The 142,109-nt window shown below is 49.0% G+C and overlaps 2 protein-coding genes and 1 non-coding gene across 10 annotated transcripts in view; all 3 read left to right on the top strand.

The window, feature by feature from the left end:
• The first annotated feature begins 24,819 nt into the window (after positions 1 to 24,819).
• Positions 24,820 to 114,475, top strand: SMARCA4 (SWI/SNF related, matrix associated, actin dependent regulator of chromatin, subfamily a, member 4). 8 transcript variants are annotated; one of them, XM_021705221.1, is made up of 37 exons: positions 24,820 to 24,975; positions 43,060 to 43,128; positions 43,228 to 43,312; positions 45,348 to 45,480; positions 46,337 to 46,741; positions 47,083 to 47,181; positions 48,131 to 48,389; positions 50,551 to 50,677; positions 51,213 to 51,386; positions 52,747 to 52,920; positions 54,120 to 54,287; positions 54,403 to 54,453; positions 59,523 to 59,653; positions 59,791 to 59,848; positions 67,891 to 68,012; positions 69,718 to 69,868; positions 70,650 to 70,813; positions 75,539 to 75,605; positions 76,645 to 76,755; positions 78,842 to 79,084; positions 80,660 to 80,773; positions 81,475 to 81,582; positions 82,660 to 82,746; positions 83,570 to 83,616; positions 84,828 to 84,994; positions 87,637 to 87,800; positions 89,841 to 90,068; positions 90,320 to 90,418; positions 90,678 to 90,755; positions 91,392 to 91,610; positions 95,056 to 95,097; positions 95,616 to 95,869; positions 110,672 to 110,780; positions 111,244 to 111,345; positions 112,286 to 112,418; positions 112,557 to 112,699; positions 113,983 to 114,475. In XM_021705221.1, the coding sequence occupies exons 2-37, from the start codon at positions 43,091 to 43,093 to the stop codon at positions 114,013 to 114,015; spliced, it is 4,887 nt and encodes a 1,628-aa protein (XP_021560896.1). In that variant the 5' UTR covers positions 24,820 to 24,975; positions 43,060 to 43,090; the 3' UTR covers positions 114,016 to 114,475. The 8 variants fall into 8 exon arrangements, with proteins under 8 accessions (XP_021560896.1, XP_021560891.1, XP_021560889.1 ...); XM_021705216.1 differs by having other exon boundaries at positions 43,063 to 43,312; positions 110,675 to 110,780; XM_021705214.1 differs by having other exon boundaries at positions 43,063 to 43,312.
• Positions 114,476 to 121,060: 6,585 nt separating this feature from the next.
• TRNAG-CCC lies at positions 121,061 to 121,133 on the top strand. The gene has a single exon. It is a non-coding gene; the product is annotated as a tRNA-Gly (tRNA).
• A 13,820-nt stretch (positions 121,134 to 134,953) lies between these two features.
• LDLR (low density lipoprotein receptor) overlaps positions 134,954 to 142,109 on the top strand; it is a 34,388-nt gene continuing 27,232 nt past the window's right edge. The window contains exon 1 of the mRNA XM_021705116.2: positions 134,954 to 135,145. Coding sequence (XP_021560791.1) covers positions 135,049 to 135,145 — 97 coding nt within the window. The 5' untranslated portion in view covers positions 134,954 to 135,048. The remainder of the gene's footprint in view (positions 135,146 to 142,109) is intronic.

The following is a 142,109-nucleotide window of genomic DNA, read 5'->3' as shown; positions in this document are numbered from 1 at the left end:
AAAAAAGATTTTATTTATTTATTTTGACAGAGAGAGAGACAGCGAGAGAGGGAACACAAGCAGGGGGAGTGGGAGAGGGAGAAGCAGGCTTCCCGCTGAGCAGGGAGCCCGATGCGGGGGCTCGATCCCAGGACCCTGGGATCATGACCTGCGCCGAAGGCAGACGCTTAACGACTGAGCCACCCAGGCGCCCCACTCTTTTTCTTTTTTAAGATTTTATTTTCGGAGTCCCCGCATTGGGCTCCCTGCTCAGCGGGAAGCCTGCTTCTCCCTCTCCCACTCCCCCTGCTTGTGTTCCCTCTCTCGCTGTCTCTCTCTCTGTCAAAATAAATAAATAAAATCTTTAAAAAAAAAAAGATTTTATTTTCAAGTCATCTCTACACCCAACGTGGGGCTCAAACTCACAACCCCGAGATCAAGAGTCGTATGCTCCTCTGACGGGGCCAGCCAAGCGCCCCAACACCTTTAACTCTTATCACTTAAGACATTCCAAGGGTTTTAGGAGCTCTGTGTCAGGAATGGGACAAAACCAAATAGATGTTTCTTATTATAAATCACAATGTCACAGAACAGAACCATTAGAAATTTCCAGAGGGACTGGATGTGGGGGTGAGGGAAAGTACAGAGGTAAGGGTGCTCTTGAGATGTTTGGCCTGAGCCCCTGGAGGGATGGAGCTGCTGCTGACTGACACACAAATTCTTTACTATTTTTTTTAATATAGTATACTAACTTAGAAATAATCAAAAATCATTCACAGTTTGGTAATCTTGTCACCTTTCAAATTCTAAACCGAAGTGTCATATTGGTGGCCCAGGTGAATTCATTTATCCGACTAGTGTTTACTGAGCATGCACTATACACTATTACTGACACACGGGATATGCTGATGAGCAAAAAGAAGACCCCCAATTCCCACGGAGCTCTAATGTTAGTGGGAGAGGCGCAGGAGGGGCACAGGGAAAACAGAAAAGCGTAAAGGGAGGTGGGAGAGCTGGGTACTGAGGGAGAGGTTGTAATACTAAATACAGTCATCAGAGAAGCTGAGATTGGGGCAAACGTGTGAGGGCGCTAAGGGATGGGGGAAAGAATGCTCCAGGCAGAAAGACAGCAGGAGCAAAGGCCCTGTGGCAGGCTGGTGCAACAGCGAGGAGGCTAGTGTGGCTGGAGTGAGCCAGTGAGTAGGGACTTGCCGAGGTGAGGGCGGGAGCCTGGTGGGGCACGGTGAGGATTTCAGCTAGGTCAGTGCACCCGCTGGTCCAGTCCTTCTAGCTTAAGATTCTAGAGGCTGAGGGCGCCTGGGTGGCTCAGTTGGTTAAGTGACTGCCTTTGGCTCAGGTTGTGATCCTGGAGTCCCGGGATCGAGTCCCGCATCAGACTCCCTGCTCAGCAGGGAGTCTGCTTCTCCCTCTGACCCTCCCCCCCATGTGCTCTCTCTCTCTCTCATTCTCTCTCTCAAATAAATAAATAAAATCTTTAAAAAAAAAGAATGTAAAAAAGATTCTAGAGGCTGATTTCAGGAGTAAGAAATGCTGTCTTCACCTTGCATTAGAAACATAACCCATGGCCTCTCCTACTTTATTTTTTGGGGAATTTTAACTATGAAGGAAAAAAAATCGAAAACCAGGCATCTAGAGGTGTCTGGCATAGCACGGCAGGCAACCTTGGCACGTTTGATAATACCACAGCAAAGGGGTCGGCAGATGATTGTTGAAAGGAAAACCTGCCGTGGAGCCGCTGAAAGAGCAGCTTTTCTTCCTCTTGATCCTGCCAAGCGAGGCCTCTCAGCAGTAATTACTGCGTGTGTGTGCTGACTCAGGGCCCAGCTGGTGCTTCCATAATTCATCTGCCATGTGGGTGCGCAACTGATCTCAGAAGGGCCGATGACGAGACTGTCGTGTCGGGGACCTCCACACCCCCTCCATCCATACGGCTGTAGTGATCTTGATCAGATGAAACAGTCTTCAGGTTTTCCCAGGGGCAACCAGGGCTGAGGCTTCTCATCAGGAGATTCTTCCTGTCGCCCAGCCAGGAGCTGAGGTTGGTTGTGAGGACCCGGGCTGGCTTGGCAGAGGTTAGCTGGACGGCCTGGGTTTATTACTGCTTATGAGGACTTTTTTTTTAATTGAGGTAAAATACGCATACCATAAAATTGACCATCTTAACTATTTTTAAGTGTCCAGTTCAATGGCATTAATGCCCATTCACACTGTTGTGCAACTATCACTGCTACCCATCGCTAGAACTCTGTCTTTTTAAAAAAATTTATTTATTTGAGAGAGAGAGGAGAGAGGGAGGGAGGGAAGGAGGGAGAGAGAGAGCACAAGCAGGGGGAGTGGCAGGCAGAGGGAGAGGGAGAAGCAGGCTTTCCGCTGAGCAGGGAGCCCGATGCGGGGCTCGATCCCAGGACCCTGGGATCATGACCTGAGCTGAAGGCAGCCGCTCAACAGACCAGGCCAGCCACCCAGGCACCCCCACTACTCTTTGTCTTGCGAAACTGAAAGTGTCCCCATTAAACACTAAATCCTCATTCCCCTCCCACAGCTCCCGGCTCCCACCATCCTACTGCCTGTCTCTACCAGTTTGATTCTTCTCGGGATCTCATATAAGAGGAAGCATTCAGTATTTGTCCTTTTGTGACTGGCTTCGTGCACTTAACATAATGTCCTCAAGGTTCATCTACATTGTGGTAGGTGTGAGAATGTCCTTCCTTTTTAAGTTGGAATGATATTACCCACGTTTTGTTATCATCTGTCGATGGGCATGGGGGTTGTTTCCATGATTTGGCTATTTCGAATGGCTTTGAACATGGACGTACAAACATCTCTGAGGCCCTGCTTTCTGTGTTTTGTTTGTTTGTTTGTTTTTGGTTCTGTACCCAAAAGTGGAATTGCTGGGTCATATGGTAATTCGATTTCTAACTGTCAGAGGAACTGCTCTACTGTTTCCCACCAGCAATGCGCACGGGCTCCTATTTCTCCACGTTCTCACCAGCACTTGCTATCCCCGGTTTTCTGGACAGAAGCCATCCTAATGGGTGTGAGGTGGCTGTCACTTTCAAGTGTTAAGAGGCAGCTTCTGCCTTCAGAGAACTGTGTCTTGGGTTAATGAAGTCATTAGATGAACCAGTGAGCAGCCCCAGGGAGAAGTAACAGCCAGAGAAACCCAAGAGAGCGAAAATCTCCTGGGAGAATCACAGCCACTGATTCCTTTCCCCAGGTCAGCCTGCGAGCGCACGTGTGGGGGGCATTCTGGGAACACTGGCTTGGGCAGAGCCAGGTTCTCCTTTCTCCAGTTCAGGCTTGGACAACCTGTTCTGCCACAATCTCACAGATGCCACTCCCAGGCCTAATTGGCACCGCAGGATGAGGTCAGTGAAAGACAGGGAAGAGAATGTACAGGAGAGGCAGAGACGAGGTGGCTGGAGAGGGGCCAGGTGGGACAGGCAATTGTCACACCCTCGCCCTGCTGCAGGATGCTCCGGCCACACACGTGGGTACCCATCCAAGCCCCACGGCCGGGGTGACCAGTCATTCCTGCTATGGCCCTCCATGAACAGGTGAAGGAAAAAGGATGGTTAGAAGCCACCTGAAATCAGTGCTTCCCAATGGGGGACCATTTTGTCCCCCAAGGGGCACCTGGTGATGTTTGGAGACATTTTTGGTTGTCAGAACCCTGGGGCTGGAGAGCAGTGGGAGTTTCTTTTTTTATGGGAATTATTATATTTTTTTAAGTTTTGTTTATTTAAGTCATCTCTACACCCAATGTGGGGCTTGAACGCATGATCCTGAGATCAAGAGTCACATGCTCTTCCAACGGAACCGGCCAGGTGCCCTTATGGGAATTACTTGTATTTCCTAAACTATTGAATAGCATTCTAAAACCTTAAACAGGATTCTGTACATGTAGGCCTACAGAACAGACAAATAAATACAAAAATCTACCCCACCCATTTGGAGTTGGAACTGGGAGTTAGATACTGGAGGGAGGGTGTTCTTTTTTACATAAAAGTCTCTGAAGTCACATAAATACAGAATACTTTATAGTAGTAGGTCAGGATTAAATACTAATCACTGAAGCATCATAACTTTTTTTTTTTTTAAAGATTTTATTTATTTATTTGACAGAGAGAGACACAACGAGAGAGGGAACACAAGCAGGGGGAGTGGGAGAGGGAGAAGCAGGCTTCCCACGGAGCAGGGAGCCCGATGCAAGGCTTCAGTCCCAGGACCCTGGGATCATGACCTGAGCCAAAGGCAGATGCTTAACGACTGAGCCACCCAGGCGCCCCTGAAGCATCATAACTTAATCAGTCTTGTAGACTGCAGATTCTGTACATCTAACATGTAGAGACAGTCCCACCCTCAGCTGGCCCTGGGGGGGGGTCTCTGTCTCCACATCAGTGCACGGACATCCACAAGTGGTGGGGGTTTCAGAGCCTGGCACCTGTGCCCAAGGGAAGCGGGAAAGACTGGGCAGAGAAAAGGAAGAGATGCTCTGAATGGTCAGCCCTGACCCTGGACCCCCTGTTAGAGGCTGGAGGGACTTGCGCTTAGTGAGTCTGTGACCACCCCTTCTCATCCTGATTTTTGTTTTGTTTTGTTCTTCTGTAGGAGTATTTTCCTTTTTCAATTTCTTTTTCTAAAATTGCGGTATAACTGGGGCGCCTGGCTGGCTCAGTGGGAAGAGCATGCAACTTGATCTCAGGGTCATGAGTTTGAGTCCCACGTTGCGTGTAGAGATTACCAAAAAAATAATAAAAATAAAAACTTAAAAAAAAAAAAGAAATCCTAACACAATTAAAATAAATAAAAAAATAAAATAGAAGTATAACTGACATACAACTACTATATTAGTTTTACTTGTACAATGTAATACTCAATATTTGTATATATTGTGAAATGATCATCACAATGTCTAGCTAACATCCATCACTGTAAATGGTTACAAAATTTCTTTCCTTGTGCTAAAAACTTTTAAGATTTGCTCTTTCAAATATGCAACACAGTATTAACTATAGTCACTGTGCTGTACATTATATCCCCATGACATTTACTTTATAACTGAAAGTTTGTTACCTTTTGAGCCCCTTCACTCATTCCACACCCACTCCCACCTACACCTTTAGCAACTACCAGTTGGTTCCCTGTATCCATGAGCTTGGTTTTGTTTTAGTTTAGTTTCTTTGATTCCACATATAATTGAGAACATTTGGTATTTATCTTTCTCTGTCCGACTTATTTCACTTGCTACAATGCACTCAACGTCCATCCCTGTTGTTGCAAATGGCAGCACTTCTTTCTTTCTATTTCATGGTTGAATAATATTCCCATCCTTGGCCTTTCAAATAAAAAACAGGCAGGGGGGCACCTGAGTGGCTCAGTTGGTTAAGTGTCCAACTCTTGATTTTTGTTCAGGTCATGATCTCACAGTTGTGAGATCGAGGCCCGCGTCAGGCCCTGTGCTGGGCATGGAGCCTACTTAAGATGCTCTCTCTCCCTCTCCCTCTGCCTCTCCCCCTCCACGTGTGCACTCTCTCTCTCAAAAAATAAAATAAAATGAAATAAAATAAAATAAAATAAAAAACAAAGCAGGGTCCTGGTGGTGCAGACCCGGGTAGTTCTAGAGAGTGGACATGTTGGAGAGAGGACACAGAGGAGAGAGATGCCAATCCAACCCCATCTCTCCTTCACCAGTATACACCAAGCCAACCATCATCTGAGCAGCCACCAGTCAGTGGGATGGTCAGTCAGGCGGTGCTCAGTCACAGTAAAATACTAAAAGAAGAGAAAGAGCAGAAACCAAGAACACTGGACTCGCTGCCACAAGGAGGCTTCTACAGGAAAGGCCAGACAAAGGCCCGAGCCCCAGGATGTCATTCAGGGACGAGTCCAGGCCCCAGTCCTCAGCAATGGATGAGGCCAATGATGGATAGAGGCCCCCGTTCCTGCTCAACACCCTACAGTCACAAGCTGGCCCCCCAAAGAGAGGATTATCTGATCCCAAACATTAGTAATGCTGAGGTTGGGAACCCCTGCCTGAGATCATCTTTTAACAAACCCTTGATAAAATGCACCCAACGTGGGCCAAACCCCAACATATATGGCCTGCTTATTTCACCCAGACAGAAGGGGGAGAAATGCTACATTTTAGATGTTTGCAGTTTATAGTCCCTGTGGCCAGCTTCATCCCGGCAAAGAAAAGAAAACAGACCTCCTTTGCTAAGCCCTGGGACAAAGACTGAATTTGTCAGTATGTCCATGCCCAAGGTGTCCAAAGAAATGGGATCTGGTGCCCATGCATTTCTAGTCTATTTTGGGGATGTGATGGTTCATTTTAGGTGTCAACTCGGCTTGGCCACAGTGTCCAGACATGCCAGCTCAAACGTTATTCTGGATGTTTCTGTGAGGGTGTTTTTGAATGATACTCACATAAATCAGTAGCCTTTGTGTAAAGCAGATTGCCCTTCATAATGTAGGTGGGCCTCATCCAATCAGGTGAAGGCTGGATAGAGCCAGAGGCTGACCTTCCCTGCGCAGGAGGGGATTCTGCCAGCACACGACCGTGGCACCAGTACCGTAGGATTGATGCTTCCTGTGTCTCCAGCCGCCAGTTTTGGACTTGCCAGGCCATACAATCACTTGAACCCAATTCTCTAAAGTCAATTGGGCTGCCATCACAAAATTCCAGAAGCTGCGGGGCTAAACCACAGAAATTTATGTTCTCACAGTTCTGGTGACTAGGAAGTCCAAAATCACGGTGCCAGAAAATTCGCTTTCTGGTGAGGGTTCTCTTCCTGGCTTATGGGCAGACCCCTTCCTGCTGTGTGCTCCCAAGGCAGAGAGAGGCAGAGAGAGGGGTGAGACTTACTGAGAGAGAGAGAGAGAGATGGAGGTCTCCGGTGTCTGGTCTTTTTTTTTTTTTTTAAAGATTTATTTATTTATTTGAGAGAGCGAGAATGTACATGAGAGGGGGGAGGGTTAGAGGGAGAAGCAGGCTCCTCGCCGAGCAGGGAGCCCGATGTGGGACTCGATCCAGGGACTCCAGGATCATGACCTGAGCCGAAGGCAGTCGCTCAACCTACTGAGCCACCCAGGCGCCCTCAGGTGTCTGGTCTTACAAGGACACTAACCTCATTAGATCCAGGCCCTCCCCCTTCTGACCTCATTTAACCTTACTTACCCCCTTACAGGCCTATCTCCAAATGCAGTCATGTTGGGGGTCAGGGCTTCCGTGTGAATTTGCGGGGACCTGATCCAGGTCACAGCAAATCTCCTTCTACCCATGTGCACATCCGACTGGTTCTGTTTCTCTGGAGAACCCTGATTAATAGAAGTGAGACAAGACTTTCTAAAAAAACTAACTCCAGCACTGTTTGTTACAGACAACTGAGCGCACACAAAAATGGTCACCTGGGTTCCTGTCCCCTCCACAGCTTCAGATATCACCTACGGGCGGCCGACTCCCAGCCCATCTCCAGTGCTTTTTACAGCAGACGGAAAGAGTGCAGTGGTTAAGGGCACAGACACCAGGGCCGCTAGCCAGGATCTGCAGGACTGTGTGACCTTGGGTAGATTATTAACCCTCTCTGTGCTTCATTCCAACTATAACTCAGGGCGATGACAGGAGATACAGCATAGCGAGTGCTTAGGGTCACGTCTATGGACATATGGTTTTTAAGTGAATGGACTTTATTTAGAGCAGTTGTAGATTTACAGAAATTTGAGCAGATAGTACAAAGAGTTCCCATATATCTCCTCTCCCCTTAAGATCGTCATCATTTCCAGGGGCACCTGGCTGGCTCAGTGGAAAGAGCATGCAACTCTAGATCTTGGGGTTGTAAGTTCAAGCCCCACATTGGGTATAGAGATTCCTTAAAAAAAAAAAAAAAATCTCCATAGTTCCCAGTTTTCCCTATTATTAACATCTTGCTTTAGTGTGGAACATTTCTTTCTCTCTCTCTTTCCCTCTTTCTCTCTCTAAAATAAATAAATAAATCTTAAAAAAAAAAAAGACATAAAAAAAGGGGTGCCTGGGTGGCACAGTCGGTTAAGCATCTGACTCTTGGTTTTGGCTCAGGTCATGATCTCAGGGTCGTGAGATCAAGCCCTGTGTCAGGCTCCACACTCAGCGTGGAGTCTGCTTGGGATTCTCTCTCTCCCTCTCCCACTGCCCCTCCTCCTGCTCATGCACATGCTCTCTCTCTCTCAAATAAGGAAATAAATCTTAAAAAAAAGACATAATATGGAACATTGGTTATCACTGAAATTTACTACAATTGAACTAATTTTGATATGTTACTATTAAATAAAGTTCACAGTTTACATTAGTTTTCACTCTTGATGCTGTACAGTTTTTTTTTTTAAGATTATTTATTTATTTATTTATTCGTAAGAGACAGAGAGAGAGAGAGAGAGAGAGGCAGAGGGAGAAGCAGGCTCCCCGCTGAGCAGGGAGCCCGATGCGGGACTCGATGCCAGGATCCTGGGATCATGACCTGAGCCGAAGGCAGACGCTTAACCATCTGAGCCACCCAGGTGCCCCTTGATGTTGTACAGTTTTTAAAAATAAGCTTTAGGGGTGCCTGGGTGGCTCAGTCAGTTAAGTGTCTGCCTTCAGCTCAGGTCAGGATCCCAGAGTCCTGAGATCAAGCTCTGTGTCGGGCTCCTTGCTCAGTAGGGAGCCTGTTTCTCCCTCTCCCTTGCTGCTCCCCCGGCTTGTGCTCTCTCTGTCAAATAAATAAATATTTTTTAAAAAGAAAATAAATTAAATAAGCTTTCTTTTTTTAGACCAGCTTTAGGTTCACAGCAAAATTGAGAAGGTATAGAGATTTCCTATATACCTCCTGCCCCCCATGATCAACATCCCCCACCAGAATGGTATCTGTTTTAATTGACAAGCCTACATTCATATATCATTATCACCCAAAGTCCACAGTTTGCATTAGGGTTCACTCTTGGTGCTGTACTTTATAGAAATTTAGACAAATGTGGAAGGACATGTATCCATCATTACAGTCTCATACAGAGTATTTTTACTGCCCTAAAAATCCCCTGTGCTCCACCAATTCATCCTTCCCCACTCCCATTAACCCCTGGAAACCACTGATCCTTTTACTGTCTCTCGTTTTGCCTTTTCCAGAATGTCATAGAGTTGGAATCATACAGTATGTAGCCTTTACAGACTAGCTTCTTTCACTTAGCAATGTGCATTTAAGGTTCTGCCATGTCTTTTTGTAGTTTGATAGCTCATCTCTTTTTAGTGCTAGTATTTCTGGATGGACCACAATTTGCTTATCCATTCATTCATTCAAAACTTGGTGGCTTTCAAGTTTTGGTAATTATGACTAAAGCTGCTATAACATTCTCGTACAAGTTTTTGTGTGGACATAGTTTTTTTTTTTTTTTTTAAGATTTAATTAATTAATTAATTTAGAGAGTGAGTAGAGGGAGTTGCAGAGGGAGAGGGAGAGAGAGAATCTTAAGCAGACTCCATGCCAAGCCCAGAGCCCAATGCAGGGCTCAATCCCATGACCCCAAGATCATGACCTGAGCCGAAACCAAGAGCCAGATGCTCAGCCGACTGAGCCACCCAGGTGCCCCATGTGTGAACACAGTTTTTAACTCATTTGCATAAATACCAAGGAGCATGATTGCTGGATCATATGATAAGAGTAAGTTTAGCTTTGTAAGAAATTGCCAAACTGTCTTCCAAAGTGGTTGTACCATTCTGCATTCCCATAATATTTTAATTTACATATACATGGCCTAAAATAGTACGTGGTCCTCAGGAAGTGCTATATTAAGTGTTAGCTATTATCGCTGATATTCCTATTGGTCCCTTAACACAGGCTTCCTTTAGCATATAGTACCCTTTGACTTGCTAATAAGCTCATCTCTTCAACACCTTTTAAAAAAAGGATTCTCGGGGGGCGCCTGGGTGGCTCAGTCGTTAAGCGTCTGCCTTCGGCTCAGGTCGTGGTCCCAGGGTCCTGGGATCGAGCCCCGCGTCGGGCTCCCTGCTCCGCGGAAGCCTGCTTCTCCCTCTCCCACTCCCCCTGCTTGTGTTCCCTCTCTCGCTGTCTCTCTCTCTGTCATATAAATAAGTAAAATCTTTAAAAAAAAAAAAAAAAGGATTCTCGGGGAGCCTGGGTGGCTCAGTTGTTAAGTGTCTGCCTTCGGCTTGGGTCCTGATCCCAGGGTCCTGGGATCGAGCCCCGCATTGGGCTCCTTGCTCCATGGGAAGCCTGTTTCTCCCCCTCTCACTCCCCCTGCCTGTGTTCCCTCTCTCACTGTGTCTCTCTCTGTCAAATAAATAAATAAAATCTTTTTAAAAAAATAATAAAAGGGGGTAGATCTCCCTTCCTAGATTGCTGCTCCTCCCAGTCACTAGACCAGAGCAGAGCTTGAGAGACACTGCTGTCCCCCAACCCCTACCCCCGATGTGTGATCCAGGACAAGTTTCTTTTCTTTTCTTTTCTTTTTTTTTTAAGATTTTATTTATTCGACAGAGAGATAGAGCCAGAGAGCACAAGCGGACAGAATGGCAGAGGGATAGGGAGAAGAAGGCTCTGCACTTAGCAGGGAGCCCGACTCGGGGCTCAATCCCAGGACCCTGGGACCATGAGCCGAGCGGAAGGCAGACGCCTAACGACTGAGCCACCCAGGCACCCCCCAGGACAAGTTTCTTAACCTCACGGCTCAGCTGCCTCACCTGGGAAAAGGACAGTGGGACGATCACAGCCGGAATCTCATCAGGTTGTAGAGAGGATTTCATCCCGGAACCCAGTGGTCCCTGGGGCGCAGCGACAGCATCACTTGGGAGCTTGCTATCAATGCAGGTTCTCAAGCCCTGCCCCAGATCTGCAGAATTGGATGCTCTGTGGGTGTGGCCCAGCCATGTGAGTGTTAGTAGGCCCTCCAGGGGATTCTGATAGCCACACTAAAAATGTGGATTCTAGCACACACTTAAATCTGGAGGTAAAAAAAAAAAAAAAAGGTAATTTTAATCACGTGGTCACAATAGCTAGGAATTCCTTGTTGGAAGGACCCTGCCTTTCTCCGAGATCTGGCAAGCAGGCAGGATAAGTTGGGGAGTCTGTGGTCTTGCCCCACTGAAATCACTGCTTCCTCGGTTGTTCACAGATTTTTCCAGATGGCAGGACTAACATTGGGTACTTTTTATAAAAAATAAATTCCAGGGCTCCACCTGAGAAGGTCTCAGAACCTCCAGGAGATTCTCCAGGCTTGTGCTTGGAACAGCTCCCTTGCCAGGGTGCCCACTTGGTGAAGGTAGGAAGCACTGCACAGGCAAATTCTTTGCTGATTTCTCTAGAACATAATCTCTGTCAGGGCAGAGGAGTTGTGCAATACATATGAATAAATCAAGTAACGAATTAAGTTGTTTTTGTTGAAGTGTCTTGCTCCCCAGTGTGACTGTAGCTCCCAGAGGCGAGCACCTCTTTCCTTTTTTATTTTTTAAATTAATTTTAATTTTTTTGAGGGGCGGAGGGGCAGAAGGTGAGAGGGAGAGAGGCCCCACGCACAGCAGAGAGCCAGACGCGGGGCTCCATCTCACAACTCCGAGATCGTGACCTGAGCCGAAATCAAGAGTCAGACGCTTAAACGACTCAGCCACTCAGGTCCCCCGCTTTCCTTTTTAATTTTCTTCTAGCACCTCCGTGTTTATGATTATCACGGAGAAGGGACCCAACATATCTCACGAGATCACTAATAAGCAGATGCACCTACTTGTGTATTCATCTGCCCAAATTCATGTAAGCGCTGACAACCAGGTGAAGTTAAATAAGCAGACATTCTACACAGCTCGTGGTACAAAAGCCGGGTACTGAGTTCTACAGACTGCAGAGCACCATGCGTGATTCCTACAGACCACGAGGGAGAGTGATGCAACCGAAGTTCAAATGTTCCAAGCTGCGAGACTGACGCACTGACCAGACCCCACTGCTGCTTCTGCTGATTCTTCAGGGGTGAAAACCCAGAAGGGCCACAAGAAATATGATTTCATACACACACACACATACACGCTCTCTCACAAAAGCAGGAAAGCCCAAACAGGCCCAAATGAATATAGAAAGCCACTGAGCCCAAGTTTTCCTTTAAACATTGTCCTAAGCACTTTGCTGGCTTCCCTGGATGGCAGCTTAAAACAACCGAGAAAATGCAAGTAAGTGATCAGCAGCTTTGCTTTGTTTAATCTAACGGTATTATGTTTGTTTATTAGAATTTTCATCCCAAAGATCTGTAAGATCTTCATATATATTTAAAAAAATTCTTTAGGGATGCCTGGGTGGCTCAGTTAAGTGTCTGCCTTCGGCTCAGGTCACAATCCCAGGGTCCTGGCATCAAGCCCCCCATCAGGGTCCCTGTTCAGCAGACAGCCTGCTTCTCCCTCTCCCTCTGCTGCTCTCCCCTGCTTGTGCTCTCTCTCTCTGACAAATAAATAAATAAAATCTTTGAAAAAAATTCTTTGAAGACGACTTACACTGTGGTAGAAGCCAAATGCTTATATATCATAACCAAAGCATACAATACTGTTTGGATTGATTAATTATCTGCATATTGATTTAAGTTTTTTTAACTGAAGTATAGTTGACATACAATGTTATATTAGTGGATATTAGGTGTACAACAGAGTGATTCGACAATTGTATACATTACAATTTGACAATTCTACACGATGCTCACCACAATACGTGTAGTTACCATCTGTCACCACACAACGTCATCACAATATTATTGGCTATGTTCCACTACATAGCTAGAAGTTTGTACCTCAATTTTTTTTAAAGTAAACTCTGTGCTCATTGTGGGGACTGAACTCACGACGTCAAGATCAAGAGTTGCACACTCTCAACTAAGTCAGCTAGGCCCCCATAAATTTGTACCCCCTAATCCCCTTCACCTATTTCGCCCATTCCCTCAACACTTTCCCTTCTGGCAACCACCAGTTTGTTCTCTGTATTTATGATTCTGTTTCTGTTTTGTTTGTTTGTTTTTAAGATTTTTTTTATTTATTTGAGAGAGACAGAGATAATGACAGAGATAGCGAGAGAGCATGAGCAGGGAGGAGAGGGAGAAGCAGGCTCCCTGCGGAGGAGGGAGCCCAATGTGGGGATCGATCCCAGGACCCTGGGGTCATGACCTGAGTCGAAGACAGATGCTTAATGGACTGAGCCACCCAGGCGCCCCTGTTTTTGTTTTTGTTTGCTTGTTTTCAAGATCCCACATATAATGAAATCAAGTGGTACTTATCTTTCTTGGTCTTAGTTCACTTAGCATAATACCCCTAGGTCCATCCGTGTTGTCACAAATGGCAAGATATCGTTCTTTTTTATGGCTAATATTCATATATTCATATGTGCATATATAATATATATGCCACATCTTCTTTACCCATTTGTCTCCTGATGAACACTTGGTTGCTTCCATATCTTGGCTACTGTAAATAAAGCTGCAATAACCATAGGGGGACAGATATCTTTCTGTTTGTGTTTTCATTTTCTTTGGGTAAATACCCAGTAGTGGAATTACTGGATTACATGGTAAATTCTATTTTTAATTTTTTTGAGGAAGCTCCATACTGTTTCTACAGTGGTTGTACAGGTTTGCATTCCCACCAACAGTGCAAGAGGGTTCCCTTTCCTCCATGCCCTCAACACTTGTTATTTCTTGTCTTTTTGACCCTAGCCCTTCTGACAGGTGTGAGGTGATATCTCCTTGTAGTGTTGATTTGCATTTCCCTGATGATGAATGCTGTTGAGCCTCTTTTCACGTGTCTGTTGGCCATCTGTGAATCTTCCTTGGGAAAATGTCTATTCTGGTCTTCTGCCCGTTTTTAATAGGATCATCTGTTTTGCTAATACTGAGTTGTATAAGTTCTTTGCATATTTTGGATATTAACAACAGATGTCCTTTGCAAATATCTTCTTCCATTCAGTAGGTTGCTTTTTCATTTTGTTGATGGTTTCCTTCATTGTGCAAAAGCATTTTATTTTGGTATAGTCCCAAGAGTTTATTTTTGTTTTTGTTTCCCTTACTTAAGACATATCTAGAAAAATGTTGCTAAGGCTGATATCCAAGAGATTATGGTCTATGTGTTTAGGAGTTTTTTGGTTTCAGGTCTCAAATTTAGGTCTTTAATCCATTTTGAGTTTATTTTTGTGTATGGTATAAGGAAGTGGTCCAATTTAATTCTTTTTGTATGTAGTTGTCCCATTTTCCCAACACTATTTATTGAAGAGACTATCTTTTGTCCATTATATATTCCTTAAGTTTTTTAATGGAAAATTTTATTGAGATCATTGTTGATTCTTACGCAGTTGTAGGAAATAATAGACTCCTCACTTTCTCAGTTTCCCCCAATGGTAAGTTTTGTTTTTTTTTTTTAAGTAAGTAAGCTCTATGTCCAAAGTGGGACTTGAACTCACAACCTCAAGATCAAGAGTCACAAGCTCTACCTGCTGAGCCAGCCAGGCGCCCCTGCTTTGTTTGTTTTTGTGGTAAAATACAATGTGACATAAAATTTACTGTTTAACGTGTACAATTTAGTAGCATTAAGTACATCTACACTGATGTGTGTAAACATCACCACTATCCATCTCCAGAACTTTTTCATCTTCGCAAACTGAAACTCTGTCCCCATTAAACACTAACTTGCCCACCCTCTCCCCCGGCCCCTGGTAACTGCCATTCTACTTTCTGTCTCTATTAATTTGCTTATTCTTGGTACCTCGTATATGTGGAATCATACAATACTTGTTCTTTTACATCTGGTTTATTTCACTCAGCATAATGTCCTCAGGGTTCATCCATGTTGGAGCAGGCATCAGAACTTCCTTCCTCTTTGAGGTTGAATAATAGACCATTGTGTGTATTCATCACATTATCTACTCATCTGTTGATGGACGCTTGGATTGCTTCCACGTCTTCTCTATTGGTAAGTAATGCTTCTATGAACATGGGTGTGCAAATATCTGTTTGAGTCCCCAGTGGCAATCTTTTACAAAATGATGTGTAGTATCACAATCAGAATATATATATATATATTTTTTTTAGCATAGTTTAGTTAAGTGTCTGCCTTTGGCTCAGGTCACAATCCCAGGGTCCTGGCATCAAGCATATATATATGCTATGTTTTTTTCTTTTTTTTTTTTTTTTTTTTTTTTTTTTTTTTAAAGATTTTATTTATTTATTTGAGAGAGAGAATGAGACAGAGAGAGAGAACATGAGAGGGGGGAGAATCAGAGGGAGAAGCAGACTCCCTGCTGAGCAGGGAGTCCGATGCGGGACTCGATCCCGAGACTCCAGGATCATGACCTGAGCTGAAGGCAGTCGCTTAACCAACTGAGCCACCCAGGCGCCCCATGCTATGTTTTTTTCTTGCTATGTTTTTTTCCAGCTTTATTGAGATATATCAGCCAGGATATTGACATTGACACAATTCATTAATCTTATTCAGATTTTCTCAGGCTTACTTGTATCCATTTGTTTGTGTATATGTATTAACTTCCATACTTAATATGTGTAAGTTCCATACGATTAATATGTTTAAGTTCCATACTAACATGCATAAGTTCCATACGATTTTATCATGTGGGTGGGTTTCCATATCCACCACTGCAGTCAAGATTACAAACAATTCCAACGCCAGTACTATCCCTACTGCTGCCCTTTTAGAACCACCTGTCCCTCCTTCCTCCAACCGCTATTCTGTCCCCATCTGGAAAAAAATGTTACCATTTCAAAAATGTTATATAAGTGGAATCAGACATTTTGTAACCTTTTGAAATTGGCTTTTTTTTTTTTTTTGTATTCAGCATAATTCTCTGGAGATTCACTCACTTGGGTTGTTGCATGAATCAAGGGTTCATTCCCTTTTATTGCTGAGCGGTATTCTATAGTATGGATGGACCATGGTCTGTTTAATCATTTACCCGTGTGAAGGACACCTGCACCGAGTCCAGTTTTTGTCTATTACGTATAAAGCTACTATGAACATTCATGCACAGGTTTCTGTGTGAACACGTTTTCATTTCTTTAGGATAAATGCCAGGAGTGCAATTACTGGGTCATGTGGTACTTGTCTGTTTAGTTTCTTCTGAAACTGCCAAATTGTTTTCCAGACAGCCTGTACCATTTTACATCTCCACCTGCAATAAGGTCCATGTGTATTCCGATGTGTTCCAGTTTTTCCACATCCTTACCAGCATTTGGTGGTGTTATTAATTCTCATTTTATTTTATTTTTTAAAGATTTTATTTATTTAATTGATAGAGAGAGAGAGAGAGACAGCAAGAGAGGGAACACAAGCAGGGGGAGTGGGAGAGGGAGAAGCAGGCTTCCCGCCAAGTAGGGAGCCCAATGCAGGGCTCGATCCCAGGACCCTGGAACCATGACCTGAGCCGAAGGCAGTTGCCTAACCGACTGAGCCACCCAGGTGCCCCATTAATTCTCATTTTAGCCATTCTGATAGGTGGTAGTGATTTCTCAGGGTGGTTTTAATTTACATTTCCTTAATGGCAAATGATACTAACTAAACAACTTTTTATGTGCTTATTTTTTTTTAAGATTTTTATTTATTTATTTAACAGAGATAGAGAGAGAGCACAAGTAGGCAGAGCAGCAGGCAGAGGGAGAGGGAGAAGCAGGCTCTCCGCCGAGCAGGGAGCCCAATGCAGGGCTCGATCCTAGGACCCTGGGATCATGACCCACGCCGAAGGCAGCCACTTAACTGACTGAGCCAACCAGGCGCCCCTTCATGTGCTTATTTGCCATCTGGATATCCTCTGTGGTGAAATGTCTAAATATTTCAAACCTAACCCCAATTTTATGTGATATATATACACATGTCATATGTATACATATGTAAAATTGATGATTTCTGATGGAAGCCCAAAGTACAATAGTTCAAAAAAGTTTAGTAAAGTCAACCTCAAATAAAACATACTATAACTAGAATAAAGCAACAGTAAGATTCTGACAAATGTGGGTAGTTAGGTATCCACTGGAAGTGGCATAATTTAGTGAAAGCATAACATTCCATGCTAGTTATTGGCTGAGTTAAAACCAGGGCTGCCTGCTAAAAGAAATATACTGCCCTGGGTTTGTAACTTGGAAGGACTGCTTCCTGTTTTCCACACCACACATCTCACTGCTTGATCTGGGGAAATCTGGGGAAATTGCTTTCTTGTGTGGCTTATTTTTCAGGGCAGTAGGTCATGTTTGAGGAATAAATACATGTTTGGTGAATAAATAAGCAATTTCATGTTCCAAGGAAGGTCTGAACAGATTACTGAAAAATTATTCACTTTACAGTGGCAACTAAAGAAGATGTATACTGGACTTGGTAACCTTTATAATTCAAGTCCTTGATGTTGAGTCAAAAGGTGCATGTCTGTTTTTCTCTGTAATGGTTAATTTTATGTATAAACTTGGCTAGGCCATGGCACCTCGTTGTTTGGTCAAACACCAGTCTAGATGTTGCTGTGGAGATATTATTTTAGGTATTATTAACATTTATTATTATTTTTTTAAGATTTTATTTGTTTATTTGACAGAGAGAGAACACAAGCAGGGGGAGTGGCAGGCAGAGGGAGAGGGAGAAGCAGGCTCCCTGCAGAGCAGGGACCTTGATGTGGGGCTCAATCCTAGGACCCTGGGACCTAGGATCCTAGGACCCTGGGACCATTACCTGAGCCAAAGGCAGATGCTTAACCGGGGCCATCAGGTGCCCTAGTTGAAGGTCTTAAGAGCAATGATTGAGGTTTCCCAGAAAAGAGAACATTCTCAATGTGCCTAGGTGGCTCAGTTGGTTAAGCATCTGACTCTTGGTTTCAGCTCAGGTCCTACTCTCAGGGTCATGAGATCAAGCCCTACTTTGGGTTCCATGCTTAGCATGGAGTCCGCTTGAGATTCTCTCTCCTTCTCTCTGCCCCTCCTGCTTGTGCACTCCCTCTAAAATAAATAAATGATCTTAAAAAAAAAAAAAGAAATTCTCTTTAAGACTGTTGCATAGAAATCCTCAAGTTTCTAGACTGCTGCCCTGTAGAATTCCGAGTCAAGACTGCAACATCTACTCCTCTCTGAATCCAACCTGTTGGCCGTGTGTGTGTATATAAAATATTATATGTGTATGTTTACACATATATATACACACACATGTCTATACATAAAGACATTTACATATACTTATGTATATGTATATGCATATATGTATACTATCGTTATACTATTGGTTTGCAATAGATTACCACTGGAGACTCAAACAGATATTTGCTCACCTATGTTCATAGCAGCCTTTTTTTTTTCTTCTTAAAGATTTTATATATTTATTTGACAGATAGATAGATAGCACAAGTAGGCAGAGTGGCAGGCAGAGGGAGAGGGAGAAGCAGGCTCTCCGCTGAGCAGGGAGCTGGACGTGGGGCTTGATCCCTGGACCCCAGGATCATGACCTGAGCCGAAGGCAGCTGCTTAGCCGACTGAGCCACCCAGGCGCCCCTCTTCATAGCAGCCTTACTTACAATAGACAAGATGTGAAAGCAACCCGATTGTCCATCAACAGCTGAATGGATAATGTGATATATACATAACAGATTAGATTGTGACTTGCCAGCCCCTACAATTACGTGAGCCAATTCCTCAAAATAATTCTTCCCCCTTCTCTCTCCCTCTTTTATACACACACACATACACACACACACACAGGCATACCTTAGAGATGTTGTGGGTTCAGTTCCAGACCACTACAATAAAGTGTGTATCACAGTAAAAAGAGCCAATGGATTTTTTTGTTTCCTAGTACATATAAAAGTATGTTTGTACTATAGTTTAGTCTATTAAGTGTGTAATACCATTATGTCTAAAAAACTCCAACGTACATACCTTAATTAACACTTTATTGCTAAAAAATGCTAACCATCATCTGAGCTTTCAGTGAATAATTACTGATCACAGAACAAATATAAAAATAATGAAAAAGTTTGAAATATTGTGAGAATTACCGAAATATGACATTGAGACATGAAGTGAGCAAATGTTATTGGAAAAATGATACTGATAGACTTGCTCAGCACAGGGTTGCCACGAACCTTTAACTTATAAAAGTGCAATAAAAGGAGGTATGCCTATATGTGTATACAACAAAATCAAGAGAACAAATATATATGTATATATATATCTTTATATATATATTATCAATAGTATCTCTGGAAAACCCTAACATATCCTCTGAGGCACATGAAAAGTATAAGAAACTCACACCTAATATTAGCAAGAGATTCACAAAGATGTAGACATGAACCTGCAGTCTCTGAGGTTGCTAAAACCAACTGGGAGTTTTGTTTTTCCACTCAGGGAGTGAGGCTGCAAACACCTGGTCTCTTATGCATCTCCTCACATTCACAGCACACCCTTCCCCACACTCCTCACACCATCCTTCCCACCTGGGAAGGCAGTAGGGGCAGATAAGGAAGGTGACTTGGCCAAGGACACGTGAGCTGAAGGGTATAGCCTAACAACGTGACTCTAGCCAAGGTCATTCTCCCTACTTGCATCTGAGGTGGGGGTGTAAAACTGAGGCCTCAGGAAGCATCTTGTAACCCAGGGGATGTATGGGTGATAGAGAGAGACACAAAGCTCATGTTCCAGCATGGGGTATCAGGACCGTGGAGAAAAATAAACCCGGAATGAAGGAGGGGGCATTGGCAACATCACATGGAGCCACTGGGAGAGGGGGCCATGCAGGGGTCAGGAGCATATGGGCAAAGCTCTAGGGCAGGAACGTGCCAGACTTGAAGAACAGAGAATGAGGAGGCCCATGGTGAAGTGGAATGAGCAGACAGGGAGGGAGCAAAGGCCTGGTAGCCCCTGGTAATGCCTGACTTTGGCTTTTTGTTTGTATATATATTTTAAAGATTTTATTTATTTGACAGAGAGAGAATGAAAGAGCACAATCAGGGGAAGCGGCAGAGGGAGAGGGAGAGGGAGAAGCAGGCAGGCTCCCTGCGATCCCAGGGTCCTGAGATCATGACCTCAGCCAAAAGCAGACGCTTAACAGACTGAGCCACCCAGGTGCCCCAGCTCATCTCTTTTTAACACTATTATTCCATTGTCTGGATGGACCGCAGTTTATCTATTCACCTGCTGAAGGACATCTTGGTTGCTTCCAATTTTGACAACTATGAATAAAGCTGTTATAAACATTCCTGTGCAGGTCTTCATGTGGACATAAGTTTTCAGCTCCTTTGAGTAATTATCAAGGTGTGCGAATGCTGTGTCATATAGAAGTGTTTCGTTTTACAAGAAACTGCCAAACTATCTTTCAAAGTAGCTGTACTATTTTCCATTCATACCAGCAAAGAATGAGAGTTCTTGTTACTCCATATCCTTGCCGGCATTTGGTGTTTTCCAAGTTGGATATACCCTATTCTAATAGGTGTGGGGCAGTATGTCATTGGTGCTTTGATTTGCAATTCCTTAATGGCAGTTGAACATCTTTTCATATGCTTATTTGACATCCATAGATTTTTGGTGAGGCTGTCTGTTCAGGTTTGTCCATTTTTTAACTGGGTTGTTCATTTTCTTATTGTGGGAGTTTTAGGACATTGTATTTTAGATAATAGTCTTCTTTTTTCTAACATTTTATTTTTAGGTAATCCCTACACCAAATGTGCAGCTCCCAGAGCTGGAACTTATAACCCTGAGATCAAGAGTTGTATGCTCTACTGACTGAGCCAGCCAGGCGTGCCTGGATAACAATCTTCTACCAGATGTGTCTTTCCAAATGTTTTCTTCTACTCTGTGGCTCATCTTCTCATTCTCTTGATGGTCTTTGCCTTTTATTCTTAGCAAGATGGGAGCCATTGGAGGTTTTGAGCAAAAGAGGGATGTGATGGAAATTTAACTCCTATTAAATATCCAGTGATGGTGTCTGGGAGGCAGTTTTCTAGAGCTCAAGGGAAAGGTCCAGGCAAGAGATAAACATTTGGGAACCATCAGCATGTTAATTTTTTTAAAAACTTCAGGTGAGGTTCATATAACAAAATTAAACATTTTAAAATGAACGATTCAGTGGTATTTAGTACATTCACAATGTTGTATAAGCGCTACCTCTAGTTCCAAAATATTTTCATCCTCCCCAAATAAAACCCTGAACCAATTAAGCAGTTACTCCCTCTCTCCTGCTCCAGCTCCTGGGCCATCTGCTTTCTGTCTGTACGGTTTGCCTATTCTGGGCATTTGAAACAGACTCACAACATGTGGCCTTGTGCATCTGACTTCTTTCACTTAGCATGGTTTCAAGGCCTATCCACCATGTAGCATGTATTAGGACTTCATTCCTTTTTGTGGCTGAATATTCCATTGAATGTGTATACCACAGTCTATCCTTTCATCTGTTAATGGATATTTGGACTGTTTCCAACATTTAGCTTTTATAGGGATTTGTTCACATACCTGTTTTCTACTCCTTTGGGTTAAATACCTAGGATGTAGATGGTTTTTTAAGGTCGGCAAGACTGGAAGCTAAGAGGGTGAATGTAGATAGGGGACCAAGTCCTGAGGTAGTTCACTATTAAGAGGTCAGTGTGAAGAAGAGGAAGCTATAAAGGAGCCTGGGAAGGAGCAGATGATGGGATGGGAAGAAACCCAGGAGTGTATGGTGCACTGGAAGCCAAGTGAATAGAAGTTTCTAAGGAGGTAATGTCAACTGTTGCCAACAGGTCAAGGAAAGTGAAGAGGAGAACGGACTCCTGCATACAGCAACAGGCCTGTGACCTTGAAAAGAGTCATTTCAGGGGAGTAGGAAAGGCCTGAAAAGAGCAAAGAGAAATTAGAGAAGACCTAAATAAACAGATACACTATGTTTATGGATTGTAAGATTTAATATTGTTAAGAGAACAATTCTCCCCAAATTGGTCTATAGATTCAATGCAATCCCAATCAAAATCCCAGCAGTTTTTGGTAGAAATTGATAAGCTGATTCTAAAATTTACACAGAAATGCAAAGGACCTAGAGTAACCAAAACAATTTTATTAAAAAAGAACAAAGTAGGAGGAATACCAGATTTCAAGATTTATTATAAAGCTACAGTTATCAAGACAGTGTGGTCTTAGCTCAAGGGTAGACCTATCAATCAATAACAGAATATGGAGTCCAGAGTCAGACTCACACTTAAACAGTGAATTGATTTTTGACAAAAGTGCCAAGGTAATTCAGGGTGGGAGCAGACAATTTCAGGACTGGTGCTGGAACAACTAAATATCCCTACAGAAAACAGTGAACTTCAATCTTACCTCATGCCATACACAAAAATTAACTTAAAATGTATCATAGACCTAAGTGCCAAAGGCACCAGTTTTGCTCAAGCTGGGATTCCAATGTACAGCCATGGAGCACTGGCCTATAAAATTGTTCCCAACGGACATCTTGTCCTTAAAGCAGGACTCTTGCTCCTCCCTTGCCACCATTCCCATGTCCCCATTGTCTCACCTGCAGAGAGAGCTGTTCACACTCTCACCTCTCAGGTCTATTCCTTCCGTTTCTATCCATTCTACCTCCAACTTCCTCCAACTTTACTTCTACCACCTTCACTCTAGTGTAGGCCACCGTCCTCTCCACCCTGGGCCATGGCAATGGCCTAAAGGGACTCATCACTTCCTGTCCTTCTCCTTCAGCCCACAGGCCACCCTGCAGTATGAGCAACTATGGGAATCTCCTGATTAAAGCCTTTTAATTGCTTCCCACTGTGCTCCAGGAAAAGCTAAAGATCCTTACCACAGCTGACAAGGCCCTCCCTGCCCAATGTTGCTGACCTCCCTCTCAGCCAAATGGGCCTTTCTGTTCCTACATTCTTTTCTTCACGGTCTTGGTATATCCTGTTTCCTCTACGCAGTGCCCTCATTCTCCCTGCTCTTGCTCATCCTTTGGGACTTGGCCTAAGTGCCTCTTCCTTCAAAAGATCTGACTCCTCAACCCCAGGAGTGCCCCATGTTATGATCTCATTGCACCCTGGGCTTTTCTTCCATTGCACTTACATTTTCCTATCACGTATTAGCTGAAAAACATGGGAGACAGTCAACTGAGCTCATGGACAGTCCACATCATGAGCAGGAACACTGTCTGCTCAGTGCACCACTGGAGGCCAGGACCAGCTCAGTGTTTAGCATGTCAAGGACACTTAAGAAATACTACCTGAGGGAGAGATACTGAGGTTCAGACCCCACTTGCCCATCTACTGTGCGTTACTCAATATTATGAGCTAAGGTTCAGAAAACTTCCAGGTGGCCTGCTTTCATAGATTCCTCATAACCAGTCTGTGGAGGTGAGTGTCGTTATTGTTTCCAGTGCACAGGTGAAGAGAAGGAAAGTGTAGACCAGTCCAATTTTCCTGGCATCACCCAGCTACTGACCATGGAGTCAGGTTTCAAACCCAGGTCTTTTCTGCCTCCAGCATGAGATCTCACTGTCGACCCTCTACTGCAAGTGGCTCGGAAAGAACGAGCTATGCAGGTATGATACACACTTAATCTGTTATTATTCTTCCAATAAAAAAATTAAAGTATCATGTATGTAGTGGAGAGCACCACATGATGCATCGTTTATGTAGCTGTAGATGCTGGGAACACTAGTGAGTAGAATCGGTAACAACTTTGCCATTAATTTGAGAGGAGGAAGACAATAAAACCGGGCATCCAAGAAATGTGAAGGAAAAGGAAGCAGTGATCAAAAGGAGGAGAGGCTTGAGGTGGTTTGTCAGCTGAGACCTGAAAATGAGGAAGAGCAGGCCTGAGAGGCAGGAATAAGGACAGCCACAGGCTATGGGCCTTAACTTAGGGGAGCACTTGTCCACTTGCAGGACTAAAGGATGTGGCACTTTCAAAACACAGAGAAGCGGCCTAGGGGCTCAGGGCCTTCATACTTAGAACAAGGATCTGTCCCTCGCTGCTTTCACCTTTTGACTCAAACATCTTCCCAGTGATGCCTTCTCTGGCTGCCCCATTTAAAATTCCCGCGACTGTCCATGTTTCCATCTCAACACAATATATTTTACTTCTTTCTTTTGCCTCTTGCTTGCCTTCCTAGCAAAACTCCACAACGGTTGACATGGTTATTTCGTCTGTGCGGTGCCACACACTTGCGTCTGCGGCTCAGCAGCAGGTCAAAAAAAATTTGCCAAACTAATAGTACTGGGTAACTACTAAAGAAAAGGCGGCCACGATCGAGGCCCACCTGGCCTTGCCCAAGAGACCCCGCCATCCCCCGACCATAAATAAATAAAAGCAGCTCCCAGACCCGCCCTTGGTCCAGGGGCCGCCTAGTCTCAGCCCCAGTCCAGCCTGCTCGCCTCCCGCCCTTACGCACGGCCTCGGGTCTTCACTTTCGAGTCTCAAGGACCCTCGGCCACCCCTTCCCCGCAGACCCCGCCGCCATTCCATCCCATCCCCCAACCTCCCGTAGCAGCCGCGAGAACCACCACCGCGACCGCCGCAGTGGCGCCCGCTCTGCGCATGCTCGGCAGCGTGGGGACGCAGCGTGAGGACGAAGACCCCGGTGCGCATGAGCAAGACCTTCCCGGACTGAGTGGGGTGGTACATCAGGAGAGCCAGCTCTCTCTCGTCCCGCCCACCTCCCCGAGGCCCCGAGCGGACGCGCACGCGCACTGGGAGCGGAAGGGCGGACGGGCGCGCGCACGAGGCCGGGCGGGCGGCGGAAGCGGGACAAGCCGACTGCGGGGGGGAAGGGGAGTTGGCGGGTGCGCGCGCAGCGGGTGCGCGGGCGGCGTGGGGGGGCGGCCGAGACGGGCGGGCGCGCGCGCGAGACTTACCCTCACTCGGCGGCGGTGGCGGCGGCGGCTTCTTTGTTTCGTGAGGAGAGGCGAGACGCCCACTCTGCCCCCGGCCCCGCGCGGAGGGGCGGGGGCGGCGCCGGGAAGGCGACGGCGCCGGCGGCTCTCGGTAAGGAACGCGGGCCGCGGGGGGAGCGCGGCGCGGGGCTTGGGAGGACGGTTTGAATGGAGCCGGGGCGCCGAGGGGGGAGGGGGCCGCCGGCGCCCAGAGCGGGGCTGGGGTACGGCGGCGCCCGAGGGTCAAGAAGCCTGGCCGGCACCGCGCGCGCGGGGAAGGCCACAGTGTAGCGAGGCCGCGGCGGCTACAGCATCCGCGGGCCGTGGGGTGGGGGCCCGGGCCGCGTGGAGGCCGCGCGCGCGCTCCCGCCGGGGTCGCCGGACAAAGCTCTCCGCCTGCTCGGCGGGCCGGATTCCCGGCCCCGGGTCGCTCTGCCCGTCGCGGCAGCAACAATAGCAAGGCGTCGGGGCTTTTCAGGCTACGTTGTAACGGGTCCGACCCGAATGTTGTCTTTTTGGGGAGGCTGCGGTCGGGGCTCAGTAGGAAAAACCCCAGATGAGTTCACTGTCGCCTGGAAACGAGAATTAGCAGTCCCTTTGGGTTAACCGACCTAAAATTTTATTTAAAAAAATCACGTATTCTAGATTTTCAAAGAAAAGTAAGTAACTCCCCAGTTCCTTGCAAGTGGTGACTTCAAAAGGTTTGCCCTGAAGTGGGGAGTCTAGAACAAGTGGGGGAGAACGGGTAGAACTGTTTGCTGTTGAAACCATTGTTTTTGTTTTGCATCCTTTCGCCTCCAGTTGATTTTCCAGATGAAGGCTTTTATTTAAAACGTGGGCCTTTCGGAGAGTGTTTGTTCTGGTCTCGAAGACACCCGTCTTGATTCCCCCTCCCCCCAGTGAATCCTTGGGGAAACTAGGGAATAAGTGCAAGAGCCACTTCCTAGGAATTTGAAACAAGTTTTCAGTTTGAATTGCCAGACCGGAATGGAGTTTGATTCCCTGGGCTGTCTGTCACCTAGCTGTGTGACCTTAGATAAATAGCTTAATCTCTCTGAACTTCTTCGTTTCCTCGTTTGTGAAATGGGAATAATGGCACAAGTGGAGTTGGTAAAACCTGTAAAATGGTTCCTGGCAAGTGGAAAGTACCATTGTTACCGGCAGGCCCAATCTCCCCAAATATTTGTTGAGTCCCTACTGGGTGTTAGATGGTTGGTGGTTGGATGCTCCGAGGAGCCTCTCTAGTCTTGTAGGGGAACAGATGGTAAATGTGGGAACAGCTCCCTGTGGCCTATCATGTAATCCTCATTACCCTTCCTGTGAGAGGAACACCGTGGATGCACAGGGGAGCAATGGGAGCCAGAGATCAGGGAGTTGTATGGAAGAGGGGACCTTTTCTCAGACTCAGGGAGGATGTCCAGGCTTGCATGTGACCACCTGGACCAGTCATTGCTCCCCACTGCTACACTCACGTATCACCTTGATCCTTTCCTGTGTAGCAGTTACCCCAGTGTGTAATTACATGTCCATTCTTCTCTGAGGGCCATCAGAGCAGGGGTCATGTCTGCTTGGTCTCCTGGAGTGTACCCTGGGTCTGGCCCATAGTAAGTCTTTAGGGAACATTTGTGGAATGAATGAGGAGACTCCTTGGGGGGATGGAGCAAGTATATGGGTGAAATGCTTGGCACAGGACTGGGCTTGAGTTGTAAGCAATAAGTGTTAGTTGCTCTTGTTGGTTTTTTAACTTTCCAGGCCATTGTCCCCTGGGAATGAGGGTGTGGGGTGGTGGTTGGTATGTGTGGTGGTGAGGACTGCTAATTCTAGAATCAGATCTCCTGAATTCACACCCAGCCTTCTAAATCCTAGCTTGACCTCGAGCAAGCATTTACCAGTAGGTCCCCCCCACTTGTGAAACAGATATGACAGTGGTGCTACCTCAGTTGTTGTAAGGGTTGAAAACAACATGGGAAGCTGTTTAACACACTGTAGTGCCCGGCTTAGAGTACACACTCAATTTATTGGAGTTAATGTTCTTTATACGTATGTATGTATATATATGTAAGTCAGTTATTTAAAGAGTGAAAAACATAATTTGGAGTCATCCTGTATCTCAGGAAGCTCAGGTTTGATGTGCTGGTTATATATATGTTCTAATTTAAAATCAATTCACATATAATTAGGACAATAATAAATGCTCCTCCATGTGCCATGTACCTTTGTCATTCCCTTTGGACCCTCAAAACTCTGGAGTTAGCCCTAGACCAGCCACTTGTCTTAGCTGTTTGTGGGATGTGGGAGGGATTAGGTGTATTGGGTGAGAACAACATTCTGCCAGTGAAGAAGCTGACATTTAGGGATATTTCTTCAACCTTCTGGGTTCGAATTCTGGCTTTACCACTTTCCCTCTTGATGCCTTAGAGAAATGGAGGTGACAGTTCCTGGCATTTAGCGAATCCTCAGATGTGTCAACCAATTTTGGCTTCAGTCATTTAGGCTGCCATGGAACAGAGGGACCCATTCACACATGAATGGCGCCCCCAGCGTTGTGCAAGAAAAGGCCCAACCTCACATTACCCATTCGAACAGGTGGGCATTGAGAGCCTACCAGGAGCCAGGCCCTGATGGGGGCTGGGGATTCAGCCGGGAACAGGCAGACAGGGCCCCTGTTCTCATTTGATCATATCCCTCTCCTTAGTTGCAAAGGAGGATAGTAATGGTACCCAACTATGAGGATTGTTGCAAGGTCTAAACAACAATGACAACTGTAAAGTGCTTAGAACGGCGCCTGGCACACAGTGCTGAACAGTTGGTAGCTAGTGTCATTTATTAGGATTCCTACAACATCCTGGCAGGTTGAAATACAGAATATATTTTTGCCTTGCTGTAATAGTTCTGTATGTTTTCAAAGTAGTAGCAAAGGAATCAATTCTTCTATTTTTTTTTTTTTTTTAAAGATTTTATTTATTTATTTGACAGAGACATAGAGAGCACAGATAGGCAGAGCGGCAGGCAGAGCGAGAGGGAGAAGCAGGCTTTCCGCGGACCAGGGAGCCTGACGCGGGGCTCGATCCCAAGACCCTGGGATCATGACCTGAGCTGAAGGCAGCCGCTTAACCGACTGAGCCACCCAGGCGCCCCTCTTCTATTTTGTTTTTAACAATTTAGAAATTGTAAGCTTGCACTTTCACCATAATGCACTGGAAAGAAGGAAATGTGTTTGGTGGCATGGGTTTTGGAAAATATCAAATGTTTGTTTCCCATCTCACATATTTCCTTGTAACTTGTAACATTGATTGGAACAGAGAGAATTGGAATTTTAAAAAAATTACGGGCGCCTGAGTGGCTCAGTCGGTTATGTGTCTGGCTCTTGGTTTCAGCTCCGGTCATGATCTCAGGTTGTAAGATTGAGCATGGGGCTTTTCGCTCAGCAAGGAGTCTGCCTGAGATTCTCTCTCTCTCTCTCTCTCTCTCCCCCTCTCCCTCTGCCCCCCCCCAAACAAACAAGTAAAACCTTTAAAAATAAATAAAAAATTAAAGGCATGTGCAAAACCTATAAAAGGGAAGTAACAGCTGCTGGAATATTGGGGGAAAATGTCTGAGGGGGAACACATCAGAATCGAGTCTGAGGCTAAATGGAGCTGCCATTGCTGTCAACCTTAAGGAGATCATCCCTAAGAAGTATAAGGCTCAGGGGTGCCTTGGGTGGCTCAGTCGTTAAATGTCTGCCTTCGGCTCAGGTCATGATCCCAGGGTCCTGGGATCGAGCCCCGCATCGGGCTCCCTGCTCCGCGGGAAGCCTGCTTCTCCCTCTTCCACTCCCCCTGCTTGTGATCCCTCTCTCGCGCTGTCTCTCTCTGTCAAATAAATAAATAAAATCTTAAAAAAAAAAAAGTATAAGGCTCATTAATATGATTGGAGTTTTCTGTTAACTGCATGCTGATCATACTAATTTTTCAGGACATGGATTTGATGGGCATGAGAAATTTGGCCACGAATCATCTTCATGTAAGGGAAAGGCCCTTGAGGGTAGTGCCAGATGTAGCTGGGTTTGCTGGGCAGTTGGATTTCATAGGGGCAGAGAGAACGGAAGGGATGCATTGATTTCCCTCTCAATTCCCTTAGAGAAGGGGCTTTCTTTAGAAAACAGGTAACTGTTAGCAGGGCATAAACCAGCCCAGGCCTCTTCCAAGCCTTTGGGACTAGACTGGTACTCCAGTGTTTCCCTTTGGGACTGTTACTTTGTTATAAAGGAGGCATGTCTTTATTTGTGCATGTGGATACTTATTACTGGGAATAGTCTGGGTTTTGCTCAATGTGAAGTTCACCAGCCCAGTGTGAGATGAAAGGAGGATGGACCCTGTATTTAGTAGCGGTGGGCTTTAAAATGGCTCCTTGGGATGGTTTAAGTTCTCTTTTCGCTGGTAAGTCATGCCCCACTGGCTCAGGAAGCAGGTGGCTGCGTGGCAGTTGCTGCCTCACCTGTTACAGAGGGGACGGGGTTTGATGTGGGTCATCCTGACTTGCACCAAAAGTCCCACTAAAGTAGAATGTGGATGGTCTCTTCTTAATGGTGACACTGAAGCCCAGGGGTCCACTTGTTGTGTCCTGGGAGCTGCATCTGGGCCTGATGACTGCCAGTCATGTCTTTGATCACAGCCTAGTCTGCTGTTGTGCTGAACACCCATGCCTGCCTCCCGGGAACACACCCTGGATACCCCTGCCTGTCAGAGTGCTTCTCTTTGCCTGCACTTTGCACCCTTTCAGGCTGTCGTCTGCCTTTTGATCCTCAGCCTAAATCAGTTACTCAAGCCTGGAGTCAGACAGACTTGAGGGAGGAGGACTCTACTTCCTGTGTGATGTTAGACCAATAACTTAACCTCCCTGAGCAGAAAACCCCGTTCCCTCCTGTTCCTCCCTCCAACCCCCTCTTACCCCACAGTCTCCCCAGTTGGCACCTCCAGTCACCGATACTGAACCAAGGGAGGCAAGTTGGAGCTGAAATCCAGCCTGGCTGGCTTTGCCAAATCTGGCTCCAAGGCTGGTCAGCCCCAAGGAAGGGACACCTTTTATATTTCAAAGGGCATTTGCTGGTTGAAGCCCTGTTGGTTACCTTGGTCATCATTGACTCCTTTCATTCTTTTAACCTTACATCTGTTCATCAGCATGTCCAGAGAAATCTTCTAAAACCATCATCAGACCATGTCACCGCCCTGCCCAGAACATTCCAGCGGTTTCCCCTTGCACCTACAGTAGACTTCTACCTCCTCACTGCTTGCCCTCAAGGCCTGTGATCTGCCCTCCCCACCCATCTCTGACTTCATCTGCTGCTACATCCCCCTTTCCTGCTCTAATCTAGTACGATCCCACACCAGGGCCTTTGTACTTGCTGGTCCCTCTGTCCATCAGTAGCCACTGGCTCCCATTCCACTTCAGGTCTCTGCTTAGATTTATCCCCTCCCTAAGACCATCCCTGGTCACCATGATTGAAAGAGTAATTCCTGTCAGCTTGTTAACCTTGCTTGTTTTTTTTTTTTTTAAAGATTTTATTTATTTATTTGACAGAGAGACATAGCAAGAGAGGGAACACAAGCAGGAGGAGTGGGAGAGGGAGAAGCAGGTTTCCCGCAGAGCAGGGAGCCCAATGCAGGGCTCGATCCCAGGACCCTGGAATCATGACCTGAGCTGAAGGCAGACGCTTAACAACTGAGCCACCCAGGCGCCCCCCTGCTTATTTTTTCATAGTACAAGTTCATGGCATCTCTCCCCCCCCTCCACCCCCCACCCGAGGAACATCATGTCATATTTATTTGTGTGCTTGCCTCTGTCACTCAGTTGTCAGTTCCATGAGGCAGGGATTTTGTTGGCTGCTGGATTCCCAATACCTGGTACCTTGCTCAGCACAGAGTTGGTTCTCAGTCAGTATTTGAGGTGGCTGGGAGGGCTTGTCACAAGTGAAACTGGGTGGGTGTAGGCACCATGCCCCCCTGGCAATTCTTGCATTTTGTGTGCCCCTATTGTGGGGGACTTCTCTCCCACCCTGTCCACAGGTTATGTGTTGTTCTCAGCGTTGAATATATAGCAGGTACCTCAACAGACCCCGCAGTAGTAGACCATGACATCCATCCAGTGGGGCTTGACCAGCCTCAGAAAGAAGAAGAGAGTCTATCTGTGTTAAATGGGGAGCACAGGATAGATTTGTAAAGCTGGTTGGATTTACTTGATGTGTCTTTGCTGGGTCATGTCATGACTCCAGGTCATGTTCAGAAGAGTTTGGAAAACGCCCATCTAGTGGATAGATGGGATAGTGTTTGAATTCTCTCAGTGGAGACCCTGTATCTCCCTGCTGGATTAGAGCATGAACTCCCCAAGGGCAGAGAACCGGCTTCTCATCATGTGTTCACATCTTCTGGTGTGTTGTACATAAGGAGGTCCTCTTCAGTGGTTTTCAAGTGAATGAATTTTTTTTTTTTTAAAGGGCAGGATGTGTGGATTCCAATGAATAAAATGATACATAATTCCCAGTACTAAAAATAATACAGTAGACCCCCTTATCTGTGGGGGATTTATTCCAAGACCCCCAGTGGATGCCTGAAACCATGAATAGTACTGAACCCTATCTATACTGTTTTTCCTATAGATACATACCTGGAGTAAAATTTTTTTTTTAATTATTTTTTTAAATTTTATTTTTTCTTATTCTTATGTTAATCCCCATACATTACATCATTAGTTTGGAGTAAAATTTAATTTATAAATGAGGCACAGTAAGATTAACAATGTGAACATTAATAATAGGAACCTCATTTAAATGGTATCGGGAGGACAGAAGGAGGAGCCCTCAAACCCTACCACTCGTCATCAATTGCAGACCCAACAGGAAAAGACCTACCTAACAAGTCACCTTGCAGGTCATAGTACTTTACTACCCCAGCCGAGGGAAAGGTTTTTCTTCTGCCCCAGCAACAGCCCAGCCAATGAGACTGTCATAACTCAGCCAGTGAAACGCTACTGCATTTCAGACTCCCTGTTTACTCCAGTGGACTTCTTATTTATAACACCCTCCTGACTTTTCCCTTTCCTTTCCGTAAAAGAGCATTCTTTGTTCTCTGGACTTACTTGCCTCTGGTTTTGCCATAGTTGCTTGTCCCAGATTGTAGTTCTCTGTTACTCCCGAATGAATGCATTTTTACAGGTAAATTAACTGACTTTTTTTTTTTTTTGGAAGATTTTATTTATTTGAGAGAGGAAGAGCCCGTGTACACGTGGGCACACAGGAGCGGGGGAGGGGGAGGGGGAGGGGGAGAGGGAGAAGCCGACACCCTGCTCAGGACCCTGAGATCATGACCTGAGCCGACGGCAGATGCTTAACTGATTGAGCCACCCAGGCACCCCTGACAGTTTTATTTTTAAGGTTAACAGCAACTAATAATAAAATGGAACAATTATGACAGTAATAGTGTAATAAAAGTTGCATGGGTGTTCTCTTTCTCTCTGAGAGCACCTTATTGTACTGTACTTGCTTGCCCTTCTTGTGATGATGTGAGATGGTAAAATGCTAGTGAGATGAGATGAAGTGAGTGAGGTAGGCGTTGTGACGTAGTGTTAAGCTACTATTGATTTTCTGGCGAAACTCAGCAGGAGGATCATCTGCGCGCGGACCAGGGCTGACTATGGGTAACTGAAACTGGAAAGCGAAACCTGCATGGGAAAGCGGGGCAGGAGGAACTACTGTACTTGGTAACGGACAGACTCAGTGCGTCCACCCGATAAGACATTGTAATTAATTATCGTGACATGGTTTTTTTGTTTCTGAGGTGTATTCCTTTTTAAATGTAGGGCAAGGGGGCGCCTGGGTGGCTCAGTCGGTTAAGCGTCTGCCTTCGGCTCGGGTCATGGTCCCAGGGTCCTGGGATCGAGCCCCGCGTTGGGCTCCCTGCTCGGCGGGAACCCTGCTTCTCCCTCTCCCGCTCCCCCTGCCTGTGTTCCCTCTCTCGCTGTCTCTCTCTCTCTCTCATAATTAAATAAATAAATCTTAAAAAAAATAAATAAATGTAGGGCAGGGTTTTACTACTTAATTATATTGCAAGGAAAATGCTCAGCAGCCAGCATGGAACAGCGAGTGTTGGGGAAGCACTGTGTCAGGAATAAGCTATTTCCACGTGTTCCCTAAGACAGCAGATGCCTCATCCCACACATCCTTCCAGGTTCACAGACCAGTGTGCCAGGTCTGGTCAGGTAGGAACAGTTTTCCTAGTAGAGTACTGGGGGGGAACCTCATTTTGTAGTTTTAATGTAACAAGTAAGACTGGTTGTGCTGAAGGCATCCTGCCCGGCCACTTTGGTCCGTCCGAGTACCCTGCCAAGTACCCTGCCGTGGCTGGACCTGTGTCTGTTGATGAAACTTGTAGGGGAACAAATTTCTCCATGCCCAAAAAGTGAAGTCGCAGCTCTCCTGGGGCCAAATTTAAGTATAATGCTGGTTTTCAGGCAAGATGGGGGGAAAAAAAAAAAACAAACCAACAACCCATAATCTCAGCAAGCAGATTTTCAAGGGTCCCAATTTCCTGCTAGCAGTCTGTCCTGCTTCAGTGGCTGACCACCACTGTTCTTTTTATTTTAACTTTATTTATTTCATTTTTTCAATTTTAATTCTGGTAGAGTTAACATACAGTGTTATATTAGGTTCAGGTGCCCACTATAGTGATTTAAGAGTTCTCTTACCTCAGTGCTCATCATGGTAAGTGTAGTCTTTAAATCCCCATCACCTATTGCCCCCCATCCCCCCACCAGTTTGTTGTCTACAGTTAATGAGTCTGTTTTTTGGTTTGTCCCTTTTTTTCTTTGTTCATTTGTTTTGTTTCTTAAATTCTCTCTTTTCCCCCTTTGCTCATTTGTTTTGTTTCTGAAATTCCACATTATGAGTGAGATCATATGGTTTTTGTCTTTCTCTGACTGACTTATTTCACCTAGCATAATACTCTAGATCCATCCATCTTGTTGTGATCACTGTTCTTTTTTACAAGAGAAAAGCAAAGGGTGGTATGAAAGAAGAAACTAGACGTACTCCTCAAGCAGTCTGGTTCCGCATTTGAATGTCAATAGATGTTTCTATTTTAAATGATAATTTTAATGAAGTTGAAAGTAGAAAATAATGCAATCGTCACATCCTTTCATCTTTTTTATTTCCATAAATGTACTTCCTGGACATCTTTTCTGGGTATTTATTTCCCAGGTATTTTTCTGATCTAGATTGGTTGGTTGGTTTTGGCGTTTCTTGTTTTTGTTTTTTAATATGATTACAAAAGTAATAGAAGGTTACTGTAAAAAAATAAACCCACACAAAAAACATCAGAGCTCCGTGATGTGGAAAGTGTCAGTTCCCTTCATACACCTCCTGAGAGAGCTCCTGGCCTCCGCCAGCCACGGTTCGGCAAGTTTTCTTTGGGCTGGCTTCTGTGTTCAAATGAACTTGTATCTGTTCTTATTCTTAGCAAAGTGGGGCTCGGGCCAAGCACACTTTACATTGATGCTCCCTTCTTTCCTCTGCTTCATCTTGGACCTTCCTCCATATCCATGTGCATGAAGCTGCCTCATGGGGCATGGATTGTGTGGGGGTTCTGATTGTTGAGCAATTGGGGTGCTTCTCGGAGAAATCAAGGTGATATGGCCATGTCACCTCCAAACCCATTGGCCCTGGGAACCTGTTTTCATCTTGCAGCTTACTGAATGTCTTAGCTGTCAGGTTTTTGATTCTTACCCCAGAGTAGTTTTACTTCCCATCACATTCCTTTGGGCTGCTTACTTGGATTCCCAGGCTCCATTCCTTCCTCGTGGAGCCCCCAAACACACCCGACCCACAGGCCACACACTTCTCGATTAGGCTCCCACATACATGTGCTAGTGGTTTCACTGTTTTGTCCCTCTGTCCCCTTGTCCTTCACTTTTCTCATCTGCTTAGGTGTGGCTGTCTGGTTTGAGATGGATTTCAGTTTTGTGTTTACTTACCTTCTTTTTCCCAGCCCAGACACCAAGTGACTTGTCATAGAGGGACTTGTTGGGAGTCTGGTCTGAACAGTAGAAGCCCCCTTGAAGCCCCCAAGACGATAGGATGACCTTAGGGACCCAAGGAATTTGCTGAAAATGCCAAATCCTTAGTTTACTGTGTAGGAAAGGTAGAGGTGTTTGGTGATGAGTGAAGAAGGGGTTGGGAAAAGGGCTGTTCTTTGCCCTCAGATCCCACCTCACTTCTGAAATTTCTGGCCAAGCTTGTCAGACCCTCCTGAGTAGGCAACTTGCTGGAGCACAGTAGTGCCCTGTTCCATACCCTCCCCAGATCTCAAGAGGGGCAAGCCCACCCCTGCCCTTTAAGAAGGGCTGACTGGCAAAAAGGATCTTGATGATGGATAAGAGCACCACGTTAGTGGCGGTGGGATCCAAGTGGGCAAAGGATAATTTGTAGCTGCTCGGATCTGCCCACTGATTGCAGGGCGGATCTCATCACTTATGATAGCTGGTCTTTGTTTGCATTGGGCCTCTGTGGCCTTCAGGCAACCTCTGTCCTCCTCCAGTTCGGCAAAGCTGCCTTGTGCAGCCTTTACTTCCAGAGTTTGTTCCTTTTGGGACAGGAGCATCACTTAAGGTTTGCCCTGGGGGGGAGGCTTAGTTAGGAAGCAAATTCTCCAGCCTGGTTACTTACTACGTGCCTCAGTTTACTCATTTCTTTAAGAGAAGAGGAGGATGGAAGGACTTAATCTGCATGTTGCTTCTGGGTCAGTAGTGACAAGCAGGAAGCAACTGCACAGTAAATGTGGGGTCCTTTGGCTTCGCCAGCAGGGTGGGATTGCTTCCTGCCTGTACATGCCTGCCTGCCTTAGCTCAGGGATGCTGGCTGTGACGCCTGAGGGAGGGATTGGTCTCATGTCCAGCCTACAGAGGAGGAAACAGGCTGGAGAAGGTTAAGTCACTCATCTAGTATCATGCAGTTGGCAAGTAGAAGAGTCCAAACTCAGAGTCCAGGCTGCACTTCAGTGAGTGGCACGGTGGCCTTGGCCCTTGTGACTCTAGCAACTTCACTGAGATGCTGGGTGGCCTGTGAGCCTCAGGGACCCCTCTGTCAGCAGGGCCCATGACGGTCCCTCTGGGAGGTGTGGTGGTATGGGCTCAGTCAGTAGATCTCAGTCCTTACCACCAAATGGGCTCACAAACCTGCTTCCCCTCTGGCTGGATCATCTTTCCTGTTACTTCTTTGTGACTGATAATATCCTCAGCAGTTGTAAATCATGAGGAGGCTGGAGCAAGTCACAATCTTTCTGGATTTTAAAATACCCTTTCTGGGACGCCTGGGTGGCTCAGTTGGTCAAGCATCTGCCTTTGGCTCGGGTCATGATCCCAGGGTCCTGGGATCAAGTCCTGCATCAGGCTCCCTGCTCAGCGGGGAGTCTGCTTCTCCTTCTGCCTCTGCCCCTCCCCACTGCTCATGCTCTGTCTCTGTCTCTCTCTCAAATAAATAAATAAAATCTTAAAAAAAAAAATCCCTTTTCTTCATCTCCATGACCTTGAGATTGTAAAGGAAAACTGGTTTCCTCTGCTCATAGCACTCTGACAGCAAATGTGTGGGTTTTCCACACGGAGCAAGTTTCTGCAGATACCAGCTGGGTGTCCTACACTTCAGTTCTGACACTAATTGCCTAGAGTTAGTGCAGACCCCAGAGGGTAAGGGCTCAGTCCCACAAGACTGCTCCCCACTTCAGATGCCAATCACAAGTAGTGGGCCCCCAGGTTACCTACATTTCTGTCCAACTTGGTTGCAAATAGGGTTCTCATGAACCCCTCCTCAGGTTTGATTATTTGATATCACAGTTCATAAAACTCAAGGAGACACATATATTTACACATTTATGATAAAGGATATTATAAAGGATACAGATGAACAGCCATATGAAGAGGTAAATAGTTAGGTCTAGAAGGATCCTGTGCCCAGGAGCTTTTGTCCCCATGGAGTTGGAGTGTACTACCCTCCTAGCATTGGATGTGTTCACCAACCCAGAAACTCTCCTAGCCTCTTAGTTGAGAATTTTTATGGATGCTTCATCTTGTAGCTCTGATTGATTATTTACTTTTCAATCCCTCTTCCCTCCTTGGAGGATGGGGCTAAAAGTTCTAAGCTTCTACCATGAGTTACTTCATTAGAACAAAAGACACCCCTACCACTTAGGAAATTCCAGGGGTTTTAGTCAAAAAACTGAAGGCAGAGACCAAATACATATTTCTTATTATCTCAAGTAGACAATTTTTTTTTTTCCCCAAGATTTGATTGGCGGGAGAGAGATCAAGCACGCATGAGCAGGGGGAGGGGCAGAGGGAGAGGGAGAAGCAAACCCCCTGCTGAACAGGCTCAATCCCAGGTCCCGAGATCATGACCTGAGCCGAAGGCAGATGCTTAACCGACTGAGCCACCCAAGCGCCCTGGTAGACAAAATTTTCTTAAACAGGACTCTAAAACCATTAACCATGTAAGAACAAACTTGATAAATCAGACGCCGTTAAAATAAGAACTTCTCTGCATTACAAGACACCATTAGGAGAATGCAAAGGTGAGCCCCAGACTGGGAGAGGAACCACATATCCCCAAGTAAAACACTAGTGAAAACAGGGCTTTTGCAGAAGTGGGTATCTCAGTGGCCAGCATACAGGAAGGTGCGCAACACCATTAGTCGCGGAAATACAAATTAAAATGGTAGTAAGATATGATTATACTCTCACTGGAACGGTTACAAGTTGGACTGACAGCACCAAGTGTCAGTGTCGATGTAGAGGAACTAGAATGCTCTCTCTGCTGTGGGGATGGAGGTTATGTGGGATTGTAATCCTAATTTGGAAAGCTTGCGATATTTACCAAAGCCTTCCTATGAGGAATGGTTCCACTCCTGGATACCCAAGGGAGATGGGTGCCTTCATCCCCCAAGTGACATTGTCCGTAGCAGCTTTACTCGCGCTGGCCAAAACCCGGTAGCGAAGAACAGGCGCCACCGTCCCACCAACAGGGTGCCCCTCACGGAGGAGCAGAAGGATACTACTGTATGTTTCTTTTTTTTCAGATGCAGTTCAGTAACAAGTGAACGCACCAAAGAGTGAGAGTCAAAGCAGTGTTTCCCCCTGGGAGGGTGGTCCTCATGGGAAGGGCCAGGGGTGCCCTGCAGGAGTGTTGTTCATCCAGCTGTACCCCTACAATCAGGGCACTTGAGGTAGGCTAAAACCCAGTACAAGTAAATAAAACGCTCCCTCTTCATACCACACTGAGGACCAGAGCACTGCTTCTGGTTCCATCTCCCTGTGTCATCCATCCGTCGTCGTCCCCTGCCCACCATGCTGCTGCGGGTCTGCCAGCGTGTCTGTCTTCGTGCATGTACCAGCACCCCGATGGGGCACCTCAGTGTGTGGCAGAGCCTGGCCCGCTGAGCTGTTCAGGGTGGTTTTGCCTTGTGCCCTGTTCGGGTCCCTTTACCGTCACATGTGTCTGAGCTTTTGGTCCAGAAATGAGTTTGCTCCAGTGGCTCCGGGAACTTACCTGCTTCCTCGCAACCTGACACTTCAAAAGTGACAGCTTCCAAAGCACATACCCTTTTTTTTTTTTTTTAAGATTTTATTTATTTATTTGACAGAGAGAGACACAGCGAGAGAGGGAATACAAGCAGGGGGAGTGGGAGAGGGAGAAGCAGGCTTCCCGCTGAGCAGGGAGCCCGACGCGGGGCTCGATCCCAGGTCCCTGGGATCATGACCCGAGACGGAGGCAGACGCTTAACGACTGAGCCACCCAGGCGCCCCAGCACATGCCCTTTTTAAAAGCCTCCTGTGAAACCCCATGCTTCTCAAAGGTAGATGTTGCCATATTTTGGCACAAGAATATTTTTTTTAACTCAGTTAATTAACATATAGTGTATTATTAGGTTCAAGGCTGAGTTTAGCAATTCATCAGTTGCATACAACACCCAGTGCTCATCACATCACGTGCCCTCCTTAATGCCCTGACCCTCCTCCCTTCCAGCAACCCTCAGTTTGTTTCCCATGATCAAGAATCTCTTACGGTTTGTTTCCCTCTCTGATTTCGTCTTGTTTTACTTTTCCCTCCCTTCCCCTGTGCTCCTCTGTTTTGTTTCTTAAATTCCACAAATGAGTGAAATCATATGATAATTGTCTTTCTCTGATTGTTATTTTGCTTAGCATAATACCCTCTAGTTGCAGCCACATCATTGCAAATGGCGAGATTTCATTTTTTTGATGGCTGAGTAATATTCTATGGTGTATATATACCACATCTTCATCCATTCATCTGTCGATGGACGTCTGGGCTCTTTACATAGTTCGGCTATTGTGGACATTGCTGCTATAAACATTGGGGTGCAGGTGCCCCTTTGGATCACTACATTTGTATCTTTGGGGTAAATACCTAGTAGTGCAATTGCTGGGTCATAGGGTAGCTCTATTTGGCACAAAAGTATTTTTTGATACCCTCTAGCAACTTCGGTGAGCTCCATGTGTCATTGATGAAGTTAGTGCTGCTGTGAGTGGAGGTAATAAATTTCTAGAGGTACCATGCATTTTTTTTTTAAAGATTTTATTTATTCATTTGAGAGAGAAAGAGATAGCAACAGAGAGAATGAGTGGGAGGAGGGAGAGAAGCAGGCTCCCTGCTGAGCAGGGAGCCTGATGTGGGGCTCAATCCCAGGACCCTGGGATCATGACCTGAACCCCAAAGGCAGATGCTTAACTGACTGAGCCACCCAGGCACCCTGGTACCACGCAGTTTGATAGGAAGGTCTGACACTAAGTATAAACTACCTTTAGAAGAGCCATCATTCCAAAGACACTTCCCAGTTCTTGCTCTTTGGCATGTCTGCCTTTAGATAAGGAGAAGATGTTCCCCAGATGATGTGGATTTTATTTTGCCGTCAGTTTCATTTGGCAGGTGAGAAAGCACCCATGAGCTCCCGGATGCCACAAGATTCCTTGAGTATTTTCAGGGCCGTTTTCCCTCTTCCCACCTCACTGCAGTCTCTCTGGGCCTCTGTGAGAGGGTCTGTGGACATGAAGAGCCCGGAGGGGCGCCCTGAGGAGCCATCTTCCTTGACCCAGCCGTGGCTATATTTATGTCACTCGGCTCTCCACCTGTGACGTATGACTACAGGTGCATCTTGCCCTAGACAAACGCTGGGCCAGAGGTTTCAGACTTCAGAATCCGCATTTTAGAAAAGGAGATTGGGACACAGATCACTCACATGCCAGAGACTGGAGTGGCATCTGGAGGTAACGGGATCCTTTTCTGTCTGTAGCAGGTGTGACCGTTCACGTGTATCTGAATCAGGTCCGATTTTGTTTCTAAATGGATTTGTCTCAAAGTTATTTTTTACAAGTTTGATTCTACCACCCGCCCCAGGCTTACTGGGTTTTGGATTTGTGGGGAAGAGATGGTGAACAGACACCAGTCCTCTAGCACTCTTTTTTTTTTTTTTTTTTGGTCATTTGATTTTTTTTTTTATTCTTATGTTAATCCCCATACATTATATCATTAGTTTAAAAAAATTTTTTTTTAAGCTTTTTTTATTTATTTGCGAGAGAGAGAATGAGAGACAGAGAGCATGAGAGGGAGGAGGGTCAGAGGGAGAAGCAGACTCCCTGCTGAGCAGGGAGTCTGATGCGGGACTCGATCCCGGGATTCTAGGATCGTGACCTGAGCCGAAGGCAGTTGCTTAACCAACTGAGCCACCCAGGCGCCCCTACATCATTAGTTTTAGATGAAGTGTTCCATGATTCATTGTTTGTGCATAACACCCAGTGCTCCATGCAGAATGTGCCCTCCTCAATACCCATCACCAGGCTAACCCATCCTCCCACCCCCCTCCCCTCTAGAACCCTCAGTTTGTTTTTCAGAGTCCATCGTCTCTCATGGTTCGTTCCTCTAGCACTCTTGTGAGGTTTATTTAAGGTACAGCACTGAGGCTCCTTGCACTTTGGAGGAAATCCAGGAGGCCCAGAGGACGCAGAGCACTTTTCTTGCGTGGTTGGGTCTGTTCTTAGGCTGGTGCACCGGTCACTGGTCCATCTCCTGCCAAGGTTTCTGGTCCTCTCTGCTCTATTACTTAGCCATGAAACCAGAAAAAAGAAGTTTGGGCTTTTGATCTATTATCCAGGAAAATACGCCCACCTTTCGAATTAAAACTTTTGTTCTAATTAAGAGAATTAAAAATGTTGTTACACGTCTTAACAAAATTTATCCTTAGAACCAGAAGTGCCCAGTAAAGTTTAGGGACAGAGAGAGTCACTCCAAAAACCAAAAAAGACCACAGAAACAAAAACCACATTTGTGTCAACAATAGAGGGGCTTTGAAATAACTCAGTATGTGGCAGAACAAGGGAACACAGTGGAACCACTAGAGTCCACCTTTTGAAGACTACTACATGATAAAAATGGTCCTGGGTATAATTCGATGAAGAAAAGCTTGCCTAGAATGTGCTGAGTAATACTGTTGAGAGAGAGAGAGAGAGAGTGTGCGCGTGTGCACGTGTGCCTGTGTGTGGAACAGTCTAGAAGGGAGGCAGGGAGGTGTGATGGGGTCCCAGTAGCAACATGAGGGCAGCTCTCCACCCTGAGAGGGCCCACCCTGCATGGCTCAGCTCCATCCTTATGGCTCTGGTGGTGTGTCACGTCTCTGAGGAAACCCTCAGCCCCTTCTTTCCACTCCCCACCTCCCTCTGCCCTGCTGGGAAGGGGTCAGGAGGGCAGGGTTGCTTGTTGCTCTCTCTATGGCCAGCAAGCGCTTCACCTCTGTGTCTGGTGGGATGCTGGGTGACTTTAAGTTCCTCTGTTCTTTTTGTGTTTTCTGCGTTTCAGCACTGCAAATGTATTACTCTGTCTTCATGAAAGAAGTTAGGAAATTGAAGAGTATTGTGTTTAAGGCCGTATATATATAACTACACAACAGAAAAAGGGTTACCTTAACATTGAACTCTTATTATAGAAAGGCTGTATAAAATTTATCAGCTCACGGCCCTATGGTGATAAGTAAAATTTACTGATCATTACATTTTTTTGTAGCATATTTTTGGATCTCGTAGAGGCCCTGGGTTATGGTTCTGGGTATCAGTTTTTAGTTTTTGGCAACATTCATTTAACGTCAGACACATGAATATCACTGTAGAACTGTTTGAGATAGCAGAGTGCCATTATTTGTGTAATACGTCTCTAAATGAACCTGCGTTTCAGACTTTATTTATTTATTTATTTATAAAGACTTTATTTGAGAGAGAGAGTGAGAGAGAGAGCACAAGCAGGGAGAGTGGCAGGCAGAAGGAGAAGCAGGCTCCCCGCTGATCAGGGGGCCCGACATGGGACTCAATCCCAGGACCCTGGGATCATGACCGGAGCCGAAGGCAGACGCTTAACCGACTGAGCCACCCAGGTGCCCCCATTCATTTATTTTATTTTATTTTATTTTTTTAAAGATTTTATTTATTTGAGAGAGAGAGCACATGAGAGGGGGGAGGGTCAGAGGGAGAAGCAGACCCCCTGCTGAGCAGGGAGCCCGATGCGGGACTCGATCCCGGGACTCCAGGATCACGACCTGAGCCGAAGGCAGTCGCTTAACCAACTGAGCCACCCAGGTGTCCCCCCCATTCATTTATTTTAAAGGAAACTTAGTCTCACTGCCCCAGGTGGAAAACCAGCATCGCTTGCTGTGAATATTTGTATTTGTTGAACTTCCGAAGGCCCAGTTGGATACTGTTGTTGGCAACGGCTTTGAGCCTTAGTCTTGCTCTCCCTTGTTGTTTTTAGGAAGGTGACAGGTACTGGGCACGAAGGGTGTATCAGCACTGCCCTGAGACATTCTCTTTGTCGTGATCAGAATAGCAAGGGAAGTGAGACCCCAAGTGGGGCAGTGGCTGTGGACCTCCACCTCCTGAGTCCCATCCCTTGCTCAGGTGACTTTGATCTGATTTTGTATGCCTGAAGTATTCTCCGCTGTGAGAAGAATGGAGGAGAAAGGTCCGGGTATCGGGGTTGGGGTGTTGCATGTCAGAGGCGCCAGCTCCCTGTCAAATGGGTGCTTCTCACAGTACTCCCTGTGGTCCTCCCTGGCCGCCTTGCTGCCTCGGCCTGCTGATGGCCCTGAGCCCCAGCCTGACCAGGACTTCTCTCCAGCAGGAGACCACTGTGTGCGGCTCCTGTGACGATGTCCACTCCAGACCCACCGCTGGGCGGAACTCCTCGGCCGGGCCCTTCCCCGGGCCCCGGCCCCTCCCCTGGAGCCATGTTGGGCCCTAGCCCGGGTCCCTCACCGGGCTCTGCCCACAGCATGATGGGGCCCAGTCCGGGGCCTCCCTCAGCAGGACACCCCATCCCAACCCAGGGACCTGGAGGATACCCTCAGGACAACATGCACCAGATGCACAAGGTAGGGAGCCTGCGCCCAGTGCCCTGATAGGCTGGGTCCACACGATCAGAGGTGGGAAGTTGGACAGTGCATCCTGGCTTCTGCTCTGAGCCAGGAGGCTTCCTGCCTTGTGTCTCCCGTACCCATCATTCCACATGGGAGATGTGGTCACACTGCTCCAGGGTTGCCTTTTGTTAACGAATAAAAATGACCAGATCCCTGAAAGGTGGCTTATGTCACATGGTTTCTTTTTTTTTTAAAAGATTTTATTTATTCATTTGAGACACAGAGATACAGAGAGAGAGAGGGAAAGCATGAGCAGGGAGAGAGGCAGAGGGAGAGGGAGAAGCAGGCTCCTCGCTGAGCCAGGAGCCCGATGTGGGGCTCAATCCCAGGACCCTGGGATCATGACCCGAGTTGAAGGCAGACGCTTAACCATCTGAGCCACCCAGGCGCCCCTGTCACATGGTTTCTTGCACTTGGTTGCCACTCACTCACTGTCCTGACTTCTGGAACTGATCAGAGATGCTTTTGCCAGTGAGGTGAGGAAAAAAAAACCTCTTAACACAAATAGTTTTCCTTTCTCACTGTGTTCCTGGGTGGTGGCTGGGGAAAACAAGGAACAGCTTCCTATCTATCAGTGTCTAAAGGAAGAACTGACATGTTCAAGTCTCAGAGACCACAAGAGATCCTCGTAGAAGAGGGGTCTCTGCTGACCCCTCTAGCCTCCCTCCCCAGGCTATCCATGTGTTTGTACCCATGCCACTTAAATTCCCCCGCCCATCAGGTGTAGATGGTTATTGTGCCCATTTTACAGATGAGGAAGTGGGGTCTCAGACAGATGGTCACTTACTGAGTCATTGGTGGAGCCTGCTCATCCCTCTGGCCGTTCTTGCCTTCCGCATCTCCTGCACATTTCTGTCAACAGTATCTTGTTGCTTCCTTCTTGGGAAGCTGTTGGTGACCTGACTGCCCCCCAACCCCCCCCCACAATTGAATCTGGGTTTTCCAGCATAGCCTCTTTCCCTCTCTGCCCATTTTGTTTCTTCGTCTTGGAATCGCTTGCATGTACACTACATGTCTGCCAGACACCTGCTGTTTGTCCTGCACTGTGTTAGGAGCCCAGGGACCAGGGGCCATGGTAGTGGGACACCCCTCGCCTGCAGAGACGTCAGCTTCCCGAGGGCCCCCCCTTTTCCTGCGTTTGAAGCCGCTCCTGTGGTCCCCGCCAAGCACCCTCTCCTCTTCTCTTGCTTCTCTCATGGCACACACTGAGCTGTAGTTGACTTTGCTGGGCCACCCACCCATTAGACTGAGTTCCCAGAGACCAGGATATTCGTGCCAGTCAGGGCCTAGCAGAGTGCCTGGAAGGGTCCCCAAAAATGTCCCCTTTACCAGCCATTCCAGTCGGAGAAGTACTTAGTGCTGAGCCTTTGGGGGGAAAATAGGTGTCATCATTCTGCAGAGGTCCGATGTACCTCTTAGGAGGGACAGAACCATGCCACAGACACCTTTCCTCCCAACTAGTAGGCTGGAGGCCGATCTCAGATCAGTGAGGACACCGAACATAGTGTAATCATACTTACAGGCAGAAATTTCTGTCTGTCCCCCTGACTTACAGTCTCCCAAGGAAGAGGGTTTCTGATCCAAAGATTGGTGGTCACCAGGTCTCCTTGTGACGATTAATGGGGAGCTTGGTGTCCCAGCCAAAACAGCTCCTCTCCAGGAGCTCATATCTTTGCTGCATGGTATTTTGGCCATCTGCAACTATCTCCTGGCACCCTGATCCATCTGTCCCTTCACTTCCAGACCTCCAGGCTCCTAGGTGGTTGCCCACTGCCGAGTAACATTGCTTTCTGCATCTGCTTGAGACTTTAGTCGGTGTCAGGACCATGGCTTGGACCTAAGCTGCTTGGTCACATTGGTGATTCAGTACATACCGGGGCGACCTTGGGTGGACATTTTTAGTGGCCGTGAACTCTCAGGCGGCACTTTGCATGCTGCCTCTTCCTGTTCCCTCTTGTTGAGCTTACCTTGTCATTGTCCCCTCTTGTAGCCAATGGAGTCCATGCATGAGAAGGGCATGTCAGATGACCCCCGCTACAGCCAGATGAAGGGAATGGCGATGCGGTCGGGGGCCCACGCAGGGATGGGGCCGCCGCCAAGCCCCATGGACCAGCACTCCCAAGGTACTGTTTTATTACTCTTCTTTCCTTGTGCTTGTTGCTCCCCCAACCCCAAACCCTACCCTGGGTGTCCTGAGGTCATTTTCCTAGTTGGGTTTCCCGGTCTCCCACAGGCAGATTCAGGGTAGACCCAGGACAGTTCAGCCCTGTGGCATACTCTGCCACGGAGGGCTGTTGAGCTTGCGCTTGGCCGGTGCCCGTTTTGGGCCGGCTTGTCTTAGAGCAGCCTCCGGAGAGGGAACCCTGGTAGGATGCATCCATATGCAGCCCTGGAGTTTAGACAGGGGCCGAGCAGGGTGGGCTCCTCAGGCCAGCAGCTCCCATGCCATCCAGGAATGTACTAGAAATGCAGATTCCTGGGGCCCCACTTCAGACTGCTGAGACAGAATCTTGAGGTGGGTGGGCTCTGCTTTAACAAGCCTTCCATGTAGTTTTTCTGAACAGGGCAGTTGGAGAATGATGGAGTAGGTGACTTCCTGTCATCTGGGTGGGAAGCTCAGTTCTTCCCTGGGCTCTACACTGAATGGACATTAGGGGCGTGGTCTGTCCAAGTTGAAGGGCAGGAGGGCAGGCCCAAGGGAGGCCTGGATCTGTGTAACAGCTCAGCATTGACCATCAGTAAGCAACTTGCTGAAAGCTGAGCCGACCCAAACTGGTCGTGCCGGCCACTGGTCAGGCTGCCTGCATGTGCCATCTCTGTGGGTGCTTCTCCTTTGAATACTGGGATTAAAGTCATTGGCCGCCCCCTGTCTCGGGATAGGAGCCAGTGTAAGCACAGTTGAAAGGTTACTGTCTTTGCCTTAGAAATCATAGGATGTGTGTTGCCGAGTGACCACTTGGATCCCACATTGCTTCACAGGTTACCCTTCTCCCCTGGGCGGCTCTGAGCATGCCTCCAGTCCAGTTCCAGCCAGTGGCCCGTCCTCAGGCCCACAGTTGTCCTCTGGGCCAGGAGGGGCCCCCCTGGATGGTGCCGATCCCCAGGCTTTGGGCCAGCAGAACCGGGGCCCGACTCCATTTAACCAGAACCAGCTGCATCAGCTCCGAGCCCAGATCATGGCATACAAGATGCTGGCCAGGGGGCAGCCCCTCCCCGACCACCTGCAGATGGCGGTGCAGGGGAAGCGGCCAATGCCCGGGATGCAGCAGCAGATGCCAACACTACCTCCACCCTCTGTGTCCGCAACGGGACCTGGCCCCGGCCCTGGCCCTGGCCCTGGCCCGGGTCCGGGACCAGCACCTCCAAATTATAGCAGGCCTCACGGTAAGGCCCGCTCTCCCCAGTGCTCGGGGTGGGGAGGGGACTCAGAGCAAACTACCAGAAGGTGGGCAGCGATGTCAACAGACCTGGGCTCTGCTACCCTCGGGCATGCCCCCCCCCTGGAGACCGCATGGTGTCAGCAGCACTCGGGGCGCTCAGGCAGCTGAGCTGCTTTCGTGCTCAATGTTGTTTCTCCAGCTGCGGGCCCCCCCCCCCCCGCCTTGCCCACAGTGAGGGGCTTGTTGTTGGGTGTGTCTCCTGGAGCCAGGCCTGCCCGTGGGGGTGGATGCAGGCATAAACACAGGATGCCGTTTATTGTCTTGTATGTTTCTCCATATGCGTAGGTATGGGAGGGCCCAACATGCCCCCCCCCGGACCCTCAGGCGTGCCTCCTGGGCTGCCAGGTCAGCCTCCCGGAGGGCCTCCCAAGCCTTGGCCTGAAGGTAAGTCCCCTCTGTCTTGGTGACATGCCTCTTCCCTGGCTCCTGTCACAAGCTTGTGCCATACCGCCCCTGAGAGGGAGCCTGCTCAGAGAGAGGGGGCCAAGGACAAGTCCTCCGTTCCTTTGGCCCTCTTTGGGTCTTACCTGTCCCTGGTCAGTTCACAGGGGCTTAGGTTGTTCCACTGCATGATTCCTGCCGCACCTTGTCCTGTGGGTCGTGGTAATCATGGGGTCTCCTCACCAAGGAGAGGAGGATCCTAGTGAACGAGCCCCCTGGATGACTCAAGTGAGAGCTGTGGAGAGGCGCTCCCACAGCCACAGATCCCATCCTTTGGGACAGGGCGCCTCCGAGCCCAGAGGCCGTGTGTGACCCCCTTCCCTCCTGAGAACACCCCCTCCCCCCATCCCCAGTACTGTGGGAGGCAGGCAGGGCGACAGGGTGGCTCAGGGCTCCGCTTCTGCTGACTGTGCAGCCTTTGTGTTCTGTGCAAGACACGGTCATCAGGTGCTGGAGGGTTGCCTCTGGCGGTGATGTATGGACAAAACAGACTCATTCCTTGTCCCCTCGGAGCCCGAGGTTTAGTGATGGGCACAGGAGAGCTCATTGCTTGAGTAAGATTCCTTGGGCACCAGATGAAGGTCGGAAACTGCTGGTCCCGTGAGGCCGCACGCAGCAGGACCAAACCCGGGAGCGGCGCTTAGGCAGGGGTGGCTTCGGGAGGCGACATGTCTGCTGAGGTCCAGAGGAGGCAGGAGGGAGGGGGACCCCCGAGGGATCCCTGAGTGAGAGGCAGCGTGGCGGCCTGCGCAGGCCTCGTCAGCCTTGGGGATGAGTTTGTCCCTGAGGACCGTGAGCGCCCAGCAGGCTTTTCATTGACCCCCAGAATTGAGCCAGAACTCAAAGCTGTGTGCCTCTCCCGCCTGACTCCTCTCCCCCCACCCCGGCCCAGGACCCATGGCGAATGCTGCTGCCCCCACGAGCACACCTCAGAAGCTGATCCCCCCACAGCCAACGGGCCGCCCCTCACCTGCGCCCCCCGCCGTCCCGCCCGCTGCCTCCCCAGTGATGCCGCCCCAGACGCAGTCGCCGGGGCAGCCTGCCCAGCCTGCCCCCATGGTGCCATTGCACCAGAAGCAGAGCCGTATCACCCCCATCCAGAAGCCGCGGGGCCTGGACCCTGTGGAGATCCTGCAGGAGCGGGAGTACAGGTGAGGGCGCTGCTGCCTAGGGCCACTTGGGGTTGCTGCCCCTAGCCCTGGTCAGCCCTGACATGTGTCGGTTTGACTCACAGTTCTAAAGGCCCGTGGGATATGTGATCAGAAATCTGTCACCAGTTGCCTAGTTCTCTGTGTTGCTATGTATCCTTCCAGAGAAATCCTGTGTGTGGATAGGCAGACAAGGTTGCCATGAGGTGCCCAAGTGTTTCATGATGTGCACATGGTTCCTCCAGTGAGAGCAGAGTCAGATCATCCCCTATTTGTACCAAATGAGCTTTTCCTCTTTTTTTTGGATACATAATATTCCATCCGGTGGCTTTTTACCATAATTGATTTAGCCAGGACTCTGGCGGAAGGGATGTCAGGTTGTTTCTAATCTTTTTTTTTTTCCCCCTAATCTTTTGTTAAAACAATGCTGTAGTCAACACACTTGCATCTCTCTCTTTTCCCACGTGTGCACACGTGTCAGAGTAAATCCCTAAAAGTGCCATGGGTTGGGTACAGGGGACTTAGGCAGGGAAATTTCCTGGATTCTGCAAAACTGCCCTCCATAGAGGTCGTACAAATAGATGTTGGAATGGAAGTGCTTTTTTCTCCTTGCTAACTTTCGGCTCATCAGCACTCAAAAAGCAACCTGTCAGAGCTTTGTGGTGGGCCCTCTCAAACATCACTAGTTGCTGGCTGCTTTACCAAGGCCTTCTGCGTGCCAGGCGCTGGGGGACATAGTGGGTGCCCAGTGCGCCTGTATCACTCTGTCCCATGCGGCTGGGGCACCTCAGGTTCGCCCCCTGAGCACCTTGCCCTCCCGTTTCCCCACTGCACTGACAACTTGTTCAGGGCTGGCCTCCCTTGGTAAACATAAGCCCCATGCGGGAGGGGCTGTGCTTTGTTCCCCATAATCCCCAGATGTATCAGTAAATCTTTGTCTAATAACGGTCTCCAAAGTGCCTCACCAGCTGTGATGTGCTCTGGAGCTCCAACTCCTGTACCCAGGCACCTCTCCTCCAGCTCCATTTAGATAGCTTAAAATGGCCTTTCAGATGTCCTTGTGTCCCCCACGTTTCCCTCCCGTTTCTTTCCCCATGCACCTGACAACAGCTCATTGGGCCAGACCCTGCCTCCCCTTCACAGTTGCTCACCCTCCCTCATCTCCCATGTCCTCGTCTCAGCTCCTCTCCCCAATCCCAGGAACTAGTGGCCTTTTCCACACTGTGGACCCCGCCACCTGGTCTACACCATGTTGCTGGTCTCCCTGCTCTTCCCCCTTGCTTGTGCAGTCTGTTTCCCACACAGCAGTTTGAGGTCTCTTTTTATAATTAACTTCCATTAGATCTATTCCCCAGGTTCGAACCTGCCACTGGTATCCCATTGCCCATCCAGTAAGCACCTTTTTGTTTTGCCCCTGCCCAAGGCTCTGTCCTTGCCTATGCCACTCCCCCTGTTCCTCTTTTTCTGTGGAACAAGTGAGACTTATTCCTACTCCCAGGCCTTTGCACAGGCTGCACATGTCTCCTTGGCTAATTTAGGCCTAATTGCTGAGGTCACCTGCTCATAGAGGCCCTGCCTACCCTCCTCACTTCCAGCGCCCTTCTCAGAGTACCTGGTACTCGCTGGAATTAGTGTAGATACTTAATTTTTTAACTCCTTTATGGCCTGTCTTGTTGATAAGCCTGTGAGTTCTATGAGAATAACAAATTAATCTTGTTTAGTCTTGTTTAGTGCTAAGGCCCAACATCTGGATCAGTCCCTGGCACACAGTAGGTGTTTCATAAATATGTGTGAAACATTGAGAAGGGGGATTATCTCATTTGAACCTTAGACCAAGCCTGTAGGGTTGCTCTGCGGGGTTGTCCCCGGGCTGGGGTGGAGACATTGGTCCGCCTGACTCCACAGCCAGCTGTCGCTGCTGAAATGTCACAAGGCAGGTGTGCCCTATCAGGTTCAGGTTTGTTGTGCCTGCCCCGCTCTTTCTGTGTTCTGTGTTTTGGCTGGCTTCCCTTTCTGAGCCATTTCCCATCTCCTGACCAGGATCTGCCTTCCTTGAGGGATGGATTCTCCTGAGGCTCCACCTTTAAAGAACGGGAACAGGTGGGCTCCCGTGAATATACAAGACCTCTCATCATCTCTCCTTTCTTCTGTCTTTACCACCCAGGCTGCAGGCTCGAATCGCACACCGAATTCAGGAACTTGAAAACCTTCCCGGGTCCCTGGCCGGGGATTTGCGAACCAAAGCGACCATTGAGCTCAAAGCGCTCAGGCTGCTGAACTTCCAGAGGCAGGTGGGCACTGGCGCAGGCCCGTGGCTTGAGGAAAAGAGCCTCTTCTGCCAACGTTGATGCTTAGATTCAAAGAGCTACTTGCCATGCAGTTACTAAATGTGTCCTGATCATTAAAAGCAGCAGTGACCTCGCATCCTCATTGGCTGGCTGTCCTCTCCTGTCCATGTCCTGCACAGTGGTGGGATGTTAGCTGTTCTTGGGATGAATAGTTGTGGGTCTTTCCTAAGGCCGTAGTTGCCAGCTTAAAACAGGAGACTTAAGTGGGCCTATTTTTGAGGGTACTATACTTTTGAATGACCCATAAGGAATATTTTATGTGTGGTTGACGGGAGGCAGAACTGGAGACCTGCAGGTTTGAGAGAACGTTCTGCTGGGTGTCCAGAAGCGGTCGTCTTCTGACCTGTGCTCGCGCTTTCTGTGGGCACCCACCAGACAGCATTTAGAATGGATCCTTCTGGAAGGAGCAGCAGTCTTGAGATATGTAATTATGTGTGGATCTGACAACGTTGTGCATATCATTTCTTCCTTCCTCAAGCTACGACAGGAAGTGGTGGTGTGCATGAGGAGGGACACAGCCCTCGAGACGGCCCTCAACGCCAAGGCCTACAAGCGCAGCAAGCGGCAGTCCCTGCGTGAGGCCCGCATCACCGAGAAGCTGGAGAAGCAGCAGAAGATCGAGCAGGAGCGCAAGCGCCGGCAGAAGCACCAGGTGCGTCCCCGCCCCACCGCAAAGGCTTGGCCTGCGTGCCTGGGCTGCAGGAGCTTGCACGCTGTTGAGTCTTGTTCGGTTTGTTTCTAAGCATGCTGTCTGTCTCTTCTGTTCATCACAACAGTATTCTAGGCACCGAGAATATGTTAGTGGACAAAACCAAATGGCAGTGGGAGAACGGGCCATAATCACATATGCCATGTTGGGAGGTGATAGGGTATGAAGAGATGGAAGGCAGGAATGGAGAGGGACGGGGAGGGGCTGTTGACACAGCATGGTTGGGGGAGTTCTCTGGGAAGGCGGGATCTGAGGGAGGAAGCCACAAAGACGTGGGCAAGGAGCTTTGCAGATTGAGGGGAAGCGCAAAGGCCCTGGGGCTGGAATGTGCCATGTGTTCTCTGACCAGCAGGGATCCCAGTGTGGCTGGAGTGGAGTGAGCAAGGGAGAGAGTGGGATGAGGCGAGGACAGAGAGGTGTGATGGGCAGAGTGTCTGGGCTGAGGAGACAACTTGGGCCTTTGCCCTGAGTGAGGTGGGAGTCATGAAGGGTCCTGAGCAGAGGAGGGTGTGATCTAACTTAGCTTTTACAAGATCAGTCAGGAAGACCGCATCTCTACTGGAGTCGGATATGGGGACGATTTGGTTTGTTTGCTCATTTACGTTTTCTAAAGCTCTCCTCTAGTCTATACGTAGTACTGGTGTAGTTTAAAATTTAAAAAGTCACCACTCAGCGTTAACCACTGGTAGCGTTTTGGTATATATTCTTCAGATTGGTTTTCTGTATGCACAGAGTATCCAAAAGTTCAATAGTCTCCTTTAAACAAACATACGCAGACATTGACTTGTTTTTAAGTATTGCAGGAAGCATGATTTTTAACGTTTACGTTGTATTCCTTCTCTGCCTTAGCATCCAGTAATTTATGTAACCATTTCCCTGCTGGGGAACATGAAGCCTATTTCAACCTTGCAATGTTAGAAATCATGCTAAAAGAGGCGTTCTTGAACTTGAATTGTTTTGGCCAATATCTGCTGTTTTCCTTAAAGGGAATTCCTGGCAGTGGAATGACTCGTTTGGAGGTGAGGGCGTTTTGGGGTGGTTAGTGTTCAGTGCCAGATTGTTTGGGCAAGGTGGCTGGCCCTGCCTGTTATCCCTGAGGGAGGGCCCCTCTTACCACAGTCCCCAGCTTGGGGCTTTCCTTACAGAGAGAATGCCGAACCTCAGGGGCAGACAGTGTCGTACCGTTTTGATTACATCCTCTTGGTTTTAAACAAGCTGCCTTTAAAGTTTTGTCTCCTTTGCGGCAGTGTTACAGCGACCCCTGGGGAGTAGCCAGTTCTCTCTTCTGTGTATGTCCCTGCAGGAATACCTCAATAGCATTCTGCAGCATGCCAAGGATTTCAAAGAATATCACAGGTCGGTCACAGGCAAAATCCAGAAGCTCACGAAGGCGGTGGCCACCTACCATGCCAACACGGAGAGGGAACAGAAGAAGGAAAATGAAAGAATTGAGAAAGAGAGAATGCGGAGACTCATGGTAAAATTCTGCCTTCGTGACGCTGTGTCCCTTCCTGTTCCCTCGTGGGTGCTTTGGGTGTGGCAGGCACCAGGGATCGATTGCCTTGTGTTATACCGAGGTGGAGTACTGCTCAGAGTTAGAGGTGGGACAGAGAGAAAGAGCTTGGGTTTGGGAGTCCAGAAGACCTGGCCTGTTCATTCTGTCGGTGATCGAGACACCTTAGGCTGGTTAGCTGACTGCTCTGTGGTCTCTCCAGAAAATGGAGGGGGCACGCGGTGTAGGTTGGGAGAGTGACTGGTGATGTGATCCCTATCCTCTGTCCCCACCCTTTGTGTCTGGGTATTCGGGGTGATTCTCTAGTTGGGCAGATACTGACAGGCACTGCCGTATGCACGCAGCCCCAGTAGTAAGGAGAAGCACGCAATCCCTATCCTCCCGGCCGCTCCTGCTGGCCCTAGAGAGACAGATGCCCAGGCCGAACAAACAAGACCGTTTTGGGTGGTATGAAGTACCCTGAAGAGAAGGAAACAGGATGAGGGAGTGGGGATTGATGGGGTGTTATGGGAAGGGTGGGCATGACTCCCTGGATGAAGTGCCTTCCAGGGATAGAGGAACCAAGGGCAAGCACCTGAGGTGGCAGAAAGCCAAGTGCGAGGCACAGCAAGAGGCCCCTAGAATAGCATGATGAGGGCACGAGTGAGGTCAGAGTCCCCGCAGTCACGTGGGGCCTTGTAGGCCACAAGGAAGGCTTTAGATTTAATTCTAAAGGGGGAGCCACAGGAGGCTATAAGCTGGGGTGACATGATCTGATTGATTATTAGAAAGCCAGGAGGGGCTTGTTACATGGGTCTGTGAGAGTAATCTGGCCTGGACCAGAGAGAAGTGTTTGGATTTGGGGTGCATTTGTGGACAGAGGGACCAGGACTTGCTGTTGGCCTTTTCAAATGACTTCTGGCAAAAGTGTGTCTGTCTAGCAGGCCCCCTCAGGGTCTTCCCTGGGTAGGGGTTGAGGAAATACTGAAGGGGGAGTTGATAGCTAGGTGAAGGGTGTATGTACAGCACAGCTCTGGTGTCAGCTAAGCACTCCCTTGGTGAGGGTCTGGTTGCTGGTTAAACAACCCCCAGTGGGCTTCTTGACTCTGGATTACCTGCCTTGGGCACTAATGGACAAGCACGTGTCTCTTGCAAGCAAGCACCATAACCTCACCCTTCTGCAGGCTGAAGATGAGGAGGGGTACCGCAAGCTCATCGACCAGAAGAAGGACAAGCGCTTGGCCTACCTCTTGCAGCAGACAGATGAGTACGTGGCTAACCTCACGGAGCTGGTGCGGCAGCACAAGGCTGCCCAGGTCGCCAAGGAGAAAAAGAAGAAAAAGAAAAAGAAGGTGCGCTGGGACCTGGCCATGTGCCTGCCCCCTGGGTGGGACTGGAGTAGCCGTCTTGACACGTGTGCCTGGGCCTCCCTGGTCAGTGAGTGACCATGTCTCCCTTTACCTCTAGAAGGCAGAAAATGCAGAAGGACAGACGCCTGCAATCGGACCTGATGGCGAGGTAAGGGATCAGGAGTTTCTTTTCATGGAAATGCCAGCCCAGCCCTGGAAGCTTAGATCTATTGCATCCATTAAATTTGTTTTTCTTTTTAAATCACCAGAGCTATCTATGACGATGGGAAGAATCCACACATGTCCCCTGCCACATCCCATCTCCTCCTCAGTCCCACTTCCGAGGGTATATTGTTAGTTCCTGGTGTGTTTCCTTCCAGACTTCATTTTTTGTACATGCCATTATTTTGTTTGTTTCACTCTGACATAATTACGGGACAGAGAATTCCGACCCCTTCCTCACCTGGGTTCCCCGTTTTCCCACACATTTTTCCCTAAACCATCTGAGAGTTAGATGCAGACATGACGACCCTTCACCTCTGTATATTTCAGTGTATTTCCTAAAAACAAGGTTCTTTTCCGTAACTGTACAGTGATTAAGAAGCAGAAACAAGCATGGCTGCGATAAGAACCATGATCTCGTCCACGGTGCTTATTAAGGTTTGGACAGCTGTCCCTCTGATGTCCTTTGCGGCATCTCCGAGGCCATGCATTGCGTTCAGGGGCGGTCCTTCTAGGCCTTTGATCCTGAACAGCTCCTTGCTTCATCTGAGCCTTTTCTGACCTTGGCATTTCTGAAGAGCACAAGCCAAGTATTTGCCACAGGGGCCTTTCGTTTGGGTTTGACTTGCCAGTTCCTTGTGGTTAGATTCAGGTTATGTGTTCTTGGCAGGAAGACCCCAGAGTGACGCTGTGTGCTCTGTGCCTCACGTCGGGAGCACACGGCGTGGATGGCTTCAGTCACTGGTGATGCTGACCATGATCCCTTGGGGTCTGCCAAGGCATCTCTGATGAAAGTTACTGTTTTTTCCTTTTGTAATTATTAAGTACCTTGTGGAGAGATTCTCAAGGCTTTTTAAACGTATTTTACCTCCTCTTACTTCCACCCACTAGTTTCTTCATCTGTTTAATTGGCCTTTGCCTGTATCAGTTTTTGCCATAATGGTTACAAAATGGTGATCCCCCCTCCCTTCACCCTGAGCCTCCCCTCCCCCATGATTTCTTCTGTACTTTTTATTTTATTTTTATTATTTATTTATTTATTTTTAAAAGATTTTATTTATTTATTTGAGAGAGAGAGAGCATGAGGGGGGGAGGGTCAGAGGGAGAAGAAGACTCCCTGCCGAGCAGGGAGCCTGATGTGGGACTCGATCCCAGGACTCCAGGATCATGACGAGCTGAAGGCAGTCGCTTAACCAACTGAGCCACCCAGGTGCCCTCTTCTGTATTTTTTAGATGACTTTCTACAGGAAGGAAAAGCTTTCTCTCTTCTTTCCTCTTTGGCCCATGGTATATAGTTTGTCAACCCCTGGTACCAACTCACAGGATTCTCATTTAGTTCAATTCTTTACGGTCATTATTTTGATGTTCAAATTATTCCAGTTTGGGCCAGCACGGGCCCCTTCCAATTGGCCCATGTGTCCTTTGAGGCCTTCCTTACTTCCTTGCACACTGAGATAGCTCAAGCTCATCTTCTGCTTTCCCAATCAATATTTAGAAACCCAAGATCACTCTTTCTCTCTGTCTTTGACCCTCTATTTAATAAGTAAAGTAGGTACATAAGCAAGTTCTACACCCAGCGTGGGGCTTGAACTCACAACTCCAAGATCAAGAGTCGCATGCTCTACTCACTGAGCCAGCCAGATGGCCACCAAGATCTCTTTAGATGTGATTGTTGATATGGGGTGTCATTGCTTCTAGGCCCTCTTGGCAAACAGATCTAGGGAATAGGTGTATGTATGCGTACATATCTTCATTGCTATTCTGTACGTTCAAAATCTTACATTCACAGGGATATCTTTGCGTCTAATCTAATACCATATGGCTCTTTCTATTCTTCTCTCTTTCCTTATTATAACAGCTTAGAACTTGGGTCCCATTAGCCATGGTATATTTCCTTATTTGCCCGATCCTAGAAAATACATTCTAGGAAATACATTGAGAATTGTTAACTCATACTCCTGTGGAAAACAGGCCTCCTCAGTAGAGTTTAGTTGGTGTTTGGAGTTATTCAGCCTGAAACTAATGTGCTCCAAATATTACATTTAAAAGTTACTTGGGTTAGTTCTCCCCTGTGCCCTCATTAGTGCGGTTTCCCCTGTCCTTGTTGGTTTTATTTATTTACTCATCATTTTTATGTATTTATTAATTTTTTTAAAAGATTTTACTTATTTGAGATAGAGAGCACAAGCCAGGGGACAGAGGGAGAGGGAGAAGCAGGCTCCCCACTGAGCAGGGAGCCAGATGTGGGGCTCGATCCCAGGACTCTGGGATCATGACCTGAGCCGAAGCAGACACTTAAGTGACTGAGCCACCCACGCACCCCTTTCATTTATGTATTTAACATGTGAAATTTCACTAGTCTGGTTCTGAAAGTCAGAAGTGTACAAAGTGGCCCACTCAGAGGGCTTGCTGTCTCCACACACCGTTTTTTCCCTACTACCTCCCTACCCGCCTCCTGAAAGCCACCGTTCTCACTCAGTACACTCATTTGGAGGAAAGATGTATAAACGGGGGAGGTGTAAATAACTGATGTTTCCTTTCCCACCTCCCCTGCCCCCTCCTCACTCCCACCTCCCAGAGGAAAACTGAGTAACCGTTTGCTCTGGGGCCTTTTCTGTGTATGTGCCACCAGATGGTTTTCTTTTTCCAGCCTTTCATTGTATCCCTGACATCTTCCCACATTAGCTCACATACACTTACCTTATTCTTTCAGTGTCAACGAAACGTGGTATTTCTTGCAGAAAATATTTAAACAGTATGATGAAAAGCAGAAGCCCCCACAGGACCTGCTCTCTCGTGACATGCATGTTGAACATGCATCCAGGAATCGTTTTCCCTATGTCCTTTTTGTTTTGTTTTAAGGCCTTTTGGGGTGATCTAGACACAGCTAGACTCTTTCCATTCAGCAGAATATCTTGGGCCACTTTCCAAATCAGGCCATTAATTCTATTTTAATTTTATGGTGTCGATGTGTTGGGATCTTATTCAGCATGCAGACGGATAGTTATTTAGGTTGCTTCACATCTGTAGCCGAGATGAAGATCCTGCACTGCTCAGTTCTGATGCACCACCGCGTGCCCCTCCCTTCCTGGAGGCTGTTGCCCTGTTCCCTTTCTCCTATTGCACATGTTGTCACGAGCCTCCTTGTCCATTACCTTTTCATGCTCTTCCCCAGTCGGCGTGGCCTGCCATAACAAAACACCATGGCTGGGGCGCCTTCAATAACAACAAAAAAAGTATGTTCTCACAGTTGTAGAAGCTGTAAATCCAAGATCAAAGTGCAGCAAGGTCAATTTCTGGTGAGGGCTCTCTTCCTGGCTTGTGGATGGCTGCCTTCTTGCTGTGTCCCCATATGACAGGAGAGACAGCAAGCTTTGCTGTCTCTTAACAGGGGCACTATCCCATCCCAAGGCCCCCACCGTTGTGACCTCAACTAACCCTCATTACCCCCCCCAAGGCCCCATCTCCACATATAGCCACATTGGGGCTTCAGCATTTGAATTTTGGGGGGACACAGTTCAGCCCATAGCAGATGCACACTTTTTCCTGGAGGCCAGATTTCGAAAGTGAATGACTAGTGATTAACTCAAATAGGTATTTATTTCATGAAATTTTATTTTATTCTTTTATTTATTTATCTGTCTAGCTATCTAGCTATCTAGCTATCTAATCTATCAAGTGGGATCCATGCCCAGTGTGGGGCTTGAACTCAGAACCCTGAGATTGAGAGTCGCATGCTCTGCCAACTGAGCCAGCCAGGCGCCCCATGAGATTTTATTTTAAATGTTATATTGAATTTTTAAGAATGTGGCCTGGTGTTTTGCTACAGTAGAAAGCCTGTGTAAGGCCATTTGGGGCATTCAGGGGAAAAGTCCTATGGCGGGAAAGTGCAGTTCAGGGAATTCTGTTGGGTAAATCACTGGCCGATTCTCCTGTTGAGCAACAGAAGCATCGCTCTGTGTTGGCTGTGAATTGTGCTTGAATCTCAGCCAGTGCTTCTCAGCCTTGGCACCTCTGAATTGCCTGGGAGCTTTTCAAAAAGCCCCAGAGCAGTTGAATCGAATTTGGGGATGGGGGGAAGTGCAAGCATCAGCACTGTTAGCCACTCCCAGGGAGCACTTGGGGGTGAAAGTCACTGATGGCGGCCCATGGAGGCCGTCTGCCGAGCATGCTCATGCGGCAGGTGGTTGCCATCACCTTCCATGGTGGGCAGCTTTGAGGGTGAGGTGGTCTGGTTGCGTGGGAGCTAATCTCTACTGTGTGGGCCATGTTGACGGTGAGTGTGGCATCTTAGGGGACACGGGGCTGGTAGAAGTTCCTCGAAGGTGCAAGCAAAGTTTTAAACCAAGAACTTCGTCCTCATCCTGGAGGTTTTCTCTAGGAAATTTGTGGGCGCTAATGGAGGGGGAAATGTTCTTCCAACGTTGGCATCTCAGAACGAGAAATTGAGGAATTCTATATATGCTAAGAGGAAATTAGTTGTTTTGCTTTTCAGATATTCTAGTTAGCTGTTTCACAGAAAAGAATGAGGACCTCTGAGGAAGTCTACAAATGTAGTATCAATGGGGGAAAAAAACAAGGGCCATAAGAATGTGAATAATGCAGTCATTTGTGTATAAACGGGGAGAGCGCAGTCCTTGTTTCTCACGCATGGAGTAGATATACAAGGCCGCATGAGAAACAGATACTGGTAGACACATAGAGAAACCGTCTGATGGGGTTGGGGAAGAGTCACCACTGTGCTCTTGTGAAGTTGGAGCTGTATTTCCTATTTGAAAATGAAATACCTTGAAGAAACAGTTGTCACCAATGGATCGTATATTATTACTGGATTATTAATGTGTCATTAAGCCTTTTTTTTAATGTCATTAACCCATTTTCACAACCACTGGCCACGTTTTGTGCCATTTTCTGGGCATGGAGTTGGGAGAGCACTTCCCAAGGTGGCCATAGTTAGCAGAAGCCTGAGGTATGGAAACCACAGAGCCTCAAGTTATACATGTGATGTTTTTTCAGCCTCTGGATGAGACTAGCCAAATGAGTGACCTGCCGGTGAAAGTGATCCACGTGGAAAGCGGGAAGATCCTCACGGGCACCGACGCCCCCAAAGCAGGGCAGCTAGAGGCCTGGCTTGAGATGAACCCGGGGTGAGTTGGCCTCGTTCCAGGGGCTCTGGCAGCTGGGGATGATTTTGCTTTCATTTAGAAGCAGGCCAGTTCGTTAAAGAAAGTGAATCCTGTGGGTTCTAGTGAAGTGTGTATTAAAACAGTAATATTTTTTCTAGATATGAAGTAGCTCCAAGATCTGATAGTGAAGAAAGTGGCTCAGAAGAAGAGGAGGAGGTAAGAGTCCATTTCCTGGCTGCTGTGGCTCTTGGTGTGGTAACTTCCATGTCTTGGGCCCCCGTCACCCCTTTGCACCGAGATCCTCTCCTGCTCTGGGTGGGTGTTGTATGGGGCAGGAAACAGGTACGGGGCAGCCGAGGCCCCCAGTCCTGTGCTTTAGAGCTGCACTGTCCAGTAGGGAAGCCTCTAGCCACGTGTGACTCCTCAGTCTTAAATTAATCAAATTAAATAGAATTTAAAACTGACCATCCTCAGCTCTCCTAGCCATCTTTCAAGTGCTCAAAATTCGAAGCTCTCCTCTCCAGAAAGATCAGTGTGAAGTTGTGATCATTAGATCGTGTACATGTTTGCCCATTATAATCTATTCTTTGGAAACAAATAGTTGCATTTGTTGTGTAAACTCTCTAAATCATTTAACTATGCCACGTTATGGTGCTATTTCCTTGGTTGACAAAGCTGTTCTGAAGAACCACGTTCCTCTCTCCTCTCCGTTCTTGAGTGCCTCCTGGGGAAGGATCTCTCAGGGAGCAGTCTCTGAAGGCCGTGTCTCCATCCTTAGCATCCAGATGGGTGTTCTCTATCACTCCCACTTCACTTGGGGTGAGAGTGTCAAGTATTAACTAACCATTTTGATTTCTTTTATGAACACTTCACGTCATTTTCCCGTTTCTGATCAGTTATAAGTGGGTTTTAACTGAGTTTTTAAGTGCTCCTCGTGTATTTTCCCCCACCTGAAGTTGGCATGGTGTTCGCCTATAATCTTTCTTTTGGTCTGTCCTGATTTTACTTTCCTCCTTATTACTACTCCAGTTCATCTGGAATTTTATTTGGTGTAGGCCATGGGGCAGAGCTCTACCTTGTTCCCCCTCCAAGGAGTATTAAGTGAACTGGCATGCAGTTGAGTCCTCCCATCCCATCGGCCTGTGACATTTTTTTAAATGATGTGTTGAGTTTTTATATCCAGTGGGGTCATTTTAGGGCCACCTGTTCAGGTTCCTTTAACATTGATTGTAATGATTCTCCAGTAAAATTTTGTTGTAATTTTTTAATAGCTCTGTAGAGGTAAAATTTAAATACCATGAAATGCAAAAATGAAAAAGCCACAGGAAGTGTATAATTCGGTGATTTTTAGTGAATTTATAGACTTGTGTAATCATTACCACTCACAAATTTTATTATGTTCTGTAATCCCAGAATTCTCCCTCCTGCTGGTTTATAGTTTGTTCTGACTCCTTCCTGCAGCTCCAGGAAACCAGTGATCTGCTTTCTGTCTCTGTAGATTTGCCTTTTCTGGAGATTTCCTATAAATGGAGTCCTATAACATATAGTAATTGTGTCTGGCTTCTTTCAGATAGTGTGTTGTTGATGTTCATCCATGTTGTTTGCGTATCGAGAGATCATTCCAATTTATTCCGGAGTCCTATTCCATTGTATGGTGTAGCACGCTTTGTTTATCCATTCACCAATTGATGAGCATTTGTGGTGTTTCCATTTTTTGCTGTTATGAGTAATGTTGTTGCAAACATTCCCATACATGTCTTTGTGTAGACATATGTTTTCATTTCTCTTGGGTAGATACCTAGGAGTGAAATTGCTGGGTCATATGCTAAGTTTATGTTTGCCTTTTTAAGAAACTGCCAAACTGTTTTCTAAAGTGGTTGTACCATTTCACGGGTTCCAGATTCTCTGTATCCTTGTCCATACTTGGTATTATCTGTCCTTTTGATTATATCCATCCTAGTGGGTGTATAGTAGTATCTCATTGTGGCTTTAGTTTGCATTTTCCTAGTAATTAGATAATGTTGAACATTTTTTCATGTGTTTATGCACCATTCATATATCTTCTTTGGTAAATGCCTATTCACATATTTTGCCTATTATGAATTAGGTTGTTTGTCATCTCATCACTCAGTTGTAAGAATTCTTTATATATTCTTGGGACATGTCCCTGATCAAATACATAACTTGCAGTATCTTTTCCTAGTCATTTGGCCTTTTGTTTTTTCCCTCAGTGGTGTTTTTTGAAATGCAAAATTTTTAAATTTTAATGAAATCTAGTTTTATCAAATTTTTTTCATGCATTGTGCTTTTGGAGTTACATCTAAGAACTCTTCGAAGTCACTTAGATTTTTCTTCTAGAAATTTTGTAATTGAAGCTCTTATGTTAAAGATCATAGTTGAATTGATTGCTGTGGTCTGACATACAGGTATAAGATTTTTTTTGCATATGGATATCCACTTTATCCAGCACCATTTGATGAAAAGACCACTCTTTCCTCCTTCAGTTAGTCTTGGCACTTTTGTAGGAAATCAGTTGACCGTAAATGTAAGGGTTTGTTTCTGCATCTCATTTCTGTTCTTTTAATCTTCATGTCGGTCTTTGTGCCACGATCACTTTATATTGATTGTTGTAATTTATAATAAGTTTTGAAATTAGTGTTACTCCTCCAATTTTGTGGCTTTCATTGTCTATTCTAGATCCTTTGTGTTCCTATGTAAATTGTAGGGTCAGCTCATCAGTTGATACAAAAATGCTTGCTGGAATTTTTATTAGATTTGTATTTAATCTATAGATTGATTTGGGGAGAATCACACCTGAGCAATATTTAGTCTTCTAATTCATACTCATGCAATGTCTCTCCATTTATTTTTATCATCATTGATTTCTCTTAGAAGTGTTTTGTGGTTTTCAGTGTATAGTTTTTATATTTCATTTGCTAAATTTATGTTTTTTAAAAGATTTTGTTTATTTATTTGACAGAGAGACACCGCATGAGAGGGAACACAAGCAGGGGGAGTGGGAGAGGGAGAAGCAGGCCTCTCGCTGAGCAGGGAGCCCGATGCGGGGCTCGATCCCAGGACCCTGGGATCATGACCCGAGCCGAAGGCAGACGCTTAACGACTGAGTCACCCAGGCACCCCTTGCTAAATTTATTTTTAAATATTTCTTTTGATGCTATTATGAACAGAATTGATTGCTTTTTTTTTTTTTTTTTTAAGATTTTACTAATTCATTTGAGAAAGAGACAGAGTACAAGCAGGGGAGAGGCAGGCAGAGGGAGAGGGAGAAGCAGACTCTCCACTGAGCCCAACTTGGGGCTCAATCCCAGGACCTGGAGATCATGACCTGAGTCGAAGACAAACACTTAACCATCTGAGCCACCCAGGCACCCCTAGAATTGATTACTTAATTGTATTTTTGGATACTTTATTGCAATTACATGAAAATACAACTTCTTATATTAGTTTTGAAAAATATTGGTCTTGTATGTATATATGAACTTGCTGAACTCATACTATTTGTTCTGGATAGTTTGGTTTTGGTTTTTGTAGATTCTTTAGGATTGTCACATACAGGATCATACTGGGAGGCCGATGCTGGGCTCGATCCCAGGACCCCGAGATCATGACCTGAGCCAAAATCAAGAGTCGGATGTCTACCCGACTGAGCCACCCAGTACCCTATGCCTGTAAATTTTGAGTTGTTGTTTCTATTTTCATTCGGTTCAAAATATTTTCTAATATTCCTTGTGTTTGGGGTTGGGTTTTTTTTTTTTTTTGACCATCAGGTCATTTAAAGTTTGTTAAATTTTGGGGTGCCTGGGTGGCTCAGTCGTTGACCGTCTGCCTTCGACTCGGGTCCTGATCCCGGGGTCCTGGGATCGAGCCCCGCATTGGGCTCTCTGCTCTGTCGGAAGCCTGCTTCTCCTCTCCCACTCCCCCTGCTTGTGTTCCCTCTCTCGCTGTGTCTCTTGTCAAATAAATAAATAAAATCTTAAAAAAAAAAATAAAGTTTGTTAAATTTTAAGCATTTGAGAATTCCCTAGATTTTTTTGTTTTTGGTTTCTAATTTAATTTTCTCATGGTATGAGATTACTTTGTATGATTTTCATTCTTTTTAATTTATCGAGACTCATTTTTCTGGCTCAGGATCCTGGGGAATGTTTCATGTTCACATGTTCTGCATTCTTTGAGTGTAGTGTTCTGTATATAATAGTTGAGTTGGTGGATAGTGTTGTTCAGGTCATGTGTATCCTTTCTGATTTTGTTTAGTTCTGTTGAGAAGGAAGTAGTAAAATCCACTATTTTTGTTGAATTGTCTATTTTTCCTTTAAATTCTGTCAGATTTTGCTTCATGTATTTTAATGTTCTGTTGATACATATATTTTAGTTGTTATATTTTCCTGATGTATTTGATATTTTATCATTATTAAATATGTCTTTGTCTCTAATAATTTTTTTTTAAAGATTTTATTTATTTATTTGACAGAGAGATAGCATAAGCAGGCAGAGCGGCAGGCAGAGGGAGAAGCAGGCTTCCTGCTGAGCAGGGAGCCCAATGCAGGGCTCGATCCCAGGACCCCAGGATCATGACCTGAGCTGAAGGAGGACCTGCTTAACCGACTGAGCCACCCAGGCACCCCTCTAGTAATTTTTTTTTTTTAAGATTTTATTTATTTATGAGAGAGAGAGAATGATCTGGGGAGAGACACAGGGAGAGGGAGAAGCAGACTCCGGCTGAGCCGGGAGCCTGATGCAGGAATTGAACCCAGGACCCTGAGATCATGACCTGAGCTGAAGGCAGATGCTTAACTGAGCCACCCAGGCGCCCCTAGTAATTTTTGTTTTATTTATTTATGTTTTTAAAGATTTTATTTATTTATTTGACAGAGAGAGAGAGAGACAGAGACAGGAAACACAAGCAGGGGGGGTGGGGGAGGGAGAAGCAGGCTCCCTGCCGAGCAGGGAGCCCGATGCAGGGCTCGATTCCAGGACCCTGGGATCATGACATGAGCCGAAGGCAGACGCCTAACGACTGAGCCACCCAGGCGCCCCGTAATTTTTGTTTTAAAGTCTGTTTTGTCCGGTGTTCATGTAGTCCCTCCAGCTTTCTTAAAACTATGGTTTCTTTGCATGGTATATATTTTTCCATTCTTTTACTTCAAACCTATTTGTTCATTTGAATCTGAAAGAGCAGATAGCTAGATCTTGCTTTTTAAATCTACTATGACAGGGCACCTGGGTGGCTCAGTTGGCTAACGACTGCCTTTGGCTCAGGTCATGATCCCGGACTGCCGGGACTGAGTCCTGCATCGGGCTCCCTGCTCTGCAGGGAGTCTGCTTCTCCCTCTGACCCTACCCACTCTTGTGTTCTCTCTCTCACTGTCTTTCTCCCTCTCAAATAAATAAAATAAAATCTTAAAAGAAAAAAAAAAATACATAGTATGACAGTGCCTGCCTTTTGATTGCGTTTTAGACTGTTCATATTTAATGTAATTATCCATATGACTTTTTATATTTGCCATTTGACTATTTCTTTTGTCTCATGTCTTTTTTTCTTCCTCTGTTCCTTTTTTACTGCTTTCATGTTAAGTATTTTTTACTGTACCTTTTTAGTTGTTTGCTTTGTAGTTGCTCTGAGGATTACAATATGCATTTTAATTTATCACAGTATACTTCAGATTAATATTAACTCCATTCTGGGAAAATATAGAAATTATGCCTTACTCTAGATCTATTTGCTACCTTTCCTTTGTGTTGTACATATACATACACATATGTTACAAATATATACACACATCTGGATATTGTACCTATATATGCTATAAATCCTACAAAGCGGTCTTCTGATTCATACCTCATGTCATCTTACAGTTTGGTCTAAATAAGTCAGTAGAGGACAAGTAAGGGAAAATGAATTTATAGAGTCTTTTATATTGATCCATGTAGTTGCCATTTTTAATGCTATTAGCGTTTGAGTTACTATCTTTTAGCACCAAATTCTCTCAGCCTTGGTAAATCTGCGATTGTATTTCTGTAGCTTTGACTTTGGAAGAATAGTTTAGTTGGACACAAATTTCTTTGGTGACAGCCTTTTTCCTTGTGAATGTGTTATTCCACTACTTTATGGTCTCCATCTCAAATGAGAATTTAGCCACTAACTAACTGTATTGATGATCTTTTGTAGTTGATGATTCATTTTTCTCTTTCTTGCTTTCTGGCTTTTGTTGGCTTTGGCTTTTTTTAGCAGATTGTGAACTCTCTGTATTTATTCTCCTTAGTGTTTGTTCAGCTTCTTGGCTGGGTAGTTTCTTGCTTTTCATCAAATTTGGGAAGTTTATCATTGCTGCCTTCTATCGAGATTCTGTATTTGTTGATTTATTGTGCTTAAAGATAGTTTCCTTTGGTTCTTTGAACATACTTATAATAATAGTTGCTTCAAAGATTATTTGCTAAGTTCAACATCTGGGAACAGAGAGGATTCATTTGCTTTTTCCCTAAATACACATCACACTTTCCCTTTTTGCTCGTCTTGTAATGTTTAGTGGAAGCCTGTTTTTAACTACGCTGGATTCTGACTCCCGCTCCTGGGTGGTGGTGTTTGTGTAAGTAATGTACTTGGGCTCAGTCTGTGGAGTTCTTTCCCCAGGGCTGTGTGCTACCTTTGGTGTCTCTGCTCAGTTTAGTTTTTGGTTTTATTCTTGTTTTTATTTTTAATCCAGGCTGTCTAGGATTTCTTTGTAACTTAATAACTTTTTTTGTAACTTAGTAGTTACATGTTTCTTTGTAACTTAGTAGTCATCCAGTGATTGGGCAGTGATTGTGCTCAGACATCTTGAGCCAATAAAGCTTCTGTCTCTGGTGGATCAGTGTGTATAAAGGAACACATTCTGAAGTTCAGGCCATTTTCAGGTCCGCCTTGGCTTTTACTTCCTGTGAGGCCCTTCTTCATTTTTCTCTGTACATGGTCACAGGCTTAGGCAGTAATTTGCTTTCCCAACCAAAGCAAAACTGAGAACCTCACTTACATAACAACAGTGCCACTGGATGGTATGGGCCTTGCCCCCTGCTACAGAGTGACTGAGTCCCCATCAGCCTCAGCTGCCAGTGCTCTTGGCCCGGCCGTCCTGGCAGAACCTTCAAGGTGGAGCTGGGGGTAAAGAGAGATGGAAGTTGCCCCAAGTAAGAACGCTACCATCTCCCACTCTTCTTACCCAAGGTTCAGCAGTTTTTCAAGCATTAATGGTTCTCAGGCTCCGAGAGCTCTCAGATGGTTGCTTTTGCGAATTTTGTCCAGCTTCAAAAAGACGTATTTTTCGTGAGTTTGTGAACTTCCTCACTCAGACTTAGAAGTCCTACCCATTTTAATTCCAGACATGGGGATATCAGCTAGGATAAGTCTGTACCAAATGCGATTTCTTTTTGCCCAAAATGTTTGTGCTGTTATCATCTGTTCATTATTCCAAATCGCTTATAAAATCATTTTGCATGCTCCAAGGGACATCCCACGGGGTTTTGATTGGAATCATTTAGTAGATTAATTACAGATACCTTTTAGTTTAATAGCAATCCCATTATACATAAAGATAACCTATTGGCACTTTGTATGACTTACCCAAGAATACAAGAATGGTTTAACATTGAGAAATGCATTTGTGTGTGTTTCAGCAATATGTCCCACAAAATCCCTTTTCGTCTCAGTAAAGGCTGAAAAATAACTTTAATGAAGAACAACACTTAAATCTAATTTACAAGTTGATAGAAAACCTCGCAGTAAACTAGGATGGCTGTTCTCACTGGTGTTATTTGACATAATGTAGCCATTTTAGCCTTTTTGGTAAAGCCAGAAGTAAATCAAGAGCAACAAATACCGAAAATGGGCTATAACATGTTTAATACTTAAAAATTTAAGAGAATCAAATGAAAAACTGCTTTGAGTTGGTTGGGCAAGGAATAAGCATGGTAGTATGCATTCTGTGATGGAGGGAGGCATGGTGCATGAAGCATCTACTACTAGTAAAAAGAAGACAATATCCTGAGACAGCTTTAAAAAGAAGTGTCAGTGCTCCGTGCTTAGGAAAACTAAAAGTCATAAATGGAGCAATTAAGAGAAGCAGCAGAGAAGAGGCATGACACATTCCGGCAGAGTAAGAGGCCATGAAAACAGCACTTGCCTCCCGAAGTGTGCCCTCCACCTGGGAGCCCTGTGCCTGTGCCTGTGGGGGGGCCTGGGGTCACGTGGGCTTGTGTCTCTGTAGGAGGAGGAGGAGGAGCAGCCACAGCCGGCACAGCCTCCCAACCTGCCCGTTGAGGAGAAGAAGAAGATTCCAGATCCAGACAGTGATGACGTCTCGGAAGTGGACGCCCGGCACATCATTGAGTAAGGCGTCCCTCCGCGGCCTCCTGCTCTGCCAGCTTCCTTCAGGGTGGCACCAGCAGGACTGTTGGGATCCCAGCCTCTCTCTGGACAGCATGCACCCCTGTCCCGCTGGCAGACATTGTGGGACTGCAGACGGGACAAACTGATTATCTTCACATTTCATTGGTTTTCGTAGGCTTTGAATATTCCATCCATTCACATGGTTCATCTTGTGCTTGAGAGAGAGTTGGGTGTAGAGCAAAAGCCTCCTCACTCTTGTTCTTCAGCCCCCGACTCCAGTCCCTCCCCTGGAAGGAAGTACTTCCAGCGTCGTGTGTCTTCAGAGTATTTCATGTTTCAACAAACAAAACGTGTATATAATTATTTTTTTTCACTTGTACACGTGTATCCAGGCACACTTTCCTGCCCCTGGCTTTTTTCACTGGAAGTTTTCTCTCAGAGGTGATGCTTTCTTTCTTTCTTTTTTTTTTTTAAGATTTTATTTATTTATTTGACAGAGAGAAAGAGCACAAACCGGGGGGGGGGGGGGGGGGGGGGGGGGGGGCGGTGTGTGGCAGGCAGGAGGAGAGGGAAAAGCAGGCTTCCCGCTAAGCAAGGAGCCTGATGTGGGGCTCTGTCCCAGGACCCTGGGATCACAACGTGAGCCGAAGGCAGACACTTAACCGCCTGAGCCACCCAGGCACCTCGAGGTGATGCTTTCTCCACGCATTGTCGAGCACATGGTATTGTACCTTACGCTGTCCTGTATGAGCCTGTCCCTAGTGGGGGGCATTCACATTATTTCTCATCTTTTGCTCTTATAAGCACAGGTACAACTAACATACTAATCATCGTTCCTTATGGTATGAAGGTAGTTGATACTCTTTAAAAGAAATAGAGGATTGAGAGTTGTATACGCTATAGGTATGAAAGCAGCCCTAGAGCAAGCAGGCAGTCTTTTGAAATCATCAGAGAAACAGGGAAAACCCCACTAAACTCACTGAAGGATTCCTAAGAAGACATAAAGACAGAATCCACAGCATAGCATGAAACAGTATGACGGAAATTGGATCACGTGTATGTCACATTAATAAAATGAAGATAGTTTCTTTTTTTTAATTTTTAAAATGTTATTTATTTGAGAGAGAGAGAGAGAATGAGAGTGGAAGCATGAGCGTGGAGAGGGAGAAGCAGGATCCCCGCTGAGCAGGGGAGCCTGACTTAGGGCTCGATCCCAGAAGCCCGGGATCATGACCCGAGCCAAAGGCAGACACCTAACCAACTGAGCCACCCAGGCGGCCCCAAAACGTAGACAGTTTAAAGTCACTTTTAAAAATAATTCCAGATCGGATCATGAAACAGCCACAACATAAACGATTCTGGTTTTGCGTGAGGCTGTGTCATGTGTATTTTCCCTTTAGGCTCATGAGTGCCCAGTAGAGAGGGCGGGCTATGGGACCAGTCTCCGGCGGAAAGAAACACTCTTCTTATGATGTGGCAGTGACCTGATTCCTGTTGTGGGAGGGTGGGTTTGGGACCCACACATGCAGTCGTGGATTAATAGTCGTGGCTGGCTCACCCTCAGACTCTCTGGCTGCACTGGGCTCATTTTATGGCTCAAGCCACAGATCACTGGGCAGAAAGGGCCACTCGGCAGAGGCTTGTGTCAGAAGCATGTTGTCACAGATAGGAATGGGTGTCCTCACACAGTGCTTCCATCTCCCAGGAATGCCAAGCAAGACGTGGATGACGAGTACGGCGTGTCCCAGGCCCTTGCTCGGGGCCTGCAGTCCTATTATGCCGTGGCTCATGCTGTCACTGAGAGAGTGGATAAGCAGTCAGCACTTATGGTCAATGGTGTCCTCAAACAGTACCAGGTAAGGTTGGAGGGGCACATCCACACGGCAGTCTCGAGGTTTCCCAGTGGTGGGTGGCTACTCAAGTCACATTCCAATCTTGCTCTTTTGGACACTCGTTCTTCCCCTCTGAACCTCCGTCTCCCCATCTGGAAAGCAGGGGCCCAATCTGTTACCTTTGCCTCCAGGAGGAGATGAAAATTGTGCAGTTAATGTATGCCAGGCCAAATAGGAGGCTTCTACTCATTGGCTTCTCATCCCTCAACGACCCTATTTAGTAGGTGCTTCCATCTCTGCGTTCGATGCGGGGGGGGGGGGGGGGGACAATGAGGAACAGGGAGGTGCAGCGATTCCTCAAAATCACACAACTCAGGAGTGGCCAAGCCAGGATGGGGCCCAGCCTGGGCGCACATGTACTAGGTGCGTGGTCCCCGGAGCCCTGCCGTGTGTGGCCACCGTGTTGTGTGTGGCAGTGAGGCCAGGGAGTTAAATGTCAGCAGCCCTGCTTCCTGGTGGCCTTTCCAGGTAGAAACTTAGCTGTTTGAATATGTACCAGAAAAAGAGATTTTATAGACCTAGCACCAGCACAGCAGTGCTGTGATTTTGTAGGAGTGATGGCTGAGGATGAGGCCAAGAAACCAAGGAGTGGGCTGACTGAAAGCAAAATACCAGAACTCGAGATGGCCACGGGTGGTTCGTGGCTAGGCCGACCGCGGGCCTGGCTGTGCTGAGTCTGCAGTGCGGGGAATGCTCTCGTACCGACTTGGGCTTCAGTCCTGGCCGCTTGCCTCTCTCCTTGCAGATCAAAGGCTTGGAGTGGCTGGTGTCCCTGTACAACAACAACCTGAATGGCATCCTGGCGGACGAGATGGGTCTGGGGAAGACCATCCAGACCATCGCTCTCATCACGTACCTCATGGAGCACAAGCGGATCAATGGACCCTTTCTCATCATAGTACCTCTCTCGTAAGTGCTCTCACCCCTGGGGGGTCTTGGAGTGTCCAGCGGGAAGGCCCTGTTGCTTGGGTTCACCTCATTAGCTCTTTAAAGACCCCATCTCCAAATACAGTCCCATTCTGAAGGGACACAACTCAGCCCGCGGCACCCTGCCTCTGGTTTCAAGGGGCGAGATTGGAGAAGGGTGGGTGAGGGAGTGCCCACCCATCATCCCTGTTGGGGCAGCTCTCACAAGATGACCTCGAGGTCCCCTTCAAATCCCCCAACTAGCACACTCCACACAAGGTGTTGCAGAAGCCTGACAAGCTCCTGCTAGCGGAGTGGAGCAGAGCCATTTGAGGAAATAGCCTTAACTGTTCCTCCCTAGGGCACTGAGCCCTCTGGTCCATGGCAACCCTGATGCTTAGTGTGATAGGATCTGGGTCCTCCAACCGAGTCCCAAAGAGGTTCTCACTCACCACCTCGTGGCGCCACTGGCCACCTCCTTCCGGCAGGCAGTCCTCAGGGGGCCAAGATTGACCAGCCACCCTGGGCATCCCTCTTCCTAGCTCAGCACTGCCACAATATGGTTCACCTGCCCCACAGTTTTTCTAGAAGTCCTGGAGCTGGCTTTCCTGGACCTTTCTCAGGTTTCATGTCATTCATGAAACCAATCACAGGCCTGGGGTGTGGTCTACCCTGATGTGGCCAGGCCTCTGTAGTCTGCATTTGGCTTGGCCCTGAGAGGCGCACCAACCCCCCTTTGGCCAGCACTCATCAGCAACCACTTCATCCTTAAATCAGCTGTCCAGGGGGAGAACAGGAAGCTGAGCGCTCATACCCTGATTCCATAGGAAATAAGACAGCCTCCTGCTTTTAAGACAGCCAGGCTGCCAGAGGCCATTCAGCCACGCTGGAGGGTCCCAGAACTCTCCCAGAATTTACTTGGAGAAGTTTATTTCTTCCTGCTGCCTTCCCCTCCTCGTGGTCCTGTAAATTTGGCTGCCCTGCTAGGAACAGATCCGTATGGAGAGAGAACTATTTGCACAGTGCGACAGAAGTCCCAGCCTGAGGACGGATGGCCTTGCCACCTCCTCCCTCATAGCCAGACCCAACTTCTCAGCTTTCTGCTGCACTTCCCCATGCACTGTCTCCCGGCCCACCAGTGACTGGAGTCCCCCTTTTTAGCTCCTGTGCCCCTCTCCCGAAGTGCGACGTTTGACTTCATCTCCACCGGCATAGTTCACTCCAGCATGCTGTCCTACAGCGTAGGTGTTTTGTTTGTAACTTTTCATTTTGAAATTATTTCTAACAACTGAAATTATTATAAACAATTGCAAAAATAGAATAAAGATTTTCTATATTCCTTTTTATCAGCTTCCCAAATCTTTCCTAACTCCAGGACAGTTATAAAGACAACTGGTCTCCATTAGGTGATGCCTGCCAGTTTCCCCACGTAATCTTAGGAGTTTTCCTTTGTAATTCGTAAGTTCCTGATGGCGAGGCACGTGGAGACCACAGAAAGGTCCCATTTCGCAATCATATTTTCCCCAGAGACTTCCACGTCCATCACATGGGCCTGGCTTGAGACCGCTTCCCCTCTGGGAAGGGCCAGTGGTGGCTCTCTTTCCATCACTCCTCCCACAGGTGTGAGAGATCCACTCTAAGGAAGAACTGTGCTTCTCCATGTATTAATTTATTTGTGTAACTCTGAAAGCTGCAGAATGCACACATTCGTAATTTTGTTGCTTAAGTTGTCCCAGATCTGGCCTGGGGAGACCCTTCAGGTTGGTTTCCTGTTTCCAGATTCCATGTCCTGGTCATTGTGGTGGTTTGCTTTAGAATAGTTTTAGCTTTACCAAAAAGTTGCAGAGGTACCTCGAGGTCTCTGTGTGCCCTCCCCTAATTCCCCTGTTGATAACATCTCACATGACTGTGGTACATTTGTCACAACTCAGGAACCAGCAGGCACATTACTGTTAACTAAGCTCCAGACTTGATTCAGTGTTCTACTTTTCTCCTGACATCCAGTTGCCATTCCAGGATCCCATACTGCATTCAGTCTTCTTGTAGCCTTCGCCCTCTGTGGTCTGCGGGCACTCCTTGCTTTCCGTGTTTTTGTTGACCTTGATGGTTTTGAGGAGGACGAGTCAGGTGTTTTGTAGGATATCCCTCAATCTGGATCTGTCTGGGGATCTTCTCCTGCTTGAACAGGATGGTGGGCATGGGGGCCAAAGAGCACAGGGGTGAAGGTCCCCTGTCATGACATCGTTTCAGGGGCTGTTATTGTCAGTGTGCCTTGTCCTGGGTGATGTTGACCTTGGTCACATGGTTGAGGTCCTGCTTGTCAGGTGTCTGCCGTGTGAAGTTACTCTTTCTTCCCCTTCCATATACTGTATTCTGGAACAGTCCCTAAGCTTAGCGCCCGTGTAAGTGGGCAATTAAGCTCCCCCTCCTTGAGGGGCAAATAGCTCTATAAATCCTTTAGAATTATTCTGTACAGAAGATATATCTCTTCTTCCCATTTGTTAATTTATTTAATCATTTATATCAGTGTAGACTCATGGGTACTATTTTATACTTTGGTCTGTACACCAATACTAGTTTATCTTGTTCTCGAATCATTCCAGCGTTAGCCATGGGGAGCTTTTAGTTGGCTACTCTGTCCCTTTGACGTGGCCCCATTGTTGTGGGGTTTTGAGAAACTTAGTTGTATTTGGGCTCCCAGAGATGCCCCCAGCTCCACTTGTACATTTCCTGTCTGAGGCCTAGAATCAGCCATTTCTCTAAGAGGCTCTAGTCTCTGTTCTTAGAGAACAGTATTAGAAACCAAGAGCTGGGTGCTAGGGGTGCCCCCTTGCTTCTGATCGTCCTTACTGGCAGGCCCCGTCAGCGGACAGCATTAGGAAATAAATGTATGTGTTTATGTAACGTGATCTGTGTCTAGTCATGGCCAACAGCTGTCTCTAACTCAGCTAGACCCATAGAGCTCCTTCTAGCTCTTCTTACTTGTATAGCACTTTCCAAATAGTTAATCCATGAGAAACAACTTTACCAATTGGAGTACAGTGTTTAGATCCAGTTCTTTTTGTCTTTCCAATTAAAATACCTTTTCCAAAGGTTATTTAAATCAGCTTCAGTATGTTGATCTTCAGGCTTTTTTACACCATGTTCCACCCAGACAAGGATCTGGTCCATCGAATGACATCTCCAGGCCAGAAGAGCTCCTTTTGCCCGAGGGAGCAGTTTTAGACGTCAGGCATCCAGCTGTCCCATCCATCTGTTGAGACGAACAACTGTCCACCATGAGTTTGCTTGTCCTGCCTCCCACTAGACTCTGTCTTCCACCCTAGCTCCTCAGTCTTCCCTGCCCCTGACTCTCTTGGCTCTTCTCTCCTCCTATTACAGATGTTCTCCACACTTCATGTTTTGGCCCTCATCTTCTTTCTTGGTGCCCTGTCTGCCATTGCTCCATACAGTAGAATCCAGACTTCAGTGACTGTACCAGGGCAATCTTGCTGACCCTCAGTAATGCCTCATCTGAGGCAGGGCCAGTGGCTCCAAGATGCCAGGACCCAGGCTTCTAGAGTTTTCTCTGCTCAGTCACCCTTAATGTATGACTTTTGCCCTTAACCTTCTTACCTCATGGTTGCAAGATGGCTGCACTGCCTCCATCATTTCATCTAGGTTCCCAGGTTGGTGGACAGGGTAAAGAGCAGCTGATTCTCCCCTCTCTCCACCCTTCTTTGAGAGCTTTCCCCCACTTTCACCCCAGCAACATGAGCTTCATCTCATTGCTCCAACTATGTCCAGCTGGTTGGCCCGACTGCTGAAGAGCCTGGGAGCTAGGGGCTTACAGTGGAACTTCTCGCAGAGGGAGCTGGGTGAGCCACAAGCAATTTCTGCCACTCGGCCTTTGAGTCTTGTCTTTACAAACTACCCAGGCTAGACCTTTTGAGTAAGTTCCCTTTCTTAACAAAAAGTGACTATCCCAGTATTTCTCAGGGAACTCACTCCCTGGGAAGTTGGCCTTATTGTTGTTGTCACCCTCACCCAAGGTTCTGTCTCTTGTCCCAGGTGAATTATTTCTTCTCATCTGCCTTCCACCTGCCCGCACGCCTGCCCATTTCTCTCTTTCCCTGGTCTTCCTGGCCTTGCTTGTCCCACGGAGGAGCAGATGAGAGTCCATGCTCCTGCCCTGCACCCAGTCTTCCAGCCCTCTGCCCGGAGCCAGTGTGTCCTCCCCATCTCCATTGTCTCTTACCGGGCAGGAGCCTGCGGTGGCTGGCCGTTTTCATTTCAAGGTGGCACAGACAACCTGCGGTGTCTCCTGTGCTCCCCGATCTCCCCAGCCTACCCTCCACCACAGCTCTGAGCCTAAAATGAGGCACTGTGAGTGTGCGGGTTTCCCGGCAGCAGACTTGCAATGCATGGCGTGTTCTCAGAGGGGCTTGGGACCCCACAGCCGTGACAGGACTGGTCTCCCAGGTTCAGCTCCTGGATCTGGCCTTCTGCAGCCGCCTGGTTCCTGCCACCCTAGCGGCAGCTGCCCCTGTACCTGCTGCCACATCTCTATGTCCCTGCTCCTCTCACCCAGGACATGACCCCCTCCCTCCCTCCCCCAAGACTGTAGGTTACTTGATCAGCTCTGAGCATCACAGCCACGTCGGCCTCATGCCCCAGGGGACGTTGTCGTAGACAGGAGCTGTTGATGAATGAATTAGAACCTGACTGTCCCTTCCTTGTTTCCGTCAGCACGCTGTCAAACTGGGCATACGAATTTGACAAGTGGGCCCCCTCTGTGGTGAAGGTGTCCTACAAGGTAGGTCACAGCCTGAAGGGATGGACGTACATGAGGGCAGGGTAGGAGTGGGAAATACAGATGAGCGAAGAGGGAAGTCCGCTTGCATGAGTGGTGTGATGCATATGCACCCGTTTTCCTATGTTGTACTCATGGGATCGTGCTGGTCATGCAGGGTTTGGATCATTTATTTATTTCCGAGTAATGCGTTTGTAAATGATGCTGTGCAGTCAGTTCGTGGAATCTGGTGACATCATTGCTTTCCCTGGAAGGTTTCGTTATTGTCACCTGAGCTTTGGTTAAAACCCATTCATGTAGGATGCCTTAACGAGTATACCCGTGATCTCTAGGACATGGTACTTGGGGGCCCTGCCTAGCTCGATTCACCCCATGAGGTAGAGACTAATTGTGCCTATTATCTTAGTGGGGAAACTGAGGCAGAGAGGGCAGCCCTCATGCAGCCAGGTTGTGTCCCTGCCTGCCAGGCTCCTGGGTCCAGGCTTTTTGCCCTGTGTTGTGTGGCTCTCCGCCACATGGTGGGGAGGAGGGGGTCCCAACACCAGGAACAGTGTGTGCAGGGAGAACTTGGTGCAGTTAAGGAGCTAAGAATAGTTCTGCCAGCAAGAGCTTATGGGACCCACTGAAGTTCAGTCAGCCTAGAATGTGAGCCTAGAGAAAGCACCATGTTTATACCCTGGGGCCCTGGTCACATGGGTCAGGAGTTTGGAACGGGGAAGGGACAGGGCAGGTTTGCTAATTGGGGAGAAGCTGGAGCTACATCAGGGAGTGGTCAGCTGGGCCACACTCACATGGGAAGCCTTGAGGCAGCGGCCGGGTTTCCAGCCAGGAGGCCAAAGAGGAGGGAGCTGATTGGCCACGGACACCGGGACAGATGTAGTGTGGACAGCAAGCTTCCCAGAGCCCCCGGGCTGCCCGTGGCCCGCATGCCTTTCTCCCCTTCTCTGCAGTTGCCGGTCTGCATGTCAGCGGGGGAGGCCTCTCCACGGCAGCCCCCGTGGCCCCAGGAGGCTTGAGTCGTGCATGCTTCTCTCCCACACAGGGTTCTCCAGCAGCCAGGCGCGCTTTCGTCCCCCAGCTCCGGAGTGGCAAGTTCAACGTCTTGCTGACGACTTATGAGTACATCATTAAGGACAAGCACATCCTTGCAAAGGTAGCATGTCCTTGTGTAAAACACACCGAGCCCCCTGTGGCCACGTGGTGTCAGTGAACATGTGATCCAGGGTTATCCTATGTATGTCACGGAGACCAGCTCCTCAGAGCTGCTTTTTTTTTATTTTTATTTTTATTTTTTTTAAGATTTTATTTATTTATTTGAGAGAAAGGATGAGGGAGAGAGCATGAGAGGGGTGAGGGTCAGAGGGAGAAGCAGACTCCCTGCCGAGCAGGGAGCCCGACGCGGGACTCGATCCCGGGACTCCAGGATCATGACCTGAGCCGAAGGCAGTCGCTCAACCAACTGAGCCACCCAGGCGCCCGCTGTAGAAGTTTCTAAAGCATGGTGTAGAATGAGCCCATCTGTTGGATTCAATCCAATCAAAGCCAATGAAGGAAATCCATGAACACGCTTGAGCTTTTTTTTTTTTTTAAGATTTTATTTATTTGAGACAGAGAATGAGAGACAGAGAGCACACGAGAGGGAGGAGGGTCAGAGGGAGAGGCAGACCCCCCGCCGAGCAGGGAGCCCGACGCGGGACTCGACCCCGGGACCCCGGGATCATGACCCGAGCCGAAGGCAGTCGCCCAACCGACTGAGCCACCAGGCGCCTGCTCCCCAGAGCTTCTGCCCCAAGAGCTTCGTTACATTCGGTGTCTCCCAGCCTGCCAGCCCTACCTTTGTCGTGCCTGGCAGGGCTATGGTGAGGCCGGCCTGTCTCTGCCTCTGGAGGCCTTGGCCCTCCATCCTTGCTAGCTGTCCTCCTCCACCACAGTGCTCAGGACACCAGCCCGCCAAGCAGGTAGGATTTCGGCATCAGGGCTGAGACTCTGAGGCCCTTGGTGTCCTGTCGGCTGTGGGTTCCTGGGCTGGCACACGTTTGGTGGGGCTTATGCAGGCCTAGGAGCCTCTTAACTGGCAGAGTTGTGACGTCAGACCATCAGTGAATCGTTGAGACCATGCCTTGACCCAGATATAAAATAGGCATAGTTCCTTGCCTGCAAAAAGGCCATTTTCCTGGTTTGAAGGCTGAAGATGATGCATCTGTTCTGACCATTAACCACCTGGTGGAGAAAAGGTCGAGTGGTCGTTTTTTGATCCAGGGCTGGATGTGTTCACAAGTCACCTCTAGGGGCTTGGTCATTGTGATGATTTGGGGTGCTTCATATCCATTTCCAAGCTTACAGATAAGGGAACAGAGGCCCAGGGAGCTGGGGTCTAGTGAGCAGGCTCTTCCCCTCAACTTGTGGTGCAAGTACACCCCTCTGACGTAGGGCAAAGCCTGGCCCATCCCAGGCCCAAGAACGAGGCTCTGAAAATCCCTTTCTGACAGCGTCATTAATGAATGTCAAGGCCAAGCGACAGGGACTCCTCACGGGAGATGCTGTCTTGCCCTTTTCACTCTGGGCACCTGACATGCACCGCCTCACCCAGGCCTCATTGTGCCTGCAGGCAGTGGAAGCTGAGGCACAGAGCAGTTCTGAGGCTCATCATGGGGTTCTGCAGACTTAAACCACGATTCAGACCTGGGGCTCCTGCCTGCATACTCATGCTCACCGTGAGGATCCACATCTAGCCTGTGTCTGTTGGTCCTGGGCATGGCCCCAGCCCCTCAGGGTTCACAGTCCAAACTTACCTGTTGCCACTCCTATTTTTAGAGGCACAGCCTGATGCTTGGAAAATGTACCCGCTTCTGAGCCACATTCCCTGTAGACCCCCCACCCAGGTCCCTCTCTAATCAGTGAGGGGGGTGTTATTTGGAGGATTTTTCTGGGCTACAGACAAACATGTAATTTGGGGGGAAACCAGAGTACTGTTGTGCAGCTTGCATTGTTCACCCGACAGTAGGTCAAGGGCGTGTCTCCTGTGTGTCTTTCTGCACGCCGTGCTTCACAGGGGCGGTGTTGTGTGGCTCTCACATGGTGAGCCGGTCCCTTTTGTCAGCGGACCTTGTCACACTCAGGTTCTTCACCTGAATGTGCTGTTCCATCTGTAGACTCGCCTAACGGTGGGGAGATTCTAGCTAAGGTGGGGGCATCCCCGCTGCTGCCCCTCCCCTGACGGCTTGCTCTTGGGCCCACAGATCCGTTGGAAGTACATGATCGTTGACGAAGGCCACCGAATGAAGAACCACCACTGCAAGCTGACACAGGTCCTCAACACTCACTACGTGGCCCCACGCCGCCTGCTGCTGACAGGCACGCCGCTGCAGAACAAGCTTCCCGAGCTCTGGGCGCTCCTCAACTTCCTGCTGCCCACCATCTTCAAGAGCTGCAGCACCTTCGAGCAGTGGTTCAACGCACCCTTTGCCATGACCGGAGAAAAGGTGTGTGCGCGTGGCTGGCTGCATGCTGGCGGTAGGCCAGGGAGGGGAGCCGTGGGCGCGGGCCTTCCATAGAGGAACTGGTCCCAAGTGGTCGGGGCCAGGCTCAGCTGGCTGCTTTCAGGTGTATACTGAGTGCCCGGGGCTGCAGGCCGTGTCTTCATGGAGCAAGGCCGCCTTACCGAGACTGATGGGCAGAGATCGAGAGCGAACTCTGGGGAGTCTCTTGGGGCTTCCCTGACCCAGTGCCTCAGGCACAGGGAGGGCACGGCAAGGAATTTGGCTCTGAGGTAGCTGTGGGGCTGGCAGGGCACAGCTGGAGGTCCCCAGGGTCCTGTGGGTCCCTCTAGAGAGTTCACATTTCACCCTAAGGGCAGCAGGAGGCTCAGAAAGTTTCAGTCAAAGGATCAACATGGTCAGATTCTGTATATTTTGTTTTTAAAGAGTGCTGTGACCAGTGTCTCTCGATGTCTGTATGGCCGTGGGTGGCATCGTCAGCCTGAAAACCAGACTATGGCACGTTGGCCGTCGGGGGGCAGGTCTTTATCTGCTTGATGAAGTCCCCAAGCTGGATCCCATTGTGAGCCCCCTGTGCTGTTTGGCTTTGAGGGGGTTTGTGGGCAGGTCGTGTTTTCTGTTGAAGGAGGCTGAGAGGCTATAGCCTGGTGACTGAGGAACTGGGCACAGTTGCAGAGATTGGGGGTTGATGAGGAGTATCACTGCCTACGGTGGCTGGGCCACCGCTCTCTCCGGCCCCTGCAGCTAGTTCCTGACTGTAAGGTCCTCTGTAGGCAGGTCCAGGCCAGCTGAGGCCACCTTAGTGTCATCGGCGAGGTACGTTCTCCTTGGCACCATGGAGACAGAAACCCATCTGAAGGAGAAACCGTGCCTTTTCCAAGAGTCTCCAAAGGGGAGCGCCCAGTCTTCAGACTTCCAGGATTCTCATCCTAAGCAAATGTTCTTATTTTGTTTATTTTCAAGTTTAGCAAAAGTTCTAAAGCTCTACTGAGAGATGATCAGGGGACCCAGAGAAGATAAGTTTAAGTGTGGTCTGTTTGACTCTTTTTTAATTTTTAAAAGTTTAACTTCTTAGCAGAGAATCAGACACCTTGGGAGAGCAGAGTTTCTTTCGCTCTGTCCCTGCCAGGCTGAAAGGAGAGGATTTGGGGCTCCCAGTGACAGCCCCCCACGAAGACCACCCATTTCACACCCAGCAGTTCTATAAACGTGGTGTTTCTCCACCTATCGTTTGGATGTGTTGGCAGGTTTCCAGACATGCGTTTATATTTCTCTTGGGGAAAGAACCAAGTATCCTGTGTGTTTCTTTTCATGAGGCCTCTGGGGCGTGGTTCCCTGGAGCCTTGGGTTCTATACCCTAAGAATTCCGTGGAAGGTCCCAGGTCCCTGCAGTTGTCTAAAGGAAGAGGGTGCCCCACCAAGCCCCATAAAGCGTAAGGCAGTCTGACATGGAGGCGCTGAGGACAAGGCGACTCTAGATGGCCCTGCGTACCCTTCTCCACATCCCCAGCTCCTTCCTTTGGAGGTAACCTTGGTTTACTTGTCTCATGGGGGTGCCAGGTGGACCTGAACGAGGAGGAGACGATTCTCATCATTCGTCGTCTCCACAAAGTGCTGCGGCCCTTTCTGCTCCGGCGGCTCAAGAAGGAAGTCGAAGCCCAGTTGCCTGAGAAGGTAATGGATTGTTTGGAGTGGATGAAGCTGAGGTGTGGTGTCATGCTGGGGGCTTTCCCGGGGTGGGCCCGGTCCAGTGGCACTCCAGTGGTCCATGCTATATTCTCTCGTGGCCCTGGTCTTCAGCTTTGTCGTGTCCCTGTGATGTGAGGATGGCCAATCACACGCGCTGGCTCTGTCACGTGGAGGCAGGTGCGGCTTCGAGCAGGGAAACCCCTCTCTTGTCTGTGGGCCCGATGCCTGTGGGCAGGTCCCGTCCGTCCACATCCGGCAGCGCTTAGTAACTCTGGGCTGCCCGGGCGCCCGCTCACACCATAGGATGGCTCTGGCTTCTCGCTCGGGAACCCAGCCCCCCGGCTGCCCCGCCCCGGACGCCCTCCCCTCCCCCCGTCGGGCACGCAGTACTTGCCCTTTGGTTCCCAGTGGGCTGTAGAGGAGCTTGGGGAAGGTAGCCAAGTCGCCCCTTCAGGCCCAGGACGTCCCTTCTACGTTTCTCTGTTCCACTGCACCTACCATAGCCCGCCTCCCCTTGTTCCCTGACTGTGGGGGCTCCTCACCATCATCCCCTTGTGCCCTCTTCTGAGCACACACACATCCTGGGATCCAGGGTACCTCTGAGAGGCTGAGACCGGAGATGGCCCTGGGCTGGGCGTTCGGCTCAGGGAGTCTCTGCTCTGACTAGTGATGCATGTCCCCTGCAGGTGGAATACGTCATCAAGTGTGACATGTCCGCCCTACAGCGCGTGCTCTACCGGCACATGCAGGCCAAGGGGGTGCTGCTCACCGACGGCTCCGAGAAGGACAAGAAGGTTCGCCACGGGCCCCTCCCCTTCCCCGTCTGGATGCCCAAGGCCGGTGTGGGGGGGTTCGAGCACCCTGTCATCAGCAGGGCCTTCCGCCTCCTTGGAGTTTACTGGGGAGGTCAAGGCCTGACCTGTGATGATCACAAGGGCATCACAGCTATTGTTAAATCATAGCTGATGGGAACAGCCTCGTCCGGTAAGGCTGACAGTTGAGGGGCTAATGGCCCATCTGCAGGGAGTCCCCTAAGACCCTCCCAGTCTGTCACTGTCTGGTGTCCTCGGCTTATGAATTGCTGGCCTCCTGCAGATGCATCCATCAACAGGGCGGAGCCCAGCAGGACCTCCAGCAGAGTTAGAATGTTCTCAGGAGCCTCACCTTCCCAGCTGGGAAAAAGCTGACTCAACAGCCATGGCCACTAAGCCCCTTCACCTTATTACTAAGTGAGGCTGAGGTGATATGGAATGAGGGCTGGGCAGGCTGCCGTCTCCTGGGACCACTCTGAGGTCCCAGACCCCACCCACCCCAGCTCCCCTCATCAGGACAGAAATGTCCTCCCAGGTACCTCGATTCTACACCCCATGCCTCGGGCTTGGCCCTGCCTCCCCATGTCTCCATGTGTTCCTTGGGCCCTTTCTTACCTGAGCAGGTGCCGCAGCGTGTTTCCTGGATTGCTTCTCGGCCCGCAGCCAGCACCCACCCCCACGTTCTTCCTTCTCTCTGTAGCCAGAAATCTTCCTAAGTTGTCATGGCCCATCTGGCTGCAGACCCACAGGGACTCCCCACAATGCCCACAGCCAAGGCAAATGTTAGTCCTTCAGCCTCAGCCGTTTACCAGTCTTCCTTCCCTTCTGTCCTGCAGCCCCTTCCAGCCAGCCCCTCCCGCGTGCCAGGCCGTCTCTGCTCCCCCAGAGTTGGCTTCGAGCCCTCTGTGTCTCCACAGGAGCTAGCCCCTCACTCCCAATTACTCTGCCACAGGCCAAACCTGCCCTGAAGCGTCCCCTTCTGTAGTCCTCCTCCCACCCCACCCCCAACCCCGCCCTGGGAGCAAGACCCAGTACAGAGCCTCTCTTCTGCCTCCCCAGGGCAAAGGCGGCACCAAGACCCTGATGAACACCATCATGCAGCTGCGGAAGATCTGCAACCATCCGTACATGTTCCAGCACATCGAGGTGAGCGTTGCCAGGGACAGCAGGCCCTCGCTTCTCCCAGAGACATCTGTCTGTTCAGAGCCTTGACGCAGAGCTAGGGCGTCTCTCTCTATGACGGCTTTTTGTAAAAATACTTTTTAATAATTTAAATAGGTAATGCCTATATACTGTTTCACTATTGATTTTCTGTTTATTAGCGTTCATTGTAAAGAATCCGAACAATGTAGGAAAATACATGATGGAGATGAAAGCTTCAGAAAGTGTGCCCTCAGATAGCCACAGAAAGCATTCGAAGACTCTTCTCTGGGGTTACTTTTCCTACCTGAGAAGGTCCTACTGTCTCTGCTGCTTGGCACACTAGCTTTTCCCACTCAGTGACATGGGGGGCTGTTCCTAGTTTGGAGCATCGAGAGCAACCTTCCTTGTCATGAAGTCTCTGGGTCAGAACTTTTTTGGGCCACGATACCCTATGAGAGTCCGGATTCTTGCTTCTTAATTGCACATGTATGTCAGTACTTTCTCTGTGAAGTCTCGGGATCTCTGCAAATCCCTTGATGTCCCTGGGATTCCATCCCGGCACTCCAAGGATGTCTCAGATACACACTGTCCTCGTGCACTCATTTCGTGGTTAACAGTGGTCTATCGTGACTGACTTTTCTTGGTTGGAGAAGCCTGAGGGAAGGGACGTCGACCGGATGGAAAAGCAGTGTGCAGCGTCCGTATTTGGCCCCCGAGCCACCTCAGAGCCACTGTGGATCGCTGAGCACCAGTGTGGGGGCTCCGGGGTGTGGGGCTGGGTGGCCTCTTCCTGCCCCGTGCTGACCTATCTCTCATTCTGTTGCAGGAGTCCTTCTCCGAGCACTTGGGGTTTACCGGTGGCATCGTGCAAGGGTGAGAAGCTTCCCGGTGAAGGGGGTGGGCATGCTGTCCACGTGAAGGTCTTTTTCACTTCTTGATTGGCTTTATTGCTCTCGTGACATTTGTCCAATTTCAGAGGCACTATATTCATGGCAGAAAATTTAGAAAATAGAGACAAACCGAAGAAGGGAATAGAAATCCTCCATTAATCTTGAGAGGCAGACCTGGCTTCCAGGCCCCACAGCGCCACATCCGGGCTCTGTGACACAGCCTTCTTAATCATTCTGAGCCTAAACTCTGCTAAGAGAGATGATATCCAATCCACCTTGTCATGGGTGTTGTTTTCCAGCATTTTTTTTTAACGATTTTATTTATTTGAGGGAGAGAGCGAACGCGCACGAGCAGGGGGAGGGGGAGAGGGATAAGGGTCCTGGCATCATGACCTGAGCCGAAGGCAGACACTTGACCAGCTGAGCCATCAAGGCGCCCCTCCAGCATAGATGATGCAACCCAGGCTTCCTTAATCCCTGGTGCTGGAGGTGGGTACCCTGGCTAGGTTTCATCATTGCAAACAGCCTTGCTCTAGAGCTGAGGCCACCAGCAGTTCTCTGAGCTAGTAAATGGTTTTGAAGAACAGAGGCACCAAATAAAAGATCAAAAAGTTCTTTTGCTGTATTTTTTTTATACCAAATTGCATCATGGGGGGCTCACAGACCTGGGTTCGAGTCCTGGCCCTGGCACATCAGCAGCCATATCACACTGTCCCCCCAGCCTCAGTCTGCACAGCTGTAAGCTGGGGGTTGTTGACTAGAGGGAATGAGAAAAGCTCCAGTGGCCCTTAACCCTACGTGAGGCGCCGGTGGGCACTCTCCAGTGTGTGCCTTTGCTCCTGGAGGTTCTCTCGTGGACTAGGGAGGAGTCCTCATTTCCTGTTGTCCCAGCATGATTGCTGATAGCATCTCTTCTCATTCTTAAAAGTATCTAAGCTGGATGACAATCACATGCTCACCTTTGACCAAGAATGGCCTTGAGCATATTTTAGTTGGGTTGAAATGGCTTTGCTGAAACTTCATGGAGGTCAGAGGGTCTGCTTATGAAGCCACTTCTGTGCCCTTGACCCCCCTGATGAGCAGCCTGCCTAGGCACCCAGGTCAGCCCCGAGATGGGAGGTACGCTTCCTCTCCTGCCTATCTGCAAAGTGCCGTTGCTAACATCGTGTTCTTCCTCCACTCCCTGCTCACCAGGCTGGACCTGTACCGAGCCTCGGGGAAGTTTGAGCTTCTCGATAGGATTCTTCCCAAACTCCGTGCCACCAACCACAAAGTGCTGCTGTTCTGTCAGATGACCTCCCTCATGACGATCATGGAAGATTATTTTGCGTATCGCGGTTTTAAATACCTCAGGCTTGATGGTGAGTATGCCCAAGAGAGATGTTTGTGGAGGGACTTGTTATCTACAACTGCCAAAGCTTCTGGCCGGTGTACCCTCCTTCACGAGGCAGGGCAAGGCCCGGAGACTAGATCTAGCATCAGGAGTGAGCGTAGCACGTTCAGGGACACAGGCTTGCAGGACTGGGAGGGAGGACTCTGCAAGTATCATGACTGGATCTGGCCTGTGGTCTAGGAGAGTGGCCAACCCGATCTGACGCCCAGGTCTCCTGAACCTGAGGCCTGTTGTCTTTGTACTACAACTCTGGGTCCAGTGGTTGTGGTGTACTATGCAACAGTCCTCTTTCAGTAGGAAGTGGCAGAAGTCCACATCCCTTGGCCGTCAGGAAAAAGTATACTGAGCCCCAGGGGTTATTCTTGCTTCGGGTACAGCTGGATCCAGGTGTCTAGATGATGTTGCTGGGGCTTTTCTCAAGCTCTTGGTTCCACTGTCCTCCATCTTGGCTTCATTCTCAGGCATCCTGTCCAGGCTCCCCTTACGCTTTTTCAGTGTCCCCAACAGAGGTTGCAGCCCATCTTTTCCCCCAGAGGTCCAGGGGCTGGCTCTCATTCGGTTGCTATGAGGCACGTACACTTTTCTCCACTGCCCCGTGATTGTAGATCTGTCACTGGTCAGGCCTGGAGCTGGAATCAGGCTCATCCATGCACAGGCATGTCCTGTGCACTGAGGGTAGTGGGTCGGGGGAGAGAGGAGCTGGTGATGCAGGATGACAGCAGGTTCTCCTGGGGACAGTGCTTAGCTGCGACCCCTGTACTCTCCTGGGAAGTTGTGTGTGTCTGCCTTTATCCCACCACACGGGAGCCCCAGGGAGGAGGGTGCTAAGTGAGATGGTGACAGCATGCTGGACATGTGGTCTGACACATGTCGATTGGCCAGGGAGGCCCTGGAGGAAGTCCCCCCTCTCTTTCCAACTGTAAGAGTGCACGGACTCACCAGAAGAGTGAGCTTCGGAGCCACTGGCTTGAACACAGTTAAGTCAGTAGCTTCTTTCCCACAGCTTCTCAGAGCTTTTATTGAAGCTCATTGCCCGGTGCCTTTCTCTGGCAGGATGCCCCAAATGTCTGCACCCTCATTTGTCTTGCTGTGCATCTGGTGGGACTGTGGTTTCACAGACTACAGACCTGTGGTTGCTGGGCTGATAGCCTGTCGGTCTCTGGCCTCCTCGCCCTCACCCACAGCCTGCCCTTTGTGCCCATCTTGCCTTCTGTCAGCCTCGTCTTAGAGTTCCGTCCAGGGCCACCTTTACAAGCGCAAATGACAGTGTGTGTCTCCCTGTGTCCCTGCCTCCTTCTGGGGCCTCCTTCCCACTCCTTGGAGACTGAAAACTGCACCCCTGTCAACGGGATGGCCAGGCCTTGTGCGCACTGGGCCTTGTCTGTGTCACGGTGCCAACCCTCAGGAGAAGCTGTAGGTAGAGAGCATATTCCCTCCTGCCCCAAGAGGTGTTCTTTCGCCCCATTTCTTTCCTTGTCCTCCATGGTGAGGAGAGGACTTTTGGTGCACTTGGCCACAGCTACACAGTATCCACATGGTCACAGAGCAACGGCAAAGGACAGACAGAGAAAGTAGGGGCTCAGCAACCTGTTGTAAGATGGAACCTTCCACCGTCAGAGCAGTGAGAGTGAGGGTGCGGGCTAGACATCGGGGCAGTGGGCCCTTTAGCATGGGCCTGCCTGTTCCCTGCTCCAGGCCTCAGCCCTTCCTCCGAAAGGGGCAGCTGGGGGGCATGCCTGGAGCCCAGGCTCCTGTGGGCATCGGGTCTCCGTGCTATTCGTCATGATGGTTGGGCAAGTGGTTGGAAGCATTTAATTTTCATTTTTTTTTATGTTTTAGATTTTTAAATTTATTTGACAGAGAGAGAGAGCGAGCACAAGGAGGGGGAGCAGGGGAGGGAGAAGCAGGCTCCCCACTGAGCAGGGAGCCCGAGGCGGGGCTTGATCCCAGGACCCTGTGATCATGACCTGAGCTGAAGGCAGAGTTTAACTGACTAATTTTCATTTCATCACCAAAAATGACTCCTGATTTTGCCAAAAGCACTTTGCTCTGAGCTGGCAGCAACCCAAGGAGCTTAGGTGCCCCTCTGGTGCTCACGTGTCATGGATGGTCACATGAGAGTCCCTGTGACTCCAGGAAGAGGGAAGCTATTCCTGCTTGCAGGGAAGAGTCCCTGTTGTAAGGCACCCATGTGCTTGCCTGTAGAAGATTCTCTGTGACTAGAGAAACCCACTGCAGTGTGATCGAGGCAGGCAACAGCCCTCTGGCCAGTCCCTCGTTCCAGGCACCGTGCCTGGGCACCCACCCCGTGTTGTGCTCACATCGGGCCTGTTTGACTCCGAGGTGACTCGTGGCCTGTTGGGGCTCCTTTTCATCTGGGGTGGGGAGTGTGGCATTCGCTCGTGTTCACCGTAAACCTGAATTGCTCACTCATCGCAGCTCAGGCATGCGTGTGGAGCGACTATAGAGTTGGCCCAGGAGGCCTCCATGGGACGTGTGCGGGCACTGTCTCCGCCCTGGAGCAGGTGTTCTCTGTGTCTCCTCGCCATCGCCCCCCACCCTGCCCTGCGTGGTCCCCCCTGCTGACAGCCTTCTCCCTGCGCTCTGCAGGAACGACAAAAGCGGAGGACCGGGGCATGCTGCTGAAAACCTTCAACGAGCCCGGCTCCGAGTACTTTATCTTCCTACTCAGCACCCGCGCCGGGGGGCTCGGGCTAAACCTCCAGTCGGCCGACACTGTGATCATCTTCGACAGTGACTGGAACCCCCACCAGGTAAGGCTGGGCAGGCCCCCTGGTGGGGCGGGGGGACTGGAGACTCCCCGGAGACCCTTTCCCATCCCGAGTGCCCGGCGGCACCCACGGCTGCTGAGGCCTTTGTAGAGAAGCCCCGAGCGTATTCATTTTCCTTTGTCTTAAAACACCACTTTTTGCTTTTATTATGAAAAAAAATACTCCATTTCTATTAAAAAAAAAAAAAAAAATCCTGGTTTTAGGTAAATGTGTAGAGTGGAAAATGCCCCAATCTTACCAGCCGTCAGTGATTGTCACTTTTTTTTGTGATCCAAGCCTTCCAGGCCATGTTCTTTGTGAGCTCTCACACACTTGTGCTTTTAAAACTTTGGGGGCATATTTTTACACCGCTGCTCTTATTTTGTATCTATATGCCCTATTCAGGGCTCCATGCCGGTTACAAAGAAGTGGTATTTGATAGATATGGCGATTTTAAAGTGAGTTTTTAACTTTTTCTGATGTTTCATTATAAAAGTAATAGTCTTTTTTAACACAGATATCAATAACTCAATGTAAACCGAAGAGTCCATCTCCCCCCCACACCAGTCCCACTGTTTCTGACCACGAGCCAGCGTGTAGCTGTAGGCACACACCTGTGTTCTGGTTTTGATAGAAACACAGCATGTTCTAGCACGTGTTCTTCCCTCCGGCAGCTGGTGTGTTTGTCCTCTCGGGGCAGGCTCACTGGGACTCCACACAGCCATCTCCTCAGCTGCCAGGTGTCCAGGCATATGGTGGCCTCGAGACTCAACTCAGACCTCACTTAGCAGGCATCTGGGTTTTGTTTCTCAGCGTGACCGCTTAGGGAGCTCTCTTGTCCCTTCCTTGGAGTATTTGTACAAGGACTCACCAGTCAACCCTGAGATGTGGGATTGCTTGGCCCATGGGCATGTCCTCTGTACATTCTGGTCACCTCTGCCCAAGTGGCCTCCAGCAGGCTGCCCCAGGTTTCTCCCACCTATGGTATGAGCATGTCCTTCCCCATAGCCTGGAGGCACTAGTGTGTGGATGGTAGTCCATCTGATGGGCAGATGCTCAGGTTGGTTACTAGCGTCCCTTTCTACCTTCAGCCTGGGGCGTAGTTCTCACCGAGACCTCCGTGACCAGCCAGTTTCCTGAGATGTGGTTGTGGTGTGCTGTCCCCGTCGGCAGGCAGACAGTTGGCAGAGGTCCCCCTGGGGCACGTGAGCCAGTGCTTGGCAGCACCGCCAGGAAGCATGCTGGCCGAGCCAGGGAGCTCAGCTATGGACACAAGGCGCTCCCAGCCCCCCACCAGGTGTGGCCTCTGCCGAACCCACTGGGTGTGAATCTCGTATAGGCCCATACTGCTCGGGCCCGGATGCAGGGTTTCGTGGGAACCCTCCTGATTCGCAGCTGGGGATGATGATACAGCTAGTGTTGGCAGCCACGGCTACCATTTGATCAGAGCTTGCTCCGCAGCACACTCTGGGCTGAGTATACGATGCCATTTAGCTCCTCGCCCCTCACAGTCACCAGAAGGGCCTGTGTCAACAGAGTGAGTCCTGAGGCTCATAGAGGTTGCGCCTCGGCCTGGGCTGCACAGCAGGGAAGGAGCAGGGCCAGCACCCAAGCCAGGCATTGCCAAGATGCTGTCCGGCTTCGGCCCTGTCCTGTGAATGGGTGCCCTTAACTGCAATATGGCCATTCCAAGCGCCGGGGCCCTCCTGGGGTAGGTGAGGGGACCGTGCAGCTGTGACATGAACTCCTTGGGAGTATAACAGCCCAGGACTTGCCCTCCAGATTGCACTGTGCCCTGGAGTACCTGTAGAATCCCAGTAAGATGGGAAGGGACGATGGGGGATCGTCATCCTGGCACAGAGTCCAGGTTGCGTTCCGGGGCTCCCAGCTCAAGAAGCTGCTGGTCAGGGCAGGCAGAAGGGCCCGGCAGGAGGAGGCAGGCACACAAGAACGGGAAGGCCTTTCCCGCTGTCACTGCGAGGCTGACTGCCTCTTAGATCTCCGCAGAGCTGGGTCGGGACTGACCTGCCTCTCTTCCTCTAGGACCTGCAAGCCCAGGACCGCGCCCACCGCATCGGGCAGCAGAACGAGGTGCGGGTGCTCCGTCTCTGCACGGTCAACAGTGTAGAGGAGAAGATTCTGGCCGCCGCCAAGTACAAGCTCAATGTTGACCAGAAGGTGATCCAGGCTGGCATGTTTGACCAGAAGTCCTCCAGCCACGAGAGGCGCGCCTTCCTGCAGGCCATCCTCGAGCACGAGGAGCAGGACGAGGTGAGGGCAGCGCCAGCCCCAACCCCCTCCCCGGCGTGAGTGGTGGACGCATGAGCGGCTTTCATTTTTGTTTTTTTACCTTTTTTGCACTCTTATTTTTTTTGCATCCCTTTGGAGTAAAGGGAGTGTGGGCTGAAAGGAAAGAGGATGAGTACTTGCTTTTTCTTTGAAGTGGTTTTTTTTTTCTAAACTGCTGGTGAAAGACGCCGGATTGACAGCCCTGGAGACTGAAGTCCTCTATTTATCCACAGAGCAGACACTGCAGCACGGGCAGCGGCAGTGCCAGCTTCGCCCACACTGCCCCTCCGCCAGCGGGCGTCAACCCCGACTTGGAGGAGCCACCTCTAAAGGTGAGAGGGGTAGTTCAGTCTCCATGCCCATTCAATCCTCGGCTTCTCGGCTGAGACGGCCAGCAAGGGCCCTGATCCCACGGAGCGTGCGTGTGCGTGTGCGTGTGTGTGCCTCTCGCTGCCGTGTGGGTCCCCATCCACCGCAGCCGGCCTGGGACCGCCAGCTCATTGCCCATGGACCGCCGCCGCTCGCCTCCGAGCCCGGCCGCCGCCCAGCCCGGCCTCCCCGCACTCGAACTAAACGTGTGAAACCTTCTAGGAAGAAGACGAAGTGCCCGACGACGAGACTGTGAACCAGATGATTGCCCGGCACGAGGAGGAATTTGACCTGTTCATGGTAGGTACACCTCGTGGGGCGCTCTGAAGGCTTCACGCGCCCCACCCTATCGACATCAAGTAGAACAAAACAGCTTAGTCAAATAGGACGAAACTTCTTGGGGACGGGGGTGTCCTGGCGGGTCGTGGAGCTGGGTCCTCTCTCACAGGGGCCCCATGCTGCCTCCCAGCTGACCCATCTTTCTCCCGTGGTCCCCTAAGAGTATTGCAGCAACAGTGGGACACACAGACACCCCCATCCCATGTGTGACCCTCAGTCTTGCTGAATGCCTGTCCTCCTGAGTGTTTCGTCCTTGAGACTCCCCTTCAGAGGGAGTTAACGCTGTCCCAGGCCTGTGGTCAGTCACAGGTGCCCCTTAGCTCTGGGTAGAAAACGCAAGTCCTCATGGAGTCAGAGTGTGGACCCTTGGCCCCTCTTCTGCGCCCTTCCCATCTTTTCTGGAATTCTCTGCTCCTGAGGCAGAGCCCCTAGCGAGGGTCTGCTGTTGGAGCCAGAAGCCTCAGAATTGCCGTTGAGCTGCCTGGCAGCAGTGGTGCCCGAGGCTTGAAGCCTCCCTTGCCACACGTGCCCTGTGTGCCCCCAGCTCTCCCTGTGCTCACGCCTCTCTCCCTCTGTCCCCTGCCCTGCGCCCCCCAGCGCATGGACCTGGACCGCAGGCGCGAGGAGGCCCGAAACCCCAAGCGGAAGCCGCGCCTGATGGAGGAAGACGAGCTCCCCTCGTGGATCATCAAGGACGATGCTGAGGTGGAACGGCTGACCTGTGAGGAGGAAGAGGAGAAAATGTTCGGTCGCGGCTCCCGCCACCGCAAGGAGGTGGACTACAGCGACTCGCTGACGGAGAAGCAGTGGCTCAAGGTACATGCTGGAGAGGGCCGGCCAGGGGCAGGGTCGGGAGAGCAGAGATTCAGCTGGTGCGCTGTGGGGCTCATCCAAAACGCAAGCGGGTTCCCTTTGCCGTTCTTGGTTTTCGTTAACCACAGCGACACCTCTGATACAGGGCCAGCTCGCTCCGGTCCTCCTGACCGCTAGCACAGGAGGTTTACTTGAGGTTCAGGTACAGTGCTGCCGCTCTCAGCTTGGTGTGCTCTTCCGAGGGCCTGGCAGTGGGAAACACAGTGATGGGTCAGAGGGTGACCTGCCCTCCCATGTGGGTGGGAGTGCCAGTGGGGGTCAGACAGCCTCCCTTGGGGCACATCGACCCCAGAGCTGGACCCCTCACCCAGGTCCCTGGCAGCAACAGGTGTAGGCGGCTAAGTCAGGGCCGTGGGCGTCTGGTGGGCGCACTGGGATTATGGTGACTCATCAGGCCCTTCCCCATGCTCGGGGCTCTGAATGCAGAGGTGGTGACTGGGAATCCAGCCCTGAAGTTTCATAAAAATGTCCATGAGGCAACCCTTCCCAGAAGGCAGGTGGTGGCGTTCAGCTGTGCCCAGCTTATTGGCACACCCCAGAACGAACAATGTGGCCTGCCTAGGCCTCTGGTCACACTCCCTGGGGTTCGTCTTGATTGACTGCAGCCCCAGTGCCCCCTCAGTCCACGAGGTTAGGCAGCCCTGGCCCTGTCCTAAAAGCTCAGAACCACCCAGACTAGTGAGCTCGCTGGCTCAGCTGTGCTCTTGAGGGAGCCGCTGAAACGTGCCAGGGAACCGGTGACCCTCGGGTGGGGCAGGTGCTTGTCCTGCTCCTCACCCGTCGGCCCCGAGCTCCGGGCGGTGGAACGTAGGCCCGAACGCAGGTGGGAAGAGCTCCCGTGGCTCTGCATTTTTGAGACACGATACCTTTTAAAAACAATTGCCTGTGTGCTAATAATGTTTTGTGCACGTTCTGCTCTTTTCTTTTTAATATAATTTATATAACACTGCATTCGATCATGGACAATTCAGTAGTTTTTAGCGTATTCAGCGTTGTGCGGTGATCACCACAAATGAGCATTAGAACATTCTCGTCACCTCAGAAAGAAGCCCTGTCCTCTTCAGCTCTCTTCCTGTCCCTTTATTCCCCCTAGATTTTGTTCTAAACATTTCATATAAATAGAGGCATGTGTCCTCCCTTTGGCGACTGGCTTCTGGCAACAGGCAAAATATTTAGTAGTAGGCAAGGTTCATCTGTGTGGTAGCAAGTACCCTTCCTTCTCAAGGCTGCGTAATGCTCTGCTCTGCAGATAGACCACACTGTTGGTAATGTCTTTGTTCGTTGGCAGACAGTTGGCCTGTTTTCCACCTCTGGGCTGCTGAGAATGATACTGCCATGAACACTGGTGGACAAGATTTTGGCAGGATATATATTGTGACTTTTATCACATGAATACCTAGAAGTAGAATTGCTGAGTCAAATGGTAATTTTTTAATTTAATCTTTTGAGGAACTGCCAGACTGTTTCCCACAGCAGCCACACCATTTTACATTCCTACCAGCAGTGTGGGACAGTTCCGATGTCTCCATCATCCCACCTGTGTTTGTCACCTGTCCTTCTGACTCTAGCCATTCTAGTGGGTACGCCGTAGTAACCTTGTTGTGGCTTTTAATTGCATTTTCTTGGTGGCTAATGGTGCTGGGCATCTCCTGAGGTGCTTGTCGGTCATTTGTGTATCTTCTTCAAAACTCTCTTTATTGGATGTGTGATTTGCAGATGTTTTTCTCCTATTCTGTTGCTTACTGTTTCACTTTTTTGATGGTGTCCTTTGAAGCACAAATGTTTTTAATTTTGACGAAGTTTAGTGTATCTCTTTTTTTCCTTTTGCTTGTGCTGTGGTATCATGTCAGAGAATCCACTGAGAAATGTAGGAGCACAAAAATTTACCCCTGTGTTTTCTTTCAAGAGTTTTAGCTTTTGCATTTGGGCCCAGGATCCTTTTTGAGCAGTTTTTGTTTAGGACGTGAGGTCAGAGTCCAACGTCGTTCTTTCACAAGCGGATGTCCAGATTGCCCCAGCTCCGTATGTTGAAAAGACTTTTTTTGCCTCACAGAGCACATGTTTTTTTGTAAATGTCGTACTCAGTAAGAGTTTGTGTTAATAAAAAAATACGTTTACCCAAAACAGACACTCTCTTTTCTTAGTGGTGGCCACGTAACTGGGCCCCCTTTTCTGACAGCCACTCCAGTGCCACATGTACCAAAACTCTTGAGAATGGTGCTGGCACTTGCCCTGCTGGGCTGACCTGTGTGCCTGGGCCTCGGGACCAGAGACCCTAGTGTTGCGTTCTTAGGGTAGCTGTAGCAAGGACCCCAAAGTGGGTGACTTAAAACTATAGCAGTTTATTCTCAGAGTTCTGGGGGTTTGAAGTCTGGAGTCAAAGTTTCAGCAAGGCCTAAGGTTCCAGGGGAGGATCATTCCTCACCTCTTCCAGCTTGTGGTGGCCCTGGCATTCCTTGGCCTGTGGCCACTTCACCCCTGTCTGCTCCCGTCTTACATGGCCTGTCTGCCGTGTGTCTTTGTGTCCTTTCCTGTCTCTCATGGGGACATTCTCATTGGAGTTGGGGCTCACCCTGACAGAGGATGACTTCATTTTTGCTCTTTACTTAAACCTGTAAAGATCCTGTTTTGAAATAAGATCACATTCTGAAGTTCCAGGTGGACATGAACTTTAGGGGACACTGTTCAACCCCCCGTACCCCCCTGGGCTCGCAGTGCACATCCTCCCCCACGCCAGCCTTACAGTCCCTCCTGCCTGCCACACGCCCTTCATGCTGTTCCTTTGGCCTGGATGCCTTACCCACCCCTACCCTTCAGATCTCAGCCTAAGTGCCACCTCCTCTGAGATGCTCCCCTGACCCCCGGCCAGGGCACGTCTGCTCCACCATCAGAACACCACTCACCCTCCCTCCTGGCAGTCAACATGCTTGTCACCATGTCTGCGAGATGTTTGCTTACTGTCTTCCCTCCGTGAGGGGTGTTTTCATGCTGTGTCCTCAGTGCCTGGCCCTGTGCTCGCAGTCACAGCTGGTAAATGTGAGATGGACAACCAGAACATCCCTTGGAGCCCTGCCCCAGCTCCCTTTTCTGATTGCAGGCTCCTCTGGCTTCTCATCTATTTGTGGGGATAAAATGTGCAAACGAGTCCTTATCATTGAGAATGAATCAATTGGTGTTGTTCAGAAATTAATCTTGTTCACAGTCAGGTCCTTCTGCTCAGCAGTTTCACTACCCGGAGTCTATGTACAAGTAACACGGCTGGCAGTCACACCATTGGTCCGACTAGCACCCCGCCCCCAAATGGAAACAGCCGAAATGCCCAAGAAAGTCTAAATGAGGGTATGTTGTACAATGAAATACTAAACCGACATCAAAAATTACGTTGCAGAAAAGCGACAGGAAGTACATCCAGGACATAGTAAGCAAAAACGTGAGTCCCGGTACGGCGTGTGGATACGCTGCCATCGCTGTCCTCGGTGCCGCACGCGTACGTGGGAAGGGCCGGGAGAGTCCTGGCTTGGCCGGTGGTGATGGCTGCACAGTGTGAACATACCTAATGCCCCCGAAGTGCACTCTTAAAAATGGTTAAGTGGTCAGTTTTGTGTTATGTACATCTTGCCACAATTTTTAAGAAAAATGCCGAGGCTCTAGAGCAGAAGTATTAATAGTGTCACCTCCGGGTGGAGGGATTCCAGGGTCCAAGTCTTCGGGCTCCCGTCGGTGGGGATGTGCCTCTTTAATTGGTAAAGAAATGCAACTGTTGATTTGTTAAGGCCAGGCATGGGCAGGGAGCACCTGGGGGGGCAGAGCCAGCCTTTCGTGGCCTCTCGGAACCCGCCTGGGGCCCCCAGCGTGTCCCGCCCTGCCGGGGCCTGCGGGTTTGCGCCGCGGCCTTTGCTTGTCCACCTCGGTGCTGGCTGTCCTATTTTACCACTATTGACCCTGAAGGCCATCGAGGAGGGCACGCTGGAGGAGATCGAAGAGGAGGTCCGGCAGAAGAAATCGTCTCGGAAGCGCAAGCGGGACAGCGATGCCGGCTCCTCCACCCCGACCACTAGCACCCGCAGCCGTGACAAGGACGACGAGAGCAAGAAGCAGAAGAAGCGCGGGCGGCCACCCGCCGAGAAGCTCTCCCCAAACCCTCCCAACCTCACCAAGAAGATGAAGAAGATCGTGGACGCTGTGATCAAGTATAAGGACAGGTAAGCCAAGGAGCGCAGCAGGTGGGCGTTGGGGGTCCTCGGAGGTGCCTCGTCCGGCCCTCCGGTCACTGCACACACATTGCTGGCCTGTCTTTGTCTCGGTACGCCTGCTCTCGTGGAACTTACGTTCTGCAAGAGGCAAGCACTCTGTCAACTGTGATGAGAGAGGGAAGAGAAAATGTCGTGGGGAGGTGGAGACGGGGCTGTTTTCAGGGATGGTGACGTTTGAGGGGGAGCCCTGAGGAATGGAGGTCTGGGGCCAAGTGCTCCAGCAGAGGCAGGAGCCGGGGGAGAGGTGATGGGTGGGGGGAGAGAGAGGGAGGGACCAGTGCGGTGATGGGTGCCGATCGCACGGCCGGTAGACTGTAGTGAGAGGGCCCGTGTGGCTGGAGCTGAGACAAAGCAGCTTTCCTTCTCTAGACTTTCTACCCTCTCCCCACACTTGGATGACGTGCCAGCCCAGTTCCCACCATGGGCCATCACGGGTGGGCCGCTTGTTGCAAAGACTGACCAGGCTCCGCTCCAGGATTTGGGGTCCCTGCCCTCCCAGACACACAAAATAGGAGACTGCAGCAGATCTGTTTGTGGATCACAAGTACCATTTAAATAAGAAAATAACGGTTCTGCCAGGCCCTCCCCGGGAGCATGTGCACGGTGAGCCAGCTGGGGCATGAGGCCTGCACTTTGCTCAGGGCTCGGCTCGTACTGCTCCCCCAGCATCTCAGTCCACTTTCTGGTACATACTGGCCAGTACCAGCTTGATTTTATAGTAACATGTGGCAGTCATTAAGCAAAGTAAGGGTAAATTGTAATCTGTAGGAGGGAAAAGTGTCGAGGTGTAAGCCTCAGTGCATCATTTGAAGAGACTCTCAGCAAGTGTGAAATTCTAGGGACTAGTGATGATTGTAGTACCCAAATAAAAGTTATAAATTGTCCTTAAAAAAAGAATCTTTTATTATTAGAAGAGAAACAAATGACTGAGAAAGGCTTATTTCAGCTCAACCATCCACCCTAAAAATGTGGCATCTGTATTGGAGAAGAAAATACCGAACTGATAGGCAGACTTCACCTTTGAGGCAAATTCCACAAAGAAAAAAGTGGAAGAGTCACAATTATTTGAAATATGGAATGTGCAAAAACCCAATGAAAACGATAGATCCCAGTGTTTTCTTCCCAATTATCTTTTTGCGAGGGAGTCTTAAAATTATCAAAATGAAGAAGACCCTTGAAGATTAGAGGGCAAGGATGGACTTTTTCAAAAGTCGTGCTGATCTTTTGGATATCCGAAGCGAGTGAACCTTGACCTTACCCCACCCCTTACACATGTGTTAAATTGAAATGGAGACATAAATGTGAAAGGTAAAACAAAGTTCTAGAAGAAGGCATCGATGAAAATCTTCATGGCCTTGATGTGTGCGGAGACTTCCTGAACAGGACACAAGCACCTAAAATTAAGAACATCTTTTCATCCAAGGACACCCTCATGAAGCCCCTGAATACTTGCACCGAATGAAATTTTAAAATGGGCAAAAGTCATGAACAGACATCTCCTGGAAAGAGATATCCCAGTGACCAATTGGCATGCGAAAAGGTGCTCGGGATCATGGGCATTGACGCCGTAATATCAAGGTAACGCACAATAAAACCAGAGATGCCTCCATACACCCACCAGAATGGCTCAGATTCCTTTAAGTGTTGGCAAGGACAGAGTAGTTGGACTTCACGTACTGCTTATGGGAGCAGACCGCTCTTTGGCACTAAACCTTCTGACCCAGAAACTCCAATCCTGGTTCCAGAGATTGCTGAATGCCTGTGTCCGCCAAAAGACAGGTACAAGCACTTGCAGAGCAGCCTTGATTGTAACTGCCCCAAATGAAACAGCCCGGCGTCCATCCGTAGGAAAACATACCAGTGGTGGCCTAATCCAGGAGCAGAGTTCTAACCACCACCAGCACAGACATTCCGCCACTCCCTGGGAGAATCTAACAGTCATTTTGTTGAGTGAAAGACACCAGACGCTAGCAAGTACCTACTGGATGCTTCCAGTTATAGGAAGTTGAAAAGCGGATCCGTGGTGATAGGTGTGGAACAGTGGTTACCTCAAGACGTGAAAACGTTCGGGGGTGCCTGGGTGCCTCCGTCGGTTAAGGGTCTGCCTTTTTTTTTTTTTTTTTAAAGATTTTATTTATTTATTTATTTGACAGAATAGCGAGAGCAGGAACACAAGCAGGGGGAGTGGGAGAGGGAGAAGCAGGCTTCCTGCCGAGCAGGGAGCCCGATGTGGGACTCGATCCCAGGACCCCGGGATCATGACCTGAGCCGAAGGCAGACGCTTAACGACTGAGCCACCCAGGCGCCCTAAGCGTCTGCCTTTAATTCAGGTCATGATCTCAGGGTCCCGGGATCCAGCTCCATGTCGGGCTCCCTGCTTGGCGGGGAGTCTGCTTCTGCCTCTCCCTCTGCTCCTCCTCCTGCTCCTGCTCTCCCTCTCTTTTTCAAATAAATAAATAAAATTTAAAAAGACATGAGAATGTTTATCGGGATAAACATTTGATATGCATGTTTTCCTGTATGATGATACACCTTGGTTTTAAAAAAGACAAACAAGATGCTTGTAAACAGCATCCTAAACTTGTTGATAAGGCCTTGGATATTTTTGAACTTAAAAAAAAGAAGGTGTCCATTTTTTTAAGTCATCTTGTGACTTACTGCAAAAGCCCCCTGAGCATCAGCCTTAGCCATGTATCACATGAGAAAAGTGGAACTGACTCCCCCAGCTGCTGCAAACAATGTTCTTCCAGCACGTGCAAGATGGGGTGAGAAGTCAGGCCTGAAACTAAAACTGGCTCTTAGGGCTCCGTGACCCCTTGTGGAGACTGTTCGCCTGCAAGAGGCTGAGATCCAGTTTGGTGCAAGCCCCAGCTCTGGAGTCACAGAACTGCACTCCGAGCTGGAGTGAGACCCGAGTGGCAGGACACCTCAGTGGAGGGTTTGATGTATGGTTAACATTTAACCCTGTATCCTCCTGGAATGGGTGGCATCACAGGACTGGGAGTTCTCCGTTACAGTGGAAAGAAACGTAGAGAAGTTACAAGTGGATCTTGTATATGTGCTCATTAAAGGAAGCCTCCCACATGCTGACATCGAGAAACGCTTGGTTTGCGATTGGAGCTGGTCCATCCCCTTGCTGCTTTGCTGGTGGTCCCATAGGAAAAGATCAAGCAGGGAACACAGAGACTCGGGAAAATAATCCTGTTTTCCTGCTTGAAAAGTTACCTCATAGCAAATACTTTCAAAGATGACCTTTGGGTAAAAGGCTGGCGTATTTAATGGATTTTTTTGACATTCCTTAACATCCTGAATTTGAAACCACAGGGAAAATAACAGTGTGGTTCACCCTGTTGTGAGATTGGATGAGAAGTGAGACCACCCTCACTCTTGACACCAACTGCAGAGTTCAGGGATCCCAGACCACGCTCAGGCTTGCTAATTATTTTGAAGGACTCTCTGGACTCTCTGAAAGCTGCTCAACTCAGTTATGATTTGTTACAGTGCAAGGACCAAGATTGGCATCAGGGCAGCGTCCTGGAGAGTTCTGTGTGTGGAGCTTCCAGCCGCCCTCTCCCCAGGGAGTCGCTGACAGCGCTCACTTCCCTCGCAGCATCAGGAGACGACTCACAGCACTGCCAACCAAGGAAGCCTCGATGTCTAGAGTTTTTATTGGCACTTGTTCTCGGAGACACGACTAACCACCCACGTGGCTGGCCTCAGTCTCTAGCTCCTCTGTGGGTTGAGCTGATGCCACATGACCCATCACCCCTGCCTTAAGTCACAGTCTTAGACTCTCTGGGCCAAAGGCCCCCAGGTAAACAAAGGCAGCCCACAAGGCAGGACATTTCAAGGGCTGAGAGATCACATCCTAGGAGCCCAGCATAAAGGCCAGACCTCTCTTTGGACCAGGTTAAATTCTCACGGCACACCCATCAGGCACCTGGAAGGTTCTGAGGGACCAGACACCATACCACACCAAAGAGAACCAAAGTGGAATAAATTTGGAAGTAGCCTATCACACACTTTGTCTCAGACTTCCTATATAGCTCATTTCCGGAAGAGAAAATCTATATTTAAAAAAAAAATTTTTTTTTTTTTTTTGCTTTCCAGAACATTTTAATTAGCTAAATTCTGTACTTGAGTTTAAACATGGAGTCTGAGGAGAGAATGAATTGTTACAGCATGGTGTCTCCTGGACGCCAGTAAGTGGTTACAGGACATTGTCAGCATTTGGATTCGATATTCCTGAGTCTGCCTTGCTGAGCGAGAGGGCCAGGTGCTGCTGATTCCACTCCAGTGCCCATGGGAGCCGGGGTTGCGTCTTCCCCGCAGTGACTCGAGAGGAGTGCTTCTGCTGTGTCTCCGCTGCTTTGTGTGAGCGGGGCCACCCTTCTGTTGGTGGGCATCGCTCCAGATGTTGCTTTTGATTACATATTTCAAGATCTCCCCTGGTTGTATTTCAATACCAGTGCAACCACATTTGATAATTGTCTTTGTACTTACATCCTTGTCCATGTAGAGGTAATGTCCTGATCTAGAAGCGTTTGCTCCCTTCACACCTGTTCAGGTTCAGGACTGCCATGCCCCTCCCTCCCAAGGCCCCCGTGTCCAGTGTGGCCTGAAGAGGTGTGCCACATAAGCAGGGCCCCGTCGGGGGAAGAGGAAGAAAGGAGTGTCATGGGAAAAGGGGACAGCATATGCAGAGGCCCTGAGGCCGAGGGGAGGGGCATCCTGTGTGCAGAGGAAGCCAGCTAAGGCAAGGGGCTGTACCGGGCTAAGCGCGCATGCAGGACCTCACAGGGCTCCTTCTCCTTGGTGCTTGGAAATCTCAAACTGCATCGAGGAATCCTATGGTTAACAGCCAGAATGAGAACCGGAATTAAGAAAGTAAGTTGGAAGGTCGGGATTTTCGCTTTAAAATCTAAACATGGAAGTAAGTTAGGCACAGGTTCCTGGTCAGGTTGGGACCTTGTCATAGGGTGATGTGTCCTGTCAGCTGGCGTCTTCATCCCGTAATCCTTCAGATAGGTAGCCAAGGCACTGTCTGCAGATGCTAGTCCGTGGGTGTGTGCTCTGGAGCGCATACCTCGGTGCCTTGGGGGCAGTTTTAGAGAACTGGGTCTGCTGGGAGGAGCCATTTCAGCAGGGAGGCTCCAGAGGAGCCTCTGTAGCACCTGTGCTCCCCGCTATAGGGCAGAATCACGGCTGCTGTGAAGAGCACTTGCTGGGCAGGGGAGGGTCAGCGCCAGGTTTCCTGAACTCCATCATACTGACGTGACAGAAGGGAACACTTGTTCTCAGGAGATCCTCACAAGTTACTCTCGATGGCTCAGAAAGGTGGTGGATGTGTTCAGGCTGCCAAGGCTAAGCCTCCCATGGCTGAGCCCCACTGAGCAGACCCTCTGGGTCCCCTTCCCCCTTCCCCCTGCCAGGAGGCAGCCACTTGAAAAGGACTGGACAGCTTGAGGGTCACAGAGATCTGGGTTCAACATCCATCTCCCTGCCTCAGTTTCCAGGTCCTCAGCATAGAAGTGGAATCCCCCAAATTGGATTGCAGAGACCCCAAATGTGAGATATTGTGGGCCAGGCATGATGCCTAGAGACCAGCCCTGAACCCATTGTGGATGATGCAAGGCCCTTGCCCCGTCTTTGGTGGCAGCTTCGGCCTCGGCCTGGCAGCCACTGCCTAAAACCTATCACCGCTTTCCCTTTGCCCTTGCAGGAGCCCTGCACTTCCCTGTTCAGAATCAAAGAGCAGATGGCTCTTGGGAGTTGAAAGCTTTGTACACTGATTTGCAAGAAAAACAGGCAATGTAGCAAGCCCCAGGGGAGGTTGTCTGGCTGAAGTGTTCCCCAGGAAAGGTAACTGCAGGTGCCTCCAATCCCCTCAGGATAGTCCCCTTTAGGGGAAAGAGTTGAGGGTGGGCAGGCCTGGGAGCCGTTTCATGAGGGGGCAGAGAGGCCTCAGGGTTCTCCAGCCTCGGCCTTTGAATGCCATACAGCCCTTCATCTGGAGCCCAAGCTCAGACTGGGTACGCTGCAGGAGGAGAAGCTAGCTCTCTGCCTGTGGGTCCAGCTCTGGGGTCAGCACTTTCTGCTTGGCACCCAGCCCGGAGCCTGTCTTGAGAAACGCTCAGGTTCGATGTCTTGAGAAAAGCGCTGATCCCTATCATCAAGGCCCAGGCCAGCCTGCGTGTGTAGGTGCAGGCTGGGCTGAGGGCCCAGTGGCCCTTGTTGAATCGTGCTGAGGTTCCGAGGCTGCCATAGAATTTGCTGGATGAAGTTGCACCTGCCCTCTTTGCCACCCTGCCAGTTCCGGCCCCAGGCTTCACTCCCTGCTGGTGGTTGGTCATCACAGTAGAAGAAAACAGGGCAGCAATCTTAGAATGGCTTAAAACTAGAGTTACATATAAGTTCAAAACAGGACGGGTATAGACACTGGACCTCAGAAATAAGTAGTTTTGGGTGAACAAGTCACACCCTCTGCCTCCCACAGAGTCCCGTGTGAGATCCTTCTAAAGTGCTCGTGCATTCCGGCAAGCGTGTGCGCCTTCTGTACTCAGGGAAAACAATAAAGAAATGGTCATGAAAATAGAAGATAATCAACAGGTAAGACAGGAAGTATAAAAGGAAAATTCAAAATCACTGGAAAAGGAAAAAAAAAAAAAAAGGATGAATAAAAAGGTCCAAGGTCAAGTAAACGAGAAATCACGAAAGAATAGGTAGATTTTATTTATTTATTTATTTTTAAAGATTTTATTTATTTACCTGAGAGAGAATGAGAGAGAGAGCGTGAGGGGAGGAGGGTCAGAGGGAGAAGCAGACTCCCCGCCGAGCAGGGATCCAGATGTGGGACTCGATCCCGGAACTCCAGGATCATGACCTGAGCCGAAGGCAGTCGCTTAACCAACTGAGCCACCCAGGCACCCAAGAATAGGTAGATTTTAAAATAAAGCTAAAAGACAGCTAGCTAAAAGAATTGAAAGGTTAAGGTTCTAAGGTGAAACTAATTAAAGACGTAAGTTGGGCGCCTGGGTGGCTCAGTTGGTTAAGCGACTGCCTTCTGCTAAGGTCATGATCCTGGAGTCCCGGGATCGAGTCCCACATCAGGCTCCCTGCTCAGCGGGGAGTCTGCTTCTCCCTCTGACCCTCCTCCCTCTCATGCTCTCTTGTCTCTCATTGTCTCTCTCGCAAATACATAAAATCTTAAAAAAAAAAAAAATTTAAAGACGTAAGTTAACCAAGCTTAGAAGTTAGGAGGGAAGGAAGAGTGGGTATGAGGGTCTCAGGAAGGTATGGAGGTGGGTCTGTCAGTTCCAGATGGACCAGAGGACCCCCAGCACCCTGGGTTCCAGCGTGGGCATCCAGAGGTCTCTTCCATTTCAGAAGGGGCTTTGTGGCTTCCGCTGCTGTAGAGCTGCTCAGCACTCTAGGGGCTCCCGGGAGTACCAGCGGGCTGCGAATCCTGACTCATTCCAGCCAGGAAGCACGCTTCTCAAGGCCCGGGTCACCCAGCCCTGCAGAAGGTGGCCTCAGGCCCCCCTACACTTGCATGACCAGCTCCACGCGCCTCTGGCCGCAGCTCCCAGGGGAGCTGGGCTGGCTTTGCCTCTCGTTTTCACCCTCTCTCTCGTGCTGAGAAATGTTCTTTGCATGCCATGAACAGGTCCTGGCCTTCCTGCTCTTTGTCCTCATCACCCACAGCTGATGTCTTCTGAGCTCCGGCCGCTGCAGAGTGTGGTGCAAGGCCGGCGCTTGTGACACTCAGGGTCTGCTCGGGGAAGCCGCAGAGTGGGTGACTGCAGCTAGGAGCCTGCCTGGATTATGATCCAGCTGCTGCTTTCTGTGTAATCCCGGGTCATGCATCTTTTTTCAAAGCTCAGGGTCTCGCCTCCAAAATGAAATGTCAAATCCAAGTGCTTCCCCCACTCGGCTTACTTGTTTCTTTACTTTTTTTTTTTTAATTAACATATAGTGTACCATTAGTTTCAAAGGTAGAGTTCAGTTATCCCAAAGGCAAGGGAAACAAAAGCAAAAATGAACTATTGGGACTTCATCAAGATAAAAAGCTTTTGCACAGAATCAGGGTTTCTTTATAATGACATTTGGATCGAAGTGTTAAAACTGTATTAAGAAACACATCCCCCCCCCCCAAGATGTGTCCTTGCCTCATTTGAAACTTCGATCTCATTAGACACTTAACCAGCATCATGACCTGCAGCCAGTCTTGGCCTTGGCACATACACCCTGAAATAAAGCTTCCTCACACCTCTCTACTGGGAGAGTGCTGAGAGCACAGGGCCAGCAACCTACAGACCATTATTCTCAGCGGGCTCACTGGTGAACGTCCTTTCCTTTCCCTGGTGCAGGAGTCAGAATTGTTTCTGTACCACGAAGCCGTAAGTCCAGCTGAGATTGCCCTTTCGGCAGGTGCAGGCTCTTCATAAAGAATTTGTAACTAAGTGGATCACATTTCTCACATGTCTAATGCTCAAGTTATCCTTGATTTTGTAACACGTCAAAAAATTGAACCTAGAAAGTAATTGTATACTAATGAAGTAAATGAATAGGTTTTGTTATTTCACTTTGAAGTTTTGTTTATGGAAAATCTCCTGAGATTCTGTTTCAGACAGTCTTAAGCTAAATCAGTTTTGAAACTGCTGAGCTATTCATATCCAGGACCTTGCAGGTTCAGTTCTCTGATCAAGGGTCAAAAGAGAACATGGGGGCGCCTGGGTGACTCAGTCGGTTAAGTGGCTGCCTTCGGCTCAGGAAGCCCCGCATCGGGCTCCCTGGCTCAGCGGAGAGCCTGCTTCTCCCTCTCGCTCTGCCTGCCTCTCTGCCTACTTGTGCTTTCTCTCTCTCTGTCAAATAAATGGATAAAATCTTTTTTTTTTTTTTGAAAGATTTTATTTATTTATTTGACAGAGAGAGACACAGCGAGAGAGGGAACACAAGCAGGGGGAGTGGGAGAGGGAGAAGCAGGCTCCCCGCAGAGCAGGGAGCCCGATGCGGGACTCGATCCCAGGACCCCGGGATCACGACCTGAGCTGAAGGCAGTCGCTCAACCGACTGAGCCACCCAGGCGCCCTGGATAAAATCTTAAAAAGTTTGCAATTAAAAAAGAGCGAGAACATGGTCCCAGGGCTCGAAGATGTCATTGAGCGATGTCATGGGAAGATGGACTGAACTGGACTCTAGGAAGGAGAGCAGGGATGAGGGACAGAGAAGGAGTCCTTCCTGGCAGTTTGGGACCACCTCCATACTTGACTAGCAGGGTCTGTCTTGGGCACCATCTTCACTTGATTGCTTGTGCCTGCCTGAGGGCAAAGGGATAGTGCTCTGATCTGCTTGCAATGTCTGCACTGGTCAGAGGATAAGAAGGTGAGGACACCAGGCAGTATGTTGCTATCCCTGATATGGACAGACCTATTTCTCTGTTGTTTTTAAGATTCACACCAGTGGTCAACAAACCCGCAAAAAAATAAATCTGGCCCACCATCTGTGTATGTATCACCTGTGAATTAAGAATGGTTTTTTTTAGAGGATTTTAGAAAAATCAAAAGAATAATAATATTCCATGACATGAAATTATAGAAAATTCACATTTCATTGTTCACAGAATAAGTTTTATGGGAACACAGCCAAAGCTCATTTTTCTGCATCTTGTCTATGGCCACTTGAGTGCAAGAATGGCAGAGTTGAATAGTTGTGACAGAGATGAGATGGCCCACAAAGCCTGAAAGATTTACACTGGTGGTTTACAGAAAAAGTTTGCTGACCCTTGATTTAGAGCAGCATATGGGAATGAGTGGGAGAGATCCCTGACTTAGTCATGGGGGGTGACCTGTGCGCAAGCCCTGCCTGCCACAAGCTCTCATTGCCTCTCTAGTTTCTCCATCTGTTGGAAAGGGATATGGATGGATGACCTCTTCGATGCAGAGCGTTCATGGTTCTGTCCAATTCAGGGGCCTCTTGGTCTATTCTGATTCTCTTTGTTCTTTCTCCACATGTTGTAATTTTATCTTAAGGACACAGTGAAGGGGCATTTGGACTTTTAGGCTCTGTGTGTCAGGAAGCTAGTTCTGAGACCTTCATGTCTAGGGATTCCTTTGGCTGGAAGACCATAGAGGAGTTAGCAAAGACTAGCTTTCGGGACCCAGAGCTGTCCACCACCTCTCCCCTTACCCCGTACAGTGACCTGTGGCTGCCACAGCTCTGGGCTTCCATACTGAAGGCTTCACACCCCAAGAGGAAAGCAACCTCTGCTTCCTCAACTCCTGATGGAAAGTCACAGGGAGGGCTCTGACTGGCTAGCTTGTGTCCCAGGGCTTTGCCTTGACCCATCACCAAGACCAGATGGGTGAGGTACAGCACTTGATCCCGCCCAAGCCTTGGGGGAGAGGTTGGGACTCAGTGTTGGGCAGTGCCACCAGAACCCTGAGTTGGCGTAGGGGAGGGCCCACTGCCATAGGGAGGCAGAGGCCATCTGGGCGGGTCGAATAATAAAGATCCTTATCAGGGCTCTTCAGGATACTAGAAGGGCGTGTAAAACTAGACCAGGCCCTGTCCCAGCAGAGTTAGAGTTAGACTTGTTGCCAAGCCTCATTCAGCGAGAAGCACGCACTAGCCTAGACTTGGGAGGAACTGGGGGCTTTGGGCAAGGGGCCCCGATCATGTCTCGTGTCCTGCAGTAATGGGGGCGGGGCAGTGAACGAGGTAGAAGGAAATCCCTGCTCTGGGAGCTGGTGTCTGGAGGCACGAGAATAGCATCCTCGTCGCATCCTCCTTCTTGCAACACACATCGGTGGCAGAGGCTGCTGTCGCTCTTATTGCCAAACCAGGTGGGAGCCCAGGCTTATGTCTGAAGGGAGGTCTGGTCCTCACAGCCTCAGGGTTTTCCCAAGCTCCTTCACTCCCAGATCGCTCTGCCTGCAGAAGCTTCTTCAGGGCAAGTCTCCTAAGACAGGAGGTTGACGGGCACACAGCAGTGCCTTCTCAGGGCGGCGGGGGGGTGGGGGGGTTTCCTGGTAGTTGCTGCCAATCCTTTCTGGAACGGGGTGGTATATAAATGACCATATGGCATGGGGTCGGGGCAGTGAGGCACCCTTGTTCGGAGATGACCTTTGTGACACCCAAGTTTGAACCCTGCTCCATGACCCTGAGACTTTCACCCTGAGCTGTTTGTTCTTCCTTCAGAAAATGTTTATTCAGCACCTGCTCTGTACCAGGCTTTGTTCCGGTGCCAGAGAGAGAGCGGGAAATAACACAGGCTAGGCCTCTACCCTCATGGCTTGCGTTCTGGTCTAGCGAGGACTCAGACACATGGGATTTGGTTGGGAGAAGTGACACTGATCCGGGTAACTGGCTTCATAGCTAATAACATAAAGAGGTTGAATTGTCAACATTTCTAGAACAAAATGCAGTACCTCTGTGACAGGACAGGAGAAACACCAAGTAGAAAAGGAAGTATTGATAAATTGGAATTTGATTAAAACTAAGATCTGTTCATCAAAAGACACCATCAAGAGAGTAAGAAGACATGACGTAGACTGGAAAAGGGGTTTGCAGAAAGGGCTCTCTGGAGGATAAAGACGTGAACAGGTGCTGCCGGAAAGAGGTCGTCGGGGGACTATTCCACCTATGAAACGGTGCCTGGTTTTGCTGCTCACCAAGGAATCGTGAGTTAAAAGCGCACGGAGGCAGCAGTTCGCAGCCAGCATGTAGAATAGCCACACCGCCCAGGAATGCCACCGTGGGCGCAGTGAGCGGGGGCTCGGTGTCCACTGACGCCGAGCGCCCCTGCCCTGCTCTCCAGCTCTTCACCTGCCGGTGTGTGCCCAGAAGACGTGCAAGCCGGGCGCTTGGACGTGAGTGTCTGCAGCCATGTGCTTCCGGATACCCAGCCCAGGTGCCAGTCCAAGCAGGTGGGCGAGCAGACCGTGTGGCAGGTGCCCACCACGGGGCATGAGGCGGCTCCTGAGATGCCCGAGACAGATCTCACAGCGATGAGGGAGGCGGCCAGACCTGGGAGCTGACTGCGTGGGACCCCATAACATCAAGTTCAAGAAGAGGCTGAGCCCACCCAGGTCCCAGAGGTCAGGTGGGCTCTCAGGAGCCCGGCGCACCTCGGGGAGCTGAGCCCTAAGGATCTTATATCTCAGTCATTCTTTTTTGTTACCATCTGTAAGGGGGGGTGGGGGGGGCCACAGAACCTTGGGGGGAGTGGACATTTGCTCTGAGGTGACGTGAGGGCTGCAGCTAGGCTTCCTGGGGAGCTGTGGCTTTGATGATTCTGAGGAGGTGGGAGAGAGGGATGCTGAGGTCAGAGGCCTGGAGGGCCAGGCTGCCACTGCCGGGACTTTGGGTTTCATTCCCAGTGAGGTAGACAGCTGTGACTTGTCCACCTCTAACACAGAGGGGAGGAGGGCTGGAAGGTTCTTGGCCCCGAGCCCGCCGCAGCGCTGCCTGGTGGTGGGGTGGGGGTCTCCAGAGGACTTCTAAGGATTAAAAATGACATCTCCACACTTTGGCAACTAAAATGTTATGACAGTGGATTTGCTCTCTGAGAGAGGAAGCCTTTAAAAGTCCCCCATTGTCCTGGGGCCCTATCCGTCCATCATGCGCACCCAGTTCCGGGCCACCTGCACTCCCGAGCTCATTGCACCAGAGAAACGTCACGCACAGGGTGGCCAAGCAGGCCTTTATTCCTCGGTGACACCCTCATTCCGAAGGTTTGTAAGAGGCGCCCCGTTGCTCCCCGTTCTTTCCTGTCTCCACCAATTTCTTTGCCCGATGGAAGTGAGAGGGTTTTACTACAAAACTTTCCACTGTATTCCAGCACTAGAGTCCTACTTCGTGAGCTCCCTCGAAGGCCATGCACATCCCAAGGCCCAGCCACCTTCACAGATGCCACAGATGAGCACGGGGGGGCGTGTGGCCTAGAGAGCCCAGCCTTAGCACCATGCATGGCACACTCTCCACACCCATCAGTGAGCAGCAAAATGAATGTAGTGGGTCAACTGGCATTTCTAGAAAGTGAAATAGTGGAGAAAACAGAGTTCATCTCACTGAACAAGGGAGACCCTGTGCGGGGAAACCTCTGCTACTTTACGGCTGCGGGTGCGTGTCCTCTATCAGAGTGGAAGCTGTGGCTGCCGCTGTGCGTCATGGTCAAGAGTATAAGGATAGTGCTGTCGGGATGAGAAAGGGGAGCTCTGGGAAGGTTAGGGGGACAGCACGACGCGTGCAGGTGGGTGAGTGGTGGGTTGCGGTTCAGGTCTGCCTCTCCCGGGTCGAGCGTCCGCTGCCTTCGGATACCGGTTCTTGTTTTCAGAGTTACGTAAACAAGCTCTGGGTGTCTGTGGCCAAGCCACCCACCAGCCTGTTCCCGGAGAGAAGGGAAGCCTGCTACTCCAGGGAGGGCACGTCAGGGTTTACTGCCGGATGCTCCCAACATCACGACTGCATTAAGGAGCAGCTTTGCCAGGACTGCCTCCCCGAGGCTTCTCCTGGCCGGGATCCCAGAAACTTTGCTCATTCAGGGTTTCTGTGCATCACAGGGCAGCTGGGGTCATCTGAGCTACAGGCCGTACAGACAGGAGCGGGAATCTGGTCTCTGCACCTTGCTGGCTTTAGACAGCCATCACCATTCAGTCCTTGCTCTGGGCTGGACACTTAACACACAAGTTCCCAGCAAGCCCTGCCCACACACAGCCTGCCTTGGGCCCCTGCCTTCCAGTCTTTCATCCCAGTGCCAAGTGGGGGTGCCCGCGCTCAGGGAGTGCCAGCCTCCCCCTTCCTTCCAGGTTGCATTTTCAGCCACATCCTGCCCTGTATTGGGTCCAGCTGGTCACAGATAAGGGAGGGCAGGCCACCCGTATGCAAGCCTCAGAGCAGGGCCTCGACCAGCTCACCGGCTCCCCGGATCCCCCAGGGCAGGGTCCGTGTCTCCAGGCTGACACACCAGAAAGGGAGACTGAGCTCGTAAGAGTTCGTCTTCTCCCGTCTGCCAGTCCTTGAAGCGCCTGCGCCCTCCCTCCTCAGGCAGGCCCAGGAGTGATGTTCCCTCTGAGCTCCTGTTCCCAGACAGAGCAAGGCCTGGGTGTGGCACAGCCTGGTGGCCAAGTGCACGGCTCCTCTCATAGTGAGGCCCAGGAGACAGCACCTGGGACCCCGCCACGTCTCAGGGCTGCTCCCATTGCGTCTTTCCTCTGCTCCCTTGTGGAAAACCAGTACTTTCCCAATGGCAAGGACTAGAAAACCGCTCAGGTCTTCCATTAGGGTCTTTCCAGGGGGCATCTCTCTTCCACCGGTCTTTGCCAAATTCTCTGAAGTTCACGGCTCCTAAGTGCTGCCTGTGAGAGATATGCTTGCAAAACTTGCAAAAAGTGGTCTCTCTCTGAGAACCGGCACTTACTGCTCCCGACATAAGCCAACTGATTTTTGCGTCGTACATAACTATAATCGTGATTCTGCCTCCTTCAAGTTCTGAGGCTCTGGCTGCACGGTCTCTGGGGATGTTCCCTCCAAGAGCCGGGGGTGATTGGGGGAGGGCAGAGTCTGGATTCAAATGCATCCCTGGCCCCTCTCAAGAATGTTCTAGAACTCACAAGACAGTACACCTATGGGAGTCAGTACATGTATGAGCGCTTCAAATTTCTCATTCCTCAAACAATGGGTGGCGGCCCAGCGGGGGCTCCCCCAGCAGGCAGGGCCTGGGAGTGACGCCCACTGTGTCCCGCCTTGCAGTAGTAGTGGACGTCAGCTCAGCGAGGTATTCATCCAGCTGCCCTCCCGCAAGGAGCTGCCCGAGTATTACGAGCTCATCCGCAAGCCTGTGGACTTCAAGAAGATAAAGGTAAGCCTGGCATAGGGTGTGGGAAGTGGGGGTTCTCCGCAGAAGTGTGCCCACATCAGTGTTTGGGGAATCTGACCCAGTACCTTCCACATCTGGGCGCTACTGGGGTGTATGGGACAGATGACCACGGTGCAGACTGGGCAGAGCCTGGGCTCTCTGACCAGGGGCCCAGTCACAGGCTCTTGGGATTCCTCGTGGCCTCAAGAGCCCCAGCAGCCCAGTTTGTGGGAGAGGGTCCTAAGGGTGTGTTGGTGGGCAGTGTGTTCGGGGCTCCTTCAAGGTTACCCATGACCTAGGCTTCAGAAGTACAGCTCTGTGTTCCATGGGCCTGGGCTTCCGAGTCTTTATAGAGGTGCCCAGAAGACAGGGCCATGACCTTGTTAGGCAGAGGGCCTCCCGGCCCCAGGGTCCCCGGGCACAAGGCAGATTCCCAAGGTAAGGCTGCTTTTCCCACCGCCCACAGGAGCGCATCCGCAACCACAAGTACCGCAGCCTCAATGACCTGGAGAAGGATGTCATGCTGCTGTGCCAGAACGCTCAGACCTTCAACCTGGAGGGCTCCCTGGTGAGGAGGCCCCTGGGGTGGAGGGCACGCACTCCTAGCTTTGGCCACCTTCACAGCTAGGCCCCAATTCAGCACGCCCCTGGCTCTGTTTTAATTGACTGATTAAGGGGCACCTGAGTGGCTCAATTGGTTGAGTGTCCAACTCTTGATCTCAGCTCAGGTCTTTTTTTTTAGATTTTATTTATTCATTTGAGAGAGCACAAGCAGGGGGAGAAGGAGAAGGAGACTCCCCACTGAGCAGGGAGTCCAACGTGGGGCTCGATCTCAGGGTCATGAGTTCAAGCCCTGCATTGGGCTTCATGCCAGCATGGATGCTACAACAGATTGATAAAAAAGAATTCCCAACCACTTAGAATATTTTGTCAACTATAAAAGCAATGTATTCCTTACTAAAAGAGGCAGGAAAAAAAAAAAAGATTAGAGGAAATAAACGCAGTCTGATCCATCCAGGATGACTCAGTGAGCAATCCAGTATATATGTTGGAGTTTTACTTTGAATTCACTAGGAACTTCTCGAAAGGAATCGTGTGGATGTGTCCTTTCCTGCAGTGAAATTAACACACACACACACAACGTCAACTTAGCAAACTTTTCCTAAGTGTACTTAGGATTGATTCTCGTGGAAAAGAGATTTTACAGTCCTAAATTTGGGGGAAATGCTGCCTTAAACAAGGGACATGCATTTCCAGCAATACTGCAGACCTTCTCAGAGCCTTTAAAAGCCTGTGCTCACTGGGATTCTTTAGAGGAAGGGAGGAACTTGTAGTCGTTCCTAAACTAACACATCCACACTTTTCTCCGGGTCTCATGTTCTCTCAGGCCCTGATTGGGAAAGGGTTACTGAGGGCCCTCTGCCCTGCACAGGCTGTCCTGCCAGAGGGCAGGGCCAATGGCCCCCATCAGGCCCCAGCCCACTCAAACCCCACGTGTCTCCTTCCAGATCTATGAAGACTCCATCGTCCTGCAGTCAGTTTTCACCAGCGTGCGGCAGAAAATAGAGAAAGAAGATGACAGTGAGGGCGAGGAGAGCGAGGAAGAAGAGGAGGGCGAGGAGGAAGGCTCTGAGTCTGAGTGTGAGTCCCAACGGTGGGTGGTTGGGCAGACCAACATCACAGCCAGGCAGCTCCCAGCCACCCCTGACTTGGCTTGCCATGCTCTCCCAAGCTCACGTCTTTCTTCCTTTTTCCCCCACTTTCTGGTCCCTACCCCAGCCCGCTCGGTCAAAGTGAAGATCAAGCTGGGCCGGAAGGAGAAGGCACAGGATCGGCTGAAGGGGGGCCGGCGGCGGCCAAGCCGCGGTTCGCGGGCCAAGCCGGTGGTCAGCGATGATGATAGTGAAGAGGAGCAGGAGGAGGTGAGCCCCCAGGGCCCCGGCATGGGCAGGAGCAGGTGGCCGGTGGCACTTGGGTCTTTGGAGCTCTGTCCCCATGCCAGGTCTTGGACCCTTCTGTCATGGTGTGGGGAGGGTCGGTGCTCTTAACGCCCCACTCCACAGATAGGGAAACTGAGGCTCAGGGTTGTACACGGCATAACTCCAGACCAGGTCTGTGTGGCCCTAGTGGAACCAGTGCCCTGAGGCCAGTGGGATTGGGTCTATATCGAGGGTGGGGTCAGGAGGCAGCGGGATGGAAGATGCCACCAGACAGTCCCCCATCTGTCACCCCTGAGCAGACACAGCCCCCTCTAGGAGGATTTCCAAACAATGGTGGTGGATAAGCACAAAAACCAAAATCCCGTGACCTGAAATTAGCAAAACGGTGCAGAACAGATCCCGTGAATGGTGCCGTGAGTGGTGTCTGGATGTCGCCTGTCCCCCGGAGCAGGCTGCCGTCCTGGTGCACGGGCAGGAACTGCGGGAGCATCAGGCCCACGGTGGGCATCGGGGGCGGTAGCGACCCGCTTGGCGCATTTAAAGAAGCTTTGCCCTCTGGCTGGGGCCTGCGTGCCCGGCCCTTCCCTGCTGCGGGAGCTGGGCAGTTGACTTAACGTCTGAGCCTCAGTTTCCACTTCTAGAAAACAGGGAGGCCCAGTGGATTTCCTGGGGCCTGGCTCCTGGCAGAACCCGTTGAGTGCCCTCTCAGGGTTGCTGTTTTTCTCATGCAGCCAGTTGCAGTAATAGCAAAATCTGGCGCTTCGGAACAAACCTGACCGCACACATGATAACCTGATGAGGACATTAATGATGTCCTGGCCAATGGAGGGGTGGCCTGTGTTACAGAGAGGAGCGTCTAGGCTGTAAAGCTCCCCATCTGCCCAGTCCGGATGCAGCAGAGCGTTTTGTGGCCCTTGCCAAGCTGTTTAAAACGTTTGTGCGGAAGAACAAACATCCTACATAGTCAGGAATAGCCATGGTGGTTTTGAAGCCGCGGGTCAGGGGCACAGGGCCAGGCACGCTGTGGTGGCAGGAAGCAGGGAGGGCCCAGTGAGTCTCCCAGGTCCAAGGAAGAGTCCGTGTGGGTGCAGGGGCCAGGCCCTGGGAGAAGAACGACATTGGGGTCTGGCTCACGGTGCCCCCCTGCTGCCCGCTCACCCCCAGTGAGGGCAGTTCAGCCGGCCAACATGCTCAGCGCCTGGGTAGGCCCCAGTGGGGGGCCCTCGACAGTGGGGCTGACCATGCTCTCTCCTGTCCCCCTCCAGGACCGCTCAGGAAGTGGCAGCGAGGAAGACTGAGTCCCAACATTCCAGAGTCTCGACCCCGGGCCCCTGGTTCCAGAGCCGAGGCGGCGTAGCCCTTAGCAGTAACGGGTAGCAGCAGATGTAGTTTCAGCCTGGGGGTAAAAACTGTATAAACGAAAAGCTTCCATATTTATACAGCAGAGAAGATGTAGGACTGTTTGTGTCTGGCCCTGTCCTGGCGTCAGTAGCGTTTGTAACGGCATTAACTGTTGAAAACAAGAATTAGGACTCGGGGAACACGCGACACCCGGTTGTCTCCTTTCCCGGCAGTACCGTCGTGGCCGCAGTTGGGAGTCACTGTAGTTTCAGCCGTGGGTGCACGCGTGTAGCCGTCCACCCCTCGTACTGTATTCTGCGGGACAGGTCAGACCCGCTGGGGCCGGGGGCCACAGGCCCGGTGGGGGTATGTCAGTGTCACTGGATGTCAAACAGTAATAAATTAAACAGACCACAAAGCTCACGGCCTTGCCTTCTGGTGGACTCATTCCAGGCTCCCTGCGGGGTCGCCGATGGCTTAGGGGCCCCGTCCTCCTCCCGTCCCCACATCCCATGGGGTCCATTTCACGGGAGGACACTGAGGCCCAGGCAGGGGAAAATTCGGACCTGCCCAGTCACCACACCCTCTGATCTCCAGATCAGGCTCTTGGCCCTGCTGGGTGCCCTTGCCATGCAGGGAGCAAGCAGCTCGCTCCCTTCCCTGCCTACAGCCGAGGCGGGGTCGGGGAGACAGTCACAGAACCGGGCTCGTGCCACACAGAGGTCTGTGTCGTGGCCTGGGAAGCCCGGGGCACTGTGGGAGCCCACGCGACCAAAGAGAGCTTCCAAGTCCAGAATGTACGTTGAGTTCTATAATTCGTATCTCTTCAATAAGATCTTCTTTTCATGACTTGCCTTTGATTCTCTAAACGCTGTTTCCTGTAGTTCTAACATATTAATAACAGCTGCTTTGAAGTCCAACATCTGGACCCTCTCAGAGAAAAGGGTCTATTGACTACTTTTTCCCTCTGTGTCAGTCACGCTGGTTTCTTGGTGTGCCTTGCATTTTTTTTTTTTCCCGTTCAAAATGGACATTTTAGGGGTGCCTGGGTGGCTCAGTCTGTTAAGCGTCTGTCTTCGGCTCAGGTCATGATCCCAGGGTCCTGGGATCAAGCCCCGCATCGGGCTCCCCGCTCAGCGGGAAGCCTGCTTCTCCCTCTCCCACTCCCCCTGCTTGTGTTCCTGCTCTCGCTGTCTCTCTCTCTCTCTGTCAAATAAATAAATAAAAATTTTAAAATCTTAAAAAAAAAACAAACACAAAACAGTGCACCTGGGTGGCTCAGTCGTTAAGCATCTGCCTTCAGCTCAGGTCATGATCCCAGGGTCCTGGAATCTAGCCCCACATCAGGCTCCCTGCCCACTGGGGAGCCTGCTTCTCCCTCTCCCTCTGCTTGCTGCTTGTGTTCCCTCTCTTGCTGTGTCTCAAATAAATAAATAAAATCTTTAAAAAAAAAAAAAAAAAAATGGGCATTTTAAATAATAGATTGTAGCAACTCTGAATTCTAAATTCGCCCCCACCCCCGCCATGGGGAGTTTCGTGGATGATGGCTTTGCTTTCTTTGTTTAAGAATTGCTGCTCTACAGAAATGGAGAAGGAAAAAACCCAAGAGCTAATTTTCTGGAAGGACAAAATGCAAAACCAACTTTGATTAAACAGAGGATATATAAAAGGCAAGTTAAAAACCTGTGTACAGGGAAACAACAACACACACATTCAGCAACTTGTATAGTTTTCATTATCGTACTTCGTACAACTGTAACAAAGAATGAGCCAGCTCTGTGTACTGATATGAAAGTCTCCAAGGTATGTGTATTTCTCAAATATATATCATTTAAGATGTATAAAGATGTGTCGATACACATAAAAAAAAGAATTACTGATCTAACTCTGTAGGGTCTGCCTCCCCCACAGCAAGTAGCTGCTGATGTCTCTGCTCAGGTTTGGGGTTTTGTTTTTAGGCTGCCTTCCTCTAGGTATCACCCCTGGGTCGGCCTAGCTTGTGACGGCCAGCGACGGCCCGGGCTTTCTGCTCAGACACCTGACTTGCTGAGGGTCCGCACCAGTGGCCCTGTGCTTAGACAGCTTGCAAGTTGGCCCTGCCTCAGCTTCCTACCCCCCCCTTTTTTTTTTTAAGATTTTATTTATCTGACAGACACAGCGAGAGAGGGAACACAAGCAGGTGGAGTGGCAGAGGGAGAAGCAGGCTTCCGGCTGAGCAGGGAGCCCGACGTGGGGCTCAATCCCAGAACCCTGGGATCATGACCTGAGCCGAAGGCAGATGCTTAACGACTGAGCCACCCAGGCGCCCCCTACCCCTCTCTTACGTTTCCTCAGCACGCGTGCATGGCCTTCCTTTGGGCAGGTTGCATGGAACTGTGGGTGGACAAGCCTCTCTCCACCTCTCCCAAGCATGTGCACAGCCTTGCGCATGCACCCAGCTATCTGGTCCCTTGCTGATGCGTGGGGTCAGCTGTGGCTGTGTTCTCTGGGCCTTTCGACTGCTGATTAGTTCACCAGTCTGTTGCAACCAGGATCCCAACCTCAGGCTAGTTAGGAGACCTTGACCTTCCCTGTTCATTCCACCCTGAGAATCCCTCCCCTTCCCAGTATGTTGCTATTCAGTTCCAAAGAAAATAACACCTGGTCAGGCAGTGACTTTGAGGTCCTGGCCTGGCTAGAGCAGCTTTAGGCAAAAGGCACCACCATCTCTCACCACTCCTACCTGCCATCCTGATTTTCCTGAATAAACACTTTTTAATTTGTTGAATGCCTTTGATCAATCTCAAGGATCCTGAAATGGTTGTTTTTGAGAACTCTGTCTAGTTTTATTTTTGCTTTTAGGGGGTGCATTTGCCAAGATCCTCACTCCCATCAGTTTGGAAGCCCACATGTTTTTGTTTTAGTGGCTTTGACTCTATTTTAATAGATTCGAATTTGTTTTAATGTTTGCAGCAAATCAGCTCACCGAACCCTTGATTTCAGGATATACAGGATGAGGCCAGTTTAAAAATGAGCCCCTTGAGGGGAAAAAAAGTACCACTGGAATTTTGGTATGACAAGATATCATACGATATATGTATTTGTATGATCTAGTTCATTGGCGAATGGCAGCAAGATACAACATAATTTTGAGTTACTGGACACGAGTTAATATATTTCATGCAGAATCTAGAGTTGGTGCCTCACAGTGTTGGAAAACACTGTGTTGTTGCTTTAGTATGTGCCATCCCTATATCCAAGGTCATCTCATGGCCCAAGATGGCTGCTGGTACTCCGTCTATCCATTCCACCTTTCAGCCAGCAACAAGGAGGCGAGGGGGAAGAGAGGGGCCCACGCCACCCCTTAGAGACCCAATATGGAAACTGATCCATCCCTCCCTTGTGCCCCTTGGTCACAACAGTCACATGGCTGCACGTGGCTGCCCTGGAAGCCCAGACATGCAGCCTTGCTGCCAGTGCCTGTGTGCCCAGCTGACGTTCTGGACCTGTGACTTGCCCACTGCCTGCTTGGTGGTGGTTATCCCCAGTTTGCAGGTGAGAAAACCGGCACAGAGAAGGCAAGTAATTTGCCCTGAGGCTGCCCTGCCAGTCCTGGAGCCAATATCTATGAAGTATTGCTCACCTTCCTCCCAGGTCGGGTGGTTGTGGGTTCCAATCGTGACCCACCGCTTCTGGGCTCTGTGACCTTGGGCAGCATTCTGCACCTCTCTGAGCCCACTGGGGGATGGGACAGCAAGAGGTACTAGGGAAGGTTGTACTTTCTTCAGGCATTTCTGTATTCTCTATGGTAACAATGAAAAGGAAGATGATTTGGGTGGCACCTAGGTGGCTCAGTCGGTTGAGTGGACGACTCTCGATTTCAGCTCAGGTCATGATCCTCGGGGTCATGAGTTCGAGCTCTGCGTCAGGTTCTGCACTGAGCGTGGAGTCTGCTTGAGATTCTTTCTCTCGCTCTTCCTCTGCCCCTCCCCGCACTTGTTCTCTCCCTTTCTCTCTCTCTCAAATAAATAAAATCTTAAAGAAAAAAAAAAAAGGAAGATAATTTTTAAGCAAAAAAAAAAAAAACGAAGGTAATCAATAGGAGCTGGTGTTTGGCAGGACATCCACACATGGTAACCCAGGGACACAGGGACCGTGATGAGGGTGAGAGGTCAGGGCTGCAGGCCCCCTGGCCTGGCTCCCACATTGACCTTGGCCTAAGGTCATAGAACCAGCTTGGTTCTTGTGTGGACACTGGCCCCGAACCAGGCACCTCCACCAGCCTGAACTGCTGCTCCGGGTTGCAGATCCTGTGCTCCCTTCCCACCCCTCAGCTGGCCTTTGCTTTCACCACCCATCTATCTGGACAGCCCCTTCCCCTCCAACTCTGCCCTCTGGTCAGTGCCTTCCTCCCCCATTTCTCCCCACATCCCTGACAGGTGGAGGACTTCATTCTTCATTCCCATTTCACAGATGACACAGGTGGGGCTCAGAGAGGTGAGGCACTTGCTCAAGGCCACAGAGATCTGAGCCCAGGTTTGGAAAAGACAAGAGTCTTCAGGGGCCAGGATGGGCCCTGGGTCTAGAGGAAAGTCCTCGGCTCTAGAAGGTGAAATGGCCCCATGGAGAAGGTGGGGTGTTGAGCAATGGGGGGGGGGACAGACCTCTGTGTCCCCAGGGAAGCACAAGAGGCCTCAGCAAGGCATGGTTGAGGATGTGCACGGAATGGCTCAAGGCTGGAATGTCATATGGTCAGTGTGTGATGGGAAGCCATGAAACGCCCTGACACAGCTGGGACTGGGAGGGGGGCAGTCACGACAAGTGTAGACTCAGGGCACCTGGCTGGCTTAGTTGGTGGCCCATGTGGCTCTTGATCTTAGGGTCGTGAGTTCAAGCCCCACGTCAGGCATAGAGTTTACTTTTAAAAACAAATAGGGATGCCTGGGTGGCTCAGTCGGTTAAGCATCTGCCTTCGGCTCAGGTCATGATCCCAGGATCCTGGGATCGAGTCCCGCATCGGGCTCCCTGCTCAGCGGGGAGCCTGCTTCTCCCTCTGCCTGCCACTCCCCGTGCTTATGCGCTCTCTCTCTCTCTCTCTCTCTGACAAATAAATAAAATCTTTAAAAAAATAAATAAAAATAAAAACAAATAAAATTTAAAGAATAAAGATGATAGACCCCTCCTATGTGACAGATGGCCACAACAATATCTCCCATCCCAGGTTCACTTCTAGAACCTTGCGACTCCCCCATTAGATTCCACTGGATACGTTATACTCCTTCCCTGGCTTGGGACCTGCTGGTAAGTAGAATCCAGTGGAGGTGACACTGTGTGACTGCCGATGGCGGGGGCGGGTCATACAAGGTACCACAGCTCCCACCTTGCTCGCTGGAAGACTCACTCGAAGGCACCAGCTGCCTGGAGGCTGCCATGTTGTGAGGAAGCCAACACAAGCCCATGCTGAGAGACCACCAAGACCACGTGAACAGAGATAGCTGGCCGGCCAAGCCCCAACTTCTAAGGCTGTAGTCCCTGGCTGGGCGCACATGCCCGGCTGGGCCCTTCCCATATTCCTGGCACATTGAAACCATAAGAGGGAACGAAAATGATTGTGTTTGAAATCACTCAGCTGTGGGGTGACTTCTTATGCACCAACAGTAACTGGAACATCCTAAAACAATGTTTCAGAGGACATGGGTATAATTAACACAGAAAGATCTTTAGAACATTGTTAAAGATAGAAAAGCAAGCTGCACAATGAAGTGTCCAGCGAGGTGCTATTTTGGACACACACGGGATCCTAACCATTGCCTCTGCACATGTCACTGCCACATAAATGTTTAGAGAAAGGTCCCTCAGGATATGCTCTGAACACACTGCATCCCGAACGGCTGTTAGCCCTGGGGGCAGGGGACAAGTGGATGGACCTGGGAGCTTTTCCAAGCCGGTAAGGTCCCGGACACCTCTCCATTTTAAGAATTATTTCTTTTTTTTTTTTTTTTTAAGATTTTTATTTATTTATTTAACAGGGATAGAGAGAGCACAAGTAGGCAGAGCGGCAGACAGAGGGAGAAGGAGAAGCAGGTTCTCCGCCGAGCAGGGAGCCCGATGCGGGGCTCGATCCCAGGACCCTGGGATCATGACCCGAGCTGAAGGCAGCCGCTTAACCGACTGAGCCACTCAGGTGCCCCAAGAACTATTTCTTAATGCCTCACCAAGGTTTAATTCAACAGAAGGTTTCTAGTTCATGTCATGGTCTCAAAGATTTCTACCGCAATGAGGCCATTCATTTCTTCTGGAGCATTGATATTTTATGAGGTGGCTAAGGCCCAAATCTTCGTGTTCCTCCCACACCGGACTGCTCGTATGGCCCCCTTCACAGGTGGTCGCATTGGCCCCCAGCGGTCCAACTCAACTGTCATCACTTTTCCTGAGGCTCTACCATCCAATCTCAGCTCGGCCCATTCTCCTAAGTAACTCTTCAATCCATCCACCTCTCGCTCCGCCCGAGGCCCTCACCTTGGCCAGCCCCAGCCACCATCCCTGGTGTGATCAGCTCCTCCCTGATTCTCCGCCTTCCACCCTCATTCCCTGCCAGGCTGTCCTTCCCACAGGGCCAGAGGCATCTAAACTCCCAAATCCTCAGTGCACGTGAGGCTCAGATCATCTGAGCCTGGCAACTCTCCAGCCATGATCACTCTAAACCTAAGCCACACTGAAACTTTCCACCACACACTCGCAGACATTTTGCCCATGCGCCTCCCTCCTCCTGTAATGGTTCACCTGGCAAATCTCCTTCCTCTGAGCCTCATCTCAATTGTCGCTTTCCTGCCCCTTCTCGCCTTCGTTGACATTCTAGGGGAGGAAGCAGGTAGGCCCTCCTTAAGAGAATCCTAAAAAAGGTTTCTCTCCAAAGCATGGTCCCATGACGCCCATGAAGGCTTGTTGATGAGTGACCAACAGGAGGGGATGTGATAAAGATGAATATGTCAAAACTGAAAAAGAAATGGTAGCTTGTGGGGCGCCTGGCTGGCTTAGTTGGTAGAGCATGCGACTCCCAATCTCAGCGTCGTGAGTTCAAGCCCCACGTTGGGCATGGAGCCTACTTAGGAAAAAAGAAAGAAAGAAAGCCTAACTTGTTTGCTGAAAAACACTTTGAGAAACTAACAGAAGTTTTTTGTTTATTATTTATCTTTAGAAGCCTCACAGAGAAACCACAAAGAAATATGAGTTCGTATATGGAAATAAAGGATTTAATCCTACGAACCTCCAAGTAAATGCAAATTAAAACAGTGATGAAACACTTCATTATTACTTTTTTTATTCGTTCGCTTAGCAAATTGGCAAAGATATGGTAAATGATAACACACCATGTTGGCGAGGTGGTGTGAAGGCAGGTTGTCATAACAGCTACGATACCTGGATATGACTTCCTAAAAAGAAATTTGACAAGATGGCTTACAAATATGTATACCCTGGGGGCGCCTGGGTGGCTCATTCGTTAAGCGTCTGCCTTCGGCTCAGGTCATGATCCCGGGGTCCTGGGATCGAGCCCCACATCGGGCTCCCTGCTCCGCGGGAAGCCTGCTTCTCCCTCTCCCACTCCCCCTGCTTGTGTTCCCTCTCTCGCTGTGTCTCTCTCTGTCAAATAAATAAATAAAATCTTTAAAAAATATATATGTATACCCTGGGGTGCCTAGGGTGGCTCACTGGGTTAAGCGTCTGCCTTTGGCTCAGATCATGATCTCAGGGTCCTGGGATCGAGCCCCATGTGGGGCTCCCTGCTCAGCGGGGAAGCCTGTTTCTCCTTCTCCCTCTGCTCCTCCCCCCGCTCAGGCTCTCTCTCTCTCTCTCTCTCTCTCAAATAAATAAATAAAAATTTAAAAATATATATGTATACCCTTGGGGCTCCTGGGTGACTCAGTCAGTTAAGCGTCTGACTCTTGATGACTCTTGATCTCGGTTCAGGTCTTGATCTCGGGGTGGGTTGTGAGTTTGAGCCCCATGTTGGGCTCCACACTGGGCATGGAGCCTACTATCAACACACACACACACACACACACATGCACACACACACACCTTTTTCTCAGGAATTTCTCATAAGGAAATTATTCGAGATACAATCAGAGAACAGGTATCATTTCCATTGTTTGGGTAGGAATGAAAGTGCTAAACAAGGCAATGGCAACACCCATTAAGGTTCATCCAGAAGATTCTGAACAGCCATTAAACATCCTATCAGGGGCATGAAAAAGGGCTTATATATGACACAAAGAGGGGGAAATGGGCTACAAATGGTATTGATCAGTAAAATTTGAGGTAAGTCTATAGACTTATTAATCGTAATGTACTAATGTTAATTTCCAGGCCCAATAAAGTACTATGGTTATGTAGGATTTGTAATAGTACCTACCATTGGGAAAAGCTGAGGGAAGGGTCCATGGCACCTCTCTGTACTGTTTTTGTAACTTTTTTGAGTCTGTAATTATTTCAAAATAATTAGTTAGGACAGTCTGCTGTAACAAACATCCCCATTGTCTAAGGGGTTTATATCAACAAAGGGTGATTTCTTTTCTTCACACGCTACCAGGTTGTGTTACTCAGGGACCCAGGGATATGGAGGCTCTGACTTGACATGGGCTTCTGTAGTTGCCAAGTGAGGAAAATGACACTTAGAGCATCTCGCTGAAGGTGACACTTGTGCCCAATATCCTTAGCCCAATCAAGTCATATGGCCACTACTAGCTTCACTTGGGGACAAAAGGAGCAGTCTTTTTGGGCCTAGAACAAGTTTAGTGAGTACCACACTGTGCAGAAAATAACCCCATTTCACAAAGATTTACATTATATCTATAGATCTATCGATCAATTGATCGATCAATCGGTAGATAGTAGATGACTGGAATAAATAAATAATATATACAGTGATGACCTTGAGTAGATTGTAGATGGCTCCTCTTGGTAATTTCTAAGTTCTTCTAAGTTTTCCACCTTCTAGAGTTTTTACATTTAAGCATGTGCTATAATCCAAGATAATGACCAAAATAGATGGAATTTAGATCAACCTCAAAGGAATAGTCTTAAGTAGGAGATGATGAGGATGAGAATTTGAGGAAGTAACACCCTTGTTTTTCTAGCCCCAGACATTTGTGATTTCAGTTTTAATCTCAGACATTTTATCAAGGGGGATTCTTGTTTACAAATGACACAAACCGGGTGCCTGGGTGGCTCAGTCGGTTAAGCAACTGCCTTCGGCTCAGGTCATGATCCTGGAGTCCCTGGATCGAGTCCCGCATCGGGCTCCCTGCTCGGCGGGGAGTCTGCTTCTCCCTCTGACCCTCCCCCCTCTCATGTGCTCTCTCTCTCTCTCTCATTCTCTTCTCAAGTAAATAAATAAATAAAAAATCTTTAACAAATGACACAAACCAGCCTGGGTGGTTTATGAATCAAAAGGACAATGGGTGTTGGATTCCTAGCCTGGCTCTGGAGTCAAACTCCTGGATGTGAGAATGTGATTGGCCGATTCCAAGTCACATGCTCATGTTCTTGTGCAAGGGATGCTGGGAAAGCTAATATTTAGCCTTTAGAATTTCAAAAGTTGGAGGTAGGAGAGAGATCCACAAATGCAGGAATGAGGTTCAGATGCTGAATAGACAAAATAAAGTTGGGGGGAGGGGACCATAGCTTGAGAAAAGGGAGATCAGCTCTACCACCAACTTGCTACGTGACCTTGGGCAAACCCATTTCCTTCTCTGTGCCTCCATTTTTTCGTCTCTTTGTTGAAGGGGGCCTGAGTGATTTTCCTGATATTCGCCTATGAAACAGACATTTTACATGTATTTTTTAAAGATTTTATTTATTGGGGCGCCTGGGTGGCTCAGTCAGTTAAGCGTCTGCCTTTGGCTCTGATCATGATCCCAGCGTCCTGGGATCGAGCCCCATGTCTAGCTCTCTACTTGGCAGGGAGCCTGCTTCTCCATCTCCCTCTGCCTACCGCTCCACCTGCTTGTGCTCTCTCTCTCTCCCTCTATCAAATAAATAAAATATTTTAAAAATAATAAAATTAAAAAATAAAATTAAATGAATGAGAGGTACCTGGGTGGCTCAGTTGGCTAAGCCACCAACTCTTTTTTTTTTTTTAAGATTTTATTTATTTATTTGACAGAGAGAGACACAGCGAGAGAGGGAACACAAGCAGGGGGAGTGGGAGAGGGAGAAGCAGGCTCCCCGCAGAGCAGGGAGCCCGACGTGGGACTCGATCCCAGGACCCTGGGATCATGACCTGAGCTGAAGGCAGACGCTTAACCAACTGAGCCACCCAGGCGCCCTAAGCCACCAACTCTTGATTGCAGCTCAGGTCATGATCTCAGGGTCATGGGATTGAGCCCCAGCCTGCTCTGCACTCAGGGCGGAGTCTGCTTATCCCTCTCCCTCTGCTCCTACCCCCCCTCATTCTCTCTCTCTCTCTGAAATAAATAAAATCTTTAAAAAATAAAAATAAAATGGATGTTAAATGATGCAGCTGCTGCAGAAAACAATACAGAGTTTCTTTGAACAATTAAAAATAGAATTACCAGCACCTAGCTAGCTGAGTCAGAAGTGCCTGGAACTCTTGCCCTCCGGGTTGTGAGTTCGAGCCACATGGTGAGTGTAGAGATGACTTAAATAAAACATAGAAAAAAAGAAAAAGAGAGCGCTGTAGTTGCAGGCGACCAGCAGTATCCACTGCCCCTGTAGACAGGTGTGCTATCCCCCCGCTGTCTACCCACTGTGAGCCAGGACCACAAGTTGCAGTCAGGTCAGCCAAGGAGGACAGAGCCCAGATTCCAGGCAGGGTGTTGGGGTCACTGAGCAGCCTAACACGCAGAATGGGAAGAGCAGACAGGTCTGCAGGTGCCCCACAGGGATTCTGATGGCCTTTTCCTCCCTGGATGCCCCCGGGGGTTCCTGGCAGCCAGGGTGTGGGCGGCTTGGAAGAGGGCTGGGAGGCCATGCTGCCCTTGACATACATCCCGAGGCTACGGCTCACCATGGCTGACCAAGAAGCTGTGAGAGCCAAGGTCGAAAGCGTGGCTTGGAGGAGATTTTCACAATGTTGGGGTTTTTTTTCCCCTCTCACTTATTTATTTCCCCTCTCCTTACTTCCCTCTTTCCTTTCTTTCTATTGTTCTTTTCCTTCCTTTTTTATTTTTAATCATGGCAAAATACACATAACATAAAAGTTACCATCCTAACCATTTTAAGTGCATGGTTCAGTGGCATTAAGAACATTCACGTTGTTGGGCGCCTGGGTGGCTCAGTTGGTTAAGCGACTGCCTTCGGCTCAGGTCATGATCCTGGAGTCCCGGGATCGAGTCCCGCGTCGGGCTCCCTGCTCAGCAGGGAGCCTGCTTCTCCCTCTGACCCTCCCCCCTCTCATGTGTTCTCTCTCTCTCATTCTCTCTCTCTCAAATAAATAAAAAATCTTTTAAAAAAATAAAAAATAAAAAAAAAAGAACATTCACGTTGTTGTGCAACCATCACTACATCGACCATCAAAACATTTCCATCTTTCCGAACTGAAACTGTCCTCATTAAATACCAACTCCCCCTCTCCCTCCCCCGGTACCCACCATTTTCTGTCTCCATAGATCTGACTCCTCTAGGGACCGCCTCTAAATGATTCCATGTCCTTTTGTCCTTTTGTGAATGGTTTGTTTCACTTTTTTCTTTTTTAAGATTTTATTTATTTCAGAGGGAGACAGAGAGAGAGACAGAGAGAGCAGGGGGAGGGGCAGAGGGAGAAGGAGAGAGCATGTCAAGCAGACTCTGCTGAGTGCTGAGGCCGACGTGGGGCTCCATCTCACGACCCTGAGATCATGACCTGAGCCAAAATCAAGAGTCAGACGTTCAACCCACTGAGCCACCCCGGCGCCCCTTGTTTCACTTTTTTCTTAATCACATAAGTAGTAATACATGAATAGGACACATCCTGGTATGGGCCAAACACGGTAGGACACAGTGAAAGACACTTTCCCAGTTGCCTCCTCAGATTGGAACCCGGGGCTATTTGTGTCCCTGGATGTAACCACATGCTGTGGACAGTGGAGTCCCAACCTCTACCCATTTTCACTCCTGCCCACAACTGTCAATGAACCTCTGTTGTTCAGGAGTCCTAGAAATTCATGGACGCAGTCTGCTCTTAGCCATGCAGCTGACGTGACCACCCGGGAGGCGAGATGCAAGCCCAGCTCCGCCATCCAGGGGCTTGTGCCTGGGAGGCCTCGCACGCCAGACCTTTGTACACCAAGAACAGACTGCTGATAAAGGAAAGCCTGATCTTGGCCTTTGGGACCCCCATGGTGTCTCAGTCATACCTCAAGTACCTTGCACCTGCTCTTCCTGCTGCCCACATCACCCTTCCTTCAGCTAGGTCCTTTTTGTTATCCAGGCCTTAGCTTAAATGCCTCCATCCTCAGAGAAGCCTCTCTTCCTTCCCCATCTCAGCTCAGCCCAGGGGTGTGAGGGACGCTGCTAATATTATCTATCTTGCTCGGGGTCGTGGTTACACAGACAAGTACATATAAGATAAATCTCTGGTGGGACACTTGGGTGGCTCAGTTGGTGAGGCGTCCTACTCTTGATCTCAGCTCAGGTTTTGATCTCAGGGTTGTGAGTTTGGGCTCTGTGCTGAGCAAGGAGTCTGCTTGAGATTCTCTGTTTCTCTCCCTCTCCCTCTGCCCCTCCCCCTTGTGCTCTCTCTCTCTCTCTCTAAAATAAATAAATAAATCTTTAAAAAAATCTATAGAGGGGCGCCTGGGTGGCTCAGTCGTTAAGCGTCTGCCTTCGGCTCAGGTCATGATTCCAGGGTCCTGGGATCGAGCCCCACATCGGCTCCCTGCTCAGCGGGGAGTCAGCTTCTCCCTCTCCCACTCCCCCTGCTTGTGTTTCTGCTCTCGCTATCTCTCTCTGTCAAATAAATAAATAAAATATTTTTAAAAAATAAAAATAAAAAATAAAATAAAAATTAAAAAATCTATAGGGGCGCCTGGGTGGCTCAGTCGTTAGCGTCTGCCTTCGGCTCAGGTCATGATCCCAGGGTCCTGGATCGAGCCCCGCATCAGGCTCCCTGCCAGTGGGAAACCTGCTTCTCCCTCTCCCACTCCCCCTGCTTGTGTTCTCTCTCTCGCTGTCTCTCTCTCTCTGTCAAATAAATAAAATCTTAAAAAAAAAAATAAATCTATAGAAATGAACACATAAGCTTTGTGCACTTCATTGCATGTATGTTATATCTCAGTTTTAAAAAGCTATAAAAAGGGGCACATGGGTGGCTCAGTCGTTAAGCGTCTGCCTTCAGCTCAGGTCATGATCCCGGGGTCCTGGGATCAAGCCCCACATCAGGCTCCTTGCTCAGCGGGGAGCCTGCTTCTCCCTCTCCCTCTACTGCTCCCCATGCTTGTGCTCTCTCACTCTTGCTCAAATAAATAAATAAATAAATAAATAAATAAATAAAATCTTTTTAAAAAGTCATAAAAAGAGGCACCTGCCACACTAACCACTCCTTTTTGTGTTATCACGAATTTGGTTATGGACAATCACCTCGTTGATTTATTTCATGTATCTAATCCACTGGAACCTCAGCTCCTGGAGGGGTGGGATCTTTGTTTTGTTTCTGTGGTGGATAACTAGAATGTTCCTGGGACAGAGTAGACACTCGGGAAAAGTTTGTTGAATGAGGAATAAATACAAGGAAACGGAGACCCAGAAAGAAGTGATTTGTCCAGGGTCTCAGAATTTACGTAATTGAGACACAGAGCTGACTTTTCACTTCTGGCCAGATTTCCCATACCTGTGAAGCTTTCAGATTATTCCAGATATTCCAAAACCATTCAGAAAACTCTCCATCTGTGGGCAGGCTGTGAGCAATGCACTTCATGTGGATATATTGTAGAAACCATGACAGGGCGAGGACTGTTCATGACCGAATTTTTCATTTCAGGATTCATGTGGATTAATAACTGGTGTGTGAGTTAAAGTATAACCAAAGAGGTTTAATCCCAGCTCTTGCCTGCTCTCCCTGCCCTCACCTCAACTCTTCCCCAGGCCTCTCTCCCATCCCCATCCCATGACCTAATTAATGAGTCATCTGCCCAAATGACCACTTGGAGCCTGCCGCTCTCAGCCTCCATGGCCTCGAATGCTTCTGACTGCCCTGGAAATAGATTCCTTCATTCGAAGGGCATGCCAAGGCCTCGGGTGTCCATCCTGTTTTTACTTCAGCTTCCCAGCGTTCCACACATGTGCCCCAACCCTTCAGCTAACCTCTCTCCATCTCCACCTCACTGCCTGTCCCGCCATCTTTAGGCAGTTTTAGGTTGACAGAAAAATTGAGTGAAACATGCAGAGATTTCCCATATACCACTGTCCCCACACTTGCACAGCCTCCCCACTATCAACAGTCCCACCAGAGGGGTACGTTTGTTACAAAGGATGACACACTGACACGCCATTATCACCCAGAGTCCATGGTATACATTAGAGTTCACTCTCCAAGTGTTAACATTCTTTAAATTTGGACAAATGTATGACATGTATTCTATAATATAGAATAGTTCCACTGCCCTAAAAAACCTCTGTACTCCACGTATTCATTGCCCTCTCCCCCGCCACCATGACACCTGCCAACCACTCATCTATTTACCATCTTCATAGTTTTGCCTTTTCCAGAATGTCCATCTGCACAGTTGGAAGTGTGCAGTATGTTGTTTTTTCAGACCAGCTTCTTTCACTTGTTAATATGCATTTATGCTTCTTGCATGTCTTTTCATGGCTTGGTAGAACATTTCTTTTTAGTATGAATATTCCATTGGCTGGACGTATCACAGTTTATTTAGTCATTTACCTGCTGAAGGATGTCTGGGTTGTTTCCATGTTTGAGCCATTATGAATAGAGCTGCTATAAACGTCCACATGCAGGTTTTTGTGTGGACTTAAATTCTCATCTCATGTGGGTAAATATCAAGGAGTGCGATTGCTGGATCATATGGTAAGAGTGTGTTTACTTTTGGAAGAAATTGCCAAACTATCTTGCAAAGTGGCTGCACCATTTTGCATTCCCACCAGCATGAGGATTCCAATTTCTCCACATCCTCACCAACACTTGTGATTTTCTGGTTTTGGCTTTTTAAAAAATTTTATAATAGCCATCCTAATGCGGATGAAGTACATGGGATCTCGCTGTCATTTTGATTTGCATTTCCCTAATGGTTAGTAATGAATATCTTTTCATGCCCTTACTGGCCATTGTTTTAAAAAAATTTTTTAAAGATTTTATTTATTTATTTGACACAGAGAGAGCAAGAGCGAGACCACAAGCAGGGAGGGTAACACACAGAGGGAGAGGGAGAAGCAGGCTCCCCGTGGAGCAGGGAGCCTGATGTAGGACTCAATCCCAGGACCCTGGGACCATGACCTGAGCCAAAGGCAGACACCTAACTGACTAAGCTACCCAGATGCCCCTTACTGGTCATTTTTATATCTTCTTTGGAGAAATGTGTATTCAAGTCTTTTGCTCATTTTTAAAATTGGATTGTCTGTTTTGTTGTCAAGTTATAGGGGTTCTTTATATATGTTGGGTGCTAGACCCTTATCAGATATAGGATGTGCAATTATTTGCTCTGATTCCATATGTTGCCTTTTCATTCTGTTGAGAGTGTCCATCTGATGCATGATAGTTTTTAATTTTTCTGAAATCCACCTTACCTATTTTTTCCTTTATTGCCTGCGCTTTTGGTGTCACATCCGAGAAATGATCACCAAGTCCAGTGTCATGAAGCTTTATCCCTATTTTTTTTCTTCTAAGAGTTTTAGCTCTTCCTTTTACATCTGTGCTCCAGTTTGAGTTAATTTTTGTACCTGCTGAAAGTAAGACGTGTCCAACTACATTACTGTGCATGTGAATATCCAATTTTCCCAACACCATTTGTTGAAAAGACTGCCCTTACCTCATTGAATGATCTTGGCGCCCTTGTCAAAATTCATTGGACCAGATATGCATGGTTTATTTCTGGGCTACCTATCCTAGTCCGTTGGTCTATGTGTCCGTCTTTATGCCAGGACCATACTGTTTTGATTCCCGTGGGCTTCAGTTTTGAAATCAGGAAGTGGAAGACTTCTGACTTTGTTCTTAAGATCGTTTTGGCTATTTGGGGTCTTTTGAGATTCTATATGAATTTTAGGGTGAATTTTTCTATTTCTGCTAATAATGTCATGGGGAATTTGATAAGGATTACATTGAATCTGTAGACTGCTTTGGGTAGCAGTGACACTTTAACAATATGAAGTCTTCCAATCAATGAACTTGTGATGTCTTTCCATTTATTTGTGCCTTTTTGAATTTTTTTAAAAGATTTTATTTATTTATTTGACAGAGAGAGAGTGTGAGAGCACAAGCAGGGGGAGCGGTTGGCAGAGGGAGAAGGAGAAGCAGGCTCCCCGGCTAAGCAGGGTGATGGAAGCGGGGATCGATCCCAGGACCCTGGGATCATGACCTTGAGCCGAAAGCAGACACTTAAAGACTGAGCCACCCAGGTGCTCCTGAATTTCACTCAGTAACATTTTTTAGCGTTCAGCGTGCAAGTCTTTTTCCTTTTTTTTTTTTTTTTTAAAGATTTTATTTATTTGACAGAGAGAAACATAGCAAGAGAGGGAACACAAGCAGGGGGAGTAGGAGAGGGAGAAGCAGGCTTCCTGCAGAGCAGGGAGCCCGATGCGGGGCTCGATCCCAGGCCCCTGGGACCATGACCTGAGCCGAAGGCAGACGCTTAACGGCTGAGCCACCCAGGAGCCCCTTTCCTTTTTTCTCTTAAAGATTTTATTTATTTATTTAGACCCTGTGGGCAGGGGGGAAGGGCAGAGGGAGAGAGAATCCCAAGCTGACTCTGCACTGGGCGCAGAGCCCAACATGGGGCTTCATCTCACAACCCCAAGATCATGACCTGAGCTGAAGGCAGACGCCTAATGGACTGAGCCACCCACTCGCCCCATCTGTTCTGTTTGAAAGGCACTGTTCTGGGGCACCTGGGTGGCTCAGTTGGTTAAGCGACTGCCTTCGGCTCAAATCATGATCCCAGGATCCTGGGATCGAGCCCCACGTCAGGCTCCCTGCTCAGTGGGAAGCCTGCTTCTCCCTCTCCCTCTACCTGCTACTCCACCAGCTTATGCTCTCTCTCTTTCTGTGAAATAAATAAAAATTAAAAAAAAAAAAAAAGAAAGGTGTTGTTCTGTTTGAAATGAAAGACTGTCAGCCCGAGATCAAAGTTGACTTCTGCATTATCAAAATCCCAACTAGGGCGCCTGGGTGGCTCAGTCGGTTAAGCGACTGCCTTCGGCTCAGGTCATGATCCTGGAGTCTCGGGATCGAGTCCCACATCGGGCTCCCTGCTCGGCAGGGAGCCTGCTTCTCCCTCTGACCCTCCCTCCTCTCATGTGCTCTCTGTCTCTGTCATTCTCTCTGTCTCAAATAAATAAATAAAATCTTAAAAAAAAAAAAATCCCAACCAAAGTGGAATTCAGAAACAGTGCTGATAATGGCAGCCACGCCAATGATAATTTCTTTCATTTTCCCTTATTTATTTTACCCTTACCACAGCCAGGTGCTGGCAATAGAAGCAATGATCTCAGCTCTCACTTGGCTGATGGGCGTCTTATGATGGAGATAACTGATGGCCCAATAGAGTCAGGTCCTTAATCGCACCTACTGGAAGGCTCCCAGGCACCCGTGATCGCTCACCTTCTCTCTGCAGACTGCTGGGCCAAAGGGCAGGCTGCAGCTGCCATGGCTCACTGCTGCCAAAAGGCCAGGCTCCTCTGGGCAGAGGCCTATTCCGGTCTGAGCCTCCTGATGAATCAGAAGTAAAAACCAGGACAAGGCAGGCTGTCCGTTAGAATGAGGACTATGCAAGCCTGGCCACTTTCAAATGAAATGGATTCTGTGGAAGGATTTTTGTTTGTTTGTTTGTTTAGGAAGCTAACACTTATTGTTAGATTGAAGGTGTAATACAGGTTTCTAAAAATGTGGCAGTGAGAATACCAGCATAAAAAAAAAAAGAAATTTGAGGGGTGCCTTGCTGGCTATCGGTAGAGCCTGCAACTCTTGATCTTGGGGTTGTAAATTTGAGCCCCACATTGGGTGTAGAAATGACTTAAAATCCTTAAGAAAAGGGGCGCCTGGGTGTTTCAATCAGTTAGGCTTCTGCCTTCAGCTCAGGTCATGATCTCAGGGTCCTGGGATCGAGCCCCGCATCGGGCTCCCTGCTCAGCGGGGGAGCCTGCTTCTCCCTCTCCCTCTGCTGCTCCCCCTGCTTGTGCTCATTTGCTCACACTCTCTCTCTCAAATAAATAAGATCTTAAAAAAAAAAAAATCCTCAAAAAAAAAAAGGAAAAGAAAAAAGAACTTGCGCTAACAACAACCTGAATTCATCACTGGCAATATTACATAACAATTTTCATGGATTATTTTTTTTTTTTTAAGATTATTTATTTATTTATTTGACAGAGAGAGACATAGCGAGAGTAGGAACACAAGCAGGGGGAGTGGAAGAGGGAGAAGCAGGCTTCCCGCGGAGCAGGGAGCCCGATGTGGGACTCGATCCCAGGACCCTGGGATCATGACCTGAGCCGAAGGCAGACGCTTAACGACTGAGCCACCCAGGCGCCCTCATGGATTATTTTTTAGTGTCTTCAAGGAAGAAGGTTTTCCCTGAAAGAGGAAAATAAAAAAATGATGCAGTCACAGCCAAAAAAAAAAAGGGCAAATCCATATATGGTGTTTATTGTGTGCCAAGCGTGTCTCCACTTTATACATTTATGTATTAATTTACTTCTCACAAGACCACTATGAGCCAATTGCAAATGGAGGCTCTGGTCAGTAGCAACAGAGAAATTAAAAGCAGCATGACTCCATCCTTAAGGCAATATAGGACCATGTTCTTGCGTGCCAGGAACAGAAGGGGCCTTGGGATTTCCATAGGCAGGTCAAAGGGAGACCCTGTTCAGGCCTGGGCATCCCTGAAATGTTCTTCACTGAGGTTTTATGGCCGTTTTCCAGGCCTCCCCTGACATCTCTGACAACTAGCTTTGAAGACATATTAAGCCGAGTCCCTTCCCAGAAGAGAGCTTCTTCTTGGTAACTTTTTCCAGGCCTAGTGGGGAAAAAGGGCCTCCTACCACCACATGAATAAGAGAAAGCTGGGCTCACAACAGAAACTGAGCTTGTTAGGTGTTGTGATTTTTCTGAAGGGAAATAAAACCTAGTGCTCTTAACGGACCCCCCCCCCCAAAAAAAGTAGCATCCATTAGGGATGGACTTTGATGGTAACATTCATAAATGTGGCAAAAACTCCCAGACCTTGCCCATCCTTACAGATTTTCCCAGGTGAGGGGCGCCTGGGTGGCTCAGTCAGTTAAGCATCTGCCTTCAGTTCAGGTCATGATCCCGGGGTCCTGGGATCGAGCCCCACTTCTGGCTCCTTGCTCAGCAGGAGACTGCTTCTCCCTCTCCCTGCTGCTCCCCCTGCTTGTACTCTCTCTCTGTCAAATAAATAAATAAAATCTTTAAAAAAAACCCAACAACACAAGTTTTCCCAGGTAATTGTTAATTATCTCATTTGACCCCACAAGGAACCTGCCAAGTAAGGGAAGCAAGCATTATTTCCTCCCCTTTCCTTGTTGGAAAAGCTCATTTACTCACCCAGGGTCTGCCTGATTCCGAAGCTGGGGCTCTTAACTGCTCTTTCTTACTCTGATTAATCACCCTTTCACCCCCCCCCCCCCCCCCCCCCCGGCCCAGGGTTCAATTGTCCTCTTTCTGCCTCTTTTTTGCCTCCTCTCAGGGGTTTCCCCATAAGCCTGCTGAGAGGTTAGTACATTCTGCCAAGTTCTAGTCTGTAAAACCTCAGAGAACTCTGCTCATTCCTGGGAGACCCCTCCAAGACTGCCAGACCCTTCATGGGGTTCAGGCAAGATTCTCATACGTGCCTTTTTGGCAAGGGGCCTTGGAAACTTCATTAATTCCAAAAGAGACTCTGATATATATATATATATTTTTAAGATTTTATTTATTTGACGGAGAGGGAGAGAGAGGACACATGAGCAGGGGGAGTGGCAGGCAGAGGGAGAGGGAGAAGCAGGCTTCGCTCTGCGCAAGGAGTTCAATGCTGGGTTCCATCCCAGGACCCTGGGATCTTGACCCCAGCCGAAGGCAAACGGTTAACCGACTGAACCACCCAGGTGCCCCAAGACTCTTGATTCTTAAAAGCTGCTTTCCATCAGTCCTCTCTGATTAAGGCAATCAGGTTCAACTCTAAAAGGTGTTTTGTTTTGATTTTGCTTTGGGGAGAGGAAGTAGCCTGTTTAACATCTTCTCCTAAAAATATAAATCTGTATTTATGTCCAGACCCCGATTGGATCAATTGATTTTAGAGATGTTTTTGCTCGTATTCATCCAAGTGCGGGATCCCACAAAACAAGATCAGTTTGGGGCTGAATGTTTGTGAAGATTTTATTTAAATTCCTCACTGAGTACTGTTTAGACCAATTCTGAAGAATCGTCTCAAAACTATATGGGATTAAACTCAGTTAAAATCTATATACGATTCCTAGAAAGGAAAAGGCAAGTGGAGAAAGGAGCCGGTAAGGTTTCCGACATGTCTAGTTTTTCCTTTGGAGGCAGAGGGAAATTGGTCATTAGCCTATTAGATGATCTGGAAGCAAGTTTTGGAAAAGACTGGAATCCGAGTCGGGGCTTTACGGGTTAAATACGCCTTGTCACATCGGCCGTTCAAAACTCCTCCTCTCGAAACTCCTCCTCCCGCAGTGAGGTGAAGATATTCCAAAATCACCCCACCGCAAACTCCTCCCCCTGCAAGGAAACACATAGAAATGCTGCAAATGACTGGGGGCCCGCATGCATTTGCCACCCGAGCGCTCGAAGCCCAGGTTTCCTGTGCGGACTTTAAGGACCGAAGCCCGGGATGGCACTTTCGCTGGCGGAGGCTGGGAGCATGAAACCCGCGGGCTGGGGGCTGTGCTGGGCCGCCGCCCTGCTTCTCGCAGCGACGGGGACGGCAGGTAAGGTTGGCTCCAGGCGCCCGCGTGCAGTGGGCTGACCCCTCCAGAACTCGGGGAGCCCCTTGGTAATTCTGGGAGCTGCGGAAAATCACCCCATCCTTGTAAGATGTGTGGGGAAATGGCACGAAGTCCTTTCCAAACGGCTGGAGGGAGTGTTGAAGGGATTGCGAGGTTTGGGGTGTGGGGGAGTCACGAGAAGCGGGGTGAGGCTTTCCCCATAAGTCTCCGCCGGATGGGAGGACCCCCTTGTCTTCCTCAGAGCGGGACACGGGGCTCTCCAGCTCTCGGGAGGCAGGGACCCCCAACGAGTTGTTCTGGGGTGAGGAGTACCAGAATCCCGGGGGCCTGGCCCGGGGGGCGGGTCCCTGCGGGCGCCCTCGCGACCACCCGCGGACAGGAATGCCGCAGGCGGCTCAGGTGGCTTTGTAGCCTGCGTGGAGCCCTGGGTCGGACGCGGAGTTTCCTGGCGGGCACCGCACTCACGCTTCGGCGGGTGGCCACCGCCTCCAGCCCCGCCTCCGGCCCTGAGGGCTAGTCCCCGAGCTCCCATTGGGCGCGATTGGAACACGCGAGCCTCGAGCCACTCCCCTTGGCCAATGAGAGGCGGAGGATGCGGGGTGGGGGGAGCGCGGGGCGGGGCTGGGACACCCGCTGGGCGGGGCTCGAGGTGAGGCTGGGGACTCCCCCCGCAGCTAGTTCGGGAGAGGGTCGGCCGGCGTTCCCTCGCGTCCCCCGGGGCGCCTGTCACTACGCGTCCCGGGCCCCCGGAGTCGTCTCCGCGAGCCTGGGCGAGGTGCCCTCCGCGATCTGGGGCGAGCCCATTTAGTCCTGGAGGCCTCGCTCGCTGCCCCGGCCTGGGTCGTTCACCTACGCGCCCCCCAGACCACTCTCAGGGCCTCGGTTCCTTCCCGAGCCGAAACGTGGCCTCCTCGATCGCCAGCGAAGGGAAATTCGCGGAGACCTTCAACCGGGGCAGCGACCGGGTGGAGGCAACGTCGGACGGATCCCTCAGGGTGGCCTTTTTTGTTCAGAAGCTGTGAATGGGTTTAGTTGAGCTGTCCGCATGACGATGTTTCCTTTTAGGGGGGCTCCGATTTAGATTTGGTGAAGAGACTAGTGGGTGCGCCATCCTGAGTTATCCAGTGGCTTTAAGTGAGTTGCCAGAGGCACTTGACCTCGCCCTGGATGTGAGCTAAATGGTTCTTTTCCTATTTAGAACCTGATCAGCCCCTAAAAGAATTGGGATTATCTGATAACAGGATTGCAGGAAACTTTTTTATCGACGGGAGGGGAGGGGCGGCTTTGTGCGGGCAGCTGTGAACTCTTGGAATTCCTATCCGTGACACGATCAGTTTTCTCTGAGGGGAGGAAGGAAGGCTGCGCCCTGTAGCTGAGGGTTATTGCGATAACTCTGCCACCCAGTTGTGTGAAGAGGAGGGGGTGGGGCTTGTCAAGCGGCATTTAATTGACTTGCATTTCAAACGCTGATTGACTCCATCCCTAAGAGGAAATAATGGCAGTCAAGTCTTGAGCAAGATGCGAGGTTTACTTTAGTTTCTCTCTCTTTGGGGTTCTGATAGAACTGCAGGAGGAGTTGTTTCTGGGCAGTGTGACCGGGCTGGTTAACCCTTGAAGCCCTGACTCGGACTCTAGTCTTGTCCAGAGCTGCTCCATGGTCAGCTGCTTGATTTGTCCAGTTTTGGTATTCCTTTGATGAGCTGCGCCCCCAAATTTGGAAATGCACCTCCCGAAAGATCTCTTTCGATTCTCTCAACTCTGATTTTTTCATCCCTAACAGGAACTAATGACGGTGAAGTCTTGAGCAAGATGTGTTGCTTTACTTTAGGTTTCTTTATCACTGAGTAGCCTCCTATGTTCTCAGGGAGGCTCAGAGTCCTGATGTGTTCCCCAGACTCCTGAGAGCTAGCAGCTCCTTCTCCTCTGGTGTTAACAGGATGATGTATATTTGTAGCAGCCCTGGCTGCTGTCTTTAAAGCATTTTGGGGGGTCGAGGGGGCTGGGATTTCTTGTTCTTTTTCCTTGGAAATGGGAGTTGTTGGAATCTGAACTGCATGCCTTCACTTAGCCATTTCAAAACCACTTACCAGTCATGTGCAGAGCATCAGGCATGCCCAGGGCACACCCAAATTCAGAAAAGTGGAGCATCTCCCTAAGAGCTGTGTCTGTTTTAGCAACATGAGCCGGGGAGATTCACTGGTCATCGCTGGGCATATTTTTCTTCCCGGGCAACACTGGAAAAAGACAGGGAGAACTTTTTGTTTTGGAGACTGCAGACCTTTAAGGGGAGTTATGTGGATCATTCTGTCTTTCCAGGATATGTCTGCCTTGATAAGATCCAAATCTAGATGCCTTTATTGCTTAGTGCTTTGATGGCCCTTCGCATTCCTTGTTAAGTACATTAATAGAATCCATACTTTACCTGGATGTCAAGCACATGACATTTGTTGATAAAACACCGTGGAGGTAACCAGCAATGAACAATCACAGAAACAAACCTCTCCCCAAAGGAGCTGACAACAAAATCTTCCACTGAGATCACACCTGAGGAAAATGCCTTGGCATCACCTAGTTTGGAAAAACACACTGGTAAATTGATTTCTTGTTCATATTCAGCTGAGTCTGTTAGCACCACCCGTTTCTTTTTTTCAAGGAAACGATCCTGTCTATAATTTTGATTTTTCCTGAGCAACAACTACCTTCAGTAGCATGGTAAAGAAAACCTCGAAAGCATTTACACCTCATTTGTGTGCTGGAGAGAAAGCAGAACTGGGTCTTCTTTTCTGTTTCGATAACCTTGTTCCTGGCTTGTCACATGTGACAAGAGTGATTTAAAGGCTGGAGTTTAGAGATTTGGGCACTGGGGGGGTGTGGGTGTGTGCGGTTCCTGGGTAATTTTAGGCATCCCCAGCATGAAAAAATACCGATGGGGTGCTCCAGTTGGCTTTTACTGGACTGCAAATGAAACTGACAGGGGAAACACAAACCTTGCTTCAGCAACAGGGAGGAAGCCCTGAGGTTTCTCTGGGCGGTGGTGCTTGGAACAGGACTGGTTCTGTCCCCTTGCTCAGAATGGTGTTGTCTGCTGTGGGGACTCCCATCTGATGTCCTGTCACTAGGTGCTTGCTGTTCCTGATCCCAGTCCCAACCAGCAAGGCCATGGGATTTATTAATTTCCCGGCTGACTATTGCCTGGCTGCACCTGTAACAGTAAAATCCATTAGCTTTTCATTCAAACATTGTCCAGAGCTGTCGGCCAGCTACTGGATGACCTGTCCTGATAAAAAGTAAGGATGGGATCTTCCTGTTGGTGAGGTCTTCAGCCATCTTTGCCTAGCAGATATTTGGAGAGTCGTTGCCAGGGGAAGACTGATGTCCAGGGAAGGGGTTTATTCTTCTTTATCCTGCTTTAAAGGGCCTTGAGGTGTTATTACTATTTCCAGTCTTTCCAATGGCATGTTTTGCTGGTAAAATAAGGCTTTGTGCAAAGGTTGGGAGGCCAGAGCAGCCGATTAGTGGTAATGGAAGTTGTGATCCCCTAGGGGATGAAGGTAGGACAGAAGCTCCTCCTCCAAGATCCTCATTGCGAATGCCCTTTGCCTGAACTTCCTTTTTAATTTTTTCTGAGAGTCCTGAAATTCCAATTGCTTTTTACCCACCCCATGTGCCAGTAGCGAGAAGTGAGTCATATCCGGTTTTTGGCACAATTGCCATTCAGCTGTGAGTCCGTGGGGTGTGGGGCGTACTGTAGAGGCAGCTCCGAGGGAGTAGTCCTGTTCAGATCCGTAGTTGGGCAATTCGATTATCAGTCTGTGTAACCACAGCACATTCCAAAGCTCAACGCATTCCCTTCTCTCTTATTTTCTCTCTCTTACTCATTCTCGTCACCTGGGCTGTCCACCATGGCCACCTCAAGCATGGCCTCCTTGTAATCCAGCTTCCTAGTCCTTTGATTCTTCTAAGCCCTCCTTGTATTTCTCTATTGTTATCACCTCTATTCTCCTTTCAACCCCCCTCAGATCTCTCCTGATATCACCTGACTGGTTTCCTAACCTCTGGCAGGAGCACGGGACTTGCACTTTGAAGACCCAGACTTTGTTGGCTTTTTATTTATTTATCTTTGAATTTTCTTTAAGTAATCTCTACACCCAATGTGGGGCTCGAACTTATGACCCTGAGATCAAGAGTCACCTGCTCTTCTGACAGAGCCAGCCAGGTGCCCCTGTTTGCTCTTTAAAATGAGGTATAACTGGGGCACGTGGGTGGCTCAGTTGGTTAAGTGTCTGCCTTCCGCTCAGGTCATGATCCCAGGGTCCTGGGATCGAGTCCCGCATCGGGGGAAGAAGCGGGGAGCCTGCTTCTTCCTTTCCCTCTGCCTGCCGCTCCCCCTGCTTGTGTTCTCTCTGTCTCCCTCTCTCTCTCTCTCAATCACTCTGTCAAATAAATAAAATCTTTTCAAAAATGAGGTATAACTGACATACTATAAAATGGACAGATATTAAGTGAACAGCTCAGTGAGTTTTGATAAATGTCTACCTCCATGTAACCACCTCCCATTAGGACATAGAACATTTCTAACTTCCTAGAAAGTTCTCTTGTGCCCCCTTTCTAGTTTAATTACCACCCCTACACACCAGATGCAACCACTAATCTGAGTTTTATCATTAGAGATTGGTTTTACCTGAACTACAACTTCACATAAATAGCAGAGTACATACTTTTTTTTTTTAAGATTTTATTTATTTGAGAAAGAGCAGAATGAAAGAAAGAGCATGAATGGGGGTGGAGGGGCAGAGGGAGAGGGAGAAGCAGGCTCCCCACCGAGCAGTGAGCCCGATGCAGGGCTCGATCCCAGGACCCTTGGATCATGACTGTAGCCGAAGGCAGACACTTAACCGACTGAGCCACACAGGCGCCCCCAGAGTACGTACTCTTGAGCAAAAAAAGCCAGACACATAACGTTTCAGAGATTCATCCCTGACCGTGCGTTCACCAGCCATTTGTCCCTTTTTATTGCTGACGTGTCCCGTTGGACGAATACTCCACCTGTCTGTTTTTAAGCTGATGTTTGTTACATCAGCATGTGTGCGGGGCTCCTTTTTGTTCTGATCCTTAATCCTCATAACAGTCTCACAAATAAGGACTGTTCTTCTCCCCCATTTTACAGATAAAGAACTGAGACCCGGAAGGATTAAGTCAGTAGCCTAAGTTGATCTACTTCAATGGCCCAGAAAGCCATTGAAACCTAGGTCTGTCTGACACCTCATTCCACAGCCTCTCAGGGAGTCTACATGAAAGGGCTGGGTGAGCCATTAAAGTAGGAATGATAAAGGGGCACAGATTTGAGAACTGCAAAACATGGATGCATACATACATAAATACAGACACTCCTCTTTTTTTAAAAAAAAAGTTTGATATATTTAAGTAATCTCTGCACCCAATATGGGGCTTGAACTCATGACCCTGAGATCAAGAGTCCCACGCTCCTCAGACCCAGCCAGCCAGGCGCCTCCAGACACACCTCATTTTATAGTGCAATATGCCTTTCTTTACACATGGAAGGTTTTGGCAACCCCTCGTAGAGCAAGTCTACATTTTTCCCACAGCTTTTGCTCACTTCCTGTCTCTGTGTCACATTTTGGTAATTTAGTGTAAACATAACTTTTATATGCACCAAGAAAACAAATTCATTGGGCTCGCTTTATTGCGATATTCATTTTGGTGTGGTGGTCTGGAAATGAACCTGCGATATCTCTACAGTATGGCTGTATATAAATAATTAGATAATAAATTAAAAGTAAGTAAATAAATAGTTATTTGAATTAAAATAGCTTTTTTGGGGAGGGCGCCTGGGTGGCTCAGTGGGTTAAGCGTCTGCCTTCGGCTCAGGTCCTGATCCTGGAGTCCCTGGATCGAGTCCCGCATCAGGCTCCCTGCTCAGCGCAGAGCCTGCCCTCTCCCTCTGCCCCCACCCTCCCACCCCCAGCTCCTGCTCATTCTATCCTTTCTCTCAAATAAATAAATAAAATCTTCAAAAATGATAATAAAATAGATTTTTTTAAAAAAAGATTTTATTTTTAAATAATCTCTACATCCAACATGGAGCTTAAACTCACCACCCCGAGATCAAGAGTTGCATGTCCCACGATGGAGGTGGCTGGGCACCCCTGGGAAGGTGGCTTTTAAACTGGGTCCCAACGTCCCTGGCCCCCAGGGCCCTCAGCCCAGGTTCAGGATCAGGTTCAAGCCTAGTGGAAATGTTCAAGGGGGCCTTGGCTACTCCCACGGGAATGACCAAAGACAGGAGAAGGCACTCGGAGCAGTTAGAGAATTGGAGTAACAAGCACGAAAGCCAGGGACGTACAGTGACTGGTGTTACAGTTATTTCGCTTAATTATTTTTTCTTTCCTTTTAAAAAATCTCAAACATAAAGCGTCCTTCGAAGAAAAATAACTCTGAAATGAATTGGCCACTATTCCCTATGCAGAAGCACAGATGAGATTCTGTTTCTTAAAAAAATTGGATAATATGGCATTATTACTAACTATTCTGCACTTCCTTTTTCTCCCCAGTTAGAAAATATTGTGGGCAGCTTTCCGTTTTACAACATAGGATGATTGACCTCATCTTTTTCTTTCTTTCTTTCTTTTTTTTTTTTAAGATTTTATTTATTTATGGGGCGCCTGGGTGGCTCAGTCGTTCAACGTCTGCCTTCGGCTCAGGTCATGATCCCAGGACCTGGGGACCATGACCTGAGCCGAAGGCAGATGCTTAATGACTGAGCCACCCAGGCGTCCCTTTTTTTGTTTTTAAGATTTATTTGAGAGAGAGAAAGTATGCGCGCATGAACACCTGCACAGGGGTGGGGGACAGAGGGAGGGAGACTCTCAAGCAGACTCTGCGCTGAGCATAGAGTCCGATCCAGGACTTGATCTCACATCCCTGA

The sequence above is a fragment of the Neomonachus schauinslandi genome, chromosome 1, assembly GCF_002201575.2.
Source record: "Neomonachus schauinslandi chromosome 1, ASM220157v2, whole genome shotgun sequence".
Classification (NCBI taxonomy): domain Eukaryota; kingdom Metazoa; phylum Chordata; class Mammalia; order Carnivora; family Phocidae; genus Neomonachus; species Neomonachus schauinslandi.
Note: the sequence above shows the minus strand (reverse complement) of the source record. Positions and strands in the feature narration are given on the sequence as shown.

What these genes read in the sequence shown, in the direction of transcription:
- SMARCA4 (XM_021705214.1), top strand. Translation starts at nt 43,091, where the DNA reads ATGTCCACTCCAGACCCACCGCTGGGCGGAACTCCTCGGCCGGGCCCT. An exon ending in AGCGCCGGCAGAAGCACCAG is followed by an intron (nt 51,387 to 52,746) that starts GTGCGTCCCCGC and finishes ATGTCCCTGCAG; the next exon opens with GAATACCTCAATAGCATTCT. An exon ending in TAAATACCTCAGGCTTGATG is followed by an intron (nt 84,995 to 87,636) that starts GTGAGTATGCCC and finishes TGCGCTCTGCAG; the next exon opens with GAACGACAAAAGCGGAGGAC.